Source organism: Rana temporaria, chromosome 2 (assembly GCF_905171775.1).
Source record: "Rana temporaria chromosome 2, aRanTem1.1, whole genome shotgun sequence".
Lineage (NCBI taxonomy): Eukaryota > Metazoa > Chordata > Amphibia > Anura > Ranidae > Rana > Rana temporaria.
Window position 1 is genome coordinate 410,513,111 of NC_053490.1, and position 144,179 is coordinate 410,657,289.

Below are 144,179 nucleotides of genomic sequence, written 5' to 3' on the forward strand. Positions count from 1 at the left end.
TGCTCTGCATTGCAGATGGGAAAACATCTGCTTTATTATCAGTGTTGAGAATGAATCCTGTTTGCCTTTCACATTCTCTCAATTTGCTTAGTCAGAACTAGCTTTTACACAATGTTTGCAAACAAAGTTTTTGGCCAGTGAGCCATGTCCAGGTGTGTTGTTCCTGGAATAACCTCGCATTTCTGAGAAACGATGTGATGTTACGCGGTTTACTAAGAACAATATTTTCAAAAGGTAGGTATTTACGTTAAACACATACAATTTCAACATGTCTTCAAAAGTACAAGCAGGCCAAGAAGGCAGATGTCGAAATATACATGTCAACACATTCTTGCAGACAATTCCCCCCCCCCCCCAAAAAAAGAACTTACTTTTCCGCAGAATTTTCAGGACCTTCTTCATCTGATGTGGCTCCCGCAATTTCAAGTCGGACCAGCGTTTCCTGAGCTGTTCTTTGGACCTGGTGACACCAAACATCTCCTGCATTCTCCTCGCCACCTTGTCCATAATGTGTGCCTTTCGTTGGTTAGGGGTCTTGTATGGCCCTAATTCACCATCATAGTCCTTCCTCCGCATGATGGAAACTAACTCCACCATTTCGTCGAACCCCATATTAGTGGCTTTGTATCTTTTTGGCCTGAATCGGGACGTCCCTGCCTCTGTCCCTTCACTTGCGGCCTGAGAGCTTCGTGCCCGCTCGTGTGACATCGCCATCTTTCCTTCCCACAGAGATTATGGGCGTGGAAAAGAGGAAATGTTCCGCCATGGGCGGAGACGAGGGCGGCGTTTCATACATACGCGGAGTGTAGAGAATGCAAACAACGGGTTTACGTACGTTACGCGGAGACTATTCGATCGATTTCAGAACCTACACAGTTAACGCCATATTTTAATTTCACATTGATTAGGGGCATGGCAAAGGTGACGAGGGTGGCGTTTCATACATACGCGGAGTGTATAAAAGGCAAACGATGTGATTACGTAGGTTACGCGGTAATTATTCGAGCGTGAGAATCGAGGAGCTAGAGAGATGAAGGTAAGAAATTTCAACATGGGATCAGCAGAGGCCTAGAAAATGGAGACCCATGGGATGGGGGTTTGGTCTGTTGGTTGCACCCTTTTAAGCTATTATGTCTCTTGGGTACCACAATGGTATTTTGGTATCCAAATGCTTTTGGACACATCACAAAATATAGATGGGAACAATGCTCTACCTCATTAAAATGTTTGAATGGTGTATTCAGATCAGGCCAAGTATTGTTCTGTGTTGGTTGGACAGAGGTCATTAGGAAGTGTCTTTTATGTCATCAATGCTGAGGGGCAGGATATCTACACATGAAAGAGTGCCTAGATGAATGCTCTAATTTGTAATAATTGGGTATGGTTCTAGATTCCACTTATTTACTGCAATGTAACCAAAGGGTCTGCATGTATAAAATCACTTTTTGGGACCAACCGATGGAGAAGAGCTGGCCAGAATTTTTGCAACAAAAGACACTGTGTTTGTATTTATATCTAGGTGATAAATTTGGAGACACATATTCTATCAACGCTGAGCCTTTTTAAAATCTTGTTTTTTGATTATTTATGTTTTGTTAATCTAGACTAAACTAAGATCACTTCAAAAGGCCAAGCAATGGACCTACTACAAAGCCAGGAAGTTATCCAGAACTTGCTGGATAAATTCCGCGATATGCCCATCCTGTGGGATTCAAAGCAGCCAAATTATTGCAATAAAGATGTACGAGCAGCAGCACTTGAGCAGCTAGCAAACTACATGAAAACATGGGTGCCAGAATGCACTGCCAACATGGTGAAGGATAAACTTGCCAACCTCAGGGGCACATATAGAAGAGCGTACAAGGCTCACCAAAAGCAAAAATCTGGAGCAGCAGCAAGACAACCAAAGGAGCCCAAGCTGTGGTATTACAAACAGATGTCTTTTTTGCGGGATCAACTGGATGGCAGGAAATCGATGTCAAGTCTTTCTTCCAGCCTTCCCTCCACGCTACCTTCCAGCGGACCTTCCCCAGATCACCACAGCCCTGAGTCGGAAGAAGAGGGCCTGGCTGACAGAGAAGCAGATCTGCGACTCTTCGATGATGAGGTATAGTAGTTTCCTATATATTTCTGGCCTAAAGAATTATTGTTGGATTATTGACTATATTGTAAAATAAAAGCCAAGCTGGGAAAAAAATAAAATAATTGTGGCCAGACAAATAGGTGTCAGGGATGACAACTGCAGGGGTCAGAAGGAGAGTCTGTTCAAGTTAAAATGAACCAAAACAAAATAAAATCAAGCATGAAAATGTGTGTGATTTGATTGGGATAAATATTAAAACATGTCCCTTTTTTTGACACAGGAAGAAGAGACCAGCCTGGAGGTGGCAGATCCTCCAGTCACTGTCAGCCAGGCCGAAGGGGTCAGTGGCAGCCAGGAGGAGGCCAGGCCCAGTGGCAGCCAGGAGTAGGCTGGGCCCAGTGGCGTACAGCAGGTCCCCCCGCCCAGGACAACCACCACCAGCCATGTTTCTCCCCCCCAGGTGAGGCCACCAGGCCGAAGGAGGCACGTGAGGCTTGTTGAGGAGGCGAGCCTCTGTATGATCCAGGAGGCCAGTGCCATCATGAGGGCTCCCCTCAACCCCACAGAGGCCTACAGTGCCTCCATGGCTCACGATCTTAATCAAGGGGGGGAGGAGCAGAGGAGACTGGCAAAGGGCCTGATCAATCAGGTCCTTTGGTGGATGGAGAGGGACCTGCTGACCACAGACACTGGGCTATGTGACCCGGCCCGGCTTGCTGAACACCATCCTCCTGCTGCCACATCATCCCCACCTGCAAGGGGCCGTGTACGGGTCCGTGGAAGATCCGCTGTAAGGCAGCCTGGAGGGAAGGCTAGAAAGAGGAGGAGACGGTGATTCCCTGCCTTCCATTTGATTCCCTACAAAAGACATCTTGTTTGGACTACCACAGTTTGGGTTCCTTTGGTTATGTGCTGCTGCTTCAGATTTTTTTGGGTGTGCCTCCTGAGGTTTGCTAGTTTATCCTTCATCATGTTGAAAATGCAAGTTTGCATGTATTTTGCTAGCTGTTCAAGTGCTGCTGTTCAAGTGCTGCTGTTCAAGTGCTGACGTTCTGTTTATTTTTTAGTTTTGCATTTGCCAAAATGAATGGCGTTTTGCTTTAATTTGAAAACTTGTCTATTGTTTGTTATACTGTGGGGATTATTAGGCATCAAACATTAAAAACAAATACAATGGGTCATTTACAAAAGACACAAACTCCTTGGGGGGGGGGGGGACATTCGGTGTGCCAACATGGGAAACAATTTAAATCAACCAAAAAAAAATAAAAATTTGCCCAAAACCAAAAATAGAACAAGTACCAAAATGAAAAAAATGGTGACATAACTAGAAACAACCAAAATAAAAAGAAAAGATGAACATTAACTAAAAAAAAAAAACATGTGGAGGACCACCAAAAAAAAAAGCCACGTCTGGGCTAGAAAACAATTTCAAAATATTACATCACAAGCAACAAATGTCACATTTCAGTATGGGACAACTCAGTTGAAATTGCATCAGCAAGAGAACGGGTTTATTCTAGCAAGAGAACAATTACGTTTTATTCATTGTTCTCTTGCTAGAATAAAGCTTTCAAATGACGAATGACGAATGTGCCATATCCCAAAGAAACGCAAGTTTTACCTGAACGAGCGCTCCCGTCCCCTCATTTTGTCTGAGCATGCGCGGGTTCTTTGTACGCTGCTTTTGTGTACTGACGACCGAACATGTCCTAGCGGACAGGATTCCAGCGGGCTGTTTTAAAACAAGTCCACGAATATTTGTCTGCTGGGAAAAGGCCCGGCGGGCAAATGTTTGCTGGAATTCTGTCCGCTTGGTCCTACACACGACCGAACATGTCTGCTGAAACTGGCCCACGAACCAGTTTCAGCAGACATGTTTGGTCGTGTGTACGGGGCCTTAGGACGCATACACACGGTCGGTCCAAACCAATGAAAACGGCCTGAAGTCCAGTTTCATCGGTCCAAACCGACCGTGTGTACGGCCCATTGGTCCGTTGTCCTTCGGTCAAAAATTTCAGAACTTGCTTTAAAATCGAACTGATGGACCGCTGCCCGATAGGTCCAAACCAATGGTTAGTACACAAAAGCATCGGTTCAAAACCCGTGCATGCTCAGAATCAAGTCGACGCATGCTTGGAAGCATTGAACTTCATTTTTTTCAGCACGTCGTGTGATTCTTCCTATTTTAGTCAATATAATTTAAGTGTGGATCATGTATTCTGGATTGCAAATGCAGTTTGTTCCCATGTGATGGTAGGTGCAAATTCTGGAGAATTTTTTTTTCCTTTTTGCTTTTATGGGGCTAATCAAAAATTCCCTTATATTTTTTTTTCCAGCGTCAGTATTGTAGTTCCAGTGTTTATGTCAAGCAATAATTTTAGTTAAACCAAAGTAATACACATACAAATATTTGATGCCAGAATACAGTGTAACTGATGCTGTTCATGAAAATGATACTGTTCTATGACACCACATACAGCTTAAAAGGCATCTCTCTTTTTCATTGAAAGGGGTAATTTTTTACGCTTTTCAATCTCAAGTTTCAACTGAAAAAATGTTTTTAAATTTGCATTTCTGCATTGGTACATGTTCCCATGGCAGTGTTCATGTATTCATTCTTCTTGTTTAACACCCTTGCTTATTAGAAATAAAAATAAACACAGATAAAGTTTAAAAGAAAAATTGAATCCGAGAATGGCGCTAAATCTCAAATACAACTAAACAAGCACTCATGAAATCCTGCACCAGATTGAATATTTATGCAACCATTGCTGGATATAGTTGCTACTTTAAACACAGGATTATAAATAAACCTGATATGCAAAAATAATAGAAAGGTCAGTAAAATACAAATAATAAATATTAAATGTTAATATAGACCATGTCGTGCTTTAGCATACATAAATATACATGATTTCTGATAATACAAAGTCCATATAATGAGATCACAAAAAAATAGGTTGATATGTGTACAGTCCCCTTAATCCCAAAGCGAGAGAAGTAGAAGGAAATCTTGCTGCGGTCCTGTATGTCACCACCACACACGTGCTCAGAGAAAAATAGAGGGGGTTGTGCAGATAGAAGCCCCCCTTTATCTAAACTCTTACCCCAGAGATAAAAACTATCTCCAGCAGGTGTCTCCAATCTCTCACTAATTATCACACTGATCCCTCAGAGTTCACATAGGGAAATAAAGGGAACTGACATAGCGTGAAGCCATTTAAAGATTTATTAAACAAAACATTCCAAATCCAATAAAATTCACACTCACAAACAGCTCTGATCAAAACAGCATTGATAAAAATATGAACCGTCAGCTCAGTGGATACACAGCGTCTCCTACCGCACACTGCTTCCTGTTGCACAAGGATGACTGCTCACGTTCCAAGTCCTGTCTGACAGCTACCAGTTACTTGGCTTCACCCTGACTAGTTTTGTCGGGTTGACATCATCTGAGGGTGGGGCCAAGTACACAGTGCAACTAATTTATACCTCCGAGTGTTAACCAGTTGTATGCAGCTTATTGCATCAGCTGACAGTCTTACATAGCTCTGGGCTTCCCTGTTAGGAGATAACCTCATTATGCACAGCTTGTTCAATGGGATATAGCCGCGGACAGCTCCACATATTGCTGCACTGACATATTTACTCTAAATTATCAAGAGAAATAAATACTTATAAATGTACATATTCTACTTTAAACTGAATTTGTTAAGATTTCAAATATGTTTTAAATACCATCAATAAGTGAGCTAGGCAGCTTTCTATACTGAAAGTATGCTTCCTATTATTTGTAAAATAATTTTTAATATAATTGTTAAGAGCTATCATTTTTCAAATGTGAAGTTCATGTCTAATATGTTTTTGAAGAATGCTCACATTGGGTTCTTAAGGGTTCTTCTATTGATTGATAATGGTCAATTTTGACACTTTAAAAACATGAACTATTAGATTTTAATATTGTAAGATGAATCCTCATAGACCTGTTGAAATGTTTAATAAAGCTAGCTCTGGAGATAGTTTTTGATCACTCTATAACTAATGATGTTAACTATAAAACTGCATTCCAGAGGCCTTGCAATATTGGACACGTCCATTGTTTGTTATATAATGCACCTGTCTAGTCACATATTCACTACATAATTTACTCAATCTATAATCTATACATACCCTATCATAGTAACTTTTTTGTGACAAATCCCAAAGACAGATGCAATTTGAGTGTAGATTGTTAGCCTAATCTTTTTTTCTTTGGTACTCCGTAATATTAACTTCCAATTTCATTGCGCATTTAGAAAAGTATGGGGGGGGGGGCTTTGTGACCAATATATTTATAGGGAATTGCAGATTACTAAGATTATGTCTTTATAAATTGTGGGATCCAAAATAAGTTCCTGGATGCCCTGCCTGGTTAATTCTGTGATGGGGTGATGATGGCAGAAAACCCCCCCAATAAATTTTTGGTAGAAATTGGCAAATCCGATGAAACATTGGACTCCTTTTTTGTCTGCAGGTACTGACTAGGATAGTGGTTCATCTTAATGCCATTAACTGAGATAATCAACCCCAGAAATTAAATGCTCTATAGTTCAAATTCAAATGTTTCTGGTTTTACTACCGGAGTTGGGTTAACACACTTCTGACATGCCTACAGTGGTCGTTCCTTGAGGAAGAGAAAATAAGAATATCATCTAGGTATACAATGACAACCAAGTCCAGATAATCTCAAAATATGTAATTGAAAAAGTGCTGAAAAGTCGTCGGGGCATTGCATAGACCAAATGGCATGACCAGGTATTAAAAATGCCCAAAAAAGCTTTTACACTCATCTCCCTCTCTGACGAGAATCAAGTTGTATGCTCCCTAGAAGTCCAGCTTAGTGAAGATAATTGCAGCTCCCAGCCTTTGAAAAAGTTTGGGCACCAGGGGTAGTGAGTAGCGATTCTTGATAATAATTTTGTTTAATTCCCGGTATTCTATGCGAGGGTGTAGAGAGTAATCTTTCTTTTCAAAAAAGAAAATGCCTGCGCCTGCCGGAGAGGTGGATGGGTGAATAAACCCCTTTTCTCATATTTTCATCAAAATATTCTTTCAGCATGCCCAGTTCAAGTTCAGTTAAAGGGAAGATCCTTGCGAAGGGGACCTCGGCTCCTGGTAGAAGGTCAATCAGACAATCATAGGGTCTGTGAGGAGGAAGGGTCTCTGCGCCCTTCTTACTTAATACATCTAGGAAATCGCAATACACCACTGGGCTGATTGGCGTAACTCAGAGTCATAGTCCAGATACAGTAAGGCTGAGGGGTTGCCTGGGGCTTTTTGTAGACAGTGTTGATGGCAGTAAGTTGAGGGGATGACTAGGATGATAGGGAATAAAGGTGAAGAGATGGTTTCTGGATATCCGTTGATCCAGTTTCCTGGAACAATGGAGCAAAGTAAGTAACAGTACAACATGCATATAAAAGGAGGGTACTAAAAACCCAGGTGCAGGACATTTCTGCTCAAATAAGTAGGAGTGGTATTATGTGGTTTGAGCTCCTAAGGCCGGGACCCTAGATATAATGGCTAAATGCACAGGCGAAATGGCATCCAGTAACAATGGACATAGATTCCTCATGTGTGGGACACTTATTGCCATTCTAGCAGGATCCTCCTCAGACTGCTGGCAGGTGCTGACTCTGGCAGATCACTTGGAAGGATGTTCCAGGCCTTCAGGAAGCAGAGGCCTCTGTTTGGAGAGTTGATCACATGTGTAGATCCATCCTTGGTAATTAGCAGCTTGGTTGGGTAGCCCTACTTGTAAACTATATTGTAATTCCGCAAACCTTTTGTGATGTTATTCAGATTGGAGGTCTGAGTAGGTAGTAAAACTATGCGAGTCAGCAACATTAAATGCTTTTTGATATGGTAAAATTGTATATGAAGTAGAATGTCTTTTGGGACATGATCTGGAATATGTGCAGGTTTCACAATGCTGTGGATTCTAACTATTGTATAGTCATTTCCAGATGAGATAGATCAGAGATTAGAGTAGAAAATAACTGATCTTCTAGTTGAAGAAGCTCTGAAATTTCTCTTATTTTGACATGATTTCTTCTAGACCTATCATCTAGGTATGCCAGCTTTTAACCAGAGCTACTCTTCCTCAGTGGCATCAAGAGCATCAGTTAGGTCATTAATCATAGTGGCATATTCCCCCATTTTGGTCTCAATGAGATCCACCATGTCCCCCTGTGCATTACTCATATAAGTCATCATTTCAGTATGAATAGTGCTTCTAAGGCATATTAGCATATATTTGAGGGTGGTATCTAAGACTGGCTTGTTGAATGTGGTGAAGGCTGTAATGGAGTCAGGGAGTTCTCTAGTGTCATTTGGGAGTTGGGATTCAATCTCACTTCATATTGCTGCTTGCCAAAGTCGCCTTTTTGCAATCTAGCCTTCCCTGGACTTTTGAGCAGCGGGGTAGATGACTGTGATATCCCCATGGAGCGATGATTGCTCTTGTGAATGTTGTTCTGGTCATGCTGCTGGAGAGGAGGGAGGGAATCTGGTGCCATCCTACCCATGCTACCACTGAGGCTGGGTGAAATAGGTGGTCAGTTTCTGAAGCCAATGCTCCTCTTTGTGTTTCCCGGGCATGATGCAGGAGATGAGGGAAGCTGAAGCGCTATGTTGGGGTGTAGAATTGTCACCTTATGTAGCTGTGTTGCGCTTCAAATTTTGATGTTCCCCTGTTTGCCCAACACTACTCTTGGAAAATGGAGCATGCCTCAATCAGGGAATGAGCCGGATCTGTAAGTGTCGAAATTACATTGTCTGAAAACAACGTTATCTTGTACTCATAATCTTGTACCCAAATAGAGCCCTGAGACCAAAGTTTTTGTGCTAGTGGTTCCATCAATACTGTGAATATCAATGGTTAAAGAGGGCAGCATTGTTAGATGCCATTAGTGATTTTAAAGCTGCACGATAGCACTCCCTTCTGCAAATACCTGAGCCACTGGCTAAAATGGCTGAGAGTATACATCCTTGAAACCAAAATGTCATCAATACACTACAAAGATAGCCCATATGGATTATGTCAAAAGTCAAGGCCAGGAACACAGAGGGAATAAAATCAGTTTTGGCTTTGTACAATAAATTAATAATACGATGGGTAGCGTATGGGGCTTGATGGCCTATAGTGAAGCCCACTTAATCAGACATGATTAATAAAGACATAAGTTTTGAAGGCCTAGTAGCAATGAGTTTGGCATACAACTTCAAGTCTGTGTTTAAAAGAGATATGGATCTAAAATTCCCGAGGAAGCGCCGACTCTTACCCTAGTTTTAGCAGGGTAATAATAGTAGCTTGAAGCATTTCTTGGGGGAAGGTGCCAGAGGATGCAGCAGTATTGAAAACCGTGATCAAATGTGGTACCAATAAGGAGGAAATCTGTTTGTAGTATTCTCCTGAGATAGTAACAATGGGTGATCTATAGAATGCGCCCTAAAAAGTCGCCCACCGTTGCGCCTATGGAGGAGTGGATGATGCCTAGCTGCTGTTTAGAAGATAATAAGTGAACAAAAAGAATGTAAGATGATGAAACTCTCTAAGGAGTGTCAACAAATTAAAACAGCGCTATCAAATAACTGTGCATATTTGACTATATAAAATACATTACTACAACCCATATGTAATGATATACAGTGATAATAAACAAAATATATCCAGTTTAAGAAATAAACACTAAACTGTGACTGTAATAATAAACACCCGTGATTGACTTAAACGTGAAGTGAACGCACTGAAAGTGCAAGAGACAGTCTTTAAAAAAATTTAGAATGTGGCCAAACAAAGCAAAGTTCATGTGTATAAGGATCCTGCGATCTTCAAATTTTTTCAAAAACTTCCACCACACCCGACAGTGCTCAGTGATTCCTCCCCCATCAAATGGACACTCACCGGATAGGTATGCCTCACACTCTCGTGTTTTGGCACAAAAAACCTTATCAGATGTAGTTGTTCCCGTCAATAAAGATGTAATCCAAATATGACATCCAATCAGTTCCACATATATGTCAGAGAGAGACAAAAGAAGTGCAAATAGTGTGATACCATCAAAGGTTTAATAGCACACCAAAATAAAACTTCAAACAGTGCACTCACAAACAAAATCTTGTAAAACAGCAGAATATCACATCAAGAAACTCCTTCAAACGTCAAAATGGTGAGAAGCGGTCACGGCGGACCCCCGATCAGCGAGAAAAAGTGAAACCAATTCTCCTACTCACGGTGCCATGGACTTCTGTCAGATGCAGCTGCACATCCACTTAAATAAAAAACTTCAAACGCACTCTGCATCCAAAAACGCAGCACTCACTAGTAAAATTAGACTGTATGGCAATACCCCGACATGTTTCGTTATAAAAACTTATTCATGGGACTAACCACACAGTCATAAATGGTTACCTTATATCTGATGTAGTCAGATCAATCAGCCTATCAGTTCTGGGCGTTTTCCCACTTCCTCCAAAACTGTGGGCGGAAGTAAACGATAATCCCAAACTACTGTGGGCTGACAGCATCATCCACCACCACTGGCTGGTGTATGAATCAATCAGCCAGTGCGATAGGCGTGGCGCCAGTCCCCAGATTCCAATAGGTGAGAGAGTATGTTAATCACATCCCCCAACAGCAGCAGTCTGAGCCAATCACGTGCTGCACAGCGCATCCCGCTCCGCCTACAACGATGGGCGGGCCTAGAGCGCTTATGCAGCCAAAGCTAGGAGGAAGTCAGCGCCTCCTCCATTGGCTGGCTGTCTTACCCAGCAGCCACAGCGGTAAGCCGACCTGATAGGTCGAGCAGACGCTGCTCATGATAGGCTCGCCGCGGGGAATGGCTTCTAACAGCACAACAGGGGCAAATCAGCTGTTGTATAGGCAGACGTGGGCGGCGGAAATGAGAGGAAAAAAAAAAAAAAAAAAAAAAAAAAAAAAGCCGATTTCCGGGTGTCCCCGTGACCACGAATCACATCTACAGCACAATCATTACACTGTGTTTATATTGAATAGCCATACAACAGTTCCTAATTAAGTCATCAGCTGATATATATCAATCATGCGCTGGAGTATATCAACAAATACATATAAAAACATTTGTCACTGGATGAAGGCAATAGTCAGTTAAAATAAATTAATAACATTTTGCATTAGTACATATTAGTATCAAACGCCAATTGCAAATTCATATAAATGATTAAATATATATAATTAAAATATATCTAAAATATGTAAAAAATGCATTAAAAATGAAACTCGATAAAAATCAATCTAAAACTGGAACTAGATAAAAGTGGTGAATTAGTGATCGCTGAGCTGATCGCAAATGGTCACCGATAACACCACCACTGGAGAAGGGATTAATTAATAGCAAAATATCAGATAAATGAATAAAAGAGTACATATACTGAAAAGATGCCAGAAAGGGTAATACTAAACCCACGCAGGGAAAGGTGTGGGTATGATAAATGTCTAAGAATTATTGATAAAGCAATTCAAGTCTACCTCTATATTCAACCCCCGCGGAAAAAGACATTTTAGCAAGAATATCCAGTGAGTTTCGCGCTGTGAAAGGTCACGGACTCTGTGTGACCCCCTCCAAGATGGGTAAACCACATCTATGCCACAAAATTGAGCAAGCGTGGGGTCCTGGTTATGTACCTTTTTAAAATGCATGGAAACGCTATGTTCCTCAAAGCCTTTTTTAATATTTGCTAGGTGTTCTGATATGCGGATTCTTAGAAGTCTTTTAGTCCTCCCAACATATAATAACCCGCATGGGCACCATAGCAAATATACAACATATGACGAGTTGCATGTACTGAATTCTTTAATGTCAAACATTGTGCCATCGGAGCTGGTAACTTTGTTAATTCCTTTGTTGTGTTCTTTCACCGTGCGGCAGCAAATACACCTTCTGCAAGGAAAGAATCCTTTCAGATCTATTTTCAATTGGCGATCAGGTGGATCCAATATTTTGCGGACCACTCTATCGCCAAAATTGGGCGCACGTCTATATATAAAACGTGGCTGCTGAGGAATCACTCCACCCAGATGTCTATCTCTGCTGAGGATGTGCCAGTGTTTCTTATATATGGTTTCAATTTCCTTATATTGGATGTGGAAGCCCGTCAGGAAGCTCCACTGGTGTTCATTTGTGGATGGTTCTTCTATTTTCTTCTTAAAACAGTCTTCTCTCGGCTTCTCTGCGATCTCTTGAATCATTGACACCAGGTTGATCTCATCATATCCCTTTTGGGCAAATCTCTTCTTCAGTACATTCGCCTGCTCAAAATAATCTGAGTCATCAGTGCAGTTTCGGCGCACTCGGAGAAATTGCCCTTTAGGGATATTCTTTATCCAAGCAGGGTGGTGTCCACTTCTGATCGATAGATAACTGTTTCGATCAGTGCTTTTAAAGTACACCTTTGTTTTCAACCTGTCATTACATCTTTCTATAGTTACATCCAAGAAGTTAACTGAACACGCACTGATCACATATTCCAGTTTAATGTTGTTCACATTGTTGTTCAATACTTCAAGGAAAACTTTGAGATCTGTTTCCGATCCCTGCCAGATCAAAAAGATGTCGTCAATGTATCTCCGATAGAAGATAAGTTGAGATCTTTGATCTCTGAAGACACTTTTGTCCTCCCACTCCGCCATAAACAGGTTGGCGAGGCTAGGGGCATATTTAGCTCCCATAGCCACGCCAACCTGTTGTGAAAAAAAGAAACCATCGAACCAAAAATAATTATGCGACATACAGAAATCGAGGGCTTGACCCAAAAATCTTTTTTGTGTAAACGGGATCTCCTCCCTCTTACTCAATGCCCAATTGAGTGCCAGAGCAGCGTCCTCATGCTGTATTATAGTATATAGTGAGGCGACATCCGCCGTCACAAGGAAGGTTTCAGTACCTGGATTTATTCTTATATTCTCCAGGGATATGAGCAGATCAGCTGTATCCTTTAAGTATGCTTTGGTTTCCCGCACACTTGGCTGGAGGAATTTGTCCAAGTATTCACCTAACCTTGCCGTGACGGACCCAATGCCGTTCACTATTGGACGGGCTGGTGGCATGGTTGCATGTTTGTGTATCTTCGGTAAGGTGTAGATAACCGGAACTCTACACACAGAAGGGGCCAAATATGCTTTCTCTTTAATATTCAGGGCATTGATCTGGAAACCCCATTGTATTAAGGAATCCAGTTGTGTTTTGTATGCTTCTGTAGGGTCAGAATTCAACCTCTTATAGGTGGTTCGATCTTCCAACAGTGTGGACAATTGCTGATGATAATAGTCCTTGTCCATCACAACTACTCCGCCCCCCTTATCAGCAGGGCGGATAATGATGTTCTTTTTGTCTTCCAGTAGCTTGATACCTTCCCTGATATACTCAGGATTGATATCTTTTTTCTGTGGCAGATCTTCTATATCTTTTAGCACAAGCTGTTTAAAGACTTCAATGTAGTGATTGTTGGAATTTTGGGGGTTGAAGAGCGATTTATTCTTCAACCCACTGTCTATGTTCCTATTGGCTGTAGTGCTCCTCATTGATGCTTCGACTGGGTGGCTCAGAAAATATTTTTTCAAATTTAATGTTCTGATAAATTTGTGGGTATCAATATAGATGTTAAACTTATTCATGGCCTTTCTAGGGGCACATTTTAGGCCTGTATCTAATACGTTGAGTTCTTTTGCACTCAAAGTAACCCGACTTAAATTGTAGATACCAGCTCCTATGTTCTCCTTGCTCTTTTTTTCGGATTGCTTGCGTCTTCCAGCCCTGCACCCCCTTCTTCTCTTTGCAGGTATTCCCCAGCTCTGTTCATCAGATAAGGTGGACCAGTCTTCTCCCCCCCTCTGTTCATTGGTTGTAAATTCCTCTTCGGAGTCCCCCCTCTTCCCCCCCTCCCTCTCTGTCCTAAAAAAGAAGCAGACTGGGGTTGGTGATGATATTGATCAGATGGAGGGTATTGATACCATTGATGGTAATCCTGCTGGGGATAGTAGTGGGATTGATCTGGAACACCATAATGTTGTTGTGGCCGAGGGGACTGGTAATAGCCACTATACTGACCATTCTCCCTATTATGGCGTGGTGGTCCGGGTGATTCATAATATGATTCGGGATGCCCACCCTTAGCACCTTGCGGTAAGTTATTACGTGGGTGGTTTCCTCCCGTATGGTCAGCTTTTTTCAAAGGACCCTTAGGTTTTCCTGAATCCTTCTTTAGAGCAGCAACACTCGTTTTAGACTGCTGTTGTTCTGTTGTGTCATTCACTGGATCTCCTTCAGAGCCTGTATTACTCTGCCATGCGTAGATTTTGCTGTTTTTAAAATCCTCAGAATCTCGGTTGTACTTTTTTACTTTCCTTTTCTGAGTGTCCCTATCTACCTTCTCCAGTTTCTTTTTCATACTATTGTTGAACTCTTTGATCATTTCTGATTCCTTGATTGGCTCTAATTGTTTTTGTATGATTTTAATTTTTTCATTAATTAGACTTAGTTTAATTTGTTTCCTTTTCACAACAGGTTGGCGTGGCTATGGGAGCTAAATATGCCCCTAGCCTCGCCAACCTGTTTATGGCGGAGTGGGAGGACAAAAGTGTCTTCAGAGATCAAAGATCTCAACTTATCTTCTATCGGAGATACATTGACGACATCTTTTTGATCTGGCAGGGATCGGAAACAGATCTCAAAGTTTTCCTTGAAGTATTGAACAACAATGTGAACAACATTAAACTGGAATATGTGATCAGTGCGTGTTCAGTTAACTTCTTGGATGTAACTATAGAAAGATGTAATGACAGGTTGAAAACAAAGGTGTACTTTAAAAGCACTGATCGAAACAGTTATCTATCGATCAGAAGTGGACACCACCCTGCTTGGATAAAGAATATCCCTAAAGGGCAATTTCTCCGAGTGCGCCGAAACTGCACTGATGACTCAGATTATTTTGAGCAGGCGAATGTACTGAAGAAGAGATTTGCCCAAAAGGGATATGATGAGATCAACCTGGTGTCAATGATTCAAGAGATCGCAGAGAAGCCGAGAGAAGACTGTTTTAAGAAGAAAATAGAAGAACCATCCACAAATGAACACCAGTGGAGCTTCCTGACGGGCTTCCACATCCAATATAAGGAAATTGAAACCATATATAAGAAACACTGGCACATCCTCAGCAGAGATAGACATCTGGGTGGAGTGATTCCTCAGCAGCCACGTTTTATATATAGACGTGCGCCCAATTTTGGCGATAGAGTGGTCCGCAAAATATTGGATCCACCTGATCGCCAATTGAAAATAGATCTGAAAGGATTCTTTCCTTGCAGAAGGTGTATTTGCTGCCGCACGGTGAAAGAACACAACAAAGGAATTAACAAAGTTACCAGCTCCGATGGCACAATGTTTGACATTAAAGAATTCAGTACATGCAACTCGTCATATGTTGTATATTTGCTATGGTGCCCATGCGGGTTATTATATGTTGGGAGGACTAAAAGACTTCTAAGAATCCGCATATCAGAACACCTAGCAAATATTAAAAAAGGCTTTGAGGAACATAGCGTTTCCATGCATTTTAAAAAGGTACATAACCAGGACCCCACGCTTGCTCAATTTTGTGGCATAGATGTGGTTTACCCATCTTGGAGGGGGTCACACAGAGTCCGTGACCTTTCACAGCGCGAAACTCACTGGATATTCTTGCTAAAATGTCTTTTTCCGCGGGGGTTGAATATAGAGGTAGACTTGAATTGCTTTATCAATAATTCTTAGACATTTATCATACCCACACCTTTCCCTGCGTGGGTTTAGTATTACCCTTTCTGGCATCTTTTCAGTATATGTACTCTTTTATTCATTTATCTGATATTTTGCTATTAATTAATCCCTTCTCCAGTGGTGGTGTTATCGGTGACCATTTGCGATCAGCTCAGCGATCACTAATTCACCACTTTTATCTAGTTCCAGTTTTAGATTGATTTTTATCGAGTTTCATTTTTAATGCATTTTTTACATATTTTAGATATATTTTAATTATATATATTTAATCATTTATATGAATTTGCAATTGGCGTTTGATACTAATATGTACTAATGCAAAATGTTATTAATTTATTTTAACTGACTATTGCCTTCATCCAGTGACAAATGTTTTTATATGTATTTGTTGATATACTCCAGCGCATGATTGATATATATCAGCTGATGACTTAATTAGGAACTGTTGTATGGCTATTCAATATAAACACAGTGTAATGATTGTGCTGTAGATGTGATTCGTGGTCACGGGGACACCCGGAAATCGGTTTTTTTTTTTTTTTTTTTTTTTTTTTTTTTTTCCTCTCATTTCCGCCGCCCACGTCTGCCTATACAACAGCTGATTTGCCCCTGTTGTGCTGTTAGAAGCCATTCCCCGCGGCGAGCCTATCATGAGCAGCGTCTGCTCGACCTATCAGGTCGGCTTACCGCTGTGGCTGCTGGGTAAGACAGCCAGCCAATGGAGGAGGCGCTGACTTCCTCCTAGCTTTGGCTGCATAAGCGCTCTAGGCCCGCCCATCGTTGTAGGCGGAGCGGGATGCGCTGTGCAGCACGTGATTGGCTCAGACTGCTGCTGTTGGGGGATGTGATTAACATACTCTCTCACCTATTGGAATCTGGGGACTGGCGCCACGCCTATCGCACTGGCTGATTGATTCATACACCAGCCAGTGGTGGTGGATGATGCTGTCAGCCCACAGTAGTTTGGGATTATCGTTTACTTCCGCCCACAGTTTTGGAGGAAGTGGGAAAACGCCCAGAACTGATAGGCTGATTGATCTGACTACATCAGATATAAGGTAACCATTTATGACTGTGTGGTTAGTCCCATGAATAAGTTTTTATAACGAAACATGTCGGGGTATTGCCATACAGTCTAATTTTACTAGTGAGTGCTGCGTTTTTGGATGCAGAGTGCGTTTGAAGTTTTTTATTTAAGTGGATGTGCAGCTGCATCTGACAGAAGTCCATGGCACCGTGAGTAGGAGAATTGGTTTCACTTTTTCTCGCTGATCGGGGGTCCGCCGTGACCGCTTCTCACCATTTTGACGTTTGAAGGAGTTTCTTGATGTGATATTCTGCTGTTTTACAAGATTTTGTTTGTGAGTGCACTGTTTGAAGTTTTATTTTGGTGTGCTATTAAACCTTTGTTGGTATCACACTATTTGCACTTCTTTTGTCTCTCTCTGACATATATGTGGAACTGATTGGATGTCATATTTGGATTACATCTTTATTGACGGGAACAACTACATCTGATAAGGTTTTTTGTGCCAAAACACGAGAGTGTGAGGCATACCTATCCGGTGAGTGTCCATTTGATGGGGGAGGAATCACTGAGCACTGTCGGGTGTGGTGGAAGTTTTTGAAAAAATTTGAAGATCGCAGGATCCTTATACACATGAACTTTGCTTTGTTTGGCCACATTCTAAATTTTTTTAAAGACTGTCTCTTGCACTTTCAGTGCGTTCACTTCACGTTTAAGTCAATCACGGGTGTTTATTATTACAGTCACAGTTTAGTGTTTATTTCTTAAACTGGATATATTTTGTTTATTATCACTGTATATCATTACATATGGGTTGTAGTAATGTATTTTATATAGTCAAATATGCACAGTTATTTGATAGCGCTGTTTTAATTTGTTGACACTCCTTAGAGAGTTTCATCATCTTACATTCTTTTTGTTCACTTATTATCTTCTAAACAGCAGCTAGGCATCATCCACTCCTCCATAGGCGCAACGGTGGGCGACTTTTTAGGGCGCATTCTATAGATCACCCATTGTTACTATCATCTTTATTTTTTAACCGTGTGCAGCCATGGACGCTATCGACTTTTTGTCCAACAGACAAATAAGTGCTGACTCTATTTTTTCCTCCAGTCAAGAAATGACAGACTGTGAGGAAGATTATCCCAGCATCCTGAAGGCATTAGATAACCTGTTAGAGAAACAGGTAAAGGCCTGGTGGGATGTCTTCACATTCGAACACTACAACAAAGAGGGTCTAATTTTTAGGAGTCTGAGGTGGGAAGTCACCCCTCAAGACGGTCTTACTGATGTAAAGTATATGGATGAATGGCTTAATTTTTTTAATAAAGTCGGGAAAGAACTACAGGTTCTGGTTCTGAAGAGGAAACAAATTAAACTAAGTCTAATTAATAAAAAAAAAAAAAAAAAAAAAAAAAAAAAAAATTAAAATCATACAAAAACAATTAGAGCCAATCAAGGAATCAGAAATGATCAAAGAGTTCAACAATAGTATGAAAAAGAAACTGGAGAAGGTAGATAGGGACACTCAGAAAAGGAAAGTAAAAAAGTACAACCGAGATTCTGAGGATTTTAAAAACAGCAAAATCTACGCATGGCAGAGTAATACAGGCTCTGAAGGAGATCCAGTGAATGACACAACAGAACAACAGCAGTCTAAAACGAGTGTTGCTGCTCTAAAGAAGGATTCAGGAAAACCTAAGGGTCCTTTGAAAAAAGCTGACCATACGGGAGGAAACCACCCACGTAATAACTTACCGCAAGGTGCTAAGGGTGGGCATCCCGAATCATATTATGAATCACCCGGACCACCACGCCATAATAGGGAGAATGGTCAGTATAGTGGCTATTACCAGTCCCCTCGGCCACAACAACATTATGGTGTTCCAGATCAATCCCACTACTATCCCCAGCAGGATTACCATCAATGGTATCAATACCCTCCATCTGATCAATATCATCACCAACCCCAGTCTGCTTCTTTTTTAGGACAGAGAGGGAGGGGGGGAAGAGGGGGGACTCCGAAGAGGAATTTACAACCAATGAACAGAGGGGGGGAGAAGACTGGTCCACCTTATCTGATGAACAGAGCTGGGGAATACCTGCAAAGAGAAGAAGGGGGTGCAGGGCTGGAAGACGCAAGCAATCCGAAAAAAAGAGCAAGGAGAACATAGGAGCTGGTATCTACAATTTAAGTCGGGTTACTTTGAGTGCAAAAGAACTCAACGTATTAGATACAGGCCTAAAATGTGCCCCTAGAAAGGCCATGAATAAGTTTAACATCTATATTGATACCCACAAATTTATCAGAACATTAAATTTGAAAAAATATTTTCTGAGCCACCCAGTCGAAGCATCAATGAGGAGCACTACAGCCAATAGGAACATAGACAGTGGGTTGAAGAATAAATCGCTCTTCAACCCCCAAAATTCCAACAATCACTACATTGAAGTCTTTAAACAGCTTGTGCTAAAAGATATAGAAGATCTGCCACAGAAAAAAGATATCAATCCTGAGTATATCAGGGAAGGTATCAAGCTACTGGAAGACAAAAAGAACATCATTATCCGCCCTGCTGATAAGGGGGGCGGAGTAGTTGTGATGGACAAGGACTATTATCATCAGCAATTGTCCACACTGTTGGAAGATCGAACCACCTATAAGAGGTTGAATTCTGACCCTACAGAAGCATACAAAACACAACTGGATTCCTTAATACAATGGGGTTTCCAGATCAATGCCCTGAATATTAAAGAGAAAGCATATTTGGCCCCTTCTGTGTGTAGAGTTCCGGTTATCTACACCTTACCGAAGATACACAAACATGCAACCATGCCACCAGCCCGTCCAATAGTGAACGGCATTGGGTCCGTCACGGCAAGGTTAGGTGAATACTTGGACAAATTCCTCCAGCCAAGTGTGCGGGAAACCAAAGCATACTTAAAGGATACAGCTGATCTGCTCATATCCCTGGAGAATATAAGAATAAATCCAGGTACTGAAACCTTCCTTGTGACGGCGGATGTCGCCTCACTATATACTATAATACAGCATGAGGACGCTGCTCTGGCACTCAATTGGGCATTGAGTAAGAGGGAGGAGATCCCGTTTACACAAAAAAGATTTTTGGGTCAAGCCCTCGATTTCTGTATGTCGCATAATTATTTTTGGTTCGATGGTTTCTTTTTTTCACAACAGGTTGGCGTGGCTATGGGAGCTAAATATGCCCCTAGCCTCGCCAACCTGTTTATGGCGGAGTGGGAGGACAAAAGTGTCTTCAGAGATCAAAGATCTCAACTTATCTTCTATCGGAGATACATTGACGACATCTTTTTGATCTGGCAGGGATCGGAAACAGATCTCAAAGTTTTCCTTGAAGTATTGAACAACAATGTGAACAACATTAAACTGGAATATGTGATCAGTGCGTGTTCAGTTAACTTCTTGGATGTAACTATAGAAAGATGTAATGACAGGTTGAAAACAAAGGTGTACTTTAAAAGCACTGATCGAAACAGTTATCTATCGATCAGAAGTGGACACCACCCTGCTTGGATAAAGAATATCCCTAAAGGGCAATTTCTCCGAGTGCGCCGAAACTGCACTGATGACTCAGATTATTTTGAGCAGGCGAATGTACTGAAGAAGAGATTTGCCCAAAAGGGATATGATGAGATCAACCTGGTGTCAATGATTCAAGAGATCGCAGAGAAGCCGAGAGAAGACTGTTTTAAGAAGAAAATAGAAGAACCATCCACAAATGAACACCAGTGGAGCTTCCTGACGGGCTTCCACATCCAATATAAGGAAATTGAAACCATATATAAGAAACACTGGCACATCCTCAGCAGAGATAGACATCTGGGTGGAGTGATTCCTCAGCAGCCACGTTTTATATATAGACGTGCGCCCAATTTTGGCGATAGAGTGGTCCGCAAAATATTGGATCCACCTGATCGCCAATTGAAAATAGATCTGAAAGGATTCTTTCCTTGCAGAAGGTGTATTTGCTGCCGCACGGTGAAAGAACACAACAAAGGAATTAACAAAGTTACCAGCTCCGATGGCACAATGTTTGACATTAAAGAATTCAGTACATGCAACTCGTCATATGTTGTATATTTGCTATGGTGCCCATGCGGGTTATTATATGTTGGGAGGACTAAAAGACTTCTAAGAATCCGCATATCAGAACACCTAGCAAATATTAAAAAAGGCTTTGAGGAACATAGCGTTTCCATGCATTTTAAAAAGGTACATAACCAGGACCCCACGCTTGCTCAATTTTGTGGCATAGATGTGGTTTACCCATCTTGGAGGGGGTCACACAGAGTCCGTGACCTTTCACAGCGCGAAACTCACTGGATATTCTTGCTAAAATGTCTTTTTCCGCGGGGGTTGAATATAGAGGTAGACTTGAATTGCTTTATCAATAATTCTTAGACATTTATCATACCCACACCTTTCCCTGCGTGGGTTTAGTATTACCCTTTCTGGCATCTTTTCAGTATATGTACTCTTTTATTCATTTATCTGATATTTTGCTATTAATTAATCCCTTCTCCAGTGGTGGTGTTATCGGTGACCATTTGCGATCAGCTCAGCGATCACTAATTCACCACTTTTATCTAGTTCCAGTTTTAGATTGATTTTTATCGAGTTTCATTTTTAATGCATTTTTTACATATTTTAGATATATTTTAATTATATATATTTAATCATTTATATGAATTTGCAATTGGCGTTTGATACTAATATGTACTAATGCAAAATGTTATTAATTTATTTTAACTGACTATTGCCTTCATCCAGTGACAAATGTTTTTATATGTATTTGTTGATATACTCCAGCGCATGATTGATATATATCAGCTGATGACTTAATTAGGAACTGTTGTATGGCTATTCAATATAAACACAGTGTAATGATTGTGCTGTAGATGTGATTCGTGGTCACGGGGACACCCGGAAATCGGCTTTTTTTTTTTTTTTTTTTTTTTTTTTTTCCTCTCATTTCCGCCGCCCACGTCTGCCTATACAACAGCTGATTTGCCCCTGTTGTGCTGTTAGAAGCCATTCCCCGCGGCGAGCCTATCATGAGCAGCGTCTGCTCGACCTATCAGGTCGGCTTACCGCTGTGGCTGCTGGGTAAGACAGCCAGCCAATGGAGGAGGCGCTGACTTCCTCCTAGCTTTGGCTGCATAAGCGCTCTAGGCCCGCCCATCGTTGTAGGCGGAGCGGGATGCGCTGTGCAGCACGTGATTGGCTCAGACTGCTGCTGTTGGGGGATGTGATTAACATACTCTCTCACCTATTGGAATCTGGGGACTGGCGCCACGCCTATCGCACTGGCTGATTGATTCATACACCAGCCAGTGGTGGTGGATGATGCTGTCAGCCCACAGTAGTTTGGGATTATCGTTTACTTCCGCCCACAGTTTTGGAGGAAGTGGGAAAACGCCCAGAACTGATAGGCTGATTGATCTGACTACATCAGATATAAGGTAACCATTTATGACTGTGTGGTTAGTCCCATGAATAAGTTTTTATAACGAAACATGTCGGGGTATTGCCATACAGTCTAACTTTACTAGTGAGTGCTGCGTTTTTGGATGCAGAGTGCGTTTGAAGTTTTTTATTTAAGTGGATGTGCAGCTGCATCTGACAGAAGTCCATGGCACCGTGAGTAGGAGAATTGGTTTCACTTTTTCTCGCTGATCGGGGGTCCGCCGTGACCGCTTCTCACCATTTTGACGTTTGAAGGAGTTTCTTGATGTGATATTCTGCTGTTTTACAAGATTTTGTTTGTGAGTGCACTGTTTGAAGTTTTATTTTGGTGTGCTATTAAACCTTTGATGGTATCACACTATTTGCACTTCTTTTGTCTCTCTCTGACATATATGTGGAACTGATTGGATGTCATATTTGGATTACATCTTTATTGACGGGAACAACTACATCTGATAAGGTTTTTTGTGCCAAAACACGAGAGTGTGAGGCATACCTATCCGGTGAGTGTCCATTTGATGGGGGAGGAATCACTGAGCACTGTCGGGTGTGGTGGAAGTTTTTGAAAAAATTTGAAGATCGCAGGATCCTTATACACATGAACTTTGCTTTGTTTGGCCACATTCTAAATTTTTTTAAAGACTGTCTCTTGCACTTTCAGTGCGTTCACTTCACGTTTAAGTCAATCACGGGTGTTTATTATTACAGTCACAGTTTAGTGTTTATTTCTTAAACTGGATATATTTTGTTTATTATCACTGTATATCATTACATATGGGTTGTAGTAATGTATTTTATATAGTCAAATATGCACAGTTATTTGATAGCGCTGTTTTAATTTGTTGACACTCCTTAGAGAGTTTCATCATCTTACATTCTTTTTATTCTCCTGAGATGCCACCCAGTCCCGGCACTTTATTATTGGAAAGGGATTGAAATACAGCTAGATTTTTTTTTCAAAAATTGTCAGTTAAGGGATTGCAAATGAGATTGCTCTAATAGAGGTAAGTCAATGGAGGCCAAAAATGTGGTCAGGCCCTTCAACGTAGTTTGATTAGTAGCGGGATCATCATGAAGATTATATAGAGATTTATAATATCCACTGAATGAACTGCAATGTCTTGGAGATTTTAGCTCCATTCTCAGGATGAACCACATAGGGGATTTTTTGTTTAGATGTGCGTTGCTTCACCTGCATTGCTAACAATTTGTCCACCTTGTTCTCATTGGCATTAATGTGGCTTTTACATTTCTGAAGTTGCGTGCATGTTGAGCTGTGAACAAGGTCCACAACTCGTGTCTTGCGTAAAAGTGTTTATTACTAATAGAGAGTGAGGGGTTTCATTCATTTACATCCTCTAAATCTCTAATTCTTTTTAGAATTTTTTCTAACTTCTGCTTCCTCTGGTGTTTTACAGTAGTGCTTAATTTCATTAATATGCCATGCATTAGGCTTTTTTCAAATTTCAGACTAAAAAAGGATCGGCAACAGACGATGCGACCTATGTATGCATTTATTTCTGCGTGTGAGAACATGGGGATGGGGGGTGCTTTCCTTCTTTTTTTTTACTTATTACTTTTATTCCTATCACAAGAAATGTAATCATCCCTTGTGATAGAAATAAGGCATGACAGGTAATATGGGAGTGCCTGGAAGAGGCGCTGATGGGCAGCAGGAGGGGGAGGTCCCTTCCCGCTGCCTGTAAAAGCAATACAGTGGCTAACAGGCTGCTTGGATGTCTTTTACATTGTAGGGAATCACTGGCTGAAAATAGCGACATTAGGATGATGCCTGAGCATGAAATAGGCAGCCTTGGGTCATTTTGATGATGCGTAAGTACCTGAACAAGAAAAAATGGCAATGAATTACCAAAAAATTAGCAAGTATAAAAAGACATTGCAAAGCAGCTTAAAAAAGAAAACACACACCCAGAAAAAATTAAACTCTGGGCTGCATTAAAAAGAAATCAGGAATATTACCACCTCTGAATCAACTAGGGGTAACAATCAAAGAGGCAACATCAGGTTATCATTTCATCAATGCCTCCTACAGTGTGCCTTTCAGAATCCAGGTGCTGAGTGAAAAAAAAGAGAGATCACTCCCTTTCTCTTAGGCCCCATACACACGTCCGAGAAACTCGACGAGCAAAACACATTGTTTTGCTCGTCGAGTTCCTTGTGAAGCCGCCGAGGATCTCGGCAAGCCAAGTTTCCTCATTGACTAACGAGGAAATAGAGAACATGTTCTCTATTTGGCCCGACGAGATCCTCGTCGGTTTCCTCGGCCAAAAGTGTACACACGACCGGGTTTCTCGGCGGAATGCGGCTCCGATCGAGTTTCTGGCTGAATTCTGCCGAGAAACTCGGTCGTGTGTACGGGGCCTGAGGGTTCTAGAAGCCTCCATTTCCTTAGGAGATCCAGGCCCTCTTCCAGGATTCTGATTGTGAAATCTCTCTTATCTTTGTAGATAGCCAATTTCAATGGGTGACCACATTTGTAGGTTATGCTGTGATTGCGTATAGATTTTGTGACCTTATTTAAATTCTTTCTTCACAGGAGAGTATACTGAGAGGTCAGTATAAAATGCCAGGTGGGCGTTTTGATGAAGAATCTTCTCCATGTTTCAGGTGGCTCTGAGAAATTGATCCTTAATGTGGTAGAAAATAATCCTCACCACTGTATCCCTAGGTAGGGTGTCTCGTAAATGATTTCTGGAAGAAAGGTCAATAGCTTTGTAGTGAATTAGGCCCATAATTAATTTGATGGAACCATTTGTGGGATGCCACAAATTTTCACGTGTTTGTGCCTGGAGCAACCCTCCAGGCTAGCAACTGTACCTTTGAGCCATTCCACATCTTCCTCCCTTTCAGTGTGAGCATCAACTAAATTGTTTAACGTAGCAGCAAATTCCCCATGTGATTTTCTATGTGGCTAACTCCTGAATTTTCTGTTTAAATTGATGGATCAGAGATGAAAGATTTGCTTGTATTCAACTACACAAGGACACAAGCATTTCCTTCAATTCAGTGTCCATGACAGGTTGATTAAGTGTAGGAAAGGCAGTTATGGAGGATTTTGTGTTAATAAATTCCCCAGATGTACACAAGACAGGACTTACAACAGTAGAAGCAGCTTATTGAGGTGACATTCTGGAATTGGCCAAGAAAGGAGTTGCGAGAGGAGATATCCTTAGAGGGAAACCTGTGTGAAGATCTGTTGCTGCCATCTCTGTCCTCTCTCCCATCTGTGCTGAGACACACTGATGCAGACACTGGGAAGAATTCTGTAATTTTTCTAGGCTTCCTCCATTTTTTTCCCTTCCTGGACACGTTACCCTGTGTGTTTCAAGCTGAATGAAGCAGGATTGCCAGTCACAAAGGATCATTGCTCCAGCTATAAGCCCCGGTCTGTCCCCACTGTGCAGAGCCGAGTCAGACCCCCCTCCCCCCCCACACACACACACACAATTTCTCTATTTTTACTGTTTGTCCTTATCAGGGAGAGTGATGTCTTGACATCTAAACAATAAAACAGGGTGAATCTCACGAATGGAACAAACACAGATGGCGAAAACAGACTAACAGGGGTTCTAACACTCCATTACTGTACCCAAAATGAAAACAATAACAGTTTTGCCCTTAGTTACTGTACACTTTCAAGTCCTTTTGGGTGTTCTTTTTGGCAAAGTAATTGCTATATCTTGACAGGTGTGTGCTTTTTGAATATGATGAATAGGCATTGGGTGATATTTACTAAAATTGGATCCCAGAGATTCAGGTGCAGCTGGTCATAGTATCCAATCAGCTTCAAAATTCAGCTTGTCCTAAGAAGCTTGGACAATAACACCTAGTAGCTGATTGGTTACTAGGTCCAGCTGCACCATATTGTATATGCTCCAGTTTTAGTATATCTCCAACATTATCATTCTAGACAATGTTGAGCCTAGTTCTTTGAGCCGAAACATATCCTCATCATTAAGATGATGAGATGTTTAATGGTTTGTATCAAAGTGGGATGGGAACCTAAGTTCCTTTGGCATATACCTCTAGACTTGTAAATACAGTGGATTTGCACAGCTCTGATCTAACACTTGTTGCACGACTTAAAGGGGTTGTAAAAGTAAATGTTTTTTCACCTTAATGCATCCTATGCATCGCCCCCCCCCCCCCCCAGAGCCCCCGTTTTACTTACCTCACCCCTCGAATTTCCCGCGCACGTCCCCGTCATCCTGTTCAGTTCCCAGCCTGGCCGTTGATTGTCTAGGTTGGACGGATTGATAGCAGCGCAGCCTTTGGCTGGCGCTGCTGTCAATCACATCCAATGACGCGGCGCGCCGGTGGGTGGGGCCGAGTGATACAGTTGGCGCCGCTGTATCATGGGAGGGACCCCAGAAGACCGGGTTCGGGGACACCCTGTGCAAAATGAGCTGCACAGTGGAGGTAAGTATAAAATGTTTGTTATTTTACCAAAAAAAATTGACTAGTGTTCCTAGTAATATTGAAGACATATTGGTTTTATGTTTTTATTTTTTTTGTTTAATGAAGGTTTTGGTAAGCAATCATGCACGAATGCTTTTGTATGGTGTTAATTTCTGCATAAGATATGTCCAAACATTTTTGAGTAAAATTATTGTATTGCCAGTACATGTGACACATGCCCAACCAAGGGCTCAGAGCTTCAACAGAAGCTGCTGAAAAGAACAGCTTGTGTTGAAGTGAGAGGGTTACAGACAGCCTGATATGGAGCCACTTCCTGTGTTCCATTGTAACAACCACATCCTTTTCACAAAAAAAAAAATGAGCAAACAACATGGTAAGATTTACAGAGTAATACAGTTTGAAAATGCCACTTGCTTACTGGCCTTCCTGCCCACGTGAAATTTCGGCATACGGCACTGTGTCGCTTTAACTGACAATTGCGCGGGCGTGTGACATGGCTCCCAAACAAAATTGACGCCCTTTTTTCCCCAAAAATAGAGCTTTCTTTTGGTGGTATTTGATCACCTCTGCGGTTTTTATTTTTTGTGCTATAAACAAAAAAAGAGCGACAATTTTGAAAAAAAACCACAATATTTTTTACTTTTTGCTGTAATAAATATCCCAATTTTTAAAAAGTTCAGGCCGATACGTATTCTTCTACATATTTTTGGTTAAAACAATTAAAAACAATAAGCGTATAGTGACTGGTTTGCACAAAACAAAATAGGGAACATATTAATGATTTTTTTTAATTGTATTTTTTTTACTAGTAATGGCGGCGATCTGCGATTTTTATTGGGACTTCAACATTATAGCGGGCACATCGGACACTTTTGATACATTTTTCGGAGCATTCACATTTATACAGCGATCAGTGCTATAAATATGCACTGATTACTGTACAAATGTGACTGGCAGGGAAGGGGTTAACACTAGAAGGTACGGAAGGGGTTAAATGTGTGCCCTGCATAGTGTTTCTAACTGTGGGGGAAGGGGACTGACTGGGGGAGGTGACCAATCTGTGTCCCTATGTACAAGAGACACAGCATCAGTCTCTCCCTGACAGGATGTGGATCTCTGTGTTTACACACAGAGATCCATGGTCCTGCTCAGTTACTGGGCAATCGCGGGTGCACACGCATCGGGTTCCCAGTAACGTGGCGCGCGCCCCTAGTGGCTCTGAAAGATCAGGATGTCATATGACGTCCTCTCAGAACAAGAGAGCTATGATGCCACCGTCAATTGACGGTGACCAGTAGTGAGGAGGTTAAGCAACAATAGTATATCATAACGAGTGTATAATAATGGAAGAAATTCTTCCCTACATTTTGAATTTAATGGTTAAACATAATTGTCATGTGAAATCCTTAGGCCATATGTACGTGTAAAGTGGCTTAGGTGGAAATGGTTAGACCAGGATGAGGATCTGGTGTAGTTATTTCTTTAACAGTCATCACTAGCTCTTACCAGCCCAAGTCAAACAATTTGATATGTATACTTTGCCTGCAAGGTGTGAGGAGTGAAAAAAAGGAGTGTAACATATGAACATAAGCTTTCATGCTTGATGTAGATGGCATGCATTGAGACATATTTGATAATAAAAAGAATGTTATCAAGAATCCAGCCTCTGATTATTCTGTTTGTGTCAGCTGTGATTAACTTACTATGTGTGCAATATGGATAGATCCTCGGAAGCCAGTGACCACATTTCTGATGAACAGAACGGACACAACGGGAGCCAATCAGCGGGTCTAATGGATGCGATGTCCACCGGGAACCACAACTCTTTCGGGACACAGGCAGAACGGCGGTCTGCCAATGTAAACAAGGCAGATCACAATTCTGTGAGAAGGGAAGGCTGTGATTCTGTATTCCTACAAAGCAGGAACATGGATCTTTACCTTCTCTTTGTAGACACGACCCTCACACACATTTAGCAAGCATTCCCTAGGAACACATTTAGCCCTTTGATCTCCCCTGATGCTAACCCCTTCCCTTTGCTAGTGTCATTAGTACAGTGACAGTGCATATTTTTAGCACTGATCACTGTATTAGTATCACTGGAGCCCAAAAAGTGTCACTTAGTGTCCAATTTGTCCGCCGCAATGTGGCAGTCCCACACCAAGTCACTGATCAAGGCCATTAACAGATTCAGGATTGCACACAATATTTAAGAAATATTTGTCCGGACACCTAAATATTGCATGAAATAGGCTTTAGTGAGATGAGCCCACTATCTCTAATAGTTCTCCCCCTCCTTTAAGATGGTAAAGGGGGACTGAAATTCCTAAATTTTAAGAAAATATTCCTTTAGTTTTCCCCAATGTCTTTTAATCACTGAATAAATCTGTATTGGATGTCAGAGGAATTGTGGGACAAAGGCAATATTTTTATCCTGTCTGTGTGACCAGCTCACTCTCATTTCAACAGCCCTTCTTTGTATTCTTAATTTCTTAAGGATTAATTGCTATATCGGATAACCCCTGTCTGCAAGTCTGCTGTGCATCTGCAGTAATTGTTCTGTCTCACAGCTTCCTCACTCACTATGTGGCTCACACATTTCATTTGTCTGTGAGACACTGATTTAAATACTGCCAGCAGATGACAGCTCAAGTATAGAAATAGCTGATTACTGTCTGTTGGTTTGACTTATAGATCTGTTTCACATTTATTGCACTTTCTATATACCCTAACATCTAGAAAAGGAATTTAATTTTCACTACACTGCATATTAAACTGCAATGCCAGTATCATACTATTTATATATGAATAAGATTCAATGACAGACTCCTTATGGTGAAAATATTGTCAATAAATCTATATCAAACAACAGCATGTTTTAAAAACATAGGATGTTCAAAAATGTGCAAATGTTCAATTATATCCATGTTCGCATTACCATATGGGGGAGACATAAGAGCCCATCGCTGCACCGCTTAACTGCAGAAAGAATGCATCTTTAAATAACATATATACTATTTTCAATAATAATCCTAAGTAAAGTAAAACTTTAAAAAAACAATATCTTTGTCCATATGCCTGGTCTGAAAGCAATATTCCATACTTGGGGATCCTTGTCACATCGGCCACTGTAACAACAGCCAAAGCCAATTACAAACTCGTCATATCTAAATTTGATATAGAACTTCATAATTTAGCTAGGGTTGATGTCTCCTGAGCAGGAAGATTAGCTATTTTGCCCCAATTTTACTTGTTTAGGTCCCTGCATATCCCCACACCCGATTCTTGTCTATGTGCAATGCCCTTCCTACTTAAAAAGTACATATGGCAAGGGAAGAGATCCATATGATCCCATGAGCTTCTCATTAAACACAGAACAGTTGGTGGCATGGGAATGGTTAAGATATTAGTCTATCATACAACAACTCACTTTGACCAACTACAATATTGGTTTAGTATGGATGAGACCCCACTATGGGATGACATTGAACAATATCACATTAAAACCACCAATCTGAGTCACCTACTACTTGCAGACCTTTGGCAACCATTATCGATTACTGATCTGCCTATCATGACCAAGGCATCCATCTTAGCATAGAGAGCATATCGATGGCAACTCCAGTGCCCCAGACACTTTTGAACAGATTTAATTTACCGCCCACAACATACTTTACATAACTCTGTATTAGACATTTCTTAAGGTCCTCTCCCATACCCTAAGTGCGCCTACACCCTAGGGTGTGGCACTTCTTGTCAAATCCGGCCAAACCCCCAAAAAATGCATTTCACTCTTGTATCCTCTGCTGTGAAATAAGACCACATTTTCTAAAGCTAAAGCTACAGTATGTTGAAGTGGGAGGACGACCTCCATACATCCTTCACCAACGCAACATGCCATAAAATACACTTATAAAGTTATGCATTGAGTGAACTATTGGAAATTGGCCTTGGAAAACTCTACAAAATGGTATTTAACACCATATAAACTAGCTGAATTGTATCCTGAATGCTTACCCACATGCTGGAGGGGATGTGGTCAGACAGGTAATTTCTTTCAAATATTGTGGTCATGCAAAAATATACAAAGCTTTTGGCAGAAAATATTTCAAATACTATCAGATATTACTGGTATCCTCACTGAACCGACCCTAGCCCAGCTATATGAAAGTGGATGTAAACCCTCACATATACCCAGTGAAGTGAACAGCCCCTCTATGACTATAACCGTTCTCTCTTTAAAGGGATACCTTGATGCAAATGTGTCTTGTTTTACTATCTTGCTAGGCTCTATGTTTTGTTCTGTTCTGTTCCTACTCTTATTGTATAACATGTAGCTTCATCTCAAGGCATTTCACTTTATGCAAGAACTTAAGCAGTTATTATTGTAAGCCACGGTGTCACGTACCTGGTGGAGATCGAACAGTAGAGGGGGGCTTCTCTTGCAGCTCCTGTCCAAAGCTTCTGGTAGAGATGACAGGGAGTGAAGGAAACAGAATGGCACAAGGGCCGATGTAGTAGATGGCTCTGGCTGGGCCTTGGCAGAGACCTGGGCAGGAATTGAAGACAGGAACTCTGTGTTGCTGTAACAGCAAGTAGAGGTGTAGCCGTAACAGAATCCAGGGGGTCAGCAACAGCTGAGCAGAGCAGGTACCGAGACATAAGGCAGAGACTAAATCAGGATACAGGCCAGGTCTGGTACACAGTCGGACAGTTAGGTACAGGAACATAAGGCAGGAGCAGATTCAACACAAGCCAAGGTCACAGGTAGGCAGGCGGCGATCCATGACAGGTACAGATGAAGCCGGGACAAACACAAGGAACAGGAACAGGTCTGGTAACAGGAAATAAGCTGAAAGACCACTCAGCAAACTGTGTATTTCATTACCTGGTTTAAATAGGTGCATTGGCGCCAATGCGCACCAATGTGCACATGTCTTGTGTTTTCAGGTCCTTCTGCAATTTCATCTTATGAATCATCAGTCCTGGTGTTAGGGATGTTGTGGGTACACTGCAAAAATGAGACCCTATTTAAACTGACACCAGACCCGAACAGACAGGAGAAGACCCCCTACCCTGTACCATCAGGGCATTATATCACGTCACCTGTGGGTCCTACAACAACCCCACAGACATAACTCTTGAGGATATTTGGATACTTCTCCCTACGAACACAATTTCCTTTGCTCATATCCCACAGGCTCTTCATATCCTGCTTTTCAAGATACGACCCAACATCAAAGCCAATCTCCAACGATGATGCAACAACTGGACTAACATTGGATTGGGTGCAGATCAATCTGTTTCCAGACATATGTAGAAGGACACTGCAGATGAGACACTTGAAACTGCTGTTAGAAAAAATTTGAAAACTAACATCACATACAAAAGGGGCTTCCCCTTACACCTTTTTGTAAAACAGATGGACTGGGCCTTTATTCTAAGAATACCCAAGAAGACCACAAACCTATCTGAGTTCCCAGTCTTGGTTTCAGACTGGCTGCAACCCTTACTTCAAGCTACATTTGGGAGGCCCCCCACCTTGACCCAACAGAGGACACTGCAATATGAATCATAGCCATAAAAACTCTCCATAACACCTGCTCTGTAATGAACCACAATTATTCCTTCCATTGGCATCAATGCATATTGATGAAATTCTCTTAATTCTCTACCAATACCTGGAACAATTAAAGGTGTTGTAAAGGATTTTTTTTTCCCTAAATAGCTTCCTTTACCTTAGTGCAGTCCTCCTTCACTTACCTCATCTTTCGATTTTGCTTTTAAATTTCCTTATTTCTTCTGAGAAATGCTCACTTCCTGTTCTTCCGTCTGTAACTCAACACCGTAATGCAAGGCTTTCTCCCTGGTGTGGTGAAAGCATATGTAGGTCATGCCCCCATATGTAAATGGCATTTAAACCACATATGTGAGGTATCGCCACAATCGTTAGAGCAAGAACAATAATTTTAGTATTAGATCTCCTCCGTATCTCTAAACAGGTAACCTGTAAAACAATTTATGAAGATTTTTAAGTACCGAAGTTTGGTGCCATTCCACAAGTGTGCACAATTTTAACCACTTTAGGATCAGCCACTGCAGTTTTACTGAGACAGGTTGGCTCCCCTGGGCAAAGCGATGTTACCTTGCATCACCTTGCTTTTTGGCCACTAGGGGGCTTGCGATCGCCGCCGGAGGCACCCACAATCGCTTGTGACAGAGTGAGAATCGTGATATGTGTGTGTAAACACACAGATCCTGGTTGTCTCAGGGGAGAGGAAACTGATTGTGTGTTCATACTGATTATGAACACCGATCTGTCATCTCTCCTAGTCAGTCCCACCCCCACAGTTAGAACACACACATTTAACCCCTTGATTGCCCCCTAGTGTTAACCCCTTCACTGCCAGTGACATTTACACAATAATCAGTGCATTTTTATAGCACTAATCACTGTATAATTGTCACTGGTCCCAAAAATGTGTCAAAAGTGTCCGATCTGTCTGCTGCAATATCGCAGTCCTAATAAAAATCGCTGATCACCACCATTGCTAGTAAAACAAACAATAATAAAAATGCCATAAATCTATCCCATATTTTGTAGACGATATAACTTTTGCAGAAACCGATCAATATACTTGTATAGTGATTTTCATTACCAAAAATATGTAGAAGAATACATATCGGCCTAAACTGAGGATTTTTTATATTATATTATATTATAGCAAAAAGTAAAAGATATTGTTTTTTTTATGAAAGTCAAATCCACTTTGCACTAAAAGTGCAAACTACAAGTGCAAAGTGCACTTGAAATTGCACTGAAAGTGCACTAGGAAGTGCAGTCACTGTAAATCTGAGGGGTAGATCTGAAATGAGGGGAAGCTCTGCTAAATTTTATCATCCAATCATGTGCAAGCTAAAATACTGTTTTTTTTATTTTCCTTGCATGTCCCCCTCGGATCTACAGTGACTGCACTTTCAAAAGAAGCTCTATTTGTTGGAAAAAAGGATTTTGTTTGGGTACAATTGCGCAATTGTCAGTTAAAGCGACGCAGTGCCAAATTGCAAAAAAAGGCCTGGTCATTGAGTAGCTAAATCTTCCTGGGCTGAAGTAGTTAAGCATGACATGTTAGGCATCTATTTACTCAGCGTAACATCATCTTTTACATTATACAAAAAAATGGTCTAACTTGAGTGTTTTTTTTTCTTCTCGTTTAAATATTTTATTGAATATACAGAAATGGAACAGAGTTCAAATGACCTAAGAGAAAAAACAAAATAAGATAGAGGGGAATAGCCCCATGGAGCAATAACAAAAGGGGTTTACAAGTAATAGGTCAATAACAATGACAGGAAATGGTGGAGGTAATCAGTACAGATTTTGAAAAACAACAATAGGACAATAATATAGCAATACAGGGTATGATTAGAACATTTTTCAAAAGTGCTATAAATAAAAGTGAACAAAGTGAACAAATGAGCACCCACAGTCAGCTCCCAACAGGATCGGGATTAAACATAAAACCAACAGTAGTGGATGGGACCTCCTATTCCACCTTCCACTGTACACCTCACTTGACTACCACACCAGTGAGTTTCAATGCCTACACTTCCCAGGATGGGTGTAGGGAGGCCCCAAAGAAACACTGCCATCTCTTTTGCTATTGAAAAAAAAAAAAAGAATTACAACCAGTTAAACTCCATATTATATTTCTATAGAGAATTTTAACTATAAAGTTTAGATACGTCTTAATATTAACACTAATATATGCCAATACATCTCTATCCATCAATGCTATCACTGGGACTCCTTATAAACCCTCCTATCACCCTTATGAATCTGAATCCCTCCCCCCCGGGGTTGCTTGATTAATGACTGCAAGCTGTTATCCAGGATATGCCATAGTAACAAGCTGTCTATCTAATTCATGTTTTGACTCAAGCTTGAGCGAGGGATCCGGACTGTGAGGCAAATTCCACAGAATCCCAACTATGATAACATAAAACTATGAGTTTTGCACTCATTACCCTCCCTAGTCCCCCAGAAAACACAGAGTACTAAAACTCAGTCTCAATTAATCTGTTTGTTCCTTCTGGTTTCCTTGTTGTCAGCCAAAAAAGTTTAAACCACAAACATCTGCAAAAGACTATTACAGTAGAAATACTTACCGGTATGGTAGGTGGTGACACCAGGATGATCGCTCATGCAAAGCTATGGCTATTGCTATTGCAGTCTAATGCTTCTAGCTAAGTCACCTAACTCCACCTTCTGACTGCTACTTTACCAATATGCCCTGTGTATTGACTGGCAGAGAGAATCAGAGAGCCCAAGCAATATACTAAAAAACAAAACCTACCTCTAAATGTATTTTTTTGACTTTGGCCATGCTTCTAGTCTAAATCCTCTTACTAGTTTTGGTGCAGTAAAGCAAAACATGTTCATATTCACTGCCATTGACTTGTCATAACCAGAGGGCAGTTGCTGCTATGGAAGGATCCACTTTTACAGGAATAAACAGTTATTTCCACAGTTTCTATTTTATTTTAATATTGTTTTGAAAAGTTTTTCCATTTTAGGTCAAAAGTGTTCAATATCCTTGGCCAGGACAAATTGTGTTTTATCCCCAATGATGGATATACTCTGAAATAATGAAAACTTGCTATTTAAAATTAGATTTGAAAACTTAGCATTAAAGTTTTGTTTTGTAGAGTGATGAAATCCTATTTAAAAACAATATATTTTTTTAAAAGTTCTCAATGATTTTTGAAAAATGCAAGCTATTTAAATGGATAGATTGTTGCTGTAGTTAATAAAAAGACATGAACAATATAAAAAAAAAACATTGTTGTGATTGTTCTAAAAAAAGATTCAAAACAACACCTGCAAGTATAATCTAGAAGCATTATTACTTATTCATCACAATGCCAGACACAGCTAAGGCTTGCAATGTCTCATTATTTGCAAGTACAAGCAGCTGCTAAACAAAAGCTAAGCTTCATTTCAATTATAACCCTTGCATAGTGTTCATTTGTAATCACATTGCAAAAATGAACATTTATACAGTATAGAGGATTGTATTTTAGAAAATCTTGAAAAAGGATTCTAGCTTGAGGGACAACTGAAAACTGATCCACTTGATCCCTTTTTCAAATTACGAAAAAGAGTCGGAAACTGTTTAAATTTTACTTCATGTATATATTAAAAAACAAACAAAAAAAACACTTGGCATACTTTCCTGACACCCACACAACTCCATCCAAATTCCAAGCCAAAAAATCAGTGTATTCAGACAATCTGCTCAACACACATGTGCACTTAGCAATGTATTCACTTTATGCTGTGCCAAGTTTCCTAAACATTTCAACATTTTGATCATGCCACAATGACTTTGCATTTCTTGCTAAGACCCCAACTCAAAAGCCACAAGAATAAAGCCAGCATGTAATAAATAGGTGAGCATGTTCAAAAATGATCTAGGCTTTTCTTGATTGATTCAAAAAAGAAAAAAAAGAACACATTTTAAGTAATTTTTCCAGTGTTTGCCTTGACACAAACCTTGACAAAGTGTCCATGCAATACATTCTAATATTTTCAACACAGCCAACTAATCCATTTGGCTGCCAGGAGCCTTTTTGAACTGTACTGTTGCTGTAGCGGACCACTGTTCGGTTTGCACCAGAACTTTCTAACACCACAAACTTTCGGACCAGAATGGGACCAGAGTCAATGGGACCAGAACGTCAAAAAATGCCCATTTTAAAGGCTTATATGCAAGTAATCGAGCATACAATGGTTATAGGGGCCCTGGGGGGACATGTATCAATTTTTTTTTTTTTTAAGTGAAAGCATATAAATGAAAAATGTATTCAAATATAGTGCCTAAGGGTCCCCTTAGTCTACCTGTAAAGTGGAAGATCTGTACCATGTCTAGAATCTGCTTATTAAGCCCAACAAATATGAAATTCTCCCTGCAAGCTGCCTATATTTTGCTTAGCAACAGCTGAGGAGCCAGTGTGTATGATGAGGCCACAATGTGGTGCACTGGGAACAAGGTTAGAGATTTTTTGGATACATTCTGGTGTCACTTTGACTTTGGATAGGAGTAACGTGTGAGTAAAAATTGGTCTTTGGGTGTCGGTGGTGCCTTCCCACCGTAACCCTATAGAGGTACTCTTGATGAAAGCAAGAATTAGGCTTTCTGTAAAAAATTGCAATAATATGCACCTGCCGAACAGGTGCAAAAAAATGGTCTTTGGGTGTCGGTGGCGCCCAGAGGCGTATCTAGTGAAAATGGTGCCTTTGGTAAGCACTGAAACTGCGCCCTTGTCAAAACATTTGAAACCCATCTTTCAGATAACCAGGGACAGGGAAGGACACTGAGAACAGAGTGGGAAGCAATGCGAGGAGGACAGAGAGGGACACTGGGGACAGAGAGGGAAGATAGGGACAGGGAGGGACACAGTTTTATAAAAGTCAAACAGTCCATGGAGTCTGTGGACAGACACGTTCTATGATCAGTAACGAAAAGTCCTGCAGCACTGAATGTCCATTCTGAAAGCATGCTGGATGCAGGGCAGCCCAACAACTCAATATCATACTGGGCAAGTTCTGGCCAGTGGTCTATTCTCATGACCCAGTAAGTCAGCGGATAGTCAGCTGGAAATCTCTCCATCTCTGTTTTGGCCCAGAGGTAATCATCCACCATGTGATGCAGACGCTGCCGATGGGATGTGGAAGCTAACAGCCCAGGGCGGCGAGGACTAAAAAAAATCTGAAATGCCTCACTTAGGCGGACCCCTTTTCCAACGCTACTCACTTGACCAGCAGAAGACTCAAATCTACATTTTCCACGACTCTGTAACCTACTGGAGTCAAGAAAAACATTCAATAAAATCCTCTTTAACGTGTCCTCAAGAGATTTTATCTTCCACACTCTCTGTGAGAATGGGAGTTCTGAGACCTTTCCCTTATAACGGTGGTCAAGGAGGGTTACCAACCAGTAATCATCCTTCTCCTTTATGCCACATATTTGTTGGTCCTTTTGCAGGCTCTGAAGCATGAGGTTGCGCCTCAAATTTGCAGAGGCTTGAGAAGCAGACTCCTCGGGGGTCACGAAGGATGACAGCATCTGGAACGTCCTCCTCCCAGCCACGTACACCTCACAAGGGTCCTGGGGTTGAAAAGCCATCACTTACAGATTGACACATGTCTTCCTCTTCTTCAAAGCCTATCAAAGTGCCAGAATCCTCCTCCCTTCTCTCCTCCTGTGTGTTCTGTGACATAGGAATGATGGTGTCGGGATAAAGTAGGCCTTGAGAGGAAAGGAAGTCCTCCTCTTCCTCCTGCTGCTCTTCCTTCAGTGACCTATCCATAATGCCATGCAGAGTCTGCTCCAGCAGAAACACAACAGGGATTGTGTGACTGATGCCTGCACTGTCAAGGCTCACCACCCTTGTGGCCTCCTCAAATAGTGACAATACAGTGCGGCCTGAGCCTGTCATTGCGCCGTATTCAATAGGAGAGGTAACTGTCAGCGCAGATACAAAGTACATCTATGGGTAGGGGTATGGTGATTAGTCCATTATAAATAGTAGTAACATGCAGTTCAATGGTTAAAAATGCAGGCGATTTGGCTGTTCAATGGCGGCTGCTGTCCTCAGAAAGCTGACTCTGTGGTAAACAAAAGAGGTGTAGAGAAAGGAAGTGCCACCTAAGTGCAGTATTAAAGAGGTTCTTTTAATGACACATTGTACAAAACACACTTACAAGAAGGTAAGGAAAGAAGGCTCATCTGTAACATCCTGTAGTCCTCGTCCCGGGTCCATGGGCTGCTTAGAAGTGAAGAAAGCAGAATGTGTGTAGTCTTCAGGCCTGTCCTGTGGCCATCAGGATGAAGCCTGTTCCAGCCTCACAGGTGACGTGACAGGAGGGTCAGACAGGGAGAACAAAGGCTGATTGGGCTACGCGCTCTGAGCCACTTCTCCTTCTATTGGCCTGATGGTGAGCTATAGAGGCTGGTGCTTTTATGCTTATGTCAGTGCCGTGGGACTACAGGTCCCAGCATGGCCCAAGATAGCAGCAAACTAACAAATAAATACGATGGCATAAGTAGAAAAGCTGGATAAAATACTATAAAATATGTTTATTAAAAAAAAAAATACTATACAAGATGTATAAAAAAATAAAAAAAATATAAATAAAAACATGTGTGTAAAAACTGGGATGTATAAGAAACAGGATAATTAAACATATGTATGTCATAAAACTATAGAGAATATATACATATATATATATAAATATATAAAACACGGGGTCAACAAAGAATATATGTAATATATATATATATATATATATATATACATATATATTTTCATAACACATGGGGAGGATGCTCAGAGGCCTACAGCACCTGGTATTCCCAGGCAGTCTCCCATCTAGGTACTAACCAGAGCTGACCCTGCTTAGCTTTCGAGATTAGGTGCTTTCAGGGTGATGTAGCCATGGGTGATCACGTACCCAATTAATACATGATTAATATCAGCTAGAAAACAGACAAAATATCACTATAATTGGGTAACACCAAAGGATTATAAAATATAGGCAAAATTAAGTAAAAAGAAGAAATGCTAAAACCGTAGTTGTAATTATTACAGCTAATTATTACGATACTTACTATAGTAGCAAATCGGACAGAGGAACTCTGTACAGGTAAGGGACATGGGGTAATTAGGTGATTTACCGCACACAGAGGAAATATATATATATATATATATATATATATATATATATATATATATATATAAATAAATAATATACTATGCTGTGCAAGGGATACACATAGTGGGTGTGCATACACATATACATATGCATGCACGTGTACACATTTAGGTATGCATCTAAATGTGTAGAAGAGGCGTGATAAATGCACACTTACATACACAAAATACCGTATTTATCGGCGTATACCGCACACTTTTTTGCCCTGAAAATCAGGGCAAAATCGTGGGTGCACGGTATACGCCAATACCCGCTTTCCCGCGCCGAGTTTGAATACTGCTCAGACATATACCGAGCGCAGTAAACTCGTGTATTGTCGGGCAGTCTCGGCTCCTCCCGCGCTGACGTCCTGGACGTACAGGACGTCAGCGCGGGTAGCCGAGCATTGCCGACAATACACGAGTGTACTGCGCTCTGTATATGTCGGCGCAGTATTCAAACTCGGCGCGGGAAACGAGCGGGGAGGAGGCCACAGAAGGACGCTGGACCCGACGAAGAGGACACCCGAAGCCGCAGATGGACCCGACGAAGAGGACACCCGAAGCCGCAGAAGGACGCCGGACCCGACGAAGAGGACACCCGAAGCCGCAGACGGACGCCGGACCCGACGAGGCCGCCAATGTACGCCGCGCAAGACACCAAAACTGTAAGTACAAAAAAAACTTTTTTTACACAGGATTCGGGGCAACTTTAGGGGTGTGCGGTATACGCGGGAGCGCGTTATACAGCAATAAATACGGTACACACATTAGCATATAAGGGAAGGAAGGAGGATAAGACATATCTACACAAAATAAAAATTGAGTTCACAACAATGTGTGAACCTCAATCTCCTCGTTCAACCCCCCAGGGGCAAGAGTGCCCAGGGAATATATCCAATAAGTTTCTTGCTGACACAGGCGTTTGTACCATTCAGCGGCAGTGTAGATGGCAGGGATGGACCACCCACACCTTGAGACCAGCTGTAGATTGGTCATGGTGGGTGAGGAAGTGCTTAGGAACACTGTGGTGGTCACGGCCCTTTTCGATAAACCAAACAAGAAAAAAATTGCGTTAAACCTGTAAAGAAGAAAGTATGTATAGCAGCCCGCACCAACAATGGACAGTGTTGTAAGCAAAAATATAGAAACAAAAAAGTGCAGCGCTAAATATTATCTGAAGTGAATCAAACAATGTGAATAATCAAAAACACATATTTCATGTAGGAAATCCTGTGTTAAACAACATTAACCACTTCCTTACCGCGTCATTGTGAAATGACGGCGGCAGGAACCCCTCCTCGATCCAGGAGGACGTCATATGACGTCCTGGGCTTTCCGGGTGGATATCTGAATGATGTCTGCAGCGAGAGGCATCATTCAGATATCCTTCTCTCCTGCCGGCGATTCTGCACAACGTAAGAACGATCGTAGCGGCGATTCCGCCACTAGATCGTTCTTACAGGCGGCGGGAGGGGACATCCCCCCCCTCCCGCCGCCATCCGGTGCTTCTCCGGGCTCTCCCGTGCCATCGGGGGCCCGGAGAACGAATCGTCCGGCGCTGGCAGGAAGCATAGAGATGACTGGTGACCAGATGGTCACCAGTCATCTCTATGACCGTCGGAGGACCCGGGCGTGATGTGATGACGTCACGCCCGGGTCCCCGTAAGTAAACAAAGCCGCAATTGCGGCTGCTAAGCAACCACAAGCATGAGATCGGTGAATTTTTTTTCACCGATTTCATGCTTTCCAGCCTGAAGGAGAGATGTGGGGTCTTATTGACCCTGCATCTCTCCATAAAGAGGACCTGTCACACACATTCCTATTACAAGGGATGTTTACATTCCTTGTAATAGGAATAAAAGTGATAATAAAAAAAATAAAATAAAAAAAAAAGTGTAAAAAAATAAATAAATATGTAAAAAAAAAAAAAAAAAAAAAATATTTTTTTTTTAACGCCCCTGTCCCCAGTAGCTCGCGCGCAGAAGCGAACGCACACGCAAGTCCCGCCGACATATGTAAACACCGTTAATACCACATATGTGAGGTATCGCCGCGTGCGTTAGAGTGCCAGCAACAAGTCTAGCACTAGATCTCCTCTGTAAATCTAAACTGGTAACCTGTAAAAAAATTCAAAGCGTTGCCTATGGAGATTTTTAAGTACCGAAGTTTGGCGCCATTCCATGAGTGTGCGCAATTTTAAAGCGTGACATGTTAGGTATCTATTTACTCGGTGTAACATCATCTTTCATATTTTACAAAAAAATTGGGCTAACTTTACTGTTTTGTTATTTTTTTTAATTCATGAAACAATTTTTTTCCAAAAAAAAGGCGTTTGAAAAATTATTGCGCAAATGGCGTGCAAGACAAAACGTTTCAATGACCGTCGTTTTATTCCCTAGGGTGTCTGCTAAAAAAACATATATAATGTTTGGGGGTTCTGTGTAATTTTCTAGCAAAAAAATATGATTTGTACATGTAGGAGAGAAGTGCCAGAATAGGCCTGGTATGGATGGGTGTATAACTGCCCTGTATGGAAGTGGTTAACCCATGTCATGCAACATAGGATAATGATGGAAGTGGATGTAATACCTCAGAGAACCACTGAAAGAGATATCAATGAGTAAAACAAAATATTTGTGACAAACTCCAAAGTGATTTGTAAAAAGTCCAACAAAACAAATAGTGATGATACAATAAATGTATATGTACAATAAGTCCAAAAAATGAAAGAAAACAGAAGTTCCTTGAGGAGAGACTGGATGACAGACACCATGTGAGGCAGATCTTTCTCCAATATAAGAATCAGAAGGCTTGTGCAGCCAATGCAGGTCTCATCAACGATCCACAAATGTATCCAAATAATAAATATAAGATAAGGTACTCTTACCAACTGGCGTGGACACACTCGTCAGCGACGGTGTGTCAATCAGACATTCACGAACTCCAGGGCAGCGACAGGATCGATGGAAGTGCCTTTTGATGTGCAGACCCTCAATCGTCAGGAGCCGGATTTATCCAGTGGTAGGTAAATTTGTGTGGAAGAGACTCAAAAATGGAAGCAAAAGGCAGACCAGGCCCGTTGTAGGTTCATGCAAGGGAAAACATAACTACACATAGTGCAGTTAATCCCAATAAAAAGCCTTTATTAGGCATAAAGGTAATACAAACAAAAAAGCAGGAATAAAATGGATAAAAAGTATAAAATTAAAAAAGTACAAGCCTACGAAAAGACAAGTACAAGTGATCACATGAGCAGTATTTTAGCGTGGTAGGCAAGTAGCGTATGAGCTATGTACCCGACATGTTTCGAGCAATAAGGCTCTTCAACTGGGGCATAACCCATACAAGTGCCCCACGCCATCTATTTGTAATAAAACATGTAATAAGCAATGATGACAATGTGCCATGAACAGCTGTGAGCAGCCCAGGGATTGAACCAATCACAGCGCTAGACCACAGGTACTGCCGACTGCTGTCAGCAAAGAACTGCAGAGGAGACCAATTTCCACTCCCTGTTTCACAAGGGAGCGCAGCGATAGGTCCAATTGTAGTCGGCAAAGAACGCACACGCCGTCACTTCCGCCCATGACCACGTGAGCGCAACCCTTTGTCGGAAGTCAGGAAGGACTCAGCCCTCCATTGGTGGATGTGGCTCAATGCGGGCACAGTCATCAGAGGAAACGCAGGTTACACCGAGCGCGCGCGTCGCCACGAACGAACACGGCGACGCGCACACGTCACAAGTGCGACAAGACTGCGCTCCAGGCTGGACCGCAAGGAAACCAATCACAGGGAGTGGGCGGTATGCTGTTTATACAAGACGGCGTCAAGCTGTCATTACGCCACGCCCTCCCAGTGCGTTCCAGACCATCCCATTGGACCATAATAAAACAGGCCAATTGAGATCAAGACAGCCAACCTATTATTGACAAGGGGATGGCTTACTTACACAGGGAAAAAACAACCAGTGTGTGAACGGCGGTATGGCATCATTGCTGTTAAATGCGATACATAATAATCATGGAAACGTCTGAAACCAGACAAGAACCATGAACTCATAACAGAAAAAGTTAAAAAGGCTTCATAAAAAACAAAATAATGTTGTGACTCTACGGTGTGTATCCAACATAATCAAACTATTAGAATGAGTATATATAATGATATTTGTAACCCAAGACTCTTAATCGGAACGGGGCAAAACTGAGGGTCCATCATGGGAAAACATTAAGATTTATTAATGAATGAATTAATATCCCAGTCGATGTTTAGTCCATGAGGGAAAAAACAACGAAGCTGGTATATCCAGAACATTTCAAGTTGGGACACTCCTCTAACCTTGGATTCACCTCTCCAATGGGGGGTAAATTTTTCAATGATTTGGAAGCTCGTTCCTTCTGTTTTTTTGTGATGATGTTCCAAATAGTGTTTAGGAACACTATGATTGGTTTTGCCCAACCTAATCCGTGCGATATGTTCGTTTACTCTAATAGAAAAAGTACGTATGGTCCTGCCAACGTATTGTTTTTTGTATGGACAAGTAAGCAGATAAACAACGTACCGAGTGTCACAAGTGACAAAGTCCCTCATATGGTAAATAGTAGATGTCACTGTAGATGAAAAACTGAGTATTTTTCTACTAGTAAGTATATTAAGGAGACACACATTACATCTCCTACAAGCGTGGAATCCCTTCAATTCTGGGAAAAAGGAAGGTTTAGTGGGGGGATCAGAAACGTTAGGGGCAAGCCTGTTTTTGAGTGACATGGCTCCTCTAAAGACAACACCAGGCTTTTCCGGAAGTATCGGGCCCAAAAAAGAATCACTTTTCAATACATTCCAATGTTGGTTAAGTATTCTCTTAATCTGTTTATGTTGTACCGAATACTGAGTGGTAAAAGACCATTTGAACTTGGTGTCCAGAGGGCGCTTCGGTTTTTCAGCAACAATAGAATCCCTGTCAATCTTTGAGACACGATCGATATCTCCATCTACCATGGCCGGTGTATAACCCTTCTCAACAAATTTGGCTTTCAAAGTCTCTGCTTGTAAATAAAAATCGGATACATTCGTGCAGTTTCTTCTGATACGAAGCAGTTGGCTGAATGGTATAGACTTCAGCCAGGAACTGTAGTGACAACTGTCACTAGGAATGTATCCGTTTCTATCCGTTGGTTTGAAAAAAGTCTTGGTCACCAAATGCTGGTCTTCGACTGAAATCTCGAGGTCGAGAAAATGAATCAAGTTGTGACTGAGATCGTATGTTAAGACAATGCCCATCACATTGTCATTGAGGGTGACCATAAACTCATGAAGGGATTCTTCATCACCATTCCAAAGGAGGAGGATGTTGTCTATGTACCTGGCCCACAACAAGATCTCTGGACGTTGTAGGGCATAGACGATATCCTCCTCCCACTGGGCCATGTAAAGGTTCGCCAAACTGGGGGCAAACTTAGCCCCCATTGCGACACCCCTGGTTTGGAGAAAAAATCGCTGGTCATACCAGAAGTAATTGCTTTGGGTGGCAAATTTAAGTAGATCCATAATGAATCCCTGTTGTACAACAGGAAGTGTATTGTCCCTAGACAGGGCCTGTTCTACTGTCCCAAAACCTAATTTGTGTTGTATACAAGTGTACAGAGATGTTACATCCGCAGTCACTAACAAACAACCATCACAGTAATCCACAGCCTGTAACTTACGTATAGTGTCACCTGTGTCTTTCAAAAAAGACGGGACATCGCGTACCAAGGGCTGCAGGTAAAAATTAATGTACCTCCCAACACGGGCGGTCACCGAATTTATCCCACTAACGATTGGTCTACCTGGGGGATTGGTGACACTTTTATGAATCTTGGGGAGAAAGTACATGACTGGGATACGAGGAATGGTGGGCACAAGGTAGTCTTTTTCTTTTTTATCCAAAATCCCTGTTGTGAAACCCTTGTTTATCAATCCCGACAGAGACTTTTGTAATGTCTTTGTCGGATCGGAAGTCAAAGGGGAATAGGTGTTTGTGTCATCCAAGATACGGCACATCTCTAAATGGTAATCACCCTTATCCATAATGACCAAACCCCCCCCCCCTTTGTCAGCTGGACGAATTATTAAATCCTTCCTTTCACAGAGGGACTTAAGGCCTAGTTTAATATCAGGGTGGTCATCAGTGCGGCTCTTAGGTATAGTTTCCAAATCCTTAAAGCGGGAGTTCACCCATTTGTTAAATTTTTTTATTTCTCCCCTTAGATTCCTGCTCGTTCGGTCTAGGGGAATCGGCTATTTGTATTAAAATATGAGCAGTACTTACCCGTTTTCGAGCTGCATCTTCTTCCGTCGCTTCCGGGTATGGGTCTTCGGGAGCGGGCGTTCCTTCTTGATTGACAGGCTTCCGAGAGGCTTCCGACGGTCGCATCCATCGCGTCACTCGTAGCCGAAAGAAGCCGAACGTCGGTGCGGCTCTATACTGCGCCTGCGCACCGACGTTCGGCTTCTTTCGGAAAATCGTGACGCGATGGATGCGACCGTCGGAAGCCTCTCGGAAGACTGTCAATCAAGAAGGAACGCCCATTCCCGCAGCCCATACCCGGAAGCGACGGAGAGGATGCATCTCGTAAACGGGTAAGTACTGCACATATTTTAAAACAAATAGCCGATTCCCCTAGAGAAAACGAGCATGAAGCAAAGGGGAAAAAGTGCCCTCTAAGGGTGAACCCCCGCTTTAAGTACGAGATCTCGAAAGACCTTAATTGAAGGTGCTGTAGTACTTGGAGGGTTAAACAGCGATGGATTGGACATCCCTGAGTGAATCACATTTCCAAGTGAAGTATAGGAGGTTTTTGGCTGGTAAGGGTTAGACAAAAAATGTCTTTGAATATTTAATTTGCGGATAAATTTGTGGACATCCACAAAGGTCTCGAATTTGCTCAATTGTTTAGAAGGAACAAATTTTAAGCCCTTGTCGAGAGTGGTAAGCTCGGCCTTAGAAAACTCCGCCTTACTCAGGTTAAAGATGCCATTACCTTTTACGGTTTGCTTCTTTTTCCTGGCCTGCCTCCCCCCTCGGGAGCCCCGTTTTGTTCTGCCCCCCTTTTGGAACCTGTGCGGGCCCTGGGAAAATCCCCATCATAAGAGGATTCTGGGTGTGAGCGATTATAGGAATAGGGAGACCTATTATAGGAATCATGTTCATCCTCCGTATATGGGTGATATCCCCTTGGGCCATCCTTGTGATGTGTGTCCCTTAATGGAAAAAATCTATTATGAGTCTGTACCGGGGTACGATTTCCATAGGGATGGTCATAGTGATCTCTCCCTCGATTATCATATGACTCCCGGGGGGATCTGTCTCTGCCGTAGGAATGGTAGCGAGAACTATCTCTAATATGTCGATCCTGTGGAGATCTATCACAGATGTGGTATTAAGTAGATCCATGATTGTCATTAGGAGCCTGGTAACTACCTCTTCCTTTACCCCTCCCACCCCTCCCTCTGGATTGACCCTTAGGGTGATTGTTAGTAATGGGGGTTTTTTTTGGAATGTGCGGTAGTTCTACTTTGTTAGATAAAGGAACTTGAAGGACAGGAGCCAGAGTTCTGGGAATGTCTATCGAAGGAGCCGTTGTATCCATATGTATCGAACTTCCTTCATTGGATGGTGCTAATGACTCATTTTTCTGCCATTTGAAAACCAACCCGGCCTTATAATCATTAGTATCCCGGATATATTTTTTTTGTTTTTTAGAACGTTGGTCTTTTTCTTCCTTCTCCAGTGTAACCTGGAGGCTGGAAGAGAGAACCATATATTCCGAAGATGTTTTATATGGGAGAAGTTGTTCGCGGAGAGTTTTGATCTCCAAATCGATGACTTTCAATTTGGCTTTCTTTCTCCCTGTAAGGAATTCTAAGAGGTCTAAACCTGCCTCATTGAAATAACCAAACCAGGTCTGTGTTTCCACATCCCCTTGTTGTGGGTGAATATCCCACCTTAGTCCTCTAGTGACCAGTTTTTCTTTCCGATATTGGTCAAGGAAGGCTATGTCCCATTGTAGATGGATTTCGGTGGTCATAAGATTTTTAAGTCTCATGAAAACCCCATTAACATCCATATTGGTACTTGTGGCCGTGAACACACCCTCAATGTTGAGAGATCGGGTGGTCCTATACTCAAACACATCCATCGTTGAAAATATCAAAACAACCAAAGGAGGTGGTGAAATATAGGAGGCCGAGTTTAGCAGAAACAATAGTGTCACACAGATACAAAAAACAAACAAGAAAAAAATTGCGCTAAACCTGTAAAGAAGAAAGTATGTATAGCAGCCCGCACCAACAACGGACAGTGTTGTAAGCAAAAATATAGAAACAAAAAAGTGCAGCGCTAAATATTATCTGAAGTGAATCAAACAATGTGAATAATCAAAAACACATATTTCATGTAGGAAATCCTGTGTTAAATAACATTAACCCATGTCATGCAACATGGGATAATGATGGAAGTGGATGTAATACCTCAGAGAACCACTGAAAGAGATATCAATGAGTAAAACAAAATATTTGTGACAAACTCCAAAGTGATTTGTAAAAAGTCCAACAAAACAAATAGTGATGATACAATAAATGTATATGTACAATAAGTCCAAAAAATGAAAGAAAACAGAAGTTCCTTGAGGAGAGACTGGATGACAGACACCATGTGAGGCAGATCTTTCTCCAATATAAGAATCAGAAGGCTTGTGCAGCCAATGCAGGTCTCATCAACGATCCACAAATGTATGCAAATAATAAATATAAGATAAGGTACTCTTACCAACTGGCGTGGACACACTTGTCAGCGACGGTGTGTCAATCAGACATTCACGAACTCCAGGGCAGCGACAGGATCGATGGAAGTGCCTTTTGATGTGCAGACCCTCAATCGTCAGGAGCCGGATTTATCCAGTGGTAGGTAAATTTGTGTGGAAGAGACTCAAAAATGGAAGCAAAAGGCAGACCAGGCCCGTTGTAGGTTCATGCAAGGGAAAACATAACTACACATAGTGCGGTTAATCCCAATAAAAAGCCTTTATTAGGCATAAAGGTAATACAAACAAAAAAGCAGGAATAAAATGGATAAAAAGTATAAAATTAAAAAAGTACAAGCCTACGAAAAGACAAGTACAAGTGATCACATGAGCAGTATTTTAGCGTGGTAGGCAAGTAGCGTATGGGCTTTGTACCCGACATGTTTCGAGCAATAAGGCTCTTCAACTGGGGCATAACCCATACAAGTGCCCCACGCCATCTATTTGTAATAAAACATGTAATAAGCAATGATGACAATGTGCCATGAACAGCTGTGAGCAGCCCAGGGATTGAACCAATCACAGCGCTAGACCGCAGGTACTGCCTACTGCTATCAGCAAAGAACTGCAGAGGAGACCAATTTCCACTCCCTGTTTCACAAGGGAGCGCAGCGATAGGTCCAATTGTAGTCGGCAAAGAACGCACACGCCGTCACTTCCGCCCATGACCACGTGAGTGCAACCCTTTTTCGGAAGTCAGGAAGGACTCAGCCCTCCATTGGTGGATGTGGCTCAATGCGGGCGCAGTCATCAGAGGAGACGCAGGTTACACCGAGCGCGCGCGTCGCCACGAACGAACACAGCAACGTGCGCACGTCACAAGTGCGACAAGACTGCGCTCCAGGCTGGACTGCAAGGAAACCAATCACAGGGAGTGGGCGGTATGCTGTTTATACAAGACGGCGTCAAGCTGTCATTACGCCACGCCCTCCCAGTGCGTTGCAGACCATCCCATTGGACCATAATAAAACAGGCCAATTGAGATCAAGACAGCCAACCTATTATTGACAAGGGGATGGCTTACTTACACAGGGAAAAAACAACCAGTGTGTGAACGGCGGTATGGCATCATTGCTGTTAAATGCGATACATAATAATCATGGAAACGTCTGAAACCAGACAAGAACCATGAACTCATAACAGAAAAAGTTAAAAAGGCTTCATAAAAAACAAAATAATGTTGTGACTCTACGGTGTGTATCCAACATAATCAAACTATTAGAATGAGTATATATAATGATATTTGTAACCCAAGACTCTTAATCGGAACGGGGCAAAACTGAGGGTCCATCATGGGAAAACATTAAGATTTATTAATGAATGAATTATTATCCCAGTCGATGTTTAGTCCATGAGGGAAAAAACAAGGAAGCTGGTATATCCAGAACATTTCAAGCTGGGACACTCCTCTAACCTTGGATTCACCTCTCCAATGGAGGGTAAATTTTCCAATGATTTGGAAGCTCCTCCCTTCTGTTTTTTTGTGATGATGTTCCAAATAGTGTTTAGGAACACCATGATTGGTTTTGCCCAACCTAATCCGTGCGATATGTTCGTTTACTCTAATAGAAAACGTACGTATGGTCCTGCCAACATATTGTTTTTTCTTCCGACAAAGGGCTGCGCTCACGTGGTCATGGGCGGAAGTGACGGCGTGTGCGTTCTTTGCCGACTACAATTGGACCTATCGCTGCGCTCCCTTGTGAAACAGGGAGTGGAAATTGGTCTCCTCTGCAGTTCTTTGCTGACAGCAGTAGGCAGTACCTGCGGTCTAGCGCTGTTATTGGTTCAATCCCTGGGCTGCTCACAGCTGTTCATGGCACATTGTCATCATTGCTTATTACATGTTTTATTACAAATAGATGGCGTGGGGCACTTGTATGGGTTATGCCCCAGTTGAAGAGCCTTATTGCTCGAAACATGTCGGGTACATAGCTCATACGCTACTTGCCTACCACGCTAAAATACTGCTCATGTGATCACTTGTACTTGTCTTTTCGTAGGCTTGTACTTTTTTAATTTTATACTTTTTATCCATTTTATTCCTGCTTTTTTGTTTGTATTACCTTTATGCCTAATAAAGGCTTTTTATTGGGATTAACCGCACTATGTGTAGTTATGTTTTCCCTTGCATGAACCTACAACGGGCCTGGTCTGCCTTTTGCTTCCATTTTTGAGTCTCTTCCACACAAATTTACCTACCACTGGATAAATCCGGCTCCTGACGATTGAGGGTCTGCACATCAAAAGGCACTTCCATCGATCCTGTCGCTGCCCTGGAGTTCGTGAATGTCTGATTGACACACCGTCGCTGACGAGTGTGTTCACGCCAGTTGGTAAGAGTACCTTATCTTATATTTATTATTTGGATACATTTGATGAGACCTGCATTGGCTGCGCAAGCCTTCTGATTCTTATATTGGAGAAAGATCTGCCTCACATGGTGTCTGTCATCCAGTCTCTCCTCAAGGAACTTCTGTTTTCTTTCATTTTTTGGACTTATTGTACATATACATTTATTGTATCATCACTATTTGTTTTGTTGGACTTTTTACAAATCACTTTGGAGTTTGTCACAAATATTTTGTTTTACTCATTGATATCTCTTTCAGTGGTTCTCTGAGGTATTACATCCACTTCCATCATTATCCCATGTTGCATGACATGGGTTAATGTTATTTAACACAGGATTTCCTACATGAAATATGTGTTTTTGATTATTCACATTGTTTGATTCACTTCAGATAATATTTAGCGCTGCACTTTTTTGTTTCTATATTTTTGCTTACAACACTGTCCGTTGTTGGTGCGGGCTGCTATACATACTTTCTTCTTTACAGGTTTAGCGCAATTTTTTCCTTGTTTGTTTTTTGTATCTGTGTGACACTATTGTTGCTGCTAAACTCGGCCTCCTATATTTCACCACCTCTTTTGGTTGTTTTGATATTTTCAACGATGGATGTGTTTGAGTATAGGACCACCCGATCTCTCAACATTAAGGGTGTGTTCACGGGCTACAAGTACCAATATGGAAGTTAATGGGGTTTTCATGAGACTTAAAAATCCTATGACCACCGAAATCCATCTACAATGGGACATAGCCTTCCTTGACCAATATCGGAAAGAAAAGCTGGTCCCTAGAGGACTAAGGTGGGATATTCACCCACAACAAGGGGATGTGGAAACACAGACCTGGTTTGGTTATTTCAATGAGGCAGGTTTAGACCTCTTAGAATTCCTTACAGGGAGAAAGAAAGCCAAATTGAAAGTCATCGATTTGGAGATCAAAACTCTCCGCGAACAACTTCTCCCATATAAAACATCTTCGGAATATATGGTTCTCTCTTCCAGCCTCCAGGTTACACTGGAGAAGGAAGAAAAAGACCAACGTTCTAAAAAACAAAAAAAATATATCCGGGATACTAATGATTATAAGGCCGGGTTGGTTTTCAAATGGCAGAAAAATGAGTCATTAGCACCATCCAATGAAGGAAGTTCGATACATATGGATACAACGGCTCCTTCGATAGACATTCCCAGAACTCTGGCTCCTGTCCTTCAAGTTCCTTTATCTAACAAAGTAGAACTACCGCACATTCCAAAAAAAAACCCCCATTACTAACAATCACCCTAAGGGTCAATCCAGAGGGAGGGGTGGGAGGGGTAAAGGAAGAGGTAGTTACCAGGCTCCTAATGACAATCATGGATCTACTTACTACCACATCCGTGATAGATCTCCACAGGATCGACATATTAGAGATAGTTCTCCCTACCATTCCTACGGCAGAGACAGATCCCCCCGGGAGTCATATGATAATCGAGGGAGAGATCACTATGACCATCCCTATGGAAATCGTACCCCGGTACAGACTCATAATAGATTTTTTCCATTGAGGGACACACATCACAAGGATGGCCCAAGGGGATATCACCCATATACGGAGGATGAACATAATTCCTATAATAGGTCTCCCTATTCCTATAATCGCTCACACCCAGAATCCTCTTATGATGGGGATTTTCCCAGGGCCCGCACAGGTTCCAAAAGGGGGGCAGAACAAAACGGGGCTCCCGAGGGGGAGGCAGGCCAGGAAAAAGAAGCAAACCGTAAAAGGTAATGGCATCTTTAACCTGAGTAAGGCGGAGTTTTCTAAGGCCGAGCTTACCACTCTCGACAAGGGCTTAAAATTTGTTCCTTCTAAACAATTGAGCAAATTCGAGACCTTTGTGGATGTCCACAAATTTATCCGCAAATTAAATACTCAAAGACATTTTTTGTCTAACCCTTACCAGCCAAAAACCTCCTATACTTCACTTGGAAATGTGATTCACTCAGGGATGTCCAATCCATCGCTGTTTAACCCTCCAAGTACTACAGCACCTTCAATTAAGGTCTTTCGAGATCTCGTACTTAAGGATTTGGAAACTATACCTAAGAGCCGCACCTGATATTAAACTAGGCCTTAAGTCCCTCTGTGAAAGGAAGGATTTAATAATTCGGCCAGCTGACAAAGGGGGGGTTTGGTCATTATGGATAAGGGTGATTACCATTTAGAGATGTGCCGTATCTTGGATGACACAAACACCTATTCCCCTTTGACTTCCGATCCGACAAAGACATTACAAAAGTCTCTGTCGGGATTGATAAACAAGGGTTTCACAACAGGGATTTTGGATAAAAAAGAAAAAGACTACCTTGTGCCCACCGTTCCTCGTATCCCAGTCATCTACTTTCTCCCCAAGATTCATAAAAGTGTCACCAATCCCCCAGGTAGACCAATCGTTAGTGGGATAAATTCAGTGACCTCCCGTGTTAGGAGGTACATTGATTTTTACCTGCAGCCCTTGGTACGCGCTGTCCCGTCTTTTTTGAAAGACACAGGTGACACTATACGTAAGTTACAGGCTGTGGATTACTGTGATGGTTGTTTGTTAGTGACTGCGGATGTAACATCTCTGTACACTTTTATACCACACAAATTAGGTTTTGGGGCAGTAGAACAGGCCCTGTCTAGGGACAATACACTTCCTGTTGTACAACAGGGATTCATTATGGATCTACTTAAATTTGCCACCCAAAGCAATTACTTCTGGTATGACCAGCGATTTTTTCTCCAAACCAGGGGTGTCGCAATGGGGGCTAAGTTTGCCCCCAGTTTGGCGAACCTTTACATGGCCCAGTGGGAGGAGGATGTCGTCTATGCCCTACAACGTCCAGAGATCTTGTTGTGGGCCAGGTACATAGACAACATCCTCCTCCTTTGGAATGGTGATGAAGAATCCCTTCATGAGTTTATGGTCACCCTCAATGACAATGTGATGGGCATTGTCTTAACATACAATCTCAGTCACAACTTGATTCATTTTCTCGACCTCGAGATTTCAGTCGAAGACCAGCATTTGGTGACCAAGACTTTTTTCAAACCAACGGATAGAAACGGATACATTCCTAGTGACAGTTGTCACTACAGTTCCTGGCTGAAGTCTATACCATTCAGCCAACTGCTTCGTATCAGAAGAAACTGCACGAATGTATCCGATTTTTATTTACAAGCGGAGACTTTGAAAGCCAAATTTGTTGAGAAGGGTTATACACCGGCCATGGTAGATGGAGATATCGATCGTGTCTCAAAGATTGACAGGGATTCTATTGTTGCTGTAAAACCGAAGCGCCCTCTGGACACCAAGTTCAAATGGTCTTTTACCACTCAGTATTCGGTACAACATAAACAGATTAAGAGAATACTTAACCAACATTGGAATGTATTAAAAAGTGATTCTTTTTTGGGCCCGATACTTCCGGAAAAGCCTGGTGTTGTCTTTAGAGGAGCCATGTTGCTCAAAAACAGGCTTGCCCCTAACGTTTCTGATCCCCCCACTAAACCTTCCTTTTTCCCAGAATTGAAGGGATTCCACGCTTGTAGGAGATGTAATGTGTGTCTCCTTACTATACTTACTAGTAGAAAAATACTCAGTTTTTCATCTACAGTGACATCTACTATTTACCATATGAGGGACTTTGTCACTTGTGACACTCTGTACGTTGTTTATCTGCTTACTTGTCCATACAAAAAACAATACGTTGGCAGGACCATACGTACTTTTTCTATTAGAGTAAACGAACATATCGCACGGATTAGGTTGGGCAAAACCAATCATAGTGTTCCTAAACACTATTTGGAACATCATCACAAAAAAACAGAAGGGACGAGCTTCCAAATCATTGGAAAATGTACCCCCCATTCGAGAGGTGAATCCAAGGTTAGAGGAGTGTCCCAGCTTGAAATGTTCTGGATATACCAGCTTTGTTGTTTTTTCCCTCATGGACTAAACATCGACTGGGATATTAATTCATTCATTAATAAATCTTAATGTTTTCCCATGATGGACCCTCAGTTTTGCCCCGTTCCGATTAAGAGTCTTGGGTTACAAATATCATTATATATACTCATTCTAATAGTTTGATTATGTTGGATACACACCGTAGAGTCACAACATTATTTTGTTTTTTATGAAGCCTTTTTAACTTTTTCTGTTATGAGTTCATGGTTCTTGTCTGGTTTCAGACGTTTCCATGATTATTATGTATCGCATTTAACAGCAATGATGCCATACCGCCGTTCACACACTGGTTGTTTTTTCCCTGTGTAAGTAAGCCATCCCCTTGTCAATAATAGGTTGGCTGTCTTGATCTCAATTGGCCTGTTTTATTATGGTCCAATGGGATGGTCTGGAACGCACTGGGAGGGCGTGGCGTAATGACAGCTTGACGCCGTCTTGTATAAACAGCATACCGCCCACTCCCTGTGATTGGTTTCCTTGCAGTCCAGCCTGGAGCGCAGTCTTGTTGCACTTGTGACGTGCGCGCGTCGCCGTGTTTGTTCGTGGCGACGCGCGCTCTCGGTGTAACCTGCGTCTCCTCTGATGACTGTGCCCGCATTGAGCCACATCCACCAATGGAGGGCTGAGTCCTTCCTGACTTCCGACAAAGGGTTGCGCTCACGTGGTCATGGGCGGAAGTGACGGCGTGTGCGTTCTTTGCCGACTACAATTGGACCTATCGCTGCGCTCCCTTGTGAAACAGGGAGTGGAAATTGGTCTCCTCTGCAGTTCTTTGCTGACAGCAGTAGGCAGTACCTGCGGTCTAGCGCTGTGATTGGTTCAATCCCTGGGCTGCTCACAGCTGTTCATGGCACATTGTCATCATTGCTTATTACATGTTTTATTACAAATAGATGGCGTGGGGCACTTGTATGGGTTATGCCCCAGTTGAAGAGCCTTATTGCTCGAAACATGTCGGGTACATAGCTCATACGCTACTTGCCTACCACGCTAAAATACTGCTCATGTGATCACTTGTACTTGTCTTTTCGTAGGCTTGTACTTTTTTAATTTTATACTTTTTATCCATTTTATTCCTGCTTTTTTGTTTGTATTACCTTTATGCCTAATAAAGGCTTTTTATTGGGATTAACCGCACTATGTGTAGTTATGTTTTCCCTTGCATGAACCTACAACGGGCCTGGTCTGCCTTTTGCTTCCATTTTTGAGTCTCTTCCACACAAATTTACCTACCACTGGATAAATCCGGCTCCTGACGATTGAGGGTCTGCACATCAAAAGGCACTTCCATCGATCCTGTCGCTGCCCTGGAGTTCGTGAATGTCTGATTGACACACCGTCGCTGACGAGTGTGTCCACGCCAGTTGGTAAGAGTACCTTTTCGATAAACCGCCTGTGCTCGCCGAAACGCGCCCTAAGTGCCCTAATTGTCCTGCCGACATAAAAGAGTTCTACAGAGTTTGTTGTGTACTGCCTCACCTGTCCGTGCGGGCTCTTTTATGTCGGCAGGACAAATAGGGCACTTAGGGCGCGTTTCGGCGAGCACAGGCGGTTTATCGAAAAGGGCCGTGACCACCACAGTGTTCCTAAGCACTTCCTTGTGTGAACTCAATTTTTATATTGTGTAGATATGTCTTATCCTCCTTCCTTCCCTTATATGCTAATGTGTGTATTTTGTGTATGCAAATGTGCATTTATCACGCCTCTTCTACACATTTAGATGCATACCTATATGTGTACAAGTGCATGCATATGTATATGTGTATGCACACCCACTATGTGTATCCCTTGCACAGCATAGTATATTATTTTTATATATATATATATATATATATATATATATATATATATATATATTTTTTTTTTTTCCCCTCTATGTGTGGTAAATCACCTAATTACCCCATGTCCCTTACCTGTACAGAGTTCCTCTGTCCGATTTTCTACTATAGTAAGTATCGTAATAATTAGCTGTAATAATTACAACTACGGTTTTAGCATTTCTTCTTTTTACTTCATTTTGCCTATATTTTATAATCCTTTGGTGTTACCCAATTATAGTGATATTTTGTCTGTTTTCTAGCTGATATTAATCATGTATTAATTGGGTATGTGATCACCCATGGCTACATCACCCTGAAAGCACCTAATCTCAAAAGCTAAGCAGGGTGAGCTCTGGTTAGTACCTGGATGGGAGACCGCCTGGGAATACCAGGTGCTGTAGGCTTCTGAGCATCCTCCCCATGTGTTATAAAAAAATATATATAATATATGTATATATTCTTGAATGGGTCCCTTCTAATAATCCATGCAAACATGTTTTTTTTTTTTTTTGCATTTTCAATACATACTTTTTATTTATATATATATATATATATATATATATATATATATATATATATATATATATATATATATATATATATATATATATATATATATATATATATATATATATATTTTGCATATATTCTTTGTTGACCTCGTGTTTTATATATTTATATATATGTATATATTCTCTATAGTTTTATGACATACATATGTTTAATTATCCTGGTTCTTATACAGCCCAGTTTTTACACACATGTTTTTTTTTTTTATACATCTTGTATTTTTTTATTTTTTTTTAACCACTTTAGCCCCGGGCCTGTTTTTCAGAGTCGGTGTTTACGAGACAAGCCATTTTTTTTTGCTAGAAAATTACTTAAAACCCCCAAACATTATATATTTTTTTTTCTAACACCCTAGAGAATAAAATGGAAGTCATTGCAATACTTTTTGTCACACCGTATTTGCGCAGCGGTCTTACAAGCGCACTTTTTTTGGAAAAAATTAACTTTTTTAAATGAAAAAATAAGACAACAATAAATTTGGCCCAATTTTTTTATATATTGTGAAAGATAATGTTACGCCGAGTAAAATGATACCCAACATGTCACGCTTAAAAATTGCGCCCGCTCGTGGCATGGCGTCAAACTTTTACCCTTAAAAATCTTGATAGGCGACGTTTAAAAAATTCTACAGGTTGCATTTTTTGAGTTACAGAGTAGGCCTAAGGCTAAAATTAATGCTCTCGCTCTAACGATCGCGGCGATACCTCACTTGTGTGGTTTGAATACCGTTTTCATATGTCGGCGCTACTCGCGTATACGTTCGCTTCTACGCGCGAGCTCGTCGGGACGGGGCGCTTTAAAAAATTTTTTTTTTGCTTTTCGCATTTATTTTTATTTATTTTAGAATTTTTAACACTGAAAAAAAAAAAAAAATTATCACTTTTATTCCTATTACAAGGAATGTAAACATCCCTTGTAATAGAAAAAAGCATGACAGGTCCTCTTAAATATGAGATCTGGGGTCAAAAAGACCTCAGATCTCATATTTGGGCTTAAATGCAAAAAAAAAAAAAAAATTTGGAAATGTCATTTTTTCAAATGACAAAAAAAAAAATGTTTCTTTAAGACGCTGGACGGGACTGACGCGTTTTGACACGTCTCGTCCCCGCTCAGCTGCCGGATGGTCGCGATCTCCTCCGTCGCTACCGACGGCTACGGTAAGCGGCGGAGGGCGCGGGAGAGCGGCGGGAGGGGGGGCCCCTCTCCCGCCACCGATAACGGCGATCCCGCGCTGAATCCGCCGCGGAGACCGCCATTATCGTTAACATGGCCGCCCACAGAAGAGATGAATATCTCGATTGTGGCAGCAGCTGCTGCCGTTACCGAGATATTCATCTCTAAAGTGAGGACGTATAACGACGGTGGGCGGTCGGCAAGTAGTTAATACACATCTTTTATAGTATTTTATCCAGCTTTTCTACTTATGCCATCGTATTTTTTTGTTAGTTTGCTGCTATCTTGGGCCATGCTGGGACCTGTAGTCCCACGGCACCAACATAAGCATAAAAGCACCAGCCTCTATAGCTCACCATCAGGCCAATAGAAGGAGCTAGCCTTACTAGCCGCAATTGCGGTTTGTTTACTTACGGGTACCTGGGCGTGACGTCATCACATTGTGCCCGGGCCTCTGACAGTCATAGAGATGACTCTATGCCTCCCATCCGGCGCACGGCGATCATCTCTCCGGGCCCCCGATGGCACGGGAGAGCCCAGAGAAGCCCCGGATGGTGGTGGGAGGGGGATCTCCCCTCCCGCCACCTATAAGAACGATCAAGTGGTGGAACCGCCACTATGATCGTTCTTATGGTGCACAGTATCGCTGCCGGAACAAAATGATATCGGAATGATGCCTCTAGGTGCAGGCATCATTCAGATATCACCGCACAAAGTACAGGACATCATATGACATCCACCCGGGATAAGAGATCCCCTTTTTGGACTTCATATGACGGCGTGCGGTTTTGAAGTGGTTAAGGGGATCTTGCTCTATAAAATAATAAAAAAATATTCATGAGATCAGCATTAAAAATGTTGCAAAAAGTTAGTCAGAACACTGTGTGAATATCAGCAGCAAAACAAGTTCATTATTTTTTATTATTGTACCATTATAAAGAAATAATATAAATTATATTATTATTATAATTATAAATACATTTTAATGCACAGCATTTAAACGATGCAATAATTTACAGCGTGACAAATGTGCTATCTCTATTAGGAACACTAGTTTTACCAGAAGGAGCGTCTCATACTTGATTCTGAGGACAGGTTCTCTATGTTTCTCATCGAGATTGCAGGCAGTTTTCTCAACAAAAAAACATACACACGAACAGTTTTCTCTGCAAAAAGCTCTGCCATCAACCTGTTACACCTGAGCTCATTAACCCATCATTGAGCAAAAAAACAGGCTCACTACACAACAGAAAAAGGAAAGCAATAAATCTGGGACAAATATATTCCCCATCCTGGACACAACCCATTGTTTTTCCTGGCTTCCTGTCACAATATATATACATAAAATTACACACACACACGCAACATATAGTATATTGTATATATATATATATATATATATATATATATATATATATATATATATATATATATATATATATATATATATTGTGGGAGATTAGCTTGTGGGGATCACCTTTTCTTGGAAAACAAGGTCAGCTCGCAGGCAATTTCTTTAAAATACGGCAGTATGCCAGTTTTTTTTTAGCAGAGGTTTGCTCTCTCTCTCTCTTAGGCTGGATCCACACCTATGCATTTTTAGTACTTTTTGCATTTTACAGATTTGCACTACAGAACGTGTTCCATAGGAAACCATGGTAAATGGACTGTAGTGCAAATCTGCAAAATGCAAAAAGCACAAAAAAGGCATAGGTGTGAATCCAGCCTTAGATAATTTTGCCTCCTTTAAGGCTTTTTTCTCATGAGCGGTCAGGGGGTGGTAAAAACAGGCAGCTCAACTGTGATTTTACTGCCCATTGGGTGCCCATCCTAATTCTTTAATACAACTGGAGAAGGCCATAAATATGTGCCACAACTGCAATGGTTTGTGTCACGACCATGTGAAATTTGGCCATTCAGGTCAATGGGGCCACGCTCTGATCGTTTAGCTTGAGGTTGTGGCTCATTAGCCCTATAATAAACTGCCAATTGACAACCACCCCCCCTCCCAAAAAAATCAGAAGGTAGAGGATTATTATCTATAATTTGTCCCCCTTTAATAAGTTATTGTAATGCCACCCATATTCATGTCCTTTTAACAGAGTGGCAGGTGTCAGGTGTTAAAATATGTTCACCCTGTTAAAAGGGCAGGAATATGGGTTGCATTACAATGACTTATTAAAGGGGGAGGGTTAGTGATAAGAAACATAGGCTGCAAAGGAACAGGCACTTCTATCAGCTTCTCGATTTTCCTATAATACTACTTGGGCAAAGGGCAAAACCCTCCCTCACCTCAGTCATTGCAGGCCACCCAAGAACTCATCCCCCACAAAGGCAGGAAGACCATGGGATAAAGATTTAAGGCATGTGAGGGACAGATCTCCCTGTGCACCCATTGGCTAAGCAGGCAGCAGGAAGCAAAGCAGCCTGTAAGCTGCACTGCCTCCTGCTGCCTCCTCAGCCAATGGGTATTTAAGGTTCCCTCATTATTCTCTACCTTAAGACATCACCAGGGATCTCCTGAGTCTCAGCATGCTACATCACATTGTGGGCAGGCTAGAAGGAAACATAGTAAGATAGAGGGTAATTCCCTACTAAAGGGGCAATAGTGAGAATCCTCACATACATGCTCCCTGCTGGGCCCCTTTGCAGACCCTATAGGACCTGGGCCGCTACAGGAGGAACATCTGTACCCCTTATCAGTGGCATTGTGCTGGGTACGTGACACTGTGGTGTAGAACAGTCGTCAAGCTAATGTAATGGGGTGCTTGGCAAAGCTGGCATTTGGACACTGAGAATAGAGGTATTTGGGGGAAATCTTTTGCTTTCTCTTTATAAGCGGATATAAGATAATAAAGATGCACAGGGAAGTTATTCTTCTAGTGGGACTTTAAAAGATATAACTCCTCTATAAGTAAAGTCATTAGGTATGAGTATAAGGTATTTATTAAAGCAGTAGATGAACACAATCTACAATGCAAAAATGAAAAAGAAAGGGGGGAGAGTACAGGATGCATAGAAAATTATGAATACAGTCATGCAATACATTAAGGTACAATCATTACTCTGTTGCATAAATCAAACACAAACGGGGAGAACCTGATGTGTTATGAGTTCAAACAGATTTTTCTCTTATTCAGGGGTATGTGATTGAACCCAAGACGGAAAATATGTCTGTAATTAAAATATGGAGAATATGGAGGGAAAAAAATGCAGACACAATACGCCTTCATGTGAGGTTCCCGTCGAATAACACTACACACGCCGTGACAGCTCTTTAATAGCAGAGGGCGGGGCCACCCATCACATGCCCGGGTGACCCCGTCCCCATGGAAATGCCACAGGGTTACCCAGTGACATGTATGGGTGACCCCGCACCCCTCTGACTCCATGCGGCCCAAATCCTGGTTCTCTCACGGGCAAGGAGACTGACTGTGTGTTCATACAATGTATCTTTTAGTACAGCTCATGATAAATAGAGGCAAACATAAACGTGTTGTGTTTATAATTTTACTCAGTGTACATAGGTGGGAGTGGATGGATACACTCAGCTAACAGACCCCTTTCACATATTCACATAGCAGGAACTCACTTGCATTTTTGAGTGTTTCCGTTTGTCACGGATAGGGCATCCCATTCACAATGTATGAACACCGATCAATCTCTTCCACCAGTTCCATCCCCCTACAGTTAGAAAACACATTAGGTTTTCTAACATTTCACATTCACATTTAACCCCTTCATCGCCCCCTAGTGTTAACCCCTTCCCTCATCATCCCACATAATTTGGGTCTAACTGCAGTTGTAGAATTCTTAATTGTGATTTAGGTTTATTACCCATCCAGATAGAGTTTATCATGAATCTTCTTCGCAATGGGGGCAAAATATGCTCCCAGCATGGCTAATCTTTTTATGGCCAAATGGGAAGAGGATGTCATCTATGCTCACCAGAGACCAGAATTGGCCTTGTGGGCACGATACATAGATGACATCCTCCTCCTATGGAAAGGTGATCAAGCCTCACTCAGAGTTTTTGGATTCTCTTGATCAAAATGAAAGAGGGATTTTTTGGAATTATGAAGTCAGTCAAACTGATATACATTTCCTTGATTTAAACATAAAGGTTGAAGTAGGAAATCAAATTACTTCCACGTTCTTTAAGAACACTGATCAAAATGCTTATATTTTGAAAGACAGTAGTCACAACAAAGCATGGCTAGAAGGGATCCCCAAAAGTGAATTCCTCCAAATTAGGAGGAATTGTACTAATATAGAGGATTACAATTCACAGTGTACAGTTCTGTTTCGGCGATTTTTTGATAAAGGATATAATCCAGAAGATCTTTGTAACATCATGGACGATATAGAAGGAAGAGACCGCAGTTCCTTGTTAGTGAATAGAATAAAAAATCTTGATCAAAATGTCCCTGACCTACCACTTATTACGGCCTACTCCTCCCAGCATTATGCTGTTAAACGTATCATTCAGGGACATTGGCACATCCTTCTAAATGTTTTAGAGCCATTACTTCCACCTTAACCCCAGGTTGTGTATAGGGGTGCACCTTCTATCAACAATAGGGTAGTACCAAGCATTCTGGACCCTCCTTTGAGACCTTCCTTTTTCCACCACATTGTGTGTTTCCATAAATGTGGTAGGTGTTGTGTCTGTCAGTTAAATAGTCACACAGCTAGGAAAATTTGGGATTTTATTTCTAATACGACAAAACAGACATATACCATCAGACCATTTGTGACATGTATCACCACACATGTAGTGTATCTTCTTTAATGCCAGTTTGGGTTACAATATGTGGGCCGGACCACACAGCCCTTAATGTGAAGCTTAATGAACATATTACCAATATTATTAAGGGTTTTCCAAATCATAGTGTCTCTCGCCACTATGATTTGACCCACAATAGGGACCCGAGGGGCACCCTGTTTGTGGGCATAGATCACTTTGTCTCCCACTGGCGAAGTAATCTCAAAGTTAGAGAACTCTCCAGAATGGAGACCAAATGGATATTTATCCTTAATGGGCCGTACACACAACCAAACATGTCTGCTGAAACTGGTCCGCGGACCAATTTCAGCAGACATGTTCGGTCGTGTGTAGGCCCGAGCGGACAGGATTCCAGCATACATTTGCCCGCCGGGCCTTTTTCCAGCGGGCAAATATTTCTGGACTTGTTTTAAAACAGCCCGCTGAAATCCTGCCTGCTCGGACTGTACAGACCTACCGTACATGTCCGAGCGCCCGCCATCCCTCGCATGCGTCGAATGACTTTGACGCATGCGTGGAAGCATTGAACTGGCAGGGCCGCCCACGTCGCCGCGTCATCGTCGTGGCGACGGCGCGGACACGCCCCGCGTATTGTTTACGCGCGGATTTCTGTATGATGGTGAGTACAGCCACCATACAGAAATCCCCGGGCATACATGTACGGTGAAAACGGCGGACCGGTTTCATCGTACATGTATGCTCGTCTGTACGCGGCCTAAGAGTTACACTCCATGCGGCCTGAATGTCAATTGGGATGTCAGCTGTTTTATTGATAATTTCTAGTCCTGTTTGATTTATATTTAATTTACGCATATTGTTTTTTTGTAATTTTGTAATTTTTTTATCTTATTCTATTCTATTTTTTTTTTACTTTACATTTATTTATTCATTGTTTTCAGTCATTTGGTATTATTATTATTTTAATATATATTTAGTCACTAATATGTACCACATTTTTGTCATTTAGTTTATTATTACACAATCAGTTGTAATATATTGTTCTATTACATGCCCAGTTTCTTTTTCTATTTTATATTAGATCTAACACTCACTAAGATTCATAATTTGGGTTAGTAATTTGGCTTTTTACCATTTGGGCACACTGTGAACTAACTCTATTTCCTGTTATGGGAATATACTGTGTTATAGTTCCGGGTCACAGTATTCACTTCCTTTGTGATAAGGAGGTGCAGCTAACTATAACACTATTGCTGGCCTCGTTGCAACCAATGTGTTGCATGATCCATACTGAGGCTTAGTTTTGCCATGTTCCAAATAAGAAATGAAAGCAAGGCTTGGCTGGCGGTGCATTTGTATTTAACTTTTTATATATATATTACCACTCTCTATAATATCCAAAACCAACACCAATTAGTGTGTAAGTAATGTGAGCTCTGGGCTCTATAGGTATAGTATATCCAAGCCTGTTATACAAAACCTATCATGTAGATGCCAGTTTATGCATATGCTTCTTGATGACGCATTTGTTGATGCGAAATGCATAAAGGCTACTGGGCTTGTTCGTCTCTTCCGGTCACGCGATAACGAGGTCTGGAACCCACGCCATTCGTGGGGAATTACAGGGGCACACATTCAGACCAGATATACTCTTATACACGGCTGGATCAGCTTAAGGCACCGGAATATGTGAGTTTGTGATATTTTTTTAACTTTAATACATTTTTTACAATATACTATGTAGCGCCTGTGTACTTTTTGTGTGGCAACAAGGTAGTTAACCTCAAACAGCTAAAGCTTGGGCGTACGTGCAGCAGAACACGTGCCTACAACGTGTCCGGACAAGTTCTTCAAGTGGGAGGAGTCACCCACCCCTGCGTGAGACTTATAGCAAAGTCTTCACGCCAAATCAGCAGACCAACGCCCATCTGCGAGAGAAAGAGAGACCATGTGCATGATGTCTGCTTCCTCGCTGCCGTATGCTGTTTCTCAGCGGTTGAGACCCCCTAGTACATCACCGGGAGTCTCCAACATGCTTGCTTCTCCTGGAATACCCCTCACGGACACAGGTATCCGGATGTCCACAGAGGGACAGTTTGTTCTTCTATCGAGTGGAGGATCTGAGACTTTGGCACTGTCTTGCCCTCGTTGCGAGGATTTGTCAGTGCGGATCCTGCCGTTTGCTCAGTGCCAGAGATGCCGGGCCTACTTGTTCGCCGTGAAGCCACCCGCTAAAACTCCTCAGGAGTACTGGGTGAACTACATTACTGGGGTCGTTACCGCGGAGGGGGAAGCCACTTGGCCGGAACCCTCCCCGTCAGTGGAGATCGTGGAGCCGGAGGCTCCAAATCCCGAGGTCATCTCTGTATCGCCATCTCGCTCACCGGAGGTAAGCCCCATAGACTAACCAGACGAAGATGACCACCAGACCAGTACACAGACCGAAGCCCCATCTGAGACCACCACCTCTACAGTGGTCTCCGTGTGGCGTGCTTCCATAGGAGAGGGCCCTGCTCAGGCCTCCCGCGGCTGCGGCCAAGGCCTACCTGCCCATCGCTCTTTGCCGGATTGCCCAAGAGACCCTGCAGCCAAGCCCTGCGGTTACCTGCCTGCGGGGGAGCTAAACTCCTCTGACTTTGATTCTTTTTAGGATGACGAAGACACTCTGGAGCAGCTATTTGAGCCTATGTTCCCAGAGTCTCAGGGGTTCGGAGGATTCCGTGCCCCCTACCCTGCACGGAGGAAGAAACGTTCCGGCCGGCGCGCACCGCGTGGGTCCATATCATCTCTGGACGTCCCGCAGCAGACCTGGGGAGATGGTGAGTTAGTTTTAGTTCTTTCTCTCACCGCTCCCATGCTCCCTGCTGTGCCTGCTCTAAGAAGGGCACCGGACGCTATAGTGCTGCCGGGACGCGGAGACCCACGCACGCTTCCCAATTTGGCCAGGCTACAGCGTCTGGCAATCCAGAAGGTTGCCACCAAATACGGGTATGAGTACCCCTACGTGCCATTCCCTCTCCTGCATCAAGTTGACCAATAGCGGGAGGCATGGAGCCATGAAGCTATTTGGGCTCATTTGAAGGTACCCAGGGTCGTTAAAAGCACAGACTTGAACTTGGCCCATTTAAACCCTCGGTTCGAGCATTGTCTCAGGGAGTGGAGCTGGGGTCGCCACATCTACAGTGACCGGGTTGTGCTAAAGTGCCCTGGAAGAGAGGATCAAGTATTTTCGGTCACCTCTACGACTACTCAGGGTGACATTGTTATCCTGCCAGACCTGCGTTTCTATAAGTAGGTCGCATGCCTGTGCTACCTGACCTACTCTTTTTAAGAAGTTCTTGGACAAGGGGTCTCGCCCCCACTCACATTTGTTATTTTGTGAAGAACTTCGGGGGGTGTGTTCAGCCAGTTAGAGTGGGACCTTGCCAACTTCTTCACAGCATCGAAAAGAGACTCAGCAAAGGGAATACTTTATTTTTCATTTCCCTTTTGCTGCTACATCTTTTGAGTTGAACTTGAACTGCCAGTGATACCAGCACACTGACCGCTAGGGGCAGTGGGGGTAATCCACAAAAGGGATACGCCGGCGTATCTACTGATACGCCGTCGTATCCCTGTTTCTATCTATGGAACTGATCCACAGAATCAGTTTCACATAGATAGGGAGAAGATCCGACATGTGTAAGGGACTTGCACTGTCGGATCTTAGGATGCAGTACCGCAGCCGCCGCTGGGGGCATTTCTCGTCAGAATGCCGCTTCGGGTATGCAAATTAGCACTTACGGAGATCCACGAAGCTTTTACGCTTAGTTTTTTCTCCGTAAGTATTAGTTTGCCATCGCAATATTAGGGCTGCTTTTACAAGGCCTAAACTGTTTAGGCCTTGTAAAAGTAGACCCTTCTATCCCGCGTCGCTGTCTTTTTTTTCAAATTTTTTTTTTTTCCCGCCGCAACTCGTATTTTTTTTTTTACGCCCGTCGCGATTCTCAAAACCCGGCGCAATTGTAAAACCGCGCAAAGCACGTCGGGAAAATGACGTCGGGAGCATGCGCAGTACGTCCGGCGAGGGAGCGCGCCTAATTTAAATGGGACTCGCCCCATTAAATTAGGAACGCCTTGCGCCTGCCGGATTTAAGTTACACCGCAGAAAATTTCTAGGTAAGTGCTTTGTGGATCGGGCACTTACAGTAGGTGAACCCGATTTTGTGTCAATCTCGCTCTCTTTCTCGGTGAGATTGAGCACCTACGAGCCCCATCGCGGGAGCCAGCGCCGAGCTGGCTTGCCGCGATGGAGACAGAGCCGTCATAGAAGCGACGGGAGATCCGACTTGGATTCCCGCCAATTCTACACGTGTGCGGCGTTTGTTATGAATCCTGAGGGGGAAGTCCCCGCCGGATTTTAAATAAAAATCCGGCATGGGTCCCCCTCAGGAGCATACCGGGCCCTTAGGTCTGTTATGGGTTGTAAGGAGAGCCCCCCTACGCCGAAAAAACGGCGTAGGGGGTCCCCCTACAATCCATACCAGAGTGGGGACGAGCGAGCGCCCCCCCCCCCCCTCCTGAGCCGTACCAGGCTGCATGCCCTCAACATGGGGGGGTTGGGTGCTCTGGGGCAGGGGGGCGCACTGCGGCCCCCCCACCTCAGAGCACCCTGTCCCCATGTTGATGAGGACAGGGCCCCTTCCCGACAACCCTGGCCGTTGGTTGTCGGGGTATGCGGGCGGGAGGCTTATCGGAATCTGGGAGCCCCCTTTAATAAGGGGGCCCCCAGATACCGGCCCCCACCCTAAGTGAATGAGTATGGGGTACATCGTACCCCTACCCATTCACCTGCAAGAAAAGTGGTAAAAACACAAATAAACCACACAGTGTATTAAAATATTTTATTTTTCTGCTCCGGAGGCCGCCCCCTGTCTTCTTTATTAGCTCTTTTACCAGGGGGGGCTTCTTCTTTGACGTCTTCGGGTGGGTGGGGGCCGCCGTCTGGTTCTCTTCCACCGCCGGGGGGGGTGGCTTTTAAAAAAGCCCCCACCCCCCCGGCGGGTTTCCTCCGGCGTCTTCGGCGGGGCTCTTCTTCTTCCGCTATCCCGACGGGTCTTCTCCGCTATCCGGGGGGTCTCGCCGCTCTCCGCTGTTGACTCGTCGCACCCCGGTTCTTCGTCTCGCAGTCCGGTCCCTTCTTCCGTGCTGTACGTCTTCTTCCGCGCTGTGACGTCATGTTCTTCACTTCTCTTCTTCTCCCGATGTTGACTCGCCGGTCCTCCTCGCTGAAATGACGGATGCGCGCCTTGCATCGGACCTATATAGGCCTCACAGTCCCATCATGCTCTGTACCTACCCATGTGGTAGGTATCACATGGGTAGGTACAGAGCATGATGGGACTGTGAGGCCTATATAGGTCCGATGCAAGGCGCGCATCCGTCATTTCAGCGAGGAGGACCGGCGAGTCAACATCGGGAGAAGAAGAGAAGTGAAGAACATGACGTCACAGCGCGGAAGAAGACGTACAGCACGGAAGAAGGGACCGGACTGCGAGACGAAGAACCGGGGTGCGACGAGTCAACAGCGGAGAGCGGCGAGACCCCCCGGATAGCGGAGAAGACCCGTCGGGATAGCGGAAGAAGAAGAGCCCCGCCGAAGACGCCGGAGGAAACCCGCCGGGGGGGTGGGGGCTTTTTTAAAAGCCACCCCCCCCGGCGGTGGAAGAGAACCAGACGGCGGCCCCCACCCACCCGAAGACGTCAAAGAAGAAGCCCCCCCTGGTAAAAGAGCTAATAAAGAAGACAGGGGGCGGCCTCCGGAGCAGAAAAATAAAATATTTTAATACACTGTGTGGTTTATTTGTGTTTTTACCACTTTTCTTGCAGGTGAATGGGTAGGGGTACGATGTACCCCATACTCATTCACTTAGGGTGGGGGGCCGGTATCTGGGGGCCCCCTTATTAAAGGGGGCTCCCAGATTCCGATAAGCCTCCCGCCCGCATACCCCGACAACCAACGGCCAGGGTTGTCGGGAAGGGGCCCTGTCCTCATCAACATGGGGACAGGGTGCTCTGAGGTGGGGGGGCCGCAGTGCGCCCCCCTGCCCCAGAGCACCCAACCCCCCCATGTTGAGGGCATGCAGCCTGGTACGGCTCAGGAGGGGGGGGGCGCTCGCTCGTCCCCACTCCCTTCCTGGCTGGCCGGGTAGCGTGCTTTGGATACGGGTCTGGTATGGATTGTAGGGGGACCCCCTACGCCGTTTTTTCGGCGTAGGGGGGCTCTCCTTACAACCCATAACAGACCTAAGGGCCCGGTATGCTCCTGAGGGGGGACCCATGCCGGATTTTTATTTAAAATCCGGCGGGGACTTCCCCTTCAGGATTCATAACAAACGCCGCACACGTGTAGAATTGGCGGGAATCCAAGTCGGATCTCCCGTCGCTTCTATGACGCGCTTGCTGGGATGTGCTGTCACTATTCCAGTGAGTGCAAGATGTCGGCGAGATCTCGGCACCGTGTCGCCGAGTATCAGCGCGACGCTGTCGTGCTAAAAGCACAATATCACAAACACCTACTGTAGGTAGAAATTGTCCGGCGGTGTAACTTAAATCCGAATATTTAAGTTACACCCGCTGGCTGTGGATTAGGCCCAGTGTTTCTGCAACATTCTTATTGCAGGACTGAAATGTATATATTGTGTTTACTTCTTGCAGCTAAAGTAAAAGAATACTGCTCAGCACTTATGGTTAAACTCCCTGGGAAGAAGGGAAATTTCATTCTCTGACGGAGGGTGCAGTTTCAATTCTGACCTTGGAGATCTGTAAATAGTAACAATATAATATATAAAATATCGGAGTATATATATTTTGCATGTATGTTTTTTTTTATATTTCCTCTGCAGGTTATTGGACCCACCTACTATCAACGCTGTCGGAGAATGGGCGGAGTAGATAGAAAGGGCTGTGTATGTGATTGTAATGTCGTGTAATACCATAGTTCTTCCTGTAGTGTTCAAGGACACTAATATTTGTAATTTAATGTTGCAATTATGGTTCTCTCTTTTCCTACTTTTACTGTTTAGCAGATATCAGGCTGGCATTCAGGCTTGAATGACTTAGGACACTGGGAACAGTGTCATTTCAAGTGGGGGGAGTATGTAGCGCCTGTGTACTTTTTGTACAGGTGCTATATTAAATTTAGTGGGGGAATGAGAGAGTTATGTTGCTCTTATTCACTGATTTGTTAAATTTGGCTGTCGCTAATTCTGGATTGTCCTGTGGGTCAGGCTGTGCGTCCAGAGATGCAGTTTAATCTCTGGATGGCAGATGGCGACAGAGGGGTCCAGGCGGAGCCGCTTCTTCCCAGCAGCCAATGAGAGGAGTTGGACTTTGCTGTGCATGCTGGGGAGGAGTATTTCTGTGGCGGAGGCCGTGGTGCGGGTTTTTTTCACTGGTTTCTGGTTCCAGGTGCGGCACCCACCTTTAGGGTGTGCGCACATCACGGGCCCCGGCGTTATGGCCTACCAGGCCGGGGCGCACGTGCTACGCGGAGTTCCTGACTCTGGGCCCTCATGGCCTGGAGCAACTGAAGCTACAAGGGACCCCAGTGACTTGATGGGTTCCCCCTTCTATTGAGAAGATCCCAAGCTGGGTGCTGTTCGATGGGGGATCGGTCTGAGGAGAACCCGGAGGCAGGTGATCCGATAGGACTTAAAGGGTCACTAAAGGAATTTTATTTTTTGCTGAAATGACTGTTTACAGGGTAAAGAGACATAAAAGTTAACTGATTCCTTTTAAAAATGATTAAAAGTAGATAAAAATCAATCATATAATGTACCTCTAGTTTCACTTTCACTTTTAAACTGGCTTCATGTTTCTGTGAAGTAGAGAGACACACATAACAAAAACAAACAAATCCAGGGCAGTGTTTTGTTTTTAAAATGCATCTGATTGGTTCTGGGAAGTTTTAGACACACAGTAATGACAGCTTAGATCACCGTGAGAAAGCTCCCAGTACCATGGTTATAAGGAAACAGACGAGCAGGAAGTGTGGAGATCACAGCAGAATTACAGCTACTTCAAAGCAAAAACAAACAATGAGGACATGAAACCAGAACTGCAGTAAGGTAAAGGAAGCTATTTAGATAAAAAAAATATTTCCTTTAGTGACCCTTTAAACGAACCATCGGGGATCTGGGTGACCGGACACTGACAAGTTCCATTCAGACTGTCAGTCTGTGACCCCAAAAAGACATACTGGGAGGATTCGCTCTACCTTTCAAACTTTCAAGCACTAGGCCTGTGGCAGAGGCTTCACCTCCACACCTTAATTCAATTAGAGCCAAGTCAGTGGCAGAGACTTGTTCCTTCCCAGAAGCTTTAAGTGACACTCTGGCTGCCAGGCCTGTGAGAGAGGTCTGTCTAGGGGTACTTCACCCACTCTGGCTGGAGTGGCGACGTGACAAATACAATTATAGAAGGCAGGACTGATTTATCTGTGTTTGACCAAGAAATAAAGCATTGAAAACGTCAATCAATGGTTTGGACATGGGACCGCAGGCCACACCACCCACCCCCTCAGAACCCAAAACTCCCAGTGAACAAAAATCAACACAACTGCTTGGCATTTTAATGGCCGTGGCACCTTTATTGGTTTAAACAAAATTAATCTATATAGAATAACCATCTTTATTTAATCAAATTATTGAATTGAATAGTAAACTTTAATAAACCAAAAAATTCCCTGCTCAGTCATAGGACTCGAGCAGCTTAAACTTGGAAAAACTGTAAAGTCCCCCCCCGATTCGGGGGTGACAAACCACATAATTGTGCCAACGACAGGGAGGGGGGGTGGGGATCAAAGTCCAGTACCCAGCCAACAGCCCTGAGTGGACGCAGCTGCAGCCTTATATAGGGTCCATCCGGAATCCAGAACCTTCCAGCGGTCACCTGCTCTACCTGGACCAGTCAGAGCCCACTTATCCAGGTACCTGTAAATTACTAGAAGCAGGAGAAATTGCACAGGTGTTTTATAGCAACAATCAGGTGTTTTACTATACTGACCATATAATTTTGCCAGTAGAAGCCAGGCCTGAAAAGGGGAGGGGGAGGGGTGGCCGCAGGACCCATGTGCATGGGCCCAAATGAATTGTGCCCTTTTATGCCATGGGACCGCAGGCCACACCACCCACCCCCTCAGAACCCAAAACTCCCAGTGAACAAAAATCAACACAACTGCTTGGCATTTTAATGGCCGTGGCACCTTTATTGGTTTAAACAAAATTAATCTATATAGAATAACCATCTTTATTTAATCAAATTATTGAATTGAATAGTAAACTTTAATAAACCAAAAAATTCCCTGCTCAGTCATAGGACTCGAGCAGCTTAAACTTGGAAAAACTGTAAAGTCCCCCACCAGCCAGACCTGTTGCAAACAGGACTGGCCTACCCAACAGCCACGGCCATTTCTACACAGGTTTGTAGTCCCAAATTAAATAAATCCAAACCAACTTCGGATAAATGGATAAGATCTGATCGATAAAACCCTGGGATACCCCCTTCCAAATCAGCATGTCTGTAGGAAAAACCTTCAATAGATGGCATAAATTTTTCCATAGATCTGTTCACCCGCCTTCTTACCTTCTCAAGCGGCTTAAGCTGGGGGGAAGTGGACCAGGAAAGCCGGGGGACTATTTCAGAAAAAACAAATTTACAAGATGGGAAAGCTAGCTTAAACCTTTGAAAATCCCGCTTTATATTAAAAAGCAACTCAATGGATTTCATTTTCCCGATGTCATTACCGCCTGCATGTATAATGATAACAGAGGGAGGAGGCCATTGTGCGCTTAGCTGGGCTAGTTGAAAAGACACTTGACACCAGCGCAGCCCCCGAATACCTTGCCATAATACTGAGAAGGCGTCAGTTGGAAGCGTTAAGTTCTCCGTGTAGCAACGCTGAGATGCTCTCCTACGTGCCCAGAAAACAAACGAGTGCCCTAAAATCCATATGGTGTTGTGAAAACCTGAAAATCAAGGAAGAAGGTTAGGCCGGACATATAATTTGAATCTACCAGATTCCCATCTCCCCAACCTGCGGATGATTGCCTCATCGAGCCCCAACCTTGCCGCCTCTGTTGCAGCGCCGATGCGGAAAGAATGGGTTGAGAAGAAAGCATCCGACATACCAATAGCCCGTAAACACTTCTTAAAAACTGAACTAAACTGATATTTGGTCAGTGGTGAGCCGTCACTGTGGCAGAGAAAATTACCTGTGCAAGGGGGCCTGATGGCCAAGTATCTTTGTAAAACTAACACCGGGCAAATAATTTGGTCCCCACAGGGGTAGAGTTGTATACAGCACCCCTTTCCCAGCTGATCCGTCTTTGAATGACGTATAAACAAATCGATCCCCTCATTGGAGACAATGACATCCTGGAACAACAGACCCGAAGTTCCAGATTTATTCGCTGGTACCAACTCAGATACTCTGAGTGCTGCGAAGAAGGCTATACAAAAGGCTGCTGTGAACAGACCAGCCTCAAATTGATTCAGACAAGTGTAATTTGTGGACACGCAAATTCTTTTGAGCAGTTCAACTGATACTGGCCTACGCTTATCCTGTACAAACGTGCTTTTCCTATAACCCTTCAGGGCTTGTTTGACCGAAAAGAACATGTTCAGCGAAGGTAGGTTATGTAACTTAAAAAAGAAAGATACACCAGCCAAAATCTTAGATATGTGGCCGTGTGATAGATTTTCGTGCATCAATGTACACAAGAAGGATAGAACCGCTCCCTCCGAGTATTGGTAGCAATCAAAATCCAGGGATCTACAGAAAACTAACCACCGATTCCAAGCGGCCGAATAGCCCGACCAAGTATGAGGGGATACAGAGTTCTGGATTACTGTATAAAGGCTTGCTATATCAGGTCCCACAGATGAGCTGGGCATACACAACCCTCGGGATCTGCCTGCGGGAATAACCGCCGGAACCGTGACATCTGAAAACGGGATAGAGCATCCGCAATAGTGTTAGCCTTACCAGGAATATGCTGAGCCTTCACCCAAATATTATGTTTTAGACAAAGCAAAACAAAATGCCGGATCAAACTGACTACTGACAAGGATTTGGAAGAGAGACAGTTTATGGCAAACATCACCCCTTTGTTGTCCGTCTGCACCGTTATACACTTATTCGCGAAGTGAACACTCCAAAGTTCGAAAGCTGCCACAATAGGAAAAAATTCCAGCAAAACAATATTCTTGGTGAGTTTTCGGGTCACCCAAGAGGCAGGCCAGGAGCCGCAAAGCCAGTGTGTTTGCCATATGGCCGCGAAGCCCAAGGAGCCCGCTGCATCAGTGTGAAGCTCTAGCTCAGTAGCCAAAACAAAATCCGTTTGGAAAAAAGACCTCCCGTTATACTGATCAAAAAATTTAAACCATACTGACAGGTCATCTTTCAGTTCTGCAGATAATCGAACGTGCGAAAACGGAGATTTGAGCCCCGATGTTGCCAATGACAAACGACGTGAAAATATTCTGCCGACCGGCATGATTCTGGACGCGAATGCCAACAGGCCGAGCAAGGATTGGAGCTCCTTCAATAAAACCTTCTTTTTTCGAAGCATACCAATTATGACCAATTTCAGACGATCGATTTTGCTTTCTGGCAACCGAAATTCTAAGGCAAGGGTGTCAATTGTGATACCCAAGAATTCGAGGGACACCAACGGGAGGATGGTCTTCTCTTCTGCTAGGGGAATACCCAAATAAGCCGATATTTTTGAAAAAAAGCTGCAACAGCTGCAAACATGCCGGGGAACCTGCCGGCCCGACGAAGAGATAGTCGTCCAGGTAATGGACTATGTAGTCCAGACCTGACTCAAAAGATACAACCCATTGTAAAAAGGACGCGAACGACTCAAAATAAGCGCAGGATAGTGAACACCCCATTGGTAGACACATATCGAAAAAATACTTGTCTTCAAAACAAAAACCTAACGAGTTGAACGATAATGGGGCAATAGGCAGCAGCCTAAAGGCAGCTTTAATGTCCGCCTTAGCCAATAGCGCGCCTTGACCAAGGCGCCGGATCACCTTTATGGCATCCTCAAAAGTTGAATAGGAAACTGAAGAAAGGGAAGTGTCTATATCGTCATTCAATGAGCTCCCCGCCGGGAATGATAGATGGTGAATTAAACGATAAGCATTGGGTTCCTTTTTTGGTACGATACCCAGGGGAGAAATGCGGAAATTAACAAAAGGTGGCGAGGCAAAAGGACCTGCTACTCTACCCTCTCTGACTTCTTTTAATATTTTTTCCCGGACAACCTCAGGAAACCTGTCCACTGATTTCAAATTTTTTACTGGTTGGCAACCTATACCTGTAAAAGTTGGTAAAGGAAAACCATCCCTAAAACCTTCAATTAAGAGGCTGGCCTTCACCCTGTCTGGATAGATTGCCAACCAATGGAGCATGTTTTCCAGCCTCACTGGCGTGCAGGCTTTTGGAAAAAATATCCCTTTGGGAGCTGGTAGGGGTGTTCTTTTTAAAGCATTTTGCCACGGGGTGTGGACCTGAACAGAAGGAGCATTCATGTTTAAAGCGGCAAGAATTACCCCACTTGCACTGACTTTCATTGAAAGAATAGCAGTAACCTTTCTTGTATGGAGACTGGCCAGTGCTATTGACTTGAGGCGTTGGTTTCGGAGGGACGGATCTCTGGGGAACAATAAGATTTAGCCAGAGGCCTACGTCCTTCATGCCCCATTGCAGGCTGGGATAAACAGCCAACTTCTGGCGGAAGGATTCATCGTATGCAAACCATCCGAAACCACCAAAGCTTTTGTATGCTTCCAGTATGATTTCCACATGCTGGAAAAGGCCGCTGCAGCGATCCGGGAATTTTTCTCCCATTACGCTAGCGAAGATGCAGAAGGCCTGCAGCCAATTAAAAAAGGACCTGGCTACCGGCCTCCTTCTATCATCCTCTGACCTATCATCCACCCTTCTGTCTGTGCGCAAAAATTCTTTGGCAGAGGGAAGTAGAGACAGCATGTCAATGAATTCCCCTTTCCAATTTTTTTCTTTTAGAGATGTAGTTAAATGAAAACCCAGGGGTGATAGTGCACAGGGCATTACCTCCCGGACAGATGTTTCAGGGACAGGATGATTAAATAATTCTGTTGTAGGATAAGAGTTAGTAAGAACAGGTGTATGCATAACTGTAGAAGCAGGCATATTAACATTAGACCACACTTTAACAGGAGAATTATTCACAGGTAAAGCAGGTACAGAGGGTATAGCAGGTGAGTTTTGCTGGGACACTACTGCCTCAGCAATTTTAGACAAAGAAGAAAGGAGAGAATCCAGCAGAGGGACAGAACCATTGTAAGCAGCCTGAGGCAACATTACTGGTAGAGCAGGGGTTAATTTACCTTGCAGAGCCTCCGGTGCGATCTGGCCTCCGTCCTGTAGGTGGCGCCCTGGCGGCTGGTGTGTGCTGCTAGTTGGTATAGGAGCTGGGCCAGGAGCTGAAGGCACGGCTGTGCGCCGCCCACGGCTCCCTTTTCCACCAGGTCTGCATGGGGAGGAGGAGGGGGCCCGCTTGCCTCGGCCAGACCTCCTCACTGTAGGGGTGGCGACTGCATCCTCCTGCTGGCGTCGGGACTCCTCTTCTTCAGGCGTTGCGGCTACAGCCCGCTCCGCCGCACAGCTGCGTCTGGGTCTCGAGGTGGGAGGGCTGGCATCATGGCGCTGTTCCTCCTCGGTTGCCGCGTGTGTCGCCGACGGTCCTTCTCCCACATCTGCGGTCCGTTCTTCAGCCGAATCTTCCATGGCCAGGCAGCGGCGGATCAAGTCTTCCCCTCCGGTGCTTTCTGCTCTCACAAGGAGTTCCCTCAGGAGTGAGTTCATGGCGGGCCCGCAGGATCAAAGTCCAGTACCCAGCCAACAGCCCTGAGTGGACGCAGCTGCAGCCTTATATAGGGTCCATCCGGAATCCAGAACCTTCCAGCGGTCACCTGCTCTACCTGGACCAGTCAGAGCCCACTTATCCAGGTACCTGTAAATTACTAGAAGCAGGAGAAATTGCACAGGTGTTTTATAGCAACAATCAGGTGTTTTACTATACTGACCATATAATTTTGCCAGTAGAAGCCAGGCCTGAAAAGGGGAGGGGGAGGGGTGGCCGCAGGACCCATGTGCATGGGCCCAAATGAATTGTGCCCTTTTATGCCATTCTATTACTGCTCTCATCACCATCATCACCCCTAGACACAACACAGAGGTAACTTAAATACGCCGATCCCAAATCTAATCAGCGGCTCCTCCAGGGGTGGTGCTACAACTCCACTATGATTGTCGTTTGTGTGTTCCATAAGAGTTCATAGAGCAAGACACTCAAACAGAGCAGTGGGGAGGATTGCTGTTGGATCTGCAATATAAAGTGGTTATCCTTATGAACCAAAGGCCATATCTGGTGAGTGGCCATTTCACTAGGTGGTGGATGCACATTTATGGTGAAGGTAGCAGCATACTGTAGGAAGTCACCATTTGAAACTGAGGGATCATTTGCTGAGGACATTTCACTTGATTTTTATATCATTTTCTGGTTTTAATGATGGATTTAATGAATTGCACAACACAGATGTTTGTTTAAGCACTTTATATTCTTTAAAGTGGCAAGTTTTTTTATATATATTTACATTTTCCTATTTCTATATATATTTTATATATCTTTTATATCTACATATTTTCATAATTGTATTTATTTTGTATTGGGCAAAAGCACTGTGATCACTGGAATTTTTGTTCATGGTATGCATAAACTGGCATTTACATGATTTTGTATAAGGATTTTGTGTAGGTTTTGTATAACAGGCTTGGATATACTATACCTACAGAGCCCAGAGCTCACATTAATTACACACTAATTGGTGTTGGTTTTGGATATTATAGAGAGTGGTAATATATATATAAAAAAAGTTAGTGCGATCCACTTATCATATACAATAAACGTTTATTGCGATTTTTTTTACCAAGAATATGTAGAAGAATACATATGGTCCGAAACTGAGGAAAAATTTGGGGATATTTATTATAGCAAAAAATAAAAAATATATATATTTTTTAATTTTTGCTCTTCTTTTGTTTATAGCGCAAAAAATAAAAACAGCACAGGTGATCAAATACCATCAAGAGAAAGCTCTATTTGTGGGAAAAAAGGAAGTCAATTTTGTTTGGGTACATCGTTGCACGACCACGCAATTGTCAGTTAAAGCGACGCAGTGCCAAATCGCAAAAAATGGCCCGGTCATTGGGCAGACAATTCTTCCGGGGCTCAAGTGGTTAATGATATATTGGTACATATCTATCCCATGAAAAAAAATCTATTTCATAAGGCACTAGAACAATGCTAGAAATTCAAAGCATGACATGTTAAAGTTCATTAAGAAGTCTGTGCAAAAGTCCCAGACATAATATAACCCCAAATAGCTGTGTTCCAATCATGCAGGAAGGAAGTTGTGATTATTCCAATCCACAAGCACCTCAAGTACTCACCCTATGTGAGTCTCACTCACCAAATGGTTATGCCTCACATATAAATGCTTGGTATAAATCACTCAAAATGCACCACTCCTTCTCAAGAGTGTTCCCATACACTGTTATAAATGACCATAAAAGTGCATTACCATAAAAACATAAAAATGTATTAACAACTTAAGGACCCCTTCACGCCGATATACATTGGCAGAAGGGCACGGCTGGGCACAGGCACGTACCTGTACATCACCTTTAAGAGCCCAGCGGTGCGCTCGCGACCTGGTCCTGTTCTCCGTAACACGATTGGTTTAGTCTGATGAAAACGATCCATCAGACCGTTTTCATCAGACAATCGTGTGTACGCGGCATAACTCTGGATTTGCAGCACATATCAGGATGAAAAAGTTATCTTTCACAAATAAATGCAAAAAGAGCAAAGATTTTAAATGAAGTACAGGGCATAATTTTATGATTTGAATTGTTGAGTGAGTGGTTGTAATGCTGTTAATATGAAGACATTATAATATTAGTGCATTATAATATCAGTGAATGCCTAAGCCTTTATTATCTATGGTCAAATTCAACGTTTTTTTTCAATCAAAGTTTGGTTATATTTCCTTTAATGATTACTTGCATCAATGCTATTTATGAAGTATATTCTGTGCCATCTTGCAGGACTGCTATAAAAAATGTTGGAGGCTAAAGGCTCATTACTTTCAAATCCATTGCCTTCAGAAATAATCTGACCGAGACCTTACTTGATGTGCATAGTAGCAGTAAAGACACTTTCTCAAAAACAATAAATCATGTATCATATTTTGTCTATTGCATTTCCCACTTGAAATTTCAACTAATTCTCTGACTGATAACATACATCTGTAGCTCTGATGTAAATGCATTGCTAATCATCTTGAAAGTTAGTTTAATGATCAATCTTAAATATTTAATTTCCTATGAAGTCATGTGCAATAAACTTGGAACTCTTTTTTGAACTTATATACTGTCTGCAATAAATCAGGTCTAAAGTGTTTTGAAACACATTCTTTTACTTTACTGACATGTTCTGTTAGAATGCATGAGTTGACCAGTATATGTACAGTATATAAAGGCAAGTAAAACTTAAAATCCACTTGTCTGATGATCTCTCCTTTGCAAAATACTTGAATGATACAATTTACTGTACAATGGGGAGAAGAAACAAACAGTCTTACTATTGATTTATGTTAAAAATTTAATTCCTGCTTACCTGAAAATGTTTATTCAAATGTAAGCAGTTATACATTTTTTTTACATGCATTGCTTAAAGTTTAGAAGGTCATTTACAGCAGATGCAGAAACAATATAAACACATATGTAAAAAATAAAAATAAAAAAAGAGTGTACAGTATTTGTATATATGTACAGTATATATGCTGCATTTTTCCACACTGAAATGCACTGCAAACAAGTGTAAATGCAACACAAATGTAGACATAAAAATGCATATTTAGTAAAAAGAAAATACATTAAATTTGTTTTCCAAAAATCACATTGCAAGTGCACCACAAATACACTGCAAATGCATGTAAATACACTGTAAATATATTGCATATGCATGTAAATACATATGCACTGTGAGCGTGGGATAACATCTAATGCCGTTCAAAAGAAAAGTTTGACTACAATTTCAAGCTGTCAAGCTGGACCAATGTGTATTTAAAATTAATAATAAAACAATGCCCTCTCTCCCCATAAAGCAGGGGAAGTGTTATTTAGTCTACAGAGGTGAACTATGAAGAGCTGTTAAAGTAATATTAAAGGTTCAATTTTTTTTAAAATAACAAACATGTTATGCTTACCTCCGCTGTGCAGCTTGTTTTGCACAGAGTAGCCCCGATCCACGTCTTCTGGGTTCCCTCGGCGGCTGTCTCGGCTCCTCCCCGCATTAGATAACACCCTCAGGGAAGCGCTTTCCCAAGGTTACCTTGCAGGTGTGCTCCCAAGTCCAGCATTTGAGTCCATAGAAACGAATGCCAGGCTGGGTCCTGCTCCCCTGCGCCTGGATCATTGGATTTGATTGACAGCAGCGCAAGCCAATGGCTGTGCTGCTATCAATCTATCCAATGAAGAGTCGAGAAGACCAGGCCGAGAAGAGCCGAGAAGCCAGCGCGTTCTTGACGCAGGAATTTCGAGGGCTCAGGTAAGTAAACCGGGGGGATGGCAAATATTGGATGTTTTTTCACCTTAATGCATAGGGTGCATAGGGGAAAAAATAGGAAGGTTTACAACCCCTTTAAGATTGTTTTGAGATAACACCCAGACCCAGTGGACGAAAAGGAGGTGGTGTTAGACTTCTCCTCTCCCCACAATGCACCTTCCAGGTTCTTCCCACACCTCCCTCTCTTTCCCCCTGCTCTTTCAAAATGCACTGCATTCGTCTTTTCTCTCCAGCTTGTCTGAGGATCGCAGTTCTTTATCGGCCTCCTGGACCAGTGTAAAGCCTCGAACACACGGACGGTTTTCTCTGCCAGAAACAGCAAGAAAACTTCTGGCAGAGCTTTTTGCCGAGAAAAACGTTTGTGTGTATCGTTTTTTTGTCGAGAAAACTGCCTGGAATCTCGACGAGAAAAATAGAGAACCTGCTCTCTATTTTCTCTTCGGGATTCTCAATTTTTTCGTTGTGATTCTCGTCAGACTGTTTCACGACGAGAAAACCGGTCGTGTGTATGCTTAAAAAAACGTGCATGCTCAGAATCAAGTATGAGACGGGAGCGCTCCTTCTGGTAAAACTAGAGTTCATAATGGAGATAGCACATTCGTCACGCTGTACATTATTGCATCGTTTAAATGCTGCACATTAAAATCTTCTTTATAATGGTACAATAATGAAAAATAATGAACTTGTTTTGCTGCTGATATTCACCCAGAGTTCTGACTAACTATTTGCAACATTTTTAATGCTGATCTCATGAATAGTTTTTATTATTTTATAGAGAAAGATCTCCTTAATATTATTATTATTATTATTATTATTATTATTATTATTATTATTATTATTATTATTATTGTTTGTTTTTATTATTTTAAATACAGATCTGCATTTTTAATTATTATTTAATTTCTAGCTATCTCCATGATTTGATTTTTAATTTTGTTGTGTCAAGTTACCACAATTTAAATAGTATCTTGTATTTTTTTACCTTCAATGAGATTGTTTAGTGTTATCTGTCCCTTTTTAATTAGACCTTTTTTTATTTTAAAGTTACCTGCCTACTCACAAGCTATTTTTTTTTTAGTTTAATAAAAACATATAGGCAAGGATTAACTGTAAAAATAAATTCCATGTATTCTGGTATATAATAAGAAAATAAATAGAAGGCAGCGCTGGAGAACCTGCTGCAATTTGTGCATCCTTGGGACCCCAGGGCACACATCAACTCTGTGTGGACACTAAAATTGGGACCTTGAGAAGCACATACAGTTGGGAGCCCAATCTGGTCCCGGACTCCCAGAGGTCAGGAACAACAGCAGGTGAGATATATGTCCCAAGTCTGTGGTACTACAACAGCCTGCCTTCTGTCAGACCACATTGAAACAAGGCCATCACTTTCTAGCCTTCTCTGCAGCCTTCCCTGCAGCCTTCTCTGCAGCCTTCTCTGCAGCCTTCTTTGTATGCTTGGTTGGAGCCTGTGCCTCTGGAGGTGTACTCGTGTCAGGAGGAGGAGAAGGAGATGGCGGAGAAGGAGGAAGAGGAGGAGATGGAGAAGGAGGTGGAGGAGGATGGCCTTGCTCACAAATGGCAGTATTTGGGGTAAGTGTCCCCATCAACCCCTTATTAACTAAGCTTTTAAGCAGGGGCTCACATAGTAGGCATTGGCCCATCGCCATCTGGCTTATCTTGACACCAACTAGGGCGGCATAGCCCTCTTCAGGGGTGGTTGGCTCTTGGAGGGTGGCCTGTGCCTGTCTAATCAGGGCCATGGCTGCCTCACTCGTGCTCCTATCCCTCCTGCCCCTTTTTGTTGGGAGACGGATGGGAGGCACCTGACATGTTGTTCTGCCACTTGGCCCTGCCTCCTCCTGGCTGCCACTGGGCCTTGCCTCCTCCTGCCTGACAGTGGGCCCTGCCTCCTCCTGGCTGACTGTGGGCCCTGCCTCCTCCTGGCTGCCACTGGGCCCGGCCTCCTCCTACCTGACACTTTCCAGCCTCTCATCCTGGCTAACCTCATCCTGTGTTGAAAAAAGGGATATAGTTTGAGTTTTTGGTTCATCAATCACACACAATTTTCAGCGCATGACTGTTGAAAATTGAATTTAAATAAATAGAAAAGACTATCATTCTGACCCTAGCATTTTTCATTCTTTTCTCCCCAACTTTTTGGGCCACTACTGTCTATTGATATATAAAACACTTTTTAATCAAACATTTTTCTTTTCTTTCCATATTAACATCTATTTTACAGCATTATCGCAATAAATGTGTAGAAAATACTATACCGGGCTCCAGATGGTCACATCCGGTTCTTCTTCCAGGGTGGAAGGCTCTTCTTGCTCCAAAGAAGGCTCAGCTTGGCTAGAGGGAAGGCTGGAGGGAAGACTAGAGAGTGATGGCCTTGCTTTAAGGTGGTCATGTAGAAAGGACAATCTGTTGTAGTACCACAACTATGGGACATATACCTTCCCTGCTGCTGCTCCTGACCTCTGACAAGCCAAGACCTTAACGCGCTCACTTCTGTTTGTCCCTCTCAAGGTCCCAATTTTAGTATCCAGCTGTTGGATGGTTGCGTGGGGCATGCGTGTGTGCACAAATGGGAGCAGGGTCTCCAGCGCTTCTGTCCTTACCCCTTTTTTATGGATGGGATTTTTTGTCTCCCACAGAGTGAGCAGCTCCCTTAATCTATCAATGAATTTGATTAAATAATCTTTCTCTAGAAATTGATTCTTTATTTCTACAAGACAAAACACAAGACAAAAATACTACTGTCACAGTCTAGTAATCTTTATCCCCATAGGCCTTCAAACTCTATGCAGTATAGTCCACTGATGTCCCAAGTAAAAAACGTACCTTCGGTCTGACGTTCGTTGCTTTACTCCTATCTCTGCACACAGAACGTAGGTACAACACATGTGTGTAAGTTTTATATACACTACACATACTTGACACTCCGCACACGTTGCCTGCCCTTTCCCTTTCTTTCTCGAATGTTCCCCGCCCCTTCTCTTTCGGCTCGCAGACGACATGGCAGAGTCTGAGCAGGTGTCTGCTAATTCGTCTGACGACGAGACAAGCCCAGAGCCTGATGACGAAATGGCACGATCAAGGAGGAGATGCAAGGCATCTAACATGTCCTTCGTGGAAATCTCGCAAATGGTAGACATGTTGAGAAAGTCGGATTATGATGGCAAGCATGGACCATATACCCACCCTGATTTAAGGAAGAAAGTTGTCAAAAGTCTGAAGAGACATGTTGGGGTGAAAAGATCAAAGGAGCAGCTTAGAAAGAGGTGGTCTGACCTCAAACTGAGGAAGCCGGAGCAGTTAAGGAGTATTAAGAGAATGCTTGAAAAAAGTAAGTACTTCTCCTGTGTCTCTATTATTGTATTTCAGAACTTGCATGTTGCTCCATGTTGTTGATTTTTACTATTGGACCTTAGAAAATGTCATCTTAAAAAATTGAGTGGGCACAGTAATCGGTCGTTAGACACACCGTTCGCCCACTACAATGTTTTTGGAAGATACAGGGTAAAAAATGTTTTAGAAATGCCTGTTTGTATTCCATAAATTTTATCACATTGTTGTCTAGATAATGTGTTTGTATCTAGAATGAAATGCAAAATGCAAAATGCAAAGATTTGAAGATGCACACAGTGGGTCAAAAAACATGCCTGTTTATGGCAAACAAAAAAAATTGTTTTATACCCCTAAAAATGTTCTAAAGACCATGGGCCAGATTCACATACATTTGCGGTGGCGTAACGTATGTCATTTACGTTACACCGCCGCAAGTTTTCAGCGCAAGTGCTTGATTCACAAAGCACTTGCTTGTAAACTTGCGGCGGCATAGCGTAAAGCTGTCCGGCGCAAGCCCGCCTAATTCAAATGGGGCATGTATCATTTAAATTAGGCACGTTCCCGCGCCGAACATACAGGCGCATGCTCCGTTATGAAATTTCCCACCGTGCTTTGCGTGAAATGACGTCGCACCGACATAATTTTTTGAACGGCGACGTGCGTTACGTCCTTTCCTATTCCCTGACGTCTTACGCAAAAAAAAAATGTATTTGAGGCGGGAACGACGGCCATACTTTAACATGGCCTGTCTATTTTTACACCACCTAAATAGCAGTCGCAACTTTACGACGGGAAAAGCCGACTAGCGATGACGTAAGAGAATGCGACGACCGCACGTACCTTCGTGGATCGCCGTAAACAGCTAATTAGCATACCCGACGCGGAAAACAACGCAAACCCAGCGGGCGCCGAAGTATTGCATCCTAAGATCCGAAGGCGTACAGAGCCGTATGCCTGTCGGATCTTAGCCAAATGCCGTTGTATCTATGTTTGAGAATTCAAAATAAAGATACGACGCGGCAAATTTGAAGGTACGCTGGAGTATCAGCAGATACTCCGGCGTACTTTTTCTGTGAATCTGGCCCCATGTGTGAATGTGCACAGAGTAAAAATTTGGAACAATTAAAATGTGACTTATTTATCAAATCCACTATAACCTTTTTGGTGTTTAGTTTTGTTAATGGTGGTTATTTCCTAAGGAAAATACACTTGGCACTTCAAGTACACTTGGAAGAACTAAGGGCCAGATCCACGTACAGCGGGCGCAACTTAATTTTTGGGATTTAAGTTACACCGCCGCAAAATTTCTACCTAAGTGCCCGATCCACAAAGCACTTACCTAGAAATTTTCAGCGGTGTAACTTAAATCCGTCCGGCGCAAGGTGTGCCCAATATAATGGGGCGAGTCCCATTTAAATTAGGCGCGCTCCCGCGCCGGACGTACTGCGCATGCTCCCGACGCGATTTTCCCGACGTGCTTTGCGCGAAGTTACGTTGCGTCGAGTTTTGTGAATTGCGGCGGGTAAAAAAAGTTGCGTCGGGGGAAAAAAAGAGATGCGGCGGGAAAAAAAAATTAAAAAAAAAATTTGACAGCGTCGCGGGAAAGAAGGATCTACTTTTACATGGTGTACTAACTTTACACTTTGTAAAAGTAGCCCTAATTTTGCGTTTGCAAACTAACAACTTACGGAGACTTCACAAAGGGAAACAGCTTTGTGGATCTCCGTAAGTGCTAATTTGCATACCCGACGCGGAATTTCGATGAGAAATGCTCCCAGCGGCGGCCGAGGTAATGCATCCTAAGATCCGACAGTGTAAAACTATTACAGCTGCCGGATCTTAGGAATATCTATGCGTAACTGATTCTGTGAATCAGTCGCATAGATAGAAACAGGGATACGACGGCGTATCAGTAGATACGCCTGCGTATCCCTTTTGAGGATCTGGCCCTAGGAGACAGCTAAAAGAAACACAAGCAATACATCAAAAATGAAATTTAAGCAGATTTGTTTATTTACAGTATTTTTTTTTTAAGGTTAGAGATTGCCTGGCATAGGAATGGCCCCCCTACTTGTGAAATATTCCACATATTGCTGCCAAACTGCACAGCCACTTTGGGGGGGAAGCCGGGGTGGCCAGATTCTAGGCCCGCCAGGGTATTCTCTGCTGAGGAAAGTCCAGCCTCACCAATTGTGACCATATAAGTTGGCAAAAGTCTATGCAAAAAATTGTGGAGAATGCAGCAGCAAAACACTATGTAGTTTATTTTATACTCCGCCATGTGTATGGAAGTTAGAAATAGGTTGAACTGGCTGGCCATTATCCCAAAGGCATTCTCCACAACTCCTCAGGCTCTGGCCAGCCGGTAGTTCAATACCCTCCTCTCCGGGGTGAGGGTCCTCTGGGGGAATGTCCTCATGAGATGCGGTCCCAGTCCAAAGGCTTCATCAGCCAGAAATACAAAGGGGAGTGCTTCAACATTCTCTGCATCCGTTGGCAATGGAAGGTCATCACTCTGAAGAGCAAACTCCGTCTGGCAGAAGGCTCCCCCCATCCGACATCCGGTCGTTCTTCCCCACGTCAACATAGAGGAATTCATACTGTGCTGACACCACCGCCATCAACACAATGCTATGAAACTTCTTGTAATTGAAGTAATAAGAACCCAAACGGGGTAGTGGCACGATGCAGACCTTCTTCCCGTCTATTGCCCCTCCGCAGTTGGGGTAGTCCCACCGTGTGGCAAACTCGGATGCCACAGTGTGCTATTCCTGTGGTGTGGAAGAAAGCTGTGGAGTCAAACAAGATAAAAAAATGTAGTACTTTTGCACATAACATTGCAAGCAGATTATACAAAAACATTATTGGCCAACATCATTATAACATTTATTTTAAGGAGTATTTAAAGAAAAAAATAGAAAGTCCAATTATTAGATTCCTCACCCCCTCTGATGGCCCATTGTAAAAACTTTTGGGGGGTTAGATGAGTTTGGGACCCAAAAAAAACAAAAAACACTCAGAATTTAATGTGAAAATATACTTTAGAACACATTTGGGGGGGGGGGGGCGGTAAAGCACTACAATGGATCTGAAAAAATAAATTGTTAACAGACTAGGCTAGGTGTGTTTGGGCCCATGATAACATGCTTAAGAGGTTAGTGAAGGGAAATATGCATGTAGGCCAAAAAAGGGGCATTAAAAAATTATAGCATGCATGAGGGCAAAGGGGACATTCACAGCATATTACAATCATGGTAATTAGGATGAAAGAAATACAATACATTAGCAAGCATTAATTACATAGAATGTGATGTTAAAGGCGAAAAATACCCTCATATAGTCTTTCTGCAGGACTTGGATGATGGCAGAACAGGTGTCTGGGATAATGAGTCCCAGAGCCTGGGAGGAGATGCCTGTTGTGAGCTTCAGGTCCTGCAGGCTTCTCCCAGTCGCCAGGTATCGCAATGTAGCGACTAGCCTCCGCTCAGCTGTGATGGCTTCCTGCATAAAGGTGTCCTGCCTGGTGATATAAGGGGACACCAAAGCCAAGAGATACTGAAAAATGGGGTCAGACATCCTGAGAAAATTCCTGTAGTCATCAGGGTTATTCTCCTTGATCTCCCGCAACAGAGGCATGTGAAAGAATTGATCCCGCTTGAGCAACCAATTCTTGGTCCACGAACTCCTCCTCACCCTGTTCATGGACTTGTCTTTGTCCAAGACAAGAAGACCAACACAAAGCGCCTGCACAGCACAAACTCTATGACGAGAACCTACCTGCAACATGGCTAGAAAACGGTTGTCTGATCAGAACGAACTAAATAGAACGCACTGAAGAACAGCAAGGCCTATGAAGAACGACCTAAAAATCAGAAACAAGCAGAAAAGAACGCACTGAAAAACAGATACGACCTAACTACACGCCCTGAAAGACAAGATATGAATCCACAAGCACAAACTGAACCGCAGAAAACGAACGGAAAGCACCAAACTTTTACTAACACGCAGTAACACGAGATTAGCAAAAGCAGCCCAAGGGGTGGCGCCATTGGAATCGAACTTCCCCTTTATACTGCCGTCGTACGTGTTGTACGTCACCGCGTTTTAGAACGACAAGATTTTGGCTTGAGGCCCCGTACACACGACCGAGGAACTCGACGTGCCAAACACATCGAGTTCCTCGTCGAGTTCAGTGTGGAAGCCGCCGAGGAACTCGGCGGGCCGACTTTTCCCATTGACTAACGAGAAAATAGAGAACATGTTCTCTTTTCGGCCCGACGAGTTCCTCGTCGGCTTCCTCGCTGAAAAGTGTACACACGACCGAGTTTCTCGCCAGAATCCAGCTCCGACCGAGTTTCTGGCTGAATTCTGCCGAGAAACTCGGTCGTGTGTACGGGGCCTCATAGTGTGTATAAAAGGAAAGCTAGACAAGAATCCCGTCAAGCTTGACAAGAATCCCGTTGAGAAAAACAAAAAATCTTTGCCGACGGGATTCTCGCCTGTGTACAGGCTTTACACTTTCTGAATGAATTCTCTGCATGTCTACCCTATTTTCTCTACTCTGAAGTGTCTGCCATCATCCTAGGTAACTTTAACATTTCAATCAATGTTAATACTGCAACCACTTCTCAACTACTCAATCTAACCTCTTCCTTTAACCTAACACAATGGACACAAATCACCACTCACTCCAACGGCAACACTCTCAACCTTGTATTGTCCCATCACTGCACTCCATACAACCTCTCTAACACCCCCTTTCCTCTCTCTGATCACAGCTTTATCCATTTCACACTCTCCTTGTCTCCTACCTCCCATGCTGTCAATCCACAAACCACTACCCCCAGAAACCTTTGCAACCTCAACCCTTCCCTTCTTCACTCTGCTACTGATAGCCTTTAAGCCAAAATCACACCCGTTCGCCCAGACCTAACCACTTCCATCTACAACAACATGCTGTAATCCTCCCTAGACGTACTTGCTACTCTTTCTACACACAGAACCAAGCCCCATTTGCCACAACTCTGACAAACAGACGACACCAGAAGTCTCAAGAGACATAGCCATGCTCTTAAGGGAGCATGGCGTAAATTGAAATCCCTGCAAGACTTTACCCTCTACAAATCTGCCCTTCTCAAATACAATTCCTGCCTCCACACTGCTAAACAAACCTACTACAACACCCTCATCAAAACTCTCTCATCCAAAACTTGTCAACTCTTTTCTACCCTTAATTCCTTACTTCACCCTCCACTGCCCCCACCCACCAACTTGCTTACCGCTCAACAGATTGCCAACCATTTCAAAAGTAAAATTAACATAATTTGCAAGGAGATATCCAGCATTCAACACCACACTCAATACTCTCCTCCTTCTGCCCAGTTACCACCGATGTAGTTGATAAACTCCTCTCTATGGCCCACCTCACTACCTGTCCCCTGTACCCTGTCCCTTCACAATTACTGCAACCACCTTCCTGCTCTATCCTAAACTACCTAACCCACTTCTTCAACCTCTCCATCACCTCTGGCACCTTTCCTTCCCCGCTGAAACATCCACTGGTTACCCCATACAAAAAATCCTCACTAGACCCCACCTGTTTGAATAACCCATCTCCCTGCTCCCGTTTGCAAGAGCATTGAACCCCTTGTCCTTGTCCATGACCACATAACTCACCAATGACCTACTAACTGATAAAACCAATGGCCATTACTCCATACTCATATTCTTAGACCTCTCTGCTGCAGTTGACACAGTTTGCCACCTGCTCCTGCACAGCAAACTACACTCCCTTTGCCCCTGTGATTCTGCTTTATCCTGGTTCTCCTCCTACCTCTTCCTCTTTCTGTTGGGGTACTCCAAGGCTTCATCCTTGGGCCCCTCCTATTCTCAATCTATACCTCTTCCCTGGGCCAGTTGATAACCTCCCATGGCTTCCAATACCACCTCTATGCTGAAGACACCTAGATCTATATCTCCACTCCTCAACTCACCCCCTCACGGATCTCAAACTTACTGAACGACATATCAGTATGGATGTCATACCACTTCCTCAAACTCAATCTTTCTAAAACTGAGCTTGTTATATTTCCTCCTTCCCAGTCACCCTCCCATGACTTTACCATTAAGATAAACACAACACAACCATTGGTCCCTTCACACATGCCAGGGTGATGGGTGTAATCCTTGTCTCTGTGTAGATAGGGGATGCTAATGCGCAAACCAATAGAGAATCAAAGGTGAGCAGCTGCCAACATAAAAAGGTGCATAAATAATAATGAAAATGTGAATGAATAAGTAGTCAAACTAATATAACTAGTGCAAATATGCAATGTGCAAAATATTAGCAATAGTGCAAATAATTCAAATAATCCAATGTGCAAAATAGCAAATATGCAATTAGCAATATCCAATGTGCAAATGACAATCAGTGAATTAAATCCTTGACTTTGACCTCTCCTTCAGCCCCCACATCCAATCACTGGTTAAATCCTGCCACCTTAGCCTTCATAACATCTCCATAATTCGACCCTTCCTGACTAATGACACCACAAAGCAACTTAATAACTCCTTGATTATTTCCCGCCTTGACTACTGCAACTCTCTCCTTAATGGCCTACCCTTACGCAGGCTAGCCCCCTTCAGTCTATCATGAATTCTGCTGCTAGACTGATACACCTCACTAACCTATCCATGACTGCTGCTCCTCTCTGCCAAACCCTTCACTGGCTTCCCCTACCCCATCGTATAAAATTCAAAATGCTAACCACAACATACAAGACCATTCACAACATCGCCCCCATCTACATCACCAACCTCATCTGGGGACATTGCCTAAATTGTCTCCTCCGCTCCTCCCAGGACCTAATGCTCTCTAGCTCCCATGCTCTTCCCATGCTCGTCTTCAGGACTTCTCCAGAGCCTCTCCCATCCTCTGGAACTCCCTGCTCCGGTATGTCCGATCAGCCCGTAAACTCTCCACCTCTAGGAGATCCCTGAAAACTCATTTATATAGGGAAGCTTATACCACGCCCACCTAACAACTGTACCTGAGCCACCCCAATCAAATCATTCACTGCTCCTAAAGCGCCCCTGCCCATTGAAATCAATGAGCAGTGCCGCCGAAACCACTGGAAAAGCACCGCTTTGCCCGTGCTTTGCCAGCGGTTTTAACCCTGTGGGCTGTCTGAATACCCAAACTGAATACCCAAACTGTGATTACGCCCAGGTTCACACTGACAGCGGGATTAAGTTCGACTTTGGTGATTTCAGAGACATCTGTGTGGGTCCTTGCACAAAGATCTATACAAATCGCACCCCAAAGTCCCAAAAGTAGTACAGAAACTACTTTTGGGAATTGGTGTGGTGCCACAAATGCGGCGGTGCACGGATTCGGACAGTGCCATTGCCGGCAATAGTCAGATTGCTTAAATTTGAACCTAGGCTACATCTGATAGAATGCAATCACTGTTCACCTGACAATTGTCCACCCAGCTCTTTCAATTTCTCAAATGATTTTTGTGGTACTGCCAGGACCACTTACAAATCAAATTGCAGCTGATTTTAAAAGAATCAGCCAAAATTTCAGCCAAGTATGGCAAGCAAAACCTCCTAATGGCGTCTTGTGACATCTTAATTATTCCGACAAGAAATCTGTATAGTGTAAAAAAAAACACAGTCACTGCTTATTTTATAAAATAAAATGAAATATTAACTATCAATTTTATACATTGGTATGATGAAGAGAAAATTCAAAATCACCAAAAAAAATGATAATCACACAGGAATGGTTGTCATATAAAATTTGTTGAATGCTTGTTAGGTAAAGAAAGTTACTGAGGAACAAAAAAACGAATGTCTGGACAGTGTATAGCTTCCTTCTGAAAAGTATATTTGATACATTAATAATGAGAAGCTGCTTTTTGATCTTTGGTGACACTAGCTGTATCACTGAAGGAAAGCTCTTGAGATGTAAAAATTTGTTTGATGAGTGTCAGAAGAAAGAGCAACATACTATTGCACTCAAAGAGAAAAGTCACTATAAAATATTGACAAAATAAATATTTGAAATAAAAATGACATTCCTCCTCAACACATTTTGGACAGTAATAGGATAACTATTTCTTATATAATGAAAAAAAACACAAATGTGTGAAATTTTAGTACAATATTTTTTTGTCACACAAAATGTAATTATTTTATAATTCTTATGCCGCATACACACGACCGTTATTCATGACAAGAAAAAAAACGACGTTCACACACACAGATCCCAGTTCTTTCTCTGTCACGAGCGATCACAGGTGCCGAATTGGCTCTGGCGGTAAGCCGCATGCGCATGCCTCCGGTGGTGCTCACACAAAAGGCGAACCAAAGTAAGGTAACGTTGTTTCGCCAACCTGTGCAGCAGCTGGTCGGGAACCGGTTAAACTTTGACAAAAAAACCTGAAAGCTGTTTGATTTCTATGCAGAGCTTTGCCAGGTTTTGCATGCTCCAGTTTTAGTAAACCAACTCCACAGTGTACAGAACCAATAGGAGAGGCACTGATCTTAGTCTGATCTTAGACTAGGGATAAGCCAAAGACCTAGGGGACATGTATTAATGCAAAAAATAGTTTTAAAAATTGCTGTTTTTTCAGGAACAGTGATTTTAATAATGCTTAAAGTGAAACAATAAAAGTGAAATATTCCTGTACATTTCATACCTGGGGGTTGTCTATAGTATGCCTGTGAAGTGGCGCATGTTTCCCATGTTTAGAACAGTCCCTGCACAAAATGACATTTCTAAAGGGATAAAAGTCATTTAAAAACTACTACAGATAAAAGTCATTGAAAAAAATGGCATGGGTTCAGCATGGGTCCCCCCCAGTCCATTACAAAGCCATTTGGGTCTGGTATGAATATTAAAGGGAACCTCCAACCAAAATTAAAAAAAAAATGCGTGAGGGTCCCCCCAAATTTAGGTCTGGTATGGATATTAAGGGAAACCCTCCGCCAATTTATTTTTTTAAAAGGTGTAGGGGTCCCCCTCAAAATCCATACCAGACCCTTCAGGTCTGGTATGGATTTTAAGGGGAACCCCGTGCCAAAATTAAAAAAGAATGGTGTGGGGTTCCCACAAAAATCCATACCAGACCCTTATCTGAGCATGCAACCTGGCAGGTCGCAGGAAAAGAGGGGGGACAAGAGAGCACCCCCCCTCCTGAACCGTACCATTCCACAAGGACCTCATCCCCACAACCCTTGCCCAGTGGTTGTGGGGGTCTGCGGGCAGAGGACTTATCAGTATCTGGAAGCCCCCTTTAACAAGCCCCCTTATGTGAGTTGGTAACAGGGTACATTGTACCCCTACCATTTCACAAAAAAGTTTCAAAAACACAAGACACAGCTTGGGACAAGTTCTTTATTAAAAAAGAAAAAAAATCCAGCAATGTAAACCATTCTCGACCCAGGATACGGAAAAACACACAGCCACAATCTGATTCTGCCTCCATGGGAGGCGCCCACCAAATGATGCTGCACCCTCCGTGACAGCTCTTAAATAGCTGAGTTCGGGGCCACCTGTCATATGCGCAGGTGACCCCACCCCCTCTGACACAAAGCGGTTTCCGGTGGTTTCTCCGTGGCCCTGCCCCCTCTGACACCATGGGAAAACCCTGTTGCGTCAGAGGGGGGCGGGGTCATGTATTTGTTTCATATGTATTTGAAATTTATTATAACAGAGTAAAGGAAATACATGATTTGATATGTATTATAACGGAGTAAAGGATTTTTTTGGGCCTTTTTCCTTTTATATAGTGGATTGCCTGCCCATTAAGTCTTAGGCCTTGTACACACGAGAGGATATCCGCTGGAAACGGTCCGCCGGACCGTTTCCAGCGGATAAATCCTCTGGCGGATTTGGATCTGATGGCTGTACACACCATCAGATCGAAATCCCCGCGGAATACATCCGCGGTGACGTGGCCGCGCCGTCGCCGCGGCAACGTGCGCGACCCTGGAAGGTAAATACTTCCACGCATGCGTCAAATCATTACGACGCATGCGAGGGATGGGAGCGGACGGACTGATCCGGTGAGTCTGTACAGACGACCGGATCAGTCCGCTGGACTGGATTCCAGCGGATAGATTTCTTAGCATGCTAAGAAATTTTTATCCGCTGGGAATCCGTCGGCTGGATTTTTATCCGCCTGAAAATGTCCGCTAGGCCGTACACACGACCGGATCTATCTGCTGGAACTGATCCAAGGATCAATCCCAGCGGATCGATCCGGTCGTGTGTACGGGGCCTTAAGATTTTTATGGCTCTTCTACACAGGACAGTCCTGTCTGGCAGGAAAGGAGACATGTTCTTTCTCTGCTAAAGTTTCACTTTATCTTACATAGTTACATAGTAGGTGAGGTTGAAAGTCCAAACTATGTGTGTGATTATATGTCAGTATTACGTTGTATATCCCTGTATGTGGTTGTTCGGGTGCTTTTTTTAAACTATCGATGCCCTCCACTGAAACCACTACCTGTGGAAGTGAATTCCACATCCTTTCTGCTGTTACCTTAAAGAACCCTCTATGCAGTATAAGGTTAAACCTCTTTTCTTATAATCTTAATGAGTGGCCATGTGTCTTACTAAATTCCCTTCCACAGAAAAGTTGTATCCCTAGTGTGGGGTCACCAGTATGGTATTTATTTATTTATTTATTTATTAAAATGCTTATTGGGAGCGCAGTCATTACCAGAAGGCCTCGATGCGCTCATAGAACCAACATATACAAGTACAAAACACATCTCTCATTACTGTAAGATAACAATATAAAACCACATAATAACATTTAAAAGAACTAAAAATACTACTATCTTACCCTAATTAGGGCCATACACTTGAAGAAATAAAAAAGTTTTTAAAAACTTCCTGAATTTTAAGAAATCCTTCTCACGTCTTATGTATAGAGGTAGAGAGTTCCAGAATATTGAACCCTGCGCATCCAGCGTCCTCCCTCCACATTTAGTTCTTCTAAATTTAGGGACAGTCAGATTTGCCTGATCAGCAGATCTCAATGATCTGTTGGGAACGTAACAGGTAAATTTTTCTTGCAAATACCCTGGGCCTATCTTATGGATAGCTTTGTGGACGATACAACCCACTTTGAACAAAACCCGTTCAGCAACCGGTAGCCAATGCAGGGCTTTCAGAGAAGGTGTAATATGGTCCCTACGACCCACACCCGTTAATAACCTAGCTGCAGCGTTTTGGATCAGTTGAAGCTTATGCAGAAGGGTTTTTGAACACCCCATGTATAGCGCGTTACAATAGTCCAGCCGACTACCAATAAAAGCATTAATCACGTGGACTTTGTCCACCTCGTCAATGAAATGCAATGTAGAACCCAGGAGTTTCAGTTGGTAGTAACATGCGCTTACCACCTGATTTACCTGTGCCTTCAATGACAATTTGGAATCCACAATGATTCCCAAGTCCCGAACCTGGGTAGCCGGGGTCGGGGATGGCATAAACGAAACCGGCCAAGAAGGAAAATCAGTCAAACTGGTTTTGCTCTGATTACTAATAATAATACATTCTGTTTTTGAGCCATTAAGTTTTAAATAATTGGCTCCCATCCAGGACTGTATTTCCTCCAGGCAGGATGCCAAATCTACCTGGACTTCCTCATTTTTAGGCAGCTTAAAATAAATCTGCGTATTGTCTGCATAAACGTGAAAGCTAAGATTATGGCGCCGAATAATATATAGTAGCGGCCTTATGTAGATATTAAATAATATCGGCGATAGCGCCGAACCCTGAGGAACCCCGCAGGACAAGGGGCTATTGGATGAATAATACGTCCCTAGTCTTACCCTCTGAGTTCTATTCTGCAGGAATGAGGCCATCCATGTCAGTGCCATGTCCTCAAGCCCGGCCACAGACACCAGCCTTTCCAGAAGTCTGGCATGATCTACAGTGTCAAATGCAGCCGACAAATCCAGCAGTATTAACGCTGAAGCCTCATCGCTGTCCATGGCCCATAGGCAGTCATCTTTAACTTTAATCAGGGTAGTCTCTGTGCCTCTGCCAGGACGGAATCCAGACTGATATTCATCAAAAATATTATTGGACTCCAAGTGCGGCTGAAGTTGCCACACAACAGCTCTCTCCATTATTTTAGCTAAAAAAGGCAGGGTCGAAATTGGTTGGTTATTACTTAGATCGGACCGTAACACGTTAGGGGATTATAACCGCCTGCTTCAAAATACTTGGCACTGTTCCAATAGCAAAAGACATGTTAATAATGTCTGCTATAAACGGTGCCAAGGTAACAGCCGAGTCCTTCACCAGCTGCGCAATGCAGGGGTCAAGCGCTGACGACGAAGCTCTAAGCGACCTGAGAATAGTCAGTATCTCTACACTAGTTACCGCCGAAAAACAGGTAAAACGTACCCCTTTGTATACAGGAGAACTTTCTGTATAACAAGAGTCAGGTATATTATTTCTTATGTCTATTATTTTTTGCTTAAAATACTCTGCTAACTTCTCACTTAATTCTGGAGAGAGTTCTTCCTTAGTATCTAAACAAATTGGATTTGCAAGAGTATTGGCGACTTTAAATAATTCTGCGGCCTTATTTCCCGCTAACCTAATTTTCTCTGTTAAATATGTTCTTTTAGCTATTTTTATTTCAGCTTTATATTTTTTCAGCGCCGCTCTATATGCCTCTCTAGTACAGGAGTTAGGGTCTTTACTCCATAATTTTTCTAACGCTCTGCAACTCCATTTTAACATACGAGCATTTTGATTAAACCAGAGCGGATTATTTGTTGGGGATCTTATATTTTGCCTCTGTTTTTTTGGGGCCAGAAGATCTAAAGTTTTTGTTATTGCTGAGTTAAATACTTCTATTTTATCCTCAACGGTATGTATTTTTTTAAATACCCTGATATCTGCATTCTCTAGAAATATTCTAGAGAAAGCATCTGCAGACACATTTGAGTAATTGCATTTAGGAAATGGTTTAACAACTCTATTAGGTATATGAGGGTTTTTTTTTTGTACATTACCCACTATTTTAAAACCTATGAAAAAATGATCACTCCAAGCCACCTCTAAGGCCCCATATACACGATAGAATCCATCCGCTGAGAAATCCCAGCAAATGGGTTTCAGCGGATAGATCCTATGGTGTGTACACTCCAGCGGATCTGTTTCCGCGGATATTTCTCCCCTGGGATGGATTCCAGCAGATCGAACATATGCTGACATGCCAAACAAATCCATCTGCTGGAATCTATCCCAACGGATGGATCCGCTGGTCTGTATAGACTCACCGGATCCATCCGTCCAAAGGGATCCCTCGCATGCGTCGTAATGATTCGACGCATGCGTGGAATTCCTTATATGACAGCGTCGCGCACGTCCCCGCGTCATAATCGCGGCGACGGCGCAACACGTCATCGCCAGAGGATTTCGGCGCGGATTTCAATGCGATGGTAAGTACACTCCATCGCATAGAAATCCGCGGAAATCCTCAAGAGGATTTATCCGTGGAAACGGTCCGCTGGACCGTATCCGCGGATAAATCCTCCCGTGTGTATGGGGCCTAACGGTGGGTCAGTCCTGGTTACACAGCCATTGTGCAATATCCAATCCAAAGTGTGCCCAGCCCTATGGGTGGGTTTACTCACTTCCTCTGTATAACCCAGGCTATTAGCATTTGTAAATTAAAATCTCAAGAGAGAATAAGTTCAGTGCTTGTAACCTTTCTTCATAACTAATATCCTTAATTAGCTTTCTTGCCCTTCTCTGTACTGGCTCCATTTCCAGCACATCCTTCCTGAGGACTGGTGCACAGAACTGGACACAGTGGACAGCACACTTCAGGTGAGACCTGACCAGAGGCATGTAGAGTGTGATAATTATTATTTTATCTTAGGAGTTGATCCCCTTTTTAATGCATGCCAATATTCGGTTTGCTTTGTTAGCAGAATCTTGGCATTGCATGCCATTGCTGAGCCTATCATCTACTAGGCCCTTCAGGTCATTTTCCATCCTTGATTCCCCCAGGGGTTCCTCCCCATTGAGTAGATTGCATTCATATTTTTGCAACCCAAATGCATTCTTTTAAATGTTTCCACATTAAACCTCATTGCCATGTAGTTGCCCACCCAATTAATGTGTTCAGATCTTTTTGTAAGGTTTCCACATCTTGCGGAGAAGTTATTGCCCCGCTTAGCTTAGTATCATCCGCAAATACAGGGATTGAACTGTTTACCCCATCCTCCAGGTCGTTTATGAACATATTAAATATGATTGGTCCCAGCACAGAACCCTGGGGGACCCCACTTTCCACCCCTGACCATTCAGGGGCACTTCTGTAGAGTAGACAGCAGAAGGCATGCTACCGTGTCAAATTCAAATACTTACACTGAGCTCATTAAAAACAAAATGTATTATGTATTAATGAATACAGAGCTGAATTGATGTGTATCTTTTATTCTTTTATATCTGTTTGGAGTTCAGTTTTAGTGTATAAAATGTTGCAGTTGGAACTTAAAACCTTTATACTGAAATCATCAAAAATATGATACAGTGTTTATTCTCTCTAATATATTTACACTTATAGGCTGAAAACATACAGGTGTATACTGATAATAGATTGCATTTCAGTCAGCATCAAGCCCAAATACTGTACTGTTTCAATATTCGATCATTGGTGAGAAGGTTAAACCTATAACATTCCATAACTGACTCAATGATAAAATTCTGATTGAAATTTATTACAATTCTTTTGAAAACATCAGTTTATATTTGGAAGTTACTGTAACACAGCAATGGAAAAGCTGGAACATAATTTTGCTTTCCTATTTAGGTTCATGCTTCACTATGACAAATAAAGATATATTTTATGTTGAGAATAGTTTTATTTTGTGTCTATTTTGAGCATTGATTGAATTTATTCTCCATCTTTTGGCATTTTCAATACAGCTTTCAAATTCCATGTCGTTATCTTCTCTCTTTTCCCATCTTATTGTTTAATACATGTTTCTATTCACATAATTGGAAAATGGAACAGAAAAGAAATTGAGGAAGACAACAACATGTACATTTAAAATACAATGTATAACACAATTTCACCTTGAAAATCTTTTGAAAAACTTGTAGTAGTGAAAAAAAAGAAACTTTCCCACAAAAGTTTCTCTGGTGATTTTATACTGCCTAGTTGGGTTATTTTATTAACTAAATAGAGCATGTTCACTCTGCAAAGTTAATTTTTGCTTTCAATAGAATTTCTACTTAGCTTAGCGAATGTAGCTAAAATTAACTTTGCAAAGAAGACCCAATCACAAGTAAAGAAAATGCACATAATTAAATAATGTAAGTACCGTATATACTCGAGTATAAGCCGACCCGAATATAAGCCGAGGCACCTAATTTTACCACAAAAGACTGGGAAAACGTATTAGCTCGAGTATAAGCCTAGGGTATCCATCTGCATGCCTCACTGTGCCTCACTTTGCCTTACTGTGTCCATGTGCATGCCTCACTGTGCCCATGCCTCACTGTGCCCATGCCTCACTGTGCCCATGCCTTACTGTGCCCATGACTAGACTTACATTTAACATGGGAGTATATAGAAGGGGTGCCCGGCTTTGAAAAATGGGTGCTCCCCGTTCGTAGATCCCCCAGACAGCAAACTTTGTACACTTGTAGAGGATAACTGGGGCTACATGTGTGCCATGTTTCGGGTCCAGGGGACCTACGGCCGGCTGGTACCAGGTCCCCAAATTTACCGAAGAAACGACCGTTTAACATAGAAGTCTATGGAAGGGGTGCCGACTTTGAAAAATCTGTGCTCCCCGGCCGTAGGTCCCCCAGACAACAAACTTTGCACACTTGTAGAGGAAGAGTGTGGATATATGTGTGTCAAATTTTTGAGGCTGATCCAGTTTACGTGTTCTGTAACTAGATAGCAGTTGGGCTTAACACCCCCCCTGGTTTGATTTGCACCAGAACATCTCGAACAGCCAAAAATTTATAATGAACAGGCTAACCCTATTAACCCTTTCACTGCCAAACTCTGTGCTCCAGTTTGTACACTCAGGTGGCCAGACTATTTTTTCCTTTGCTATTTTTATTTTTCACTTATAGCTTTCACAATCTGTGAAAGACCCCCAAACCATATATTTACTGAAACATGATCAATAGAATAAAAATAAGGTGCTACTGATTTTTTAGACCCTGCTGTATTTACACAAATGTTTATCAAACCAATATATTTGCAAAAATACACTAAAACCATTATTAGCAGATAAAAACACAGAACATTTTACAAAATTCCTACTAAATTTAAAACCTTAACCTGCATTGAGTTAATAAATAACAAATATGTATAACTTTTAAATTGCGCCTTTTTGCAAAATGGTGAAAATTGAACAGACGCAAAAGTGTAACTATCCAAATTCCTCTAAAAATCTAATCACCAGAACATCTCAAAACAGCCAAAAAAATATAACAAACATGCAAACCCTATTAACCAGTTTGCTGCCAGGCCCTGTGCTCCACTTTGGACACTCAGGTGGCCAGACCATTTTTGCAATTATTTCTTTCCTTTTTCCTTTGCTTTTTAATTTTTCCCTTACAGCTTTCAGAATTTGTGAAAGACCCCCAAAACCATATATTTTCTGAAAGCATATGACTCTAGAAAAAAAAAAAGTGGTGCTACTTTTTTAGATTCTGGGGTATTTGCGCAAATGTTTTATATATTGGCAAAAAATACACTAAAACCGTTATTAACAGATAGGAAACCTAGCTAATTTTACAAAACTCTGAGCTAAATCCCCACTAAATATAAAAGCTTAACCTGCATGGAGTTAAAAATATATATATATATATATTTTTACATTGCACCTTTTTTGCTAAATGGTGAAAATTGAATGTATGCAAAAATGTAAATATCCAAATTTCTCTTAAAATCTGAAGGTTTTCATTTTTCCGTTACAGCTTTCAGAATTTGTGATAAACCCTTAAAACTATATATTTTCTGAAAGCATATGACCTCTAGCATAAAAAGAAGGTGCTACAGATTTTTTACACTAACGTGTATACTCATGGGGGGCCATGTTTACCCGCACATGGATGCACAGGTGTTCCATGCATCCCCATACAGGCAGTCCTATTTATGTCAATTGGGATGCAATGGCACCACAGGCATAGCTACTGTTCCCAATCTGACATCCGTGTGGGTACATGACCCCAAACGCAGACAGTGTGAGCTCTGTTGACTACACATGTTTACTAAGCCCCCCCAAGCCTCTACTTCACCCCCACCTGCACCGCTCCCCCTCCCCCCCCCACTGCGCTCCCCAGCCTGACAGATCAAGAGATCAGTGCAGGGAGAATCTGCAGGTGACAGGAGGAAAAGGAGAGATGCCACGGGGTGCAGCTATGAACTGGGTTTGCTGGGCCAGTTTGGGGGCAATCTGACCGGTGTGGGGACACATCTGGATCCCCCCAAGCACCTGAAGCCGACAGCAGTGGAATAGGAGGGATGCTGGCTAATGATGGTGGCTGCGGGGAGTGGGTTTGCAGGGGGATCAGATCCGGTGGAGAGGGGGTAATCAGTACTGGGGGGAAGTGAAGGAGAGAGGAGTGTGGGGGCAGTTTTAGATTGAAGGGAGCGACAGGGTGGAGAGGCAAGGGACAGGGAAGCATGGAATTGGTGGGTTCATAACTCTGATCATTGGGTTGTAATCCACTGATCAGAGTTATAGAATTGTTCAGCAGAGTCTGCTGAGCAACCCTGATATAAGCTTATGGTCATTGAAGTGACCATAAGCTTATAGGAGATGAGAAATTAGGTCCGTACAGCATGCAGACCTGGTCACCTGCGGGCACTTCTGTAGGTCCGTATGGCGTACGGACTTGGCAGTGAAAGGGTTAAAAGTCTATGGGACATGAACGTGAAAAATCAAAAGTCCTCATTTTAAAGGTTGTATGCAAGTTTTTGCCATAAAATGTATGGGAACCTGGTACTGCCCTAGGGGACATGTATCAATGCAAAAAAGTTTTTAAAACTATAATTTTTAAAGGAGCAGTGATTTTAATGATGCTTAAAGTGAAACAATAAAAATGAGTTAATCTTCATGTAAAGTGGTGCATCTGTGCGATGTATAGAACATGCCACAGCAATAACAACATTTCTAAAGGAAACATTTTTATTTAAACTTGCCCGCGGCTGTAATGTATTGCCGGCGGGACTTATAGCAATCTGGAAGCTTCCTTTAAGAAGGGGACACCCAAATCCTGCCCCCCCATGTGAATTGGTATTGGGTACATTGTACCCCTACCCCTTTACCAAACATGTGTACAAAAGTAAGAAACACAGTACACAGTTTTTGATAAGGCCTTTATTAAAAAAGAAAAACAATCGTGTCCCTCGATGTAATCCACCTTCAATCACGTTGCCCGCCAGACCCTGAAAAATAGGGGGGGGATCTAGGGGCCCTCTTATTAAAGGGAGCTTACAGATTCTGAAAAATTTCAATGGAGTTCCCCCTAAAATCTATACCAGACACAAAGGGCCTGGTATGGATTTTGGGCGGCCACCATACCTTTTTCTTTCTTTTATAGGGTTCCCCTTTACCACTTCAATACAGGGCACTTTCAACCCCTTCCTGCCCAGACCAATGTTCAGCTTTTAGTGTTCTCACAATTTGAATGAAAATCACTTAGTCATACAACACTACCCAAACAAAATTTGTATATTTTTTTCACACAAATAGAGCTGTGTTTTAGTAGCATTTAATCACCACTGTTTTTTTTTATTGCAATATAAGTAAAAAAGATCAAAATATCTTTTTTTAACAATTTGTTGGGGTTTTGATCATAAAATTTTGCAAAAAATTTTTTTTTTTTGCTAAATTTGGGTCAAAATTTATACTGCTACATATCTTTGGTAAAAAATAACTCGAATTTGTGGATATTATTTAGTCTGTGTGAAAGTTATAGAGTCTACAAACCATGGTGCAAATTATACAAATTGTTCAACTTGTTCCATATTGACAGGGAGTTTTGCGTCAGGGGAGATGTCCATTTTGAGAGTCCCCTTGACATACTTGGGATCCAAGGGACCCCGCTAGGTTCCTCCCCGTCATTATTTTTTCTAATGGAACCCACATTTTACAAGAGGAATCGTGGCACCAGTTCAAAATTAGAACTAGCGACATTGCCTTATAGTACAGTGATATATCTAAAAACCCTGTTCCTCCCTCTGCCTTGCTTCTGCACAAAATGTTATGGGCCAGCCTTTGTAATTTGTCATTCCACACAAATGCTACGGAAGCCTTCTGTATTTGTTTACAAAAGTCCTCTGGTATTTTAATCGGAACCGTGAGTAATATATAAATTATTCTAGGTAATATACACATTTTAATGGCACTTACTCTTCCAAACCGTGTTAAATATTGTCCTGTCTATTTCTTCAAGTACCCCATTATCCCTGCCATTAAGGAGGCTTAGTTGAGGTTGTATAACAATTTTTGATCTGCGGTGATATGTACCCCCAGGTAGAACAAAGAGTCCTTCTTCCATACAAAGGGGTACGCACCCCGCAACATCCTCGCCATCTCTCGAGGGACGTGGCTGGTTAAAAGTATCGATTTCTAAATTAATTTTAAAATTAGATAGATACCCTTATTTATCCACTTCCCGCATAAGAGATGGTAGGGATGTCTGTGGTGTCAAAAGATAGAATAATAAATCGTCAGCATAAGCTGATACTTTAAGTTCCACAGCCCCAATACATGTCCCTGGTATCTCTCCACTACTTCTGATCTTACAAAGGAATGGCTCCAATATTATAGCAAATATTAATGGTGACAATGGGCACCCCTGCCTCGCTCCGTTTCGTATATTAAGGTATTCGGATAATGTACCGTTTACTTTGACCCTTGCTCTTGGGTTCGCATATAGAGCCCTTACCCATCACATCATGTGGTCACCTAGGCCCACCCCCTCAACACTTCAATCATGAAGTCCCATTTCACCCTATCAAAAGCCTTTTCGGCATCCATTGATAGTATGATCTTTGGGGCTTTCTCTGGGCCGTGTTGCATCCAGTGAAGGAGGTGGAGTGCCCGGATGGTAGTATCCCTCGTCTCACATCCTTTCATAAAACCAGTCTGGGTGCACTAAACACCCCATATGCTCTTGTAATCGACGAGCTAAGGTTTTAGCCAGCAGTTTTGTATCCAAGTTGAGTAGAGAAATAGGCCTGTAATTAGCACAATATTGCAGATCTTTCACTCACTTTGGAAGTACTGTAATGTACGCTAGTAAGGCTTCCGGGGGCAACGGGTTGGCAGCATTTATTGTATCTTATCAAATCTGAAGACATTTTTTAGTAATAAGTATTCATTTTTCTCTGTATCCTCCACTTGAGAATGGAATTACATCGCTGGAATTTTTTCTCCTTTTTTTTCCTTTTTAATAAAGGACTTGTCCCAAGCTGTCTACTGTGGTTTTTAACATTTTTTACACCCTTTTTGTGAAATGGTAGGGGTACAATTTACCCTTTTATCAATTCACATAGGGGGGCCAGGATCTGGAGTTCCCCTTTGTTAGCCACTTTACCACCGGGCCAATTTTGGCACTTCTCTCCTTCATGTAAAAATCACAACTTTTTTTGCTAGAAAATTAATCAGAACCCCCAAACATTATATATATTTTTTTAGCAGACACCCTAGGGAATAAAATGGCAGTCATTGCAACTTTTTTTCTCGCACATTATTTGCATATTTGCGCAATCATTTTTCAAACGCCTTTTTTTGGTGGAAAAAACGGTTTCATGAATTAAAAAATAATAATAAGACCCCACATCTCTCCTCCAGGCTTACAAGCATGAAATAGGTGAAAAAAATCACGATCACATGCCGACAGCCGCGATTGCGGCTTTGTTTACTTCTGGGTACCGGGCGTGACATCATAACGTCGCGCCCGGGCCTCCGACGGTCATAGAGATGACTGGTCACCATCTGGTCACCAGTCATCTCTATGCTTTCCAGCACCGCTGACCGATAATCTCTCTCTGGTCCCCCGATGGCATGGGAGAGCCTGGGAGAAGCACCGGATGGCGGCGGGAGGGGGGTTGTCCCCTCCCGCTGCCTATAAGAATGATCAAGTGGTAGGATTGCCGCTTTGATCATTCTTATCGTGAACAGAATCGGCGGCTGAAGACGGTGATATCTGAATGATGCCTGTAGGTTGTGTGCTCAGATAAGGGTCTGGTATGAATTTTTGGGGAGAACACCACACCATTTTTTTTTTTTTGGCTCAGGGTTCCCCTTAATATCCATACCAGACCTGAAGGGCCTGGTAAGGAATTTGGGGGGATCAATGCATTTTTTGGGGGTTTGGGGTTCATCTTAATATTCCTACCAGACCCAAAGGGCATATTAACCTTTAAAATTAGCACTTTTGATTGTTCATGTTTGTGTCCCATAGACTTTAACAGTGTATATTGTAATACTGTTGTTTTATATAAATAATTTAAGGGTGCAGCAATTGTGGAGAATTTTTTTTTCACTGCTGCAAAAAAAGAAAGGCCAAAAAAAAGACAGTAGTGATGCAGAAGAAAGACCACCTGCAACTCAGAAGAAGGAACAGCAATTATGGAGAAATTTTTGTTTGTTGCTGCTGGAAAGAAAAAATGAAAAAGCCCCTTCCCCCTAAAAAAAGGGAACCACTGCTGATGCAGAAAGAGAAACGCAAAAAGGTATAACACTGCTGTACTGATGCAGAAGAAATAACCACCTGCGACACAGAAGGGGGAGTACTAATAATGCAGCAACAGAACCCGATACTGCAAAAAAGAAAAATGATTAATGAAAAAAAAAATGAGATTAGTGGTGACACAGAAGTGTTGTACACATCAACACTTCAGTAGCACCACAACACTGTGTTATTCACAATTCACTGCACTGTATTTTATACTCTGCCCTGCACTGTATTATATACTCTGCACTGCACTATATCCTCTGCACTGTATTATAGACACTACATTGCCTGCACTGTATTATATATTTTATTTTGCCTGCACTGTATTATATATTCTACACTGCCTGCACTGTATTACGTATTCTACACTTACTGCACTGTATTATACTGTATATTCTACACTGACTGCACTGTATTATATATTATATATTCTACACTGTATTATATATTCTAATCTACACTGACTGAGCGCTGAATCCACTAACTAACCTGCCTAATCTCTCTCCACAATAACACACTACATACGGCCGCTATTGATAGCAGCCTTATAAAGTGTGGGGTGTGGACTGAGCCATGATTGGCCAAAGGCACCCTGCCTTTGGCCAATCATGGCTCACACAGCACATTGCGGTGTGATTGGCCAAAGCATACAGGTCAGGTGCATGCTTTGGCCAATCAGCAGCCTTCAATACACTGTGATTTTGCAGTGCATTATGGGAAGCTCTGCCGTGGGCGAACAACCCGCGACCGCCCCATATATTAGTTTGTTCTACAAACAAATGAACATCAAGCCCACCTCTATAACTAGACTACTCAATGACTAGGAGGGAGCCTATGCTGCCATAGAGTTATCCAGGAAGGGAAAACTGTGTATTTGTATTTGATAGCAATTTTCCTTTTTTCCCTGACCATGGCAGAATACAGATGGGAAATACTGTAAGTAAATTCAAATCAGGGTGGGATGCTTTAGCTAATTAAACATTAATACCAAAACAAAAAGAAAAATCTGGATAAGGATGCTAGCTTACCTCGACAATGAGCCATAAAAGATATGAGTGGAGAACCATATTGTTCAACACATTCCTGGAGGTAGCCAATAGTAATTGGATAAGGTTCAAGAGGGCAGTATTTTCAATGAAACCAAGATCAAGAACATAATGACATGACCTCAAACTAACTGAAGGGAAGTTCACAACTAATCTCAGAAAGTAATATTTTACTGAAAAGGAAATGTCACCACTTTAAATGTAGGTATTAGTTGCCACCATCCCTGCTAAACAATTATTATTATTTTTTTTACACAATCCTTTGATGGGATTTTGTCGACAACACAAGAATAAACATTATTTTTAAAAAAGTATAAAATTCACATCTTTTTTTTTCTATTTCATAAAACCTAATCCACATAGCTGGTGGCATTTTTTTTACAAATGTTTTATACAGGTTTGACAGATGAACAACATTATATTGTTACACTTTATATTATGTGGTACATCCAGTTGTGGTTTAATGCCAGAGATGTCATTTTCACAGTAAACTTCAAACTGGTAGTACCCAACATGTTTTGAATAATAGCTCAAACATATTCTTCATCAGGGAAGATAGTACCACACTGAGGCCTAGTACACACGAGAGGATTTATCCGCGGATACGGTCCACCGGACCGTTTCCGCGGATAAATCCTCTCGGGGATTTTCGAGGATTTTGATCCGATGGAGTGTACTCACCATCGGATCTAAATCTGCGCCGAAATCCCATCGCGATGACGTGTCGTGCCGTCGCTGCGATGATGACGCAGCGACGTGCGCGACGCTGTCAAATAAGCAATTCCACGCATGCGTCGAATCATTACGAAGCATGCGGGGGATTGATTCGGACGGATTGATCAGGTGAGTCTGTACAGACCAGCGGATCAATCCGTTGGGATGGATTCAAGCGGATAGATTTTAAAGCATGTCTTAAAATTTTTATCCGCTGGAAATCCATCCCAGGGGATAAAAATCCGCGGAAACAGATCCGCTGGATTGTACACACCAGGGGATCTATCCGCTGGAGCCGGTCCGTGGATCAATTCCAGCAGATGGATCCTCTCGTGTGTACGGGGCCTGAAGAAACATATCACAGTCAAGAACGTTACACCAACATTAATTAATTTGCTGCTCAGATACATGATAGAAACTTACATCATATGTATAACTGTGATACAATGTGTGACCCTCAGAGATATCCAAAATGTAAGCACATCATATAAAAGAGGAAAGGATAAAGAAAAAGAGGAAAGGACAACCCCCATGCAACAGAGTCATGAGGAAATTATGTGGCAGTATTAGTTATATAAAGAAACAAGAAGGCAATACAATGCCCCCCTTGGTGGCTTAAGGTGCTCCTAAACATACAAGCCTGATTTAGATATACATATCGTAGTAATGGTAGCTAGTTTTAAGGCTCAGGTACCATAAAACACTTAATTTGCATTAAAACCCCTTGCACCAGCTATCGGACCTACCTGCCTTCCCTTTCTCCTTTCCATCCTCAACCAGCATCCACAGCCACTTCCACACATACCTACAGTAAAGACTCACACACCCAACCATGCTTGGGGTCCTAGCACCACCCAACTAGCACCACCCAATTACATCAACATCCACATGTGCCTGGAAATAATCATGTATAACCATACCATAGGTCCTGCAGGAGAGAAATTCAAACATCTTCCCACCTTCCATTCGCAACCCCCACCGATAGGGGACATAATAATGGATCAATATACACTATGTTTTTCATTCCTCTCAATCGTAATTGCAAAATCAAAGAGATACTTCATAAGAAAAACAGCTTACCACAGCTTCCTTAGGGGCATGTGGTCCTTAACCAACTTAAAGCCACTCTCCTTCTGCAACATAAATGCTCTAATCCCTCATATGTGTGGCTATATAAGGACCCCTGATTATCGCCACCAGGTGTCTCTTTATGAGGCCAAGGCCTGATTAGCATTGACCATGTGACAATGTTAATCATCTGTCAAACCTGTGACAGATTTGTAATAAACTGTTTTTAAGATGCCACTAGCTATGTGGTGGAGATTTTATTTTGAATGGAACCCTGTGAGCTTCTATATAATATCTAGAAGCCACGAGTACTTCCCACACTTCCAAATATGTGATAATACAGAGTATTTAAAATAAGTGCAGCACTGTTACAAATATCAAAAAGTGCATAAAAAATATATACATAATGTAAAGTGCAATCCTCTATAAAATTCAATAATCCCCAAAAAATAAATGTTAAACAATAATGTGCAATGTGCTCCATATTCCACTGTTTTTTGCACTAACAGTACTTTTGTTGATTTGTGATATCACTATACATGGAGATAATATCCTCACATTTATTCACTTCTGTGCATCTACAAACATCCTTGTGTCACTGCCACCGGTTGTTCCCTCACCTTATAGAACCTTATGGTTCTCAACCTGGGGGTCGGGACCCCCTCTGGAGTCAAATGGGGATTTGCCAGGGGTCACCAAATCCTGGGCTGTTCCTGAAGCTCACACCACTCTCCTAGCCTTTCCGTGACTGAGCCAGAAACACAGTGAGTAACACTACCTGTGATTATAGTTGCCATTAAAAGTCCCCACTACAGTTCTCAGAACAGCAGATGACCTTGATCAAGAGCACCTAAGTTGGCTGATCAGAACTCCCCCAGCATTGCCACTGATCCAAACTTCCCACCAGCACTGTCACTGATCCCAACTCCCCGCCAGCACTGCCACTGATCCCACCCCCCACCAGCACTGTCACTGATCCCACCCCCCACCAGCACTGCCACTGATCACACCCCTCACCAGCACTGCCACTGATCACACCCCCCCACCAGCAATGACACTGATCCCACCCCCCACCAGCACTGATGCTAATCTTATTCCCTCCACCAAGGAGTAAGAGAAGGAATACAAATAGAGAATACATGGATAGAAGAGAAAAAAAGGGGGAAGAACAAAGAAAAAATGAACAGAAAGAATACTAGAAAGAAAAATAAGCTAGAGAGAGGGATGGAGAGAAAAAAAAACAAGAAATTAGGATATAGGGAGATAAAAGGGAAAGAAAGGAGAATAAAGAGAAAGAGTGGTACAGCCAAAAATGTACGATAAGGGGTTTTAATACTGTACGAGTGGAAGGGACCCAAGGAGCGCTAAATGTCCATGGGTTAGGGCCGCAAAGTACTTGGCCTGCCTTGGGTGCTGACAATCCACGCTATGAAAATAATTTTGCTGTTACGGGTCCCCACAGCTTTGGAAAATGTATCAAGGGGTCACGGCACTTGCACGGTTGAGAACCACTGCCTTATAGGCTTATTAATAGTGCCTTAGATCACAATCACTCCTGTGATTGGCATCCTTAGATTTCCCTCCTTCATATAGCTCATCCATTTTTACTTAGGTGTCTCACATCACAGGGTGTACTGCTTCCTTATTGTTAGCCATGGGCCTCCACTCACATTGCCCACATGTAAGGTACAGTACAAAGCTTACAATAGTGCTTTACCGTTTAAAAAAAAATATTTATATAAAGCATAAAATAAGTTTCACTCACATTTTTCAAATAAAAAAACAAGACTTGGTATATGTACCCACAAGTCCTGGGATAAGATATCACCTCACAGCTGGATCTGCAGCCCCTTTTATGGCATAGAAAAAAGATGTGAACTTTGTACTTTTTTTAAATAATATTTATTCTTGTGTATACTTACCTGGTTGCCGACAAAATTCCATCAGAAGATTGTGTCGATTTTTTTTACTAAAAGGGTAGTTAATGCTTGGAATAGACTTCCAGCAGAGGTAGTAAGTCAGTAAGTGGTCACAGTAAGTGGTTTCAAACATGCATGGGACAAACATAGATCTGTACTGTACAAAAAAAAGTAAAAACAAAACATGTTTAATAAAATATGCAGACTCAATAGACCACTTGGTTGTTTTATCAGCTGTCAGTTTTCTATGTTTCTATAGATGCTGTAGCAATTATCAGCAAGAAACTGGTGACAACACAAGTCAAAGCATACTGTATATCACCAGCACATCCACTAGAGACAAACCTTAGCCCTATATCTAATGATGAATCTGGATGATGTCTTCTCCCCTCTGATTCTGCCAAAAGAAGTGACAAAGAGATGGACTAAATCTCTAATGAAGCTCAAGTAGCCTGACATCCCGCAAATGGGACTGGTCGTCCAAAGAAGTCCTACTTGCAGGGAGAACAATATCAGAACCAGGCAGAATACCAAAAAGGGTTCCTTGTAGCTTAAATTCCTGATCACTGTAAATCTCCTGGCGAGAGGTGATGGCCAATAAGGAGGCTGTCTTCATGAATCACTGTCCCTAAATTGGACTAAAAATGAATCCATCTGTAGGTAACAAGAAGTTGAGAGCAAGTGCTAGATCCCATTAAAGTAACACTAAAGGATTTATTTTTATTTTTTAAAAATAACAAACATGTTATACTTACCTCCACTATGCAGCTCGTTTTGCACAGTGTGGCCCTAATCCACATCTTCTGGGGTCCCTCAGCGGCTGTCTCTGGTCCTCCCCGCAAGAACTCCACACATTCATGCGAGGGAGCTTGCATTGTGTGGAGTCCTTTTCGGGCGCGCTCCCGTGATACAGCAGACGGCCAAAGCCACCGACTGTATCACTCGGCCCCGCCCCTTCGGCGCACACGCCAGCCCACAAAATTCACTCGCAAAGTGGATTTTTTGAGGGCTGGGTCAGGATATATAGATAGATAGATAGATAGATAGATAGATAGATAGATAGATAGATAGATAGATAGATAGATAGATAGATAGATAGATAGATAGATAGATAGATAAATAGGTAGAAAGATATATAGATAATGAGTTAGATAGATAAATAGGTAGATAGATAGGTTAGGATATATAGCATATATAGCATGTATATATATACCGTATATATTGTGAGTGTTCCTAGTTGCCCCATGTTAGAATCAATGCTTTATTTTTATTTAAAGGTAAAATATCTTCTCAGCAATGTCACACTTTTAAAAGCCTCCCAAAAAATAATCAACTTGTGTTAATCTTGCAACATTTAAGAAATTATATGTAGGATTTTTTTTTTTATATATATATATAAACTTTGTTTCTCAGTGTTGCATATTTTGACAAAAACATGCATCTAAATTAAGTTGTGCAACATGCTGGCTGTTTGGTGTCCTCCTGGTGTTGTTGTTATCTTAATTAAGTACCGTATTTATCGGGGTATAGCACGCGCCGGCATATAACGCGCACCCCAAGCTTAAAAGGGAAGTTTAGGAAAAAACTTACATTTTTGATGCTTGTCGGTGTCCATCTGCTGTCGCCGTCCATCAGCGGCCTTGTCCGGCGTCCGTCTGCGGCCTTGCGTGGGTCCATCCAGTTTTGTCAGTGTCCGTCTGCTGTCTTGCCCGGGGTCCATCGGCAGCCTTGTCCGGTGTCCGTCTGCGGCCTTGTGCGGGGTCTGTCGAGCCTTGTTGTGTGTCTCGGTCGAGCTGTGCAGAGCCGTATTTCTGGTCTGTTCGGCTCCTCTCGGCTCCTCTCGCGTGGCTGCGGGTGGAGCCGAGCGTGGCCGAGCCTAGCCGAGCCTAGCCGAATGCGCAGTACACTCGGCTCAGTCTTTGTCGGGCTTTGTCGGCGGCACTCAGAGACAGCGAGGATCGGCGTATAACGTACACCCACGATTTTCCCCTGATTTTTAGGGGAAAACAGTGCGCGTTATACGCCGATAAATACGGTAAGTTGACCAATTAGATTGCTTAGTACGCATGTCAAAGTTGAGAATATTAAAATCTAAATATATCAATTTTTAAGTAAATGTACGTTTGATATACTTGGGAGATACAAGATACAGAACTCAGCAAAACATATTATTTTAAATGATAATGCAATAGGTTGAGTGCATCTAAAACAGACAGGAGCTGAGGCAGATGTGACATAACTTGTGTTTGAAATCCAAGAACACAGATCTAGGCTGCTTTTTAAAAGATGAACAGTCGGGTACTGGAGCATGTAAACAAACAATAGGAGATGGTGACATCCTTCAAAGACACAGAAAGAATGCAGTAGTTAGAGGTAAATGGCAGGTCCAATATGCCAGGGCTGCCAGTACTGCAAGTCATTTTTAGACTAATAAATAGTGAGCTATAGGTAAAATAGGTAAATGTAATAAGAAATGTTTAACCACTTAAGGACCGGACCAATATGCTGCTAAAAGACCCAAGGTGTTTTTACAATTTGGCACTGCGCTGCTTTAACTGGTAATTGCCTGGTCATGCAATTTTGTACAGAAACAAAATTTGCGTCCTTTTCTTCCCACAAATAGAGCTTTCCTTTGATGGTATTTGATTGCCACTGCGATTTTTATTTTTGCGATATAAACAGAAAAAGACCGTAAATTTTGAAAAAAAAAAGATTTTTCTTATAACAAAAAGTAAAAAATATCGAATAAACTAAATTTTAGTCAAACATTTAGGCCAAAATGTATTCAGCCACATGTCTTTAGTAAAAAAAAATTGCAATAAGCTTATATTTATTGGTTTTCGCAAAAGTTATAGCGTCTACAAACTAGGTTACATTTTCTGGAATTTACACAGCTTTTATTTTATGACTGCCTATCTCATTTCTTGAGGTGCTAAAATGGCAGGGCAGTACAAACCCCCCCCCCCAAATGACCCCATTTTGGAAAGTAGACACCCCAAGGAAACTGCTGAGAGGCATGCTGAGTCCATTGAATATTTTTTTTTGTCCCAAGTGATTGAATAATGACAAACATTTTTTTTTTTTACAACAAGTTATCACTAAATGATATATTGCTCACACATGCCATGGGCATATGTAAAATTACACCCCAAAATACATTCTGCTGCTTCTCCTGAGTACGGGGATACCACATGTTTGGGACTTTTTGGGAGCCTAGCCGCGTATGAGGCCCCAAAAACCAAGCACCGCCTTCAGCATTTCTAAGGGCGCAAATTTTTGATTTTACTCCTCACTACCTATCACTACCTATCACAGTTTTGAAGGCCATAAAATGCCAAAATAGCACAAAACCCCCCCAAATGACCCCATTTTTTGAAAAGTAGACACCCCAAGCCATTTGCTGAGAGGCATGTCGAGTCCATGGAATATTTTATATTTTGACACAAGTTGCGGGAATATGACAAACTGATTTTTTTTGCACAAAGTTGTCACTAAATGATATATTGCTCACACATGCCATGGATATATGTGGAATTGCACCCCAAAATACATTCTGCTGCTTCTCCTGAGTACGGGGATACCACATGTATGGGACTTTTTGGGAGCCTAGCCGCGTACGGGACCCCGAAAACCAAGCACCGCCTTCAAGATTTCTAAGGGCATACATTTTTGATTTCACTCCTCACTACCTATCACAGTTTTGAAGGCCATAAAATGCCAAGATGGCACACAACCCCCCTAAATGACCCCATTTTGGAAAGAAGACACCCCAAGCTATTTGCTGAGAGGCATGTTGAGTCCATGGAATATTTAATTTTTTTGCCCCAAGTCATTGAATAATGACCAAAAAAATAAAAATTACAAAACGTTGTCACTAAATGATATATTTCTCACACATGCCATGGGCATATGTGGAATTACACCACAAAATACATTCTGCTGCTTCTCCTGAGTACGGGGATACCACATGTTTGGGACTTTTTGGGAGCCTAGCCGCGTATGGGGCCCCAAAAACCAAGCACCGCCTTCATCATTTCTAAGGGCGCAAATTTTTGATTTCACTCATCACTACCTATCACAGTTTCGAAGGCCATAAAATGCTAAAATAGCACAAAACCCCCCCAAATGACCCCATTTTGGAAAGTAGACACCCCAAGCTATTTGCTGAGAGGCATGTCGAGTCCATGGAATATTTAATATTTTGACACAAGTTGCGGGAATATGACAAACTGATTTTTTTTGCACAAAGTTGTCACTAAATGATATATTGCTCACACATGCCATGGATATATGTGGAATTGCACCCCAAAATACATTCTGCTGCTTCTCCTGAGTACGGGGATACCACATGTATGGGACTTTTTGGGAGCCTAGCCGCGTACGGGACCCCGAAAACCAAGCACCGCCTTCAAGATTTCTAAGGGCATACATTTTTGATTTCACTCCTCACTACCTATCACAGTTTTGAAGGCCATAAAATGCCAAGATGGCACACAACCCCCCCAAATGACCCCATTTTGGAAAGAAGACACCCCAAGCTATTTGCTGAGAGGCATGTTGAGTCCATGGAATATTTAATTTTTTTGCCCCAAGTCATTGAATAATGACCAAAAAAAAAAAAATTACAAAACGTTGTCACTAAATGATATATTTCTCACACATGCCATGGGCATATGTGGAATTACACCACAAAATACATTCTGCTGCTTCTCCTGAGTACGGGGATACCACATGTTTGGGACTTTTTGGGAGCCTAGCCGCGTATGGGGCCCCAAAAACCAAGCACCGCCTTCATCATTTCTAAGGGCGCAAATTTTTGATTTCACTCATCACTACCTATCACAGTTTCGAAGGCCATAAAATGCTAAAATAGCACAAAACCCCCCCAAATGACCCCATTTTGGAAAGTAGACACCCCAAGCTATTTGCTGAGAGGCATGTCGAGTCCATGGAATATTTTATATTTTGACACAAGTTGCGGGAATATGACAAACTGATTTTTTTTGCACAAAGTTGTCACTAAATGATATATTGCTCACACATGCCATGATTATATGTGTAATTGCCCCCCAACATACATTCTGCTGCTTCTCCTGAGTACAGGGATACCACATGTGTGGGACTTTTTGGGAGCCTAGCCGCGTACGGGGCCCCAAAAACCAAGCACTGCCTTCAAGATTTGTGTGAGTGAAATCAAAAATTTATGTCCTTAGAAATCTTGAAGGTGGTGCTTGGTTTTTCATTCCATGGACTCAACCTGCCTCTCAGCAAATAGCTTGGGGTGTCTACTTTCCAAAATGGGGTCATTTGGGGGGGGTTTGTGCTATTTTGGCATTTTATGGCCTTCGAAACTGTGATAGGTAGTGAGAAGTGAAATCACAAATTTGCGCCCTTAGAAATGCTGAAGGTGGTGCTTGGTTTTTGGGGCCCCGTACGCGGCTAGGCTCCCAAAAAGTCCCAAACATGTGGTATCTCCGTACTCAGGAGAAGCAGCAGAATGTATTTTAGGGTGAAACTCCACATATAACCATGGCATGTGTGAGCAATATATCATTTCGTGACAACTTTTTGATTTTTTTTTGTCATTATTCAATCACTTTGGACAAAAAAAATTCAATGGACTGAAGGCAGTGCTTGGCTGTCGGGGCCCCGTACGCGGCTAGGCTCCCAAAAAGTCCCACAAATGTGGTATCCCCGTACTCAGGAGAAGCAGCAGAATGTATTTTGGGGTGCAATTCCACATATAACCACGGCATGTGTGAGCAATATATGATTTAGTGACAACTTTGTGCAAAAAAAAATCAGTTTGTCATATTCCCGCAACTTGTGTCAAAATATAGAATATTCCATGGACTCGACATGCCTCTCAGCAAATAGCTTGGGGTGTCTACTTTCCAAAATGGGGTAATTTGATTTTTTTTGTGCTATTTTGGCATTTTATGGCCTTCGAAACTGTGATAGTTAGTGAGGAGTGAAATCAAAAATGTACACCCTTAGAAAGCCTGAAGGTGGTGCTTGGTTTTCGGGGCGCCGTACGCAGCTAGGCTCCGAAAAAGTCTTACACATGTGGTATCCCTGTACTCAGGAGAAGCAGCAGAATGTATTTTGGGGTGTAATTCCACATATGGATTGATCGGTGGGTATGCCCACCATTAGAATACCTCCCTTCATCCACCCATTTCTAATGATGGGCATACATGCACCATTTATACAGTTGTATTCAAAATTATTCAACCCCCACTGAAATTGATTGTTTTGCCAAGTTTGACATTGATTTGGTTCATCCTGTCATCCTGCTTACAATTAAATCAAAGAGGCACGTGTAGGTCAGACAAATATAACATAACATTTATAATGAAATAACCACAAATGTCTTTTCTGTGCAAACATCATTATCAGTTTTTTTAGTACTTAGTACAACATCCTTTTACAGTTATAACAGCTTTTAAACGTGAAACGTGAAGCATAGCTTGACACAAGTGTCTTCGGGTATCTTCGCCCATTCGTCATGGGCAAAAGCCTCCAGTTCAGTCACATTCTTAGGCTTGCGCACTGCAACTGCTTTCTTTAAGTCCCACCAGAGGTTCTCAATCGGATTTAAGTCTGGTGACTGCGATGGCCACTCCAAAATGTTCCAGCCTTTAATCTGCAACCATGCTCTAGTGGACTTGGAGGTATGCTTGTGATCATTGTCCTGTTGAAAGGTCCAATGTCTCCCAAGCCTCAGGTTTGTGACGGACTGCATCACATTGACATCCAATATCTCCTGGTACTGAAGAGAATTCATGGTACCTTGCACACCCTGAAGCTTCCCTGTACCTGCTGAAGCAAAACAGCCCCAAAGCATGATTGACCCCCCGCCATGCTTCACAGTAGGCAAGGTGTTCTTTTCATCATAGGCCTTGTTCTTCCTCCTCCAAACATAGCGTTGATCCATGGGCCCAAACACTTCTAATTTTGTTTCATCAGTCCACAGAACACAATCCCAAAACTTCTGTGGTTTGTCCACATGATTTTTGCATACTGCAGTCGACTCTTCTTATTCTTTGGAGACAGCAAGGGGGTGCGCCTGGGAGTTCTGGCATGGAGGCCTTCATTACGCAGTGTGCGCCGTATTGTCTGAGCAGAAACTTCAGTACCCACATCTGACAAATCTTTTGTCAGTTCCTCAGCAGTCACAAGGGGACTTTTCTCCACTCTACGCTTCAGGTATCGCTCAGCAGTCGAAGTCAGCATCTTCTTTCTGCCACGACCAGGTAGCGTTTCAACAGTGCCCTTTGCCTTGAATTTGCGAATGATGCTTCCTATGGTGTCTCTTGGTATGTTTAACATATTTGCAATCTTCTTATAGCCATTGCCCTTCCTGTGAAGAGTAATCACCTCTTCTCTTGTCTTCCCGGACCATTCTCTTGACTTCACCATGTTTGTAACCACACCAGTAAATGTCTAGAAGGAGCTGAGTATCACAGTCATTTTAAAGCTGCCTGATTGGTGCTTATTAGGCTTTATTGCTGCTCCCTGACATCCACAGGTGTTTTCAATACCTGATTGAAAACACTTCAATGAACCTCTGTTCTTCAGAGTGGTAGTCTTTAAGGGGTTGAGTAATTGTGTAAATGAAGAATTCACAAAATAAACATTTACTACTGTATTACAAAACCAATTGATGTCATTTTAGTTGCATATGGTTCTTTAAGAAGTCCTTGTAGGATTTCATTCTGAATACAATTACAAATGTACACTAAATTCCCTTAAATCCTTTACAGCATTGGGGGGTTGAATAATTTTGAACACAACTGTATATGCCGAAGCATGGGGGCATCCTCCCGCAAAAAAGTTATGCCGCGTACACACCGGCGGACTTTTCTATGCCGCGTACACACGGTCAGACTTTTCTATGCTGTGTACACATGGTCAGACTTTTCCACGGGAAAGCCTCTGTAGGAATGTCAACCGTATGTACGCGGCATTAGGAGCAAAATCGCTCCTCCGCCCCTAATGCCCCCATGCTTCGGCATATATGCTCTTTTTTGAACTGTGGTGGTGAAATCACCTCCTACAGCATTGGAGTCGCGGCTTTATATATATCGTGGGAGCAAACGCTGTTGCTGTCACGCTAAATAAATCCGCACTGCAACTGAATGGCGTACCTGCTAAGCAAATGATGGTTAACATTAAAACAAAGTAACATTACAGTATAACAGTAAGATCATACCATACCTGCAAAGCAAATACCAATAAAAAAACATAGTAAAAAATAAAACATTTTTTAACGCAACCTGTGCCTAAAATATATATATATATATGCCAAAGCATGGGGGCATCCTCCTGCAAAAAAAGTTATGCCGCGTACACACGGTCGGACTTTTCTATGCCGTGTACACATGGTCGGACTTTTCTATGCCGTGTACACATGGTCAGACTTTTCCACGGGAAAGCCTCCATAGGAATGTCAACCGTATGTACGTGGCATTAGGAGCAAAATCGCTCCTCCGCCCCTAATGCCCCCATGCTTTGGCATATATGCTCTTTTTTTTAACTGTGGTGGTGAAATCACCTCCTACAGCACTGGAGTCATGGCTTTATATATCGTGGGAGCAAACACTGTTGCTGTCAAGATAAATAAGTCTGCGCAACAGCTGAATGGCGTACCTGAAAACAGTAAAGTAAATTACATACCTGAAAAGCAAGCATGAAAAAACATAACAACAATAAAACTTTGCAGAATAGAATACAGTAAAAAGAGCAGAACAATAGAGAGAGAATAGAGAGGGAGAGAACAATAAAACGACAACTATTTTTTTTTTTACTTTTTTTTTTTTAACACTTTTTTTGTAACTGTAACTGTTCAACTTTTGGGTTCCAGGTTTGGGTCTCTCAAAATGCAATGGCATCTTGGGAGACCCTGTGTAAGTGTGCCTAGCCTGTGAAATGTTTTACCCTACGCTAATACTTCACTAGTGTGTGGAAGCGTTCAAAACATTCACCAATACAAAGACCAGGATCGGCAGGACATTGGGGACAAAAATAACGGGTGTCACGCCTAAATCCGTGATTGCTACAGACACAACATTTTCTTTGGGGGGCTCGTTGGGTAGGGGTACTCTCGAGGGCATACGAAAAATGCCTCTCATGCAGTCGGCTTACTGCATTTGGTAGGGGATGGTGAGGTACAGAACCGCCTGGATACAGGAGTTCTGTGATGATCTCCTTCTGGAATGCAAGAAAGGATCCATTCTGTCCTGAAGCTTTGTAAAAGACAAAAGCATTCAGTAGAGTCAATTGAAATAAATGTAGAGACACTTTTTTGTACCAGCATCTTGTCTTACGGGCAATATGATACAGCACCATCAACTGGTCGTTGAGGTCCACCCCTCCCATATTTTGGTTATATTCGTGGACACAGAGGGGTTTCTCCACAACACCAGTCGCCGTACGAATTTGTACTGTCTTGTATGCGTGAAGGGTGGTAAGAACGAAAACATTCTTATTGTCCCGCCACTTCACAGCGAGCAAATTATTACATCTGCAGCAGGCTCTCGCCCCCAGCCTAAGACGAGAATCTACAAGCCTCTGGTGAAAGCCCTGGCGATTAGGTTGTACGGTGCCACATGCTCCAATCTGACGATCAAACAAGTGACTAAAAAGTGACACGCTACTGTAATAATTGTCCACATACAAGTGGTACCCCTTTCCGAATAAGGGTGACACCAAGTCCCAAACGATCTTGCCAGTGCTCCCCATGTAATCTGGGCATCCTTCCGGCTCTACCTCACTATCTTTGCCCTCATAAACCCTAAAGCTCCATGTGTAGCCTGTTGCCCTGTCCCAGAGCTTATAGTGCTTGACCCCCTTATCTGGCATGCTTGCTGGGAAGGTACTGCTTGAATGACAAGCGGCCAGAAAATTCAATTAGGGACTCATCAACGCATACAACTTGCTGGGGATTAAACAAGGCTGCATAACGTTTGTTGAAATGGTTTATGAGGGGCCGAATTTTGTAGAGCCGGTCAAATTCAGGGTCTCCACGTGGACGACAAAGTGCATTGTCACTGAAATGCAGGAACCGCAGGATCGCCTCGTATCGTTTCCTGGCCATGTGAGCAGAGAATATGGGCATATGGTCAATTGGCTCTGTGGACCAATACATGCGCAACTGAGGAAATTGGTGTATGCCCATATTGAGGATAAGGCCCAGAAAGGTCTTAAATTCGGAAACCTCAAGAGGTTTCCCTTCTTTGGCAAGGAGGGTCTGAGGGTTAGCGGCGATGTAGGTACCAGCATATAAATTAGTCTGGTCCACAATAGATCTATAGAGATCTTCCATGAAATACAGCGAATAAAAATCAAGTGGCATAAAATTTGCTGTATCCACCTGAATACCGGGTTGGCCAGTGAATGGGGGAAGTACGGGTGCTGCAGAAGTGGTGGGGACCCAATCAGGATAGACAAATTCTGCAGGAAGGGCACTATGGGCACGACGGGCCTGTCTTTGTCTTCTTCTTGGTGGCAGCGGGACACTACTTTTGCTTGCCACCTCGCCAGCTTGAACTGCACTTATGGGACTCGCCACGTCACCACGTGATACTGCAGTGCTGGATGAACTACCAGGATGTACTAGGCCGCTGGTGCTTGCCAATCCACCAGAAGGAATAGCGGCGCTAGTACTGGCTCTCTGCTCCATACAAGGGTCCTGCGGTTCTTGCTGCTCAACAACATCAGAACGGGGTCGGGTATGCCTGGCCTTAGCAGGGACCACAACTTCGTCGTCATAGCTATCTGACATGGAGCCGCTGTCGTAAATAGGATCGTATTCTGAGCCCGAATCTTACAGATGCGTGACCTCCTCCTCTTCACTATCTGTCATGCTCAGGATCCTAAAAGCCTCTTCACCAGTGTACATTCGCTTTGCCATTTTGGGCTCTAAATTTAGTGGTACACTGGTGATGATTCACAGGTAAAAAAAGCACCTGACTATAGAAAGGAAAATGTAGAAAACGCTTCGAAAAAAACTGTTAGCGATCGCAGGGATCAGGCCTGTCTCTGCGAACGCTGCAGTTATGTGTGTTGTGTTTTTGAAGTGACAGTGATCGATACTGCACTTGGGTGGGTTGGGCTGGGCTGGGCGGAAGGGCAAAACGCAGGTGCTAGCGGGTATCTGGGCTGATTCCGCTAACAATGCGTTTTTGGGTACCCGAAACTGCTGGGCATGCTAGTATAGATCTGATCAGATCAGGTATCGATCCGTTCAGATACTATACCACTAAGGGGGTGTATGCTTTGCGAGTGGGTGTAAGCGTTACTGGCACTAACCTAATGCTGCCTTGGGCAATGCAGACCCTGACTGACGCTAAAATTTTATTGATATCACCCGCCGGGCGATCAGGGGGTTAAACCTTTATTGGGTTATATACGGCGGGTGCCCTGATGCTATAAACAGCTAACTAACTAACCAGCGTCAACCGTAACACTTATACGGTGATCACTGGTGAAAGGGTTAACTAGGGGGCAATCAGGGGGTTAAAACCTTTATTAGGTAATATATGGGGGTACCTGACGCTTTCTAAAAACCTAAATAACTAAATAACTAACTGGCTAACCTGCGTCACCAGTGACACTTATACGGTGATCACTGGTGAAAGGGTTAACTCTAGGGGCAATCAGGGGTTAAAAACTTTATTTATGGGGGTACCTAACGCTATAGAACCTGGCGGCGAACCTCAAAAAAAATTAACTGCCTAGTGGCAACAGTGACACTAATGCAGCGATCAGAAAACCGATCGCTTAGTGACACTGGCAATAGGGGGTGAAAGGGTTAACTAGGGCGGTGATCAAGGGGTTAAACCTTTATTAGGGGGGGTAGGGGGCTACCCTGGACCTAAAGGGACCTAAGACTAACTGCCCTTACACTTTTTTCTGTCACACTGACACTAAATGCAGCAATCAGAAAATAAATGATCACTGCATTCAGTGACACACTGTGACAGGGGACTGGGGGGGTGATCGGCGGTGACTGGGGGGGGTTAAGTGTGCCTATGTGTACCTGTGTCAGTGTACTGTTAGGTGCAACTTACTGTGTGATGTCTTCTCTCCTCAGCGGCGGTTGAAAAGACCGCCACGAGGAGAGATCACATCACTTCCCTCTTCCTGTGTTTACACTTAGCACAGGAAGAGGCAGGGGAGTGCGCGCATTGGCTGAGAGCGATCGCAAGGGGGTGGCTGGAAACGAATAGCCGCCCCCTCATCCCGATCGCTCCTGAAGCCTACGGAACCGCCGCATGTACCGGGACCCCGACCCACATCTAGCCAGGGACGTACAGGTAAGCCAATGTGCTTGTACGTGCCATTCTGCCGACGTATATGTACATGCGGCGGTCCTTAAGTGGTTAAGAGATCACCCTTATTTGTCTAGAAATGTCTATATTTAAAGTGCAGCTAAATGCAAAACATATTTATAGCTTTGGATTGAATAGTTAGAGGTTAGAAGTCAGATTTGTACTGCTGTTTGTTTCCCTTTTAGGGAGATTCACTCTTTCTAATTGTCCTGAACACCAATGTCAATAATGATGCTGAATAAATAGCACCTGACAATAAACTCTACTGACCATGTCTTAGAGGCTTTTCTTGTCCAGACAATATTTTGAATAGACTTAAAAAAGTTCTCTGACTTTTTCTGACGTTTGAGCCACAATTCAGTCTCAAAAATATACACGGTTTTCTTGTCGGAATTTCCGATCGTTTGTACATCATCATTATGCAACTGTTCACATTTTCTTGTTGTTATATCTTCGATTTTTTTCTTTCTCCAAAGAAAGATATTGATATGTTAACTTCTTACAGCTAATCATTATGATGCTTTTAATGTGACTTTGTCAATTAAAAAAATAAAATAACATAAAAAATGGTAATTGGAAAGCTAAAGCCTCTATTAAAGTAGGTTACATATAAAGTAAATAAGGAGTACCATCATCCAATTGAAAAAGAAAAAGCCTGGGAGATTGGTTCCCACTCGATCACCTATAAAATAGTTGGATAAAGGACTATCTCGGTACAACCTAAACAACTTACACTCAAAGGTTCATAAAAAATATACAAAACTTTATTAATACAAGTAACTATAAAAACAGGATATCTAAGTAATTAATGATAGACATCATAAAGGGTATACAAAAACAATCCATGTATATCACCAGCATTCATTATTTTTGAGGAGGATAAGGACATGGTGGATTACCATGGATATCATTGTTATGAAGTTTTGCAGCATTTAACCACTTCATCAGGAGAATATCTGTAATCAATCATTAGAATCGTAAATACCAAATATTACAGTATCACAATATAAAAATCGGATTTCCACAGTAAAATTATTATTACAAAAATTGAAAAAGAGGAAAAAAGAGCAGTGTTGCTTACCCGGGACCCAAGCCTGGTAAGGGATAAGGGCCCCACGACGGCTAAGGGGGACATGGATTAAATGGACAGATATCTAAAGTAGATAATTGCAGTATAAGCATAGAAAAATGTATATAGTCAAAGAAAGACAATTTGGGAAACAAAAAGGAAAGTAAAGGTGGGAGGGGAAAAGGAAAGGGGACCAATCTCCCAGTCTTTTTCCCATAAAAAAAGGTAAATATAGAGTGAAAGCACTTGAAAGTTCCTGTACATCAGGGGTGTTCAAACTTTTGAAGAGCGAGGGCCACTTAAGTGCTTTAGCAATAAATCACAGTCCACAATGAAATGAAATCCTCCTGGGAGGATTCGCTCCATTCATCCATTCAGCTCACTTAAAGTAATTGGCCTGTGGTAGAGGCCCTAGAGCCAGGTCTGAGAGAGAGATCTGTTCCTCCCAGAAATCTAAAGTGACACCTCGGCGGCCAGGCTTGTGATAGGGGTCTGTCCGGGGGCACTCACCCACTCAGAAAGAGTGGCAATGAATCACAATTTGATACTACTGAGAGCAGGACTGCTCGGTTCATATCCAGGCCTGATACTGCAAGGTTCTCCCTTTCTCTTCATCAACCCTTTTCTTCCTATTTAATGTTGATGTTGGCCGTGTTGGCCTGGAAATAAAGCATTGAAAAAACCTTTATTCACTGTCTGGACTTTCGCTCACTACTTTGTTTCTACAACTGCACCCCTGGGCCACATCAAGGTAACTTAATATGCCGATCCCAACAACAAACCAGCGCTACATATATATATATATATATATATATATATATATATATATATATATATATATATATATATATATATAAAAAAATGTTTGGGGGTTCCGACACCTTAGAGAATAAAATGGCGGTTGTTGCAATACTGTTTGTCATACCATATTTGCACAGCGGTCTTACAAGCACACATTTTTGGAAAGAAATACACTTTTTTTAATAAAAAAAAAGACAACATTAAAGTTAGCCCATTTTTTTATATATTGTGAAAGATAATGTTATGCCGAGTAAATTGATACCCAACATGTTACGCTTCAAAATTGTGCCCGCTCGTGGAATGGCGACAAACTTTTACCCTTTCAAATCTCCATAGGCAACGTTTAACAAATCCTACAGGTTGCATGTTTTGAGTTGAAGAGGGGTTCTAGGGCTAGAATTATTGCTCTCACTCTACTGATCACGGCAATACCTCACATGTGTGGTTTGAACACTGTCTTCATATGCGGGCGCTACTCAGGTGTGCATTTGCTTCTGCACGTGAGCTCAGCGGGACGGGGCGTGTTTAAAAATGTTTTTATTATTTATTTTACCTTTTATTTTTTATTTTTTCAGTGTTCTTAAAAAAAAATTGACACTTTTATTCCTATTACAAGGAATGTAAACATACATTGTAATAGAAAATACATGGAAGGTCCTCTTAAATATGAGATCTGGGGTCCAAAAGACCTCAGATCTCATATTTACACTAAAATGCAATTAAAAAATAATAATAATAAAAATTCCCTTTAAGAGCTATAGGCGGAAGTGACGTTTTGATGTCGCTTCCACCCTGCAATGACTTGGAGACAGGCGGGGGCCATCGCCCCTTTACTCGTCTCCATGTCAGGCTAGGGACAGGTCCGGATCACCTCCGCTGTTACTGATGGCCACGTTAAGTGGCGGAGGGCACCATAGTGTGGCGGGGAGGGGGCCTCTCCCACCGCCGATAAAAGTGATCTTGCGGCGAATCCACTGAAGAGACCACTTTTATCTGAAAGAGAACTGCCGTTTCTTGAAGAGGGTACCGGGGTTATGATAGATAGCTGCTACCATAACAACAGTATTCCTCTTCAAAGACAGAAAGGAGGTTTATAGTCGTCCTGTGGGAAGCAAGCGGTTAATAAAGGTATTGCATGATTATTGTGCTATTTTTTCCTTTTGGAATTTTTCTGCTGGTGGAACTGGATGAGAGAGACCAAAGAGGTGAATGTTGGGCACGTGCCATCCTTTAAAGTTACAATAGCTGTGAGGGTCCTGGTGGCCCAAAAGCTTCTGGTGAGTGGCCCCCCTTACACTGTGTGGTGGATCACATATTTTAAGGTGAGCACTTATTAAATGAGAAGAGCATGTAGCGCTAGAGCACACGTGGTGACAGGAAGAATTTGAATAGAAGAATAATTCATGCTGTTCACAAAAAAAAAATTGGACATTTTTTGTGATATTATTTTTGTTGTGTTGTTTTTTATAATCACAGGACATTCATTTGCTGATAAGTTGAATGCACAGATTGTTTGCACTGGATTTAATGGTTGATTATCACAAGATTTGAGTGTTTAAAGTGCTACATTTACTTGATAAAAACAGGAAAAAACTGAGTGAAAGAACAATGGGCATCTAAATCACTTTATAATAACTTACTCACATTCTACCATTTTATGCGGCTGTATTCCCAGCAGTATATTAATGCCTTCAGTTAAACCACAGCCTGTGGTATTTGGGGTTGAATTAACCACTTTACCCCGGACCATATTGCTGGTCAAAGACCAGGCCACTTTTTGCGATTCGGCACTGCATCACTTTAACTGACAATTGCGCGGTCGTGCGACGTGGTTACCAAACAAAATTGGCGTCCTTTTTTTCCCACAAATAGAGCTTTCTTTTGGTGGTATTTGATCACCTCTGCGGTTGTTAGTTTTTGCGCTATAAACAAAAATAGAGCGACAATTTTGAAAAAAAATAATATTTCACACGGGCGGATAGAATGGTGCTTTTAGGTGCGGATTTTATCATTTTATACCGCAGCTGAAAGCACACAATGCTTTCCTATGGCCCCATTCACACACTACATTTAGCTGCGGTTTTGTTACATGCGGTTTGGTGCAGATAGAAAAATAGATTTGAGTGCATCCAGGAAAAATTTTGCGCAGCTATCTGCACATAACTGCAGGTAATCGCAGTGCACTGTGTCAGCTGCGGATAGCAGCGTGAACAAAAGAAAAAACAACAGGACACATCAAAATAAAAACGGTTGCTATGGGGATGACAATAATGGCCAACCGCAGCTAAACGTAGCTGCATGTAAACGCAGCTAATCGCAGTGTACAAATGCAGCCGATCGCTGTGCCTGGAGTCTTGAATTTCAAAAGAAAGAAACATGCTTTTAACTGCGGCAGAACAGCCGTCCGTGTGAAAGGCGCCTTAAACCTATTCCAACTGAAGTCTCAAGTCTTGCTTTGCAGTCTTTGTAAACGGGTACAAGACCACATTACATAGTTACATAGTTACATAGTTACATAGTTAGTCAGGTTGAAAAAAGACACAAGTCCATCCAGTTCAACCACAAAAAATAAAAAAACAAAAATAAAAAACACAGTAAAATCCTATACACCCAACTCCATTCCCACAGTTGATCCAGAGGAAGGCAAAAAACCCCAGCAGAGCATGATCCAATTTGCTACAGCAGGGGAAAAAATTCCTTCCTGATCCCCCGAGAGGCAATCGGATTTACCCTGGATCAACTTTACCTACAAATCTTAGTACTCAGTTATATTCTGTACATTTAGGAATCCAGGCCTTTCTTAAAGCAATCTACTGAGCTGGCCAGAACCACCTCTGGAGGGAGTCTGTTCCACATTTTCACAGCTCTTACTGTGAAGAAACCTTTCCGTATTTGGAGGTGAAATCTCTTTTCCTCTAGACGTAAAGAGTGCCCCCTTGTCCTCAGTGTTGACCGTAAAGTGAATAACTCAACACCAATTTCACTGTATGGACCTCTTATATATTTGTACATGTTGATCATATCCCCCCTTATTCTCCTCTTCTCAAGAGTGAATAAATTCAGTTCCTCTAATCTTTCCTTATAGCTGAGCTCCTCCATGCCTCTTATCAGTTTGGTTGCCCTTCTCTGCACTTTCTCCAGTTCTCCGATGTCCTTTTTGAGAACTGGTGCCCAAAACTGAACTGCATATTCCAGATGAGGTCTTACTAATGATTTGTACAGGGGCAAAATTATATCTCTGTCTCTGGAGTCCATACCTCTCTTAATACAAGAAAGGACTTTGCTCGCTTTGGAAACCGCAGCTTGGCATTGCATGCCATTATTGAGCTTATGATCAACTAAAACCCCCAGATCCTTCTCCACTACAGATCCCCCCAGTTGTACTCCCCCTAGTATGTATGATGCATGCATATTCTTAGCCCCCAAGTGCATAACTTTACATTTATCTACATTAAACCTCATCTGCCACTTAGTCGCCCAATTAGACAGAGCATTGAGGTCGGCTTGTAAATTGGAGACATCCTGCAAGGACGTTATTCCACTGCATAGCTTGGTGTCATCTGCAAAGACAGAAATGTTACTTTTGATCTCAGACCCAATATCATTTATAAATATATTGAAAAGTAAGGGTCCCAGCACTGAACCTTGGGGTACACCACTGATAACATTGGACCATTCAGAGTAAGAATCATTAACCACGACTCTCTGAATTCTGTCTTTCAGCCAATTTTCTATCCATTTACAAACTGATATATCCAATCCTGTAGACCTTACCTTACACATGAGCCGTGCGTGCGGAACTGTATCGAACGCTTTTGCAAAATCCAAATATATCACGTCCACAGCCACGCCTCTGTCCAGGGTTTTACTTACCTCTTCATAAAAGGAAATCAGGTTTGTCTGACAACTTCTGTCTTTCATGAATCCATGTTGTCTGCTGCTTAAATAGTTTTTTTCCTGCAAGAACTCATCCATGTGGTCTTTTATTAAACGTTCCAGTATCTTCCCAACTATAGAAGTTAGACTAACAGGTCTATAGTTACTTGGTAAAGACTTTGTTCCCTTTTTAAATATGGGCACCACATTGGCCCTGCGCCAATCCAGTGGTACTATTCCTGTCTTTAATGAGTCCCTAAATATTACATACAGTGGCTTTGAAATGACAGAGCTCAACTCACCTAGGATCCGTGGATGGATGCCATCAGGTCCAGGTGCTTTATCCACCTTTATTCTGTCTAAATATTTCTGGACCATATCACTTTTGAGCCATTGTGGATTTGAGGCTGTGTCACTCCCACCCCCATTTTGGACATGAGCTCCCCCATGCTCCATTGTATACACAGAGCTGAAGAAAACATTTAATAAATTTGCCTTCTCTTTGTCCCCAGTCACCCACTCTAGATTATTTTGTAAGGGGCCTACATGCTCAGACTTCACCTTTTTACTATTAATATATTTAAAGAATTTTTTGGGGTTTGTCCTGCTATCTTTTGCAATCTGTCGTTCGTTTTGAATTTTTGCTTCCTTGATTTCCTTTTTGCATATCCTGTTATATTCTTTGTAACATTTAAACAACACTAGTGTTCCTTCATTCTTGAAGGTCTCTTTAGAGTCTACTGAACAACTAACCAGATACAGATATTTAAAGCTTAAATTAACATAAGAGGGCAAGGAATTAAGTAAAAACTGCTCAATATACACTGGTTTAAAGAATTGAAGCTTAAAACATAGTGAATGCCATGTCTGCTCTCCTAAACAGTATGGCCCGGATTCACATACAATGGCGCATATTTATGCCGCCGTAGCGTATCTAATATACGCTACGCCGACGCAGCGCAGAGAGGCAAGCACAGAATTCACAAAGCACTTGCCTCCCAAACTGTGCTGGGTTTCCTCGGCATAATCCAGCGTAGGTGGAAGTGGGCGTGAGCCATGCTAATGAGGCGTGACCCCATGCAAATGATGGGCCAAGCTCCATAAAGAAATGAATAACGAATGGCGCATGCGCCGTACCGTGGCCGCATCCCTGTGCGCATGCTCAGAATCACGTCGGAACTACTCCCTAAGATACGACGGATCACTGCCTATGACGTGAATGTAACCTACGCCCAGCCCTATTCACGTACTACGTAAACAACGTAAAATACAACGGCTGTGTTCCCTGGTCCAGACCTTAGCATGAGTTGCGCCTCATATATGGGGCTTAACTTTATGCCGGATGTACGACTTACGCAAACCACGTATATAATGCGCCGGGTGTAACTACGTTCACGAATCGGCGTATCTCTCTCATTTGCATATGCGCATAGAAAATCAATGGGAGCGCCAGCGTAAATATGCGCCCACATATTTACACTTACAGGGAGTATCTCGAGATACGTCGGCGTAAGTGCTTTGTGAATCCGGGCCTATCTTTCTTTGTTGCACACTCCATATCTCAAAGTTCACTTGTGTCAATCCCTCGGACTCCTCAACCAACTAATCAATATTAAAAATGTTGTTATATTTTTATGTAAGTTGCCTTGATGTTAAGCAGATTTAAAGTGAATCAGAAAATGAAAACATTTGCTTAAAAATTACAGAGGGTAGCTGTATACCTGAGAAGATTGTGCACGGATAAGATATGGGATGAAATTGTTGGAATGTTTTACTCAATTCTAGATATAATGGGCCAGATTCAGGTACATCTGTGGCGGCGTAACGTATCGCATTTCGTTACGCCACTTGCCTGTAAAGTTGCGGCGGCATAGCGTAAATCCTTCCGGCGCAAGCCCGCCTAATTCAAATGATCCAGGTAGGGGGCGTGGATCATTTAAATTAGGCGCGTTCCCGCGTCGAACGTACTGCGCATGCTCCGTTTTGAAATTTCCCGTCGTCCTTTGCGCAAAATGACATCGCACCAACGTCATTTTTTGAACGTCGACGTGAGTTACGTCCTTTCCTATTCACAGACGACTTACGAAAAAAAAAGATTCGACGCGGGAACGACGGCCATACGTTAACATGGCAAGTCTAACTATAAGCCACAAAATAGCAGCTCTAACTATACGCCGGGAAAAGCCGACTAGCGACGACGTAAGAGAATGCGATGGCCGCACGTACCTTCGTAGATCGCTGGAAAAAGCTAATTAGCATACCCGATGTGGAAAACGACGCAAACTCCACCCAGCGGGCGCCAAAGTATTGCACCTACGATCCGAAGGCGTACAAAGCCGTACGCCTGTCGGATCGAAGCCAAAAGCCGTTGTATCTTGGTTTGAGGATTCAAACTAAAGATACGACGCGGCAAATTTAAAAGTACGCCGGTGTATCAGTAGATACGCCGGCGTACTTGTACTGTGAATCTGGCCCAATGCTGTTTAAAATTATATAGGGTGTAATTTTTGAAAGGACAATATTTGGTGGCAAATAGATTAAAATATATTAAGTATTTTAAGTTTAGAGATCTATTTAAAACCTACATGTACATTTTTGGAAAAAGTACAGTTAAAATATGCAGTGATCTTTAGAATATAAATATATTATGCATACTAAAAAATGTGAATGCAATAACTTTTTCATTTTTATATATACAATTAAGAAGACCTTTAGCTACTTTGTAACACCTTTTCTATAGGCTATGAAACTTTAAACCTAATATGCTTATTATAAAGGCAGAACAAAGATCTTGCAGCTGTGTGTGGCTAAGAGCCACTAACAGATATATCCTATAATGTTCAAATAATGAGAATATGTACTCAACATAAACAATCAAAGAAGCGGTGCTGAAATGAATGAAAATTTAAATTGCTGTTGCATATAAGTATTTCTGCTTTGATTATAGCAAGGGCAATTTCCATATCTTTAGATTCCGTATGTCCAGATGGGAAGTTTGTGTTATAGATTTTGCTTTGTCGCACATTATACAAGGTGAAGAATAATGCTGAACTTTTAAAAAAGACATGCTCTATTTTATTGTATTTATTCTCTGAATGAAGATTCTCTAGGAAATTATTCTATGTATTGCCATTTCCATGGGAACCAAGGTACCAAGGTAAGACACAAATTAAACCAACAGAGAAGTTCTCAGCTGAAATATAGTAACATATATATATATAGTATGTAAAAGTTGGATACACATCATTCCAGAAGGGTGAAATCCCATTAAATGTGGTACAGGGATCCTGCTTCCGCGCAGTTTCTCCAGTGTAGTGGCTTTTCACATGCCAGTGTTCAATAGTAGGGGGGATCAGTTTTTTTCCAAAGTACTGGTATGCACCCTTTTGAAGCATTTAAAGGATTGAATTTTTGTAGTATTTGTATGATATATGTATATCATCGAGAGGGTGGGTGGCAGGTGGGTCTGCTAGGGACCAACCAGTGAGATCTTTAATGATTCATCTTCCGATCCAAAAGATGGAGTGTGCTTGACAGTCCTAGAAAATATGTTGAAGTGTACCTTCTAAATTTTAGATATATCCAGCACAGCAATGGCATTTGGGGATTGATCTTATGTAAGAGTTGAATTGTTTTTTTCCCACCTGGTAAGTATTTATAGCCAATTTCTTAGTAGGTGTAGGCCAGTGAGACTTTGTGCACGATTAGGAAAATAGTTTTGGGAGAGAGAAAATGTTGTGCGTAAATCTTTTTCCCACTTTGATAGGAATATAAGGTTGACATTCACCAGCAACCAACATTGATTGGAATAGGGCATGTTTAATTAGTATCTCCTCAACTCAAATATATATATTATTAAAATTGTACATTTATTACGTTTTCATAAAGCATACAAAACAAAATGTATGGTTCAGATATAAGAAATAAAAAACAAGAAATTATACTGAACATGGAAATAATTGAATAAACAGGTCATAAGAAAATATTAATACATCACAGCTTAGTTTTCTAAACTGTAGATGCATAGAAAGAAAGGAAATGGATATAGAATATCTGGTACATACCAAATTTACATATACAAGAGATATTGATCTATGCAACTGGTGAAACTACCTCAGTGTTATAATAAATGTAATACTCCTGCGCTGTCAGATAAAGATTAAAGGTACACTGCAGCAAACACCTGGTAAGCTGATCCTTAGATAAAGTGTAAAAAATTGGTAAAATGGTGATGTTGCGCTGTGAACCTACTCAAATTACTATAAAAAAGTGCTAGTGCAGGGTTAAAACACATAGGCCTGGATTCACGTAGATCGGCGCATCTTTCTGCCGGCGTAACGCATCTCATATGAGCTACGCCGACGTAACACAGAGAGGCAAGCAGAGTATTCACAAAGCACTTGCTCCCTACATTGCACCAGCGTAACGTAAATTATTTGGCGTAAGCCCGTCTAATTCAAAGTAGGTGGACGGTGGGCGTGATCCATTTAAATGAAACGTGAACTCATGCAAATGATGGGCCGAACGAACGGCGCATGCGCCGTCCCGTGGACGCTTCCTAGTGCACATGCTCAGAATCATTTTGGAAAGAACGCCTAAGATACGTTGAATCACTGAACATAACCTACGCCCAGCCCTGTTCACGTAGTACTACATAAACTACGTAAAATACAATGGCTGTTCCGTGGTCCATACCTTTGCATGGGTTGCGCCTCTCTATATGTGGAATAACTTTATGCCGGACGTACGCCTTACGTAAATGGCGTATATTACTGCGTCGGGCGCAAGTACGTTTGTGAATCGGCGTATCTCAGGCATTTGCATATTTGACGCGTAAATCAATGGGAGCGCCCCTTGCGGCCAGTGTAAATATGCGCCAAAGATACGCCGGCGAAGGAAAGTTACGTCCGTCGAAAGAAGCCTATTTTCAGGCGTATCTAGTTCTGTGGGCACGGTGCACAGATACGACGGCGCATAGTTACACGTACGCGGCGTATATCGAGATACGCCGACGTAAGTCTTTGTGAATCCGGGCCATAATGCGTATCAGCACAATCTTGCTGGGTTCTAAAGTGCAAAGTGAAACAATATTCAACGATAACAGGTGATGGTAAGTTGAAAATAATCACATATTGATAAACAGCAAAATGAACTGTCGTGCAATCTTAAAATAAGTAACTATAATAAGTGTAAGTAAAAAGTCCAAATATAAGTAAAAGTCCAAGTGTAAACTCTGTATAAGAGTATCTATGACATGTAAGCCAATCCCAGATAATACTGTGACAATCAAATGCAGTTAAGATGAGTGGTAAATTCCCTCCACCGTGAAAGCAATGGGCGATGCCAGGCCAATCCATAAATAAATCAAATGCAGCAATCCGCAGAGGGTCCCTCTTTGATGGTTCCAGAGATGGATCATGGTATGTCCTTCACTCACAGGCTCAGTATGGGGGGGGTGTAAAATGTAAGAGAACTTCCAATAGCATAATCACGTTTAAAACCAGCCAATTTATTAGAGTAAAAACATAGCTAACACTCACTTTTGGTTAAAAAATACAAATAGTGCTCCACGAGCACCAAGCTCGTATGTTTCTGTCATTTCCTGATTTTGCCTATTGTTCCAAACACAACGCGTATCGTCATATCACGTGAAACAATAGGCTATATTTGGTGTCTTTAAATAGTATGTTGAAATTAATTGATGACGGCCATTTCCTGTAGTCCGCTATTGAAATACATTATGGCCATTTTGTATTAGTCTCCCATAGGTTAACATCATGTCGGCCATTTTCCGTTGGTCTCTCATAGGTTAACATTGCAGCGGCCATTTTCCGTTAGTCTCCCATAGGTTAAGATTACGGTGGCCATTTTCCATTAGTCTGCCATAGGTTAACATTACGGTGGCTTTTTTCCCTGGGTCTCACATAGATCAACACTATGGCGGCCATTTTCCATTGGTCTCCACATGGACCAAAGTTATGGTGGCCATTATAAAAGAATCCTATGAGCGTTGAAAATAGAGAGATATAAAAATAATGCACTAGACATGCCGGAAAAGTGTATAAGGTTAAAATAACATCTGTATATGTACATTTAAAAACAACATATATATATATATATATATATATATATATATATATATATATATATATATATATAAATATATATTTATATATATATATATATATATATATATATATATATGGGACAGACATACTTCACAAAAATTAATACAAGGTGAAACACCTAACAACTCCTGAAAGGTGTATAAAATTATATAGCAAAGTGAAAAAAACAAAGGAGTCTCGGGAGTACCAGAAATGGCGTAAATGACAATATAAAAGTATAAGAACTATATAAATAACAATAGTCATAAACCTCAGTGTTGTAGTCAGAGGTATCCCAGGCCTTCCATACTTTGTCAAACCTTGGCAAAGAGCCATCTATCCTTGCAGTTAAGTGTTCCATCCTACATATGTCAGCTATGGCCATAAGAAATTGCATAAAAGTAGGTGGAGTAGTAGAAAACCAACACTGAGGCATAGCATGTTTTGCTGCTAATAAAATAAAAGCCATCAGTCTCCTAGCAACCTTAGCAATGCCCGGAAAAGGAAGACCTAATAGAAAATGCATGGGGTTCAAAATGATAGGGATATCTAGGACCTTTTGTAAAAGATTATGAACTTGTGTCCAAATTGGTTTAATACCAGAACATTCCCCAAAAATATGGTAATGAGTACCTATAGCAGCACCACATCTCCAGCATTGTCCAGAGGTTGTCGAGTTTTGAGCGTATAAAAAGTCTGCAGTTCTATACCAAAATAAAAGTACTTTGTAAGCAGTCTCTCGCTGTGCCAAGCAATGCAAAACTCTCGATGAAGAGTCCCATATTTTCCCCCAGTCACCTAAGGAGATAAGTTGTTGAAGAATATGGGACCATTTTCTCATATTTGTGTGACTGGCTTCAGTCAGAGGGGTAGCTTTGTGCAAAATTCCATAAATGGATGAGATCAAGTGGGGTTTATAAGGGCCCTTAGAGCAGAATAGTTCTGATTCAGTTGGCATGTCTATGGTCAGGGGAGAGGATTTGGAAGCATTTTTTTTTTTATTTGTAAAAAGGAATAAAAAATAGATTTTGGGGGCGTGGCTAGCCGCGGACCAAGATGGCTGCGTGAGAGAGGAGCTCCTGTGTACCGGGACCTACAATGGCACAAAGCAGCTTGTCAGGAGTCTGTACCGGCACTCTGCCAGCATAACTGACACCCTGTGCACCTGGGGGACATGTCTAGAAAGCGCAAAGAGAACTGGAGGCCACAGAAGCTGACCGAGTACTTTGTTCCTCGGCAGCATGGCGATAAGTAAGATTGTGCCAGCTCTTCCTCTACTCCGGCATGTGTCTCACATTCATTTTCGCCTGCATCCACCAATGGCAGCAAGCACATCGGTTCCCCGGTGAGTCACCATTCATACCCGACCACACCACAGTCTGCTAGCCCAGCTAAGGTGAAATTTAGGATGGCCCTGGATGTAGTCCGGTTGCAGGGCCTGATGACTCTGGGAATGATACTAGGGAACTTCCAGATAGAATAGAACAGTTCCCCACCACAAATCAGCCTGTGCTGGACACAGTTTTAAAAGACACTGTTTTCACTGAGAAGCACACTTCAGGCTGACATGGTATCCTGCATTCAGAAATTCCACACAGACATACAAGTGGTAGAGGAGAGGGTTGATCATATCAAACACAAGATGGGAGAATTTGCTACCACAATAAATGATCTAGTGGATGCCAATGATGGTACTGAGGAGGAAATGGAGAGCATGAGAGCTAAAATAGCAGACATGGAGGATAGGTCCAGGAGGAATAACATAAAAATAAGAGGTATCCCTGAATCTTTCCAGCAGGGTGACCTCCGGACCTATGTCACCACTCTATTTACAGAAATTCTTCCTGAGCTGTCGGCATTAGATGTCACTATAGACAGAATCCATCGCCTCCCTAAGACGCCCAGAGACGTGCTTTTGCATCTACACTTCTATCATGTCAAAGAACAACTGATGGCGGCAGTCTGTATCACAGATTGTATCCCACCTCAATACCAGACTCTGCAGTTCTATGCAGATCTTTCCCAGTATACTCTTAAAAAGAGAAGACGTCTTTTTAAATATCACCAAAGCCCTCAGGAACCATGGAATAACCTAACAGTGGGGTTATCCGACAAAGCTCACCATCACCAGAGATGGAGACGTTCGCATTGTTGATTCGCTGGAAAAGGGGTTGGCCCTATTGAAAGAATGGCAGATCATCCCCGATTCTGATAACAACTTCAACCCGGCTAGGAAGGTCCCTCTGGTAGAACCTGATTGGCGGGTGGTCACAGCAAAAAATTCCAAAAAACATGCTTGAACCTGGCAATTTATTATAGGAGATTAAGGTCACTGTGGAACTGGAGACCTCTGAAGGCCACGAACATAACCCTCTAATAGTATCTGAGCAGCAGTAGGCTGCATCCGGGTACGTGGTACCACTTTAGAATCTTGGGCAACTAGCCCTCACAGTTTAAAGAATTTGAAATGTTCCAACACCCTGGAACTCACTTGTTCTTTCCATTTTTCTGGTTTTGTTTTGTTTTCTTTTTGTTGTTTCCTTTTTTTGTTCTTGTCATCACGGTCTACTTCTGCCAACTTCCTGGAGTTTTGCAGATGCCACTCTCATGTCGGGAATCGTCAGCAGGCCAAGCCTTTATCGCCTCATCGGATTATAGAAGTCTGTCATCACCGCACCTACCAAGCATCGCCCAAGCTTCATACTGTAAGTACGACAACTATGGCTCCCACGCACTTTCTCCATATTGCGAATCGTTGTTCAAACACCAGGTGTAATACACATGTTCTACAAAATGTCATTCTCTGCTTTGGAGCCATTCAATCTCTTTCTGCTAAGATTTCCACATGGGGGTGACCTTTTTATATATTAACGCTAAAGGTCTTAACCACCCGGTCAAGCGGAAATCCATGTGGCAGGAAGCTTTACAATTTAAAAGTGATGTCCTGTGTGTGCAGGAATAACATTTCTGCGATACAACGCAACCCAGATGTTCCCACAAGAGTTTCCCATATGTTTTTACAGCAAATTCAGATTAAAAAAAAAGAGGAGTCCTTACAGCCATTAGGGACACGGTGTCCTTTCAGCTACATGAAAAAATAGTGGACCCGCCGGGCAGATATCTGATCTTGGTGTGTGACATCAACGCAACCACGTACACCTTGGTCAACGTTTATGCCCCTAACTCCCACCAAATCAGATTCCTTAACAGGTTGCTAAGGAACGTTCATGCACACGCAAGGTACTTTTATCCTTCATGTCTCAAATTGAGCCATAGAAATCACCTTGCTCCTGCAGCTCAGACGATCTGGTGGTGCAGCCAGACACCAGCCAGTGTAGGGAAGCCCTACCTCAAGAACGATGAGCTCAGGGCCAATGGCCTTGTGTCAAGGATCCAAGACTCCGTCCTGGAGTTGAGGGCAGCCCTTTTCAGGCTCCTAGCCTTCAGTCACCTCATCCAGGGTAAGCCTGTCCTGGGAAAGTTGGACAGCACAATGACTGTGGCCTAAATCTGGAAACAAGGCTCAGTCTCTCACTTCTGAAGTTTTCTCTAATTCTAGAATTCACCCAAGTCAATCCTCCCAATGACCTGACCGGAAGAAACTTCAGGAAAATTACTTCTGGATGACAATGGATGATCCAGGCTACTGCGAGAACTAACAGAGCTTGGTGTTTCTTCTGTCAGAGGTAGACCGCTTACATTCCCAGTCGGCACTAAGTTGCTGAAGTTCCATTCCAGGGCCCAGGATCCACAAGCTCTCGGAGTGGGTGTGCTGACCGCAGAATAGATTGCCAAGACAGCTTATGCCTTTTTCTGCTGTTCCCTCTGATTCTGAGCTTCTAGCTAAGGCTGGGGCGGGGGAAGGTAATAGTTTTGGTACCCGCTACTCATCCTTATGGGTATCAAGGAGTGACTCCCTCTGCCTGGTAGATTAAATCTTCTCCAGTCCCATTCATCCGGCATCTGACAGGCTCAGGCTAATGGCCGGGTCTGGAGAGGCAGAGGCTGTAAAGCTTGGAATAATCTTACGAGACAAGAAGGGACAGCGCTAAGCATACCTATAGTGGAACATGGCATATATGCCCAGTATATTCGCTGATCAAGATTTTACGCTGGACTCCTCAGAAGCCTGCTCCAAATGTCTACAGGCAAAGCTTAGCTCTATGCACAAGCATGCATTTTGGCTATCCCTGTCTTCACCGGCATACAGAAGGCTTGCAATGCTTAATTATACAGTTGTTCAAGATGCAACTTGGTTGAAACCTCAAATTGTTTTCGGAATAAAATATACCAATGCTAGTGGGTGTTATTTCATCAGATTCCTTCAATCACCCTGTGGTACCTCTCTCTGAAACTGATTTACTGGTGACAATTACATCAGCATTGGTGTCCTTTGTAGAGAACTCATACTCGGGTACTTCGGGTGTCTCAAAATATATGCAATGCGGCTATGTGGGCACCAAAATATTCATATTCTTGGCTTAACCACTTCCATACCAGGCACTTACGCACCTTCCTGCCCAAGCCAATTTTCAGCTTTCAGCACTGTCACAATTTGAATGACAATTGCGCAGTCATGCTAAACTGTACCCAAATGACATTTTTATCATTTTGTTCTTACAAATAGAGATTTCTTTTGGTGGTATTTGATCACCTCTGCGATTTTTTTTTTGCGCAACAACTAAAAAACGACCAACAGTTTTGAAAAAAAAAATATTTTTTTATTTTTTTCTGTTATTTTTTTTTGTAAATAAGTACATTTTCTTCTTCAATTATGGGCATTGATATGGTGGCACTGATGGGCACCGATTCAGTGGCACTGATGGGCACTGATGAGGTGGCACTGATGAACACCGATAGGCGGCACTGATGGGCACTGATAGGCGGCGCTGGTGGGCACAGATAGGCAGCGCTGGTATGCTGCACTGATGTGCATTCATAGGCGGCACTGATGGGCACTCATGGGCACTCATAGGCGGCATTGGGCACTCATAGGTGGCACTGATGGGCACTCATGGGTGGCACTTATGGGTGGCACTGATGGGTACTTATGGGTGGCACAAATGGGCACTAATAAGTGGGTACTGGGCATAGATGGGCACTAAGAGGTGGAACTGATGGACACTGGGTGGCACTGATGGACACTGAGGTGTGGCACTGATGGCATTGCTGGGCACTGATGGCATTGATGATATTGACCGGGCGGGAAGTGGTTAATGACAATTGAGCTTGACAGAGGCATCATGGCTTCTGTTACTGTTTTAGTCAGAATTGAGGAGTATGTAGCATTATCCCTCCCCTGCTTTTGCTAGTTAATTCCCAGCTGTGCTGACATGGAGCCGCCAGAAAAACAGAAAATTAAATTCAAATACTTGCCATAATTTTCCTTTCCTGACAAGCTCCATGTGAGCACAGAGCCCACCCAGTTAAGTAGTAATACTGTAGTTACGAAACACTGAGGCTGAGGTGAGTGAAAAATGTATACGAGTTACTGTAAGTCCTGTGGGCATGGGGTGGGCGGAGCCTGTACCCAGCTGTGCTGACATGGAGCTCGTCAGGAAAGGAAAATTACAGTAAGTATTTGAATTCAATTTTCAGTTTTTTAAATGTTCTGAGGTGCTATTTCTGGGATGCTTTGTTTCTAGCTTTGATCTTCATATGGTTCCTGGAAAGGTCTTGGCCATTCCCAACTGGCCTTTTGCTGCCAGCCTCAAGGCCACACAGCGCTTTCTTGTGTTTACAAGTAGTTTGTTAGGAATTACTCTTACATTGCTGCGCCTATTATCACTTTGACCAAGAAGGGTGTGAATGCCAAGGAGTGGCCCCCTGAAGCTGTCTCTGCATTTCATGATTTGAAACAGGCCTTTGTTTCTGGACCTTAATTGAGGCAATGTGACCCTGGGGATTTGACTTGGGTGCCAGCTGTGCTACTTCAATCCTTTAAGGAAAAACATCAACCATGTGCGTTTTTATCCTGAATTTTATTTTTTCAGGCAGAGAAAAATTATATTATTGGTGAACAGGAACTTCTTGCAATTAAATTGGCATTGGAGGAGTGGCATCATATCTTGGAGATACTTACAGAATGCCAAACGACTGAATCCCAGACAGGCCAGGTGGAGTCTTTTCTTTTCCCGTTTTAATTTTACCATTAAGTACAAACCTGGTTCCTGCAACAGTCAGGCTGATGCACTCTCTAGGTCTTTTGACATTCAGAATGAGGAGCCCATTTCTGAACTGAAGCCGATCATCCCTACCTCATGCATTCTTGCCCATTCTACCACCATGGAGTCAAAATCCTCCTAGCAAGACCTTCGTTCCCACTGATCTAAGAGCTAAAATGCTTCATTGGGGACATGATTCCAAGGTGGTGGCAGATTATGCTGGGTTCCTCCGATCCTTCCTTTTCATCAGTCACCACTACTAGTGGCCTACTCTCTGTTCGAATGTCAAAGACTACATTAAGGCTTGTCATGTCTGTGTCCAGTCTAAATTCTCCATGCAAGCTCCTGCTGGTCTTCTCATGCCCTTGCCAATTTCTGAGGAGCCCTGGTCTCACATAGCCATAGACTTTATTACAGATCTTCCACCATCTGAGAATAATATGGTCATTTTGGTGGCAATCGATTGGTTCTCCAAGATGGCTCATTTTGTTCCTCTTCCTGGTATCCCTCCTGCTCCAGCTTTGGTTCCCATTTGTGTTTGAGAGATCTTCTGCCTCCATGGGGTTCCTTCTCATATTGTTCCTGATAGGGGTGTTCACTTCACATCTAGTTTTTTAGAGAGCCTTTTGCAAATCCCTCAATATTGTCTTGGATTCTTTAAGTCTGGCTGCAGCTATTTTAACTGTGGGCAGCTCAAGCGGCTGCCTGTTCACTTCCTGGATTTTCACAGACACATACTATCCAAAATTAAAAAAACAAGGGCAAAAAAATTAAAAGATTTAAAAGATGGAAAGATGAAAAAAATACTAAATGCCTGTAAAGTGTAGCATCTGTACAATGTGTACAACCTTCTACATTAAAACTGACATTTACAAATTAAATGGCATGTAAATTTCCAGCAAATGACAGCTTTCTCCATGCTACTTCTGTTTGATGGTCAGTAACAGTGTTTAATTGAGGACCCCTGTGCACAAAAAAATGGCATGGGGTTCATCCTAAAAAATACATACCAGACCCTTATCCCTTATCCTTAAAAGGGTCTGGTATTATTTGTGAAGGGTTACCCCATATACAGTGTAAAGCCATGCAGTCAAATGTGGTCAATGATTCAGACTATTCCTACCCCTTTATTTACATGGAAGAGGGTTCCACTGTGGCACCGGCCCCTTCCTTATCAACCACTGACAGGAAGCTGGCTAAAAGCCCAATGTTCAGATACACACCTGAACAGTCAAAGTTCAGTCTGACCTTGTGTTTGGACTGAACCTTAAACGCATTCCTGGTTTATAAATACATGTACATTTTATCATAACATCAAAGACCATAAGATTACTGTAGAACCTAAGAGCACATTGGGTAGTAAGCTCCCCAATGATCATTGTTTTTGTATTGTAGACTACATAATGAAACTATCTCCATAAGCCTATATTTTTCCTTAATTTCCTTTTTTTTCCACTTTACATTTTCACAGACCTAATTTCTTTGTTTTCTTTCCACCATTATTAACTATATAAATTTCCTATATCAATATGCCAATGCAACATATTCCCTAAATGGTTTTAAGAATGTGAAACACATCTTATAGTTTCTTGACACCATTTCAATACAACACCTTTGAATGTTTTTATTTCTTTATATAAGCCTAATAAAACTGTAAGAGAGAAAATAACATCATACAATGTTACAAAAGCAACATTTCTAAGTACTGAAACAAAGTTTATAAACATAATCTTTTGGGACATATTTGTGATTACCTAAAACTGGTAATCAGTATGCAGGCTTATCAAGCTTACATTGTGACCCACACTGTTCCACTCTTGAAAACCTTTACAAAAATGTCCTTACATTTTCAATCTCTCCTAACAAGATATACACTTGAAAAACAAAGCTGTCTTATTTAAAGATGCTATTTAGGGAGTTTTTTTATTAAAAAAATGATTTGGCAAGCTATTACTAAATCCCAGGGTGATGATATGTAGGAGGCATCTCTTCACCATTTGTGTCTTGTGCCTAGGGTAAGCATGGGGGGTCATAGACATCAGACTTTTTCCTGCTGGCTGGATTGATGGCTTATCTAACCACTTAATTACCGCCCTATAGACAAAAGACGTCTACAAGGCGGTTCCTTAACTCTGGGAGGACGTCCATGGACGTCCTCCCAGAATGGCGTGCACACAGGAATGTCCGTGACCGCCGGGCATCACGGATCACAGTAAATTGCCGCTGATATTGGCGGTTTACCACGTGATCGCTCCGTCCAATGACAGAGCGATCACTTGTAAACAAACCGGCGTCATGTGATGACGCCGGTTCCTCCCTCCCCTCTCTGTACCGAACGGTACAGTGTGAGAGGAGAGGGGAAAGAGTGGATGCAGCATGAGTGCTGTGGGCTGGATCTGTGACAAATGCAGTCACAGATCCAGCCATCCATCCCTGCTCAGCCATCCCTGCCCCATACTAACAATACTCTGCTCCATACCCATACTGTGCAATACTCTGCAATACCCCACAATACTCTGCAATACCCCACAATACTCTGCAATACCCCACAATACCCTGCAACGTCGCCTATGGGGATTTTTAAGTAGCAAAGTTTGGCGCCATTCCACGAGCGTGTGCAATTTTGAAGGGTGACATGTTGGGTATCTATTTACTCGGCGTAACTTCATCTTTCACATTATGCAAAAGAATGAAGAAAAAATACTACATTTGCTAAATTGTATAACAGAAACAAAGAAAAATTATTTTTTTTTACAGAATTTTCAGTCGTTTTTCTCTTATAGCGCAAAAAAAATAAAAAACCCAACAGTGATTAAATACCACCAAAAGAAAGCTCTATTTGTGTGAAAAAAAGGACGAAAATTTCATTTGGGTACAATTTTGTATGACTAAGTAATTGTCATTCAAATTGTGAGAGCACCAAAAGCTGAAAATTGGTCTGGTTATTAAGTGGGTTTACGTGCCTGGTGGTCAAGTGGTTAAAAGGGATTCCAAATATGAAATGCCTTCTTGAACAGTGAGCATTTTTTCTAATGTCAAATTAATATATATTAAAAAGTCAAGCTTATAATTATATGGAAATGTTTATTCTA